This window comes from Anolis sagrei, chromosome 4 (assembly GCF_037176765.1).
Source record: "Anolis sagrei isolate rAnoSag1 chromosome 4, rAnoSag1.mat, whole genome shotgun sequence".
In the NCBI taxonomy this organism is placed as follows: Eukaryota; Metazoa; Chordata; class Lepidosauria; order Squamata; family Dactyloidae; genus Anolis; species Anolis sagrei.
The window spans coordinates 178,212,285-178,348,886 of NC_090024.1; the positions used below are offsets into that span (position 1 = coordinate 178,212,285).

The following is a 136,602-nucleotide window of genomic DNA, read 5'->3' on the forward strand; positions in this document are numbered from 1 at the left end:
TTTTTTACCAGAGACGACTTGATCAGGGACTACTTTGGCCAGGGACCACTCTCCAACATTAGTACCAAGAGGGTTACGAATCAGTTTTTAGTCAACTTTAGTTTCAGTTTGGTTATTTGGGGTGCCAATTCAGAAAATTACATTGGATAGACCACATCAGCTCTAGTTTCTGATATAGAACATATGCCATCCAGTAGTTGCCATCTGCTCACCAACAGAAAACCTTATTTAATAATTTAGAGCTGATGTGGTCTATCCAAGGGGTCGGGGTTGGTCAGCGACAGGGAAAGAGTGGCAGGCAGTGCAAAAGGAGTGGAAATAAAATAAATAAAATAAAATAAATAAAGAGGAATGAAGCTTGCTGACCAGATTTTCATCTTCATGGTCCACTGGTGGTCCGTGGTCCAAAGGTTAAGAACCACCAGTTTAGGTGCTGTTGGCTGCTAAAGAACAGTTCTAAGTGGGGGGGGGGGGGGGAGTGAGGTTTTCAGATAGGAAAAGGCCAAAATTAACTCTGATGAAATTTTATTATTCCTTGCAAATTGTTAGGTCATAACTGAGTAGCATAATCATCCTGGAAGCTGGTTTTTATTACTATTTATATCATGTACTTTTATTTTATATGAGGTGTTAAAATTTCTGTGTGTTTGATTTTGTGTGTATTTTGAGTTTGTATTGTCCTAGATTCGAACAACATCGAACTGAGTGGGGTACAGAACAAAGTAAGTAAATAAATTTTTAAAAAATGGCATTTGATCCACTGAACCTATTGAGGGTGCATATTGTCAATACTGACATCAAATTTTGGTGGTGCATCAATGATGTTTTAAAAAGCCACAGTGTTTTTGAAAACTGAGTCCATAAAGAATGTGAGGGCAAAATTGTACTTTTAAGAGGTTTCCAGGGACACAATTTTGCTCTAAAAGGAGTACATGTTCTCTGCATTCATTCATTTAAAAGAAAAGAAAAATGATTTTTTTTCTATTGTCACATACCCTGTCAAAATTCAGCAGTATGGTGAAAAATTAGGCAGTAGCAAGAGGTAAGCAGGAAGAGAAGTTTCACAGAACCATTTCTCTCCCCCCCCCCCCCCCCAAAGCAAACAAATCCCCAGTGGGCTCATGTAAACTGTAGAGCAGTGGTTCCCAACCTTTTGACCGGGACCCACTTTGACCAGGGACCACTTTGATCAGGAACTACTCTCTAACATTAGTACCAAAAGGGGTGGGGCTGGTCAGCTCTGTGGAAAGGAGTGGAAATCAAATAAATCAAATAAAATAAAGAGGAACTAGGTTCATGGACCAGATTTTCATTCTCACAGTCCACTTCTGGGCCACGGCCCACAGGTTGAGAACTGATGCTATAGAGGAAGTCAGTATCTCTTAGGATAGGAATTATTATTCCTATGATCAGTCAAACCATACACATTAAGATCGTATTAAATAAATGCTTGTTTGTTGATTAATGTATTTTATTGGAACTGTGAATGAAGCAGCAGGGGTATGTCTGGAGAGTATTGTGTTAGTAGATGCTCATAGAACCCATGTAGTGCTTTGAGTGTTGGACCATGATTTTGGGAGATCAGGTTATGAATTCATCCTCAGCCATGAAAACCCAATGGGTAACCTTGGAAAGTCACTCTCCTTTAGCCTTAGAGGAAGGCAATGGAAAACCTTTTCTGAAGAAATCCCAGTCATTATGTAGCTATGAAATACATTGATTTGTGCCTGGCTGATGGTACAAAGCATTGCAGGAAAAGTCTTTGTGGTAATTGGAAAGGGAGATATTTTTCTTCTACCTTTTGAAACTTCCACTTCTAGAAATCTTTCCAAGATAACCTAGGATAAAGTTGTCATTGTTCAGGGCAACCTGAAGGCCATAAAGTTGACAAGAGAAAAATGTGACCAATTTCCTGGTAACAGACTGGTGACTGAGAGCTGCAGTCAGGCATGTAGCCGGGATGGGGGGGGGGGGGGGCTTGAGGGGCTTCAGCCCCCCTCCCCCCCGAAATTCTCATGGTGGTTTGCGAAAAGGCCTTACTGGTGCATTATTGAAACTGTTATGTTTATTCATATCATGATCTAATCACCATACTCAATATATCCCATATGCATGGGGGTATTGGGGTAATGATACAAAAGGTTTGCTAGGCTAGACCCTCTTTCACTCAGACTCAGCCCCCCCCCCGAAACTCAGCCCCCCCCCGAAACCCCCCTGAAAAAAATTCAGCCCCCCCCCCCCCCCCCAAACGAAATCCTGGCTATGGGCCTGGCTGCAGTGTATTAAAACAGACACGGTAGTAAATCAAGGAAGCCAACACAAAAGTTTATTTGCAGATACAATGAATTCCTTCCCAGATCCTTTCTAACTGGCTCAGACTTTCCTCCTTCCTCTCTTCTCAAGAGAGACTCTTTCTACCTCCTTCATGAACCGAAGACATAATTCCTCTTGCCATGGCAGGGCCACACATTGTACTGCCACAGGGAGCCCAATAGCACCTTCCACAGCCTGCAAGAAAAACACAGATCAGTATAATATTGAGAGAAAAAGTGAGTTTGTAGTTTTCACTCCAATCAGGAAGCTTTTCAATATTGTTGTGGCTTTGGCTACATCTGCACACAGTTGTTAACTGAGCATGCAGACACCCCTGCCCACCCCCCTCAAAATATTTTTCCAAACTGGTTACACCTGCTATAAAATGTTACTGACAGCAAAGGAAGGGAACCCCACAGATCTTTTGCACAACAGAGAGGTTCAACCACATAGTTTCTATGCATAGCAATTCCCCCCCCCCGCTTTTTTTTTTTTTTTTTGCTACTGACTGACCTCCTTCATTCTAGTATCCCAGGGGTCTCCATAATGTCCTTTGTAAAGTTTCAACTCCTCCTCATCAGCTGGAGTAACTGTACTGACTGGCACAACTCCAGCAGGAAAATTCAAGACGTTATACAGGTGGGTATAGGTAGTAGCAACTGAAAGAGAACATATAGAATGTATCAAAATTCCCCAAGCTTTGTTATCAAAATTAAAAGCCCCAGAAATGCAATATAATTCATAGTAGGAGACTTTAGCCCAGAAAGAAGTTATTTAAATGAAACTATTTTAAAACAATTCTGCAGAGATAAGGGGTTTTTTTTTGGCGGGGCGGGGGGGGGGGGGTACAGCTTCGAGAACTCCATGTTGACCTGAGGATTCTGGGATCGGTAATCCACAAAGTTAACTTCTCCCTTTACTGTCTGTACCCAGGTGTATGTAAGAAGATGTTGTATAAATGTATAAATATAACAGGATGAAAAGCTATGCTAGGGAAAATGCGGGGGGAGGGGGAGCTGAGCAGGCATTGTGGGCCACAGAATGACAGTTTTCCCCTGTGTCCACCAGATTTGCCCCTCTGCCCACGGATGCCCCTGCTGTCCCCTGGCTTGAGAACCTCAATGTGAATAGGTCCCTAAATACCAAAGATTGAGAAGCACTGGTTTCAAGGGATGAGAAAACTGTCAAGAGTATTGTTGAGGCAACATATAAAACTCATTGGAGGAGCTAGGAAAGTTATCTGGCAAAGGCAGCTCAGAAAAGTATGCATTGTAAATATGCCATGTAGAGCATGTATCACTTTCCCCATCTCTAATCTTTCATCTATGTAGCCATCTACAGAATGAGTATTTCTTTATCTTCTTAAAAGAGAAAACAAGATTTTCTAGTTTGGTTACATTCAAGTTGTAGAACATGACAGAAAGCATTTGGGAAAAGGTAGTGCACTCATGAAAAGATGTAAATGCGGCTGTTGAAAACTTACAGAAGAGATCTGATCAGAACCTGCAGCCATTTCTTTGAAGCCATATATCCAGGGCAAAGAGAATATAATAGTCATATACTGGAGAACCCCATTTGTCCAGTGAGTTTCATGTTGAAGTTTTTTAAAGGGGATAAGACAGGACCCTTGTCAATTTGGCTGTTTCTCTTACCAAGCTCCAGAGCTCCCACTTTCCTAGTTGTAAAATGCATCTCAGTCCACGGAACAGTTCTTTTGACTTCAAAGCATTGCTATGCAAGGTATTTAATATTTTAATGGCTTCTTATTGCCAGTTACTGATCTGATATAAGGCGCTGCAATCAGTATTAAGTGATGCAATGCAAGTGCACATAGCTCTGCCTTTTCCATAATGACGTCTCTCTTCTAATTGTTTTGTTGATTTGCAAACCTTTAGTCTTTATCACTTCATAAACATGTATGGGCATTTGAATCATAAAGAATGGGAGGAAAGGGGGTTGTCATGTCATGCATATGCATGTAACCCAAAGCAAAACACATATACTGCCTCTAGCCTCCATGATCTAGACTTTCTATAGTCTTTCTCCTACATGGATGAAAAAGTCACTCTCATACACATGATGATATACCTCTGCCACCTACCAAAACTGCCCACCAAAATGTTTGTACTTTTATTTTCTTATCTCCCTCATTGTTATGGTCAGAAAGGACTAGTACTCAATCCCCTTCATTATGTGATGAACCAATATGACTCTCAGTTATTCTGCAATAAATGCTTTGCCTAACTAGTAAATTCCCTCCACTTTGAAGTTAACTCTCCTCTCCTGAGCAAAAGAGATAAAGATGGAGCTGTTTCCTTGGATTCAGCCTATCACCGAATGATGGGTAGTCCAGGTGTTCTGTATATATGTTTGCTAGTTTTTCTGAAAGTTTGCCTAAGGGAAGGTTATTTAAGCAGAAAATATGAGTAACCCCCTTTTACCTTAATAAAGTTGTTAATAGGAATCTGAAGTCTGACTGCTAACTTTGATCACCCTAAGGAATTTTCTCTCACATGCAAGATTGCTTGATTTATGCTTCTTGGCCTTTTGGCTAAGATCAAGTGTGATTTATGCTATATGAAAAACCCAGGGAAGTTATTTCTTTGGATATACATTTCAAAGCTAGCTGAACATTATATACGGAGGAGTTCTGGCTATTTAGCTGGCACTGACTTTCTCCCAGATAACTACCTTTCAGTTTAACAGCATTCTTCAATCCAAGAGCTAAGGGTGACCAGAAAGTAGGCATGGGCAATCCATGGTTCTAAATGGTTCTAAAGTACTTACAAAACTAGGGGGTGCTGGTGCTTTGCTTCTACAGTGTTGCTAAAGTTCTGGTGGTGAACATTTCAGAACTCTAACAAAACTTCCAAGATTTCATAATAAATGGTAGTTCCTAATTGGTTCTGTCATTAAAAATCACCAATAATGAAATAATAATGAAATGTTGAAAGTTTTGTTAGAGTTCTGAAATTTTCACCACCAGAACTTTAGCAACACTGTAGAAGCAAAGCACCAGCACCCCCTAGTTTTGTAAGTACTTTGGTACCTTTTAGAACCATAGATTGCCCATTCCTACCTGAAAGATAGTGGCAGAATTTAAGCATGTAGAAACAGGTCTAGGACTACATAACTACACCCTGTTTGGGACAGTACAAAACCCTAACATCAAATGAGCAATCAGAGTAGACAAGATAAGGGTAGACAAAATAATCAGTTATCGGTACCAAATAGTTTCCCAGCATATCCAAGATTAAAAGCTGGCCCCAAAGCAGGACAAAGCATAACATCCAGTTTGAGCTTCCTCCATTCGTCAATGAATTCTTCACGATAAGCCTGAAAAGTAAGATAAGACAATAGCTAAAATGTACCACCATTTTAGACTGCTTGTTGTTATTTAGAAAAGCGAAAATGTGTGACAATCCTCATGTTTCAGACACTGGTCTGCAGAGATTCTTAAAAAACCCCAACAGGTTTCCAGTTCTCCAAACAATGGAGGAAGGACTGAATTGGTGCTCAAAAATGTGTTTATGTTTAAAGACACCTGAAATCTATAGGCAGCAAGACTCTCAAATATAGAGTGGTTGAAGGATATTTGTGTGGGTGTGTGGCTTCAATAGCCTAATGACTTCTGGAAACCTCATGAATTTCATAGGATTTCTTAGACAAAGTATACTCAGAGGTGGATTTTTCCAATTCTCTCTTCTGAACTATAGCCTACAGCAGCTGGTATTCATTGGCAGTCTCCCTAACCATAGAGGACCCTTATTTTCTTCCAAGATTGAATAGAATCTGGTAGCACAGATGCTGATCTGCTGAACTTGCTGGCCAAAAGGTTGGCGGTTCAAATCCCAGGAGCGAGGTGAGCTCCCTCTGTTAGTCCCACTTTCAGCCAACCTAGCAGTTCAAAAACATGCAAATGTGAGTAGATCAATACCTACCACTTTGATGGGAAGCTAACAGCACTCCATGCAATCATGCTGGCCACATGACCTTGGAGGCATCTATGGACAACACCAGCTCTTCAGTTCAGAAATGGAGATGAGCACAACCCCCCAGTTGGACACAACTAGACTTAATGTCAGGGGAAACCTTTACCTTTATTACTATAGCCCGTCCTACCTTTTCCGCCATTCTTATCACCTGTTTGTCAGTCAATTGTGCCCTTTCAGCAATCAACCTCTGACAAAATAACCTTCCCTGAAAATGTGAAACCTTGCTTTCACATTTGTGAAACCTTGAAAATGTGAAACCTTGCTTCCAAATCTAACCTCTTGAAGTTAGATTTGGAATAACAAGCAAGTATTTCTCAGCATGAAATATCTTGCCCAGATATCAAATCTGGCCCACTAAAAGAACATGGCACAGCATTTTTTGATATACATAAAGTCCTACCCATAAATATGATTTTTGTCAAACTGATTTAATAGTCTCTGATTGACAGACCTTTCACTCTGTACAGTACATAGCATGATCAATCTGGGTGTCTGATGGGCCCTTCCATATAACCCAGAATGTCAAGGCAGAATAACCCACAATATCTGATTTGAACTGGGTTATCTGAGTCCACACTGCCATATATCCCAATTCAAAGCAGATAATGTGGGATTTTATTCAGCTGTGTGGAAGGGGCCTGAGACTACTCTTTGCAATAGTTTTTATGAAGAACAGATGCCACTGCGTACTGTTTAAGTCCATGTCCCAGATAAACCAGTTTTCAAGATAGAAAATGCTATCTGCATTATATCTATGCTATGTACCGGTTGCTTTTAAAGAGCCACTAAAATAAATATCAGTACAGGTAGAGAGCCACTAATTTAGATATCAGATGCAATAAAACCTTCCTGGCCCTAATGGTTCTTTCAACAACCTAAGTCTCTTCCTAACCTTAACAAGAAAATGGGATGATTATCAGAAAGATATTAAAGTTAGACAGAATTCTGATTCAAGACCAATCACATAAGGTCTTATGAGCAACGTAAAAAAGAGGGGATAAATAATGGCAAATGTGCCTTGTCTAATTCATTTCAAAGGCAAACAGATGCAGTAACACAATTTAAGCAACATGCTTATCTCTGCTTGTTTAGCAACTCTGCACATGCTCAGACTAATGATGTAATAAAGACAGGGATTAGGCTAAGTGTAATCCCATTATAGTTCAAAGCAGTGTAAAATTACCATTCGGTCAGCATTGTTCTTCCAGAGGTTTTTCACGGACCTAGCAAATTTGCAAAATATATGCAAGTTAGCATCAACATTTCTAAAGTTTTTTTTTTTCAAAGAAAAATAATCACAATTTCCCATATTTGTGTATTTATGTTTTCAATCACTGCCACATGCTATGTGTACAATTAATACATCTGGAAAATATCTCCATAAGATGTCAAATGAAGGTTTTTTTGAGGTCTCCATCAGTCTCTGGTAATAATGAAACACAAACTTTTAATGCTGCCATATGTTCATTCAGAACTGTCAGACAGCTGTTCTTACAATCCTGTTAATTTGTTCATATCCCTGTTTGTCTCACTACAAGAAAGACATTCACAATGAAATGCAACATGTCCTAGTATCAAGACTATGATAGCAATCAGACAACTCATTAACACATCTGAATCTTCGTTTATCACATTATATAGCCCCACATCTGTTAAATCCTCATTAAATCAAAATATCCATATGTTCTCAGATTAAAGTAAAATTATATATTTCCCTACTTCCAGCAGAACACTGAATTCTATATAGGACTGAAACTATTACAACAATTTTTGGATAAGCTGTAGTTTCTGTGATCATGTATTCTGCTGCCCTCTAATGGATGGAGCTTAACATAAAAGTAAATTTTTGTTATATTTGTTTGCAAAGAGACATTGTTATGGTGTGTCTTCAAGCCATTTTTAAATTATGACAAACTTAGAGTGAACCGATCTTGGGGTTTTCTTGATTTGTTTGGGGGGGGGAGGGGTTTGCTGGAGCCCAAAAATCCCGAGACAGCTGAGTGGATTGGGACCAGAAGTTGTGCTATGCAATCCCCGACCGCAATCCACACAGCCTCCACAGCTGGAAAGACCTGGGTCTTTCCATGTATCAAAATAATTCAGGACAAAACAGGATTTTCCTTATTTGTCCTGAATTAATTTGCTTTTACCTGAGACATCGTTTGGATGCCCCACTTAAAAACACAGAAGGGCACGTGCTTTAGGCATTGTGGGGGTGTGCCCTGAGAATGTGTCACTTGCCAAAAATCACCCAGTGGGTTTCCTTAACCAAGCCTGGTCTCCAGAGCAATAAAGAACGCTGGCATCCAATTGGTATCCTACACATATAAGTGTTAGCCCATTTATACATCTGGTTGTAATTTTGTGGTTGAAGGTTGCAAAAATAAAGTGTATGGTATCATGTCACATAATTATACAGTGCACACTCATTGCATGGTAGAGCATGTTTGAGCATTATAACAAATGCACATTTGGTTGTGCAGTGTCACCATCCTCAATGAATTGAGACCACCTCATTGAGGATGGTGACACTGCACAACCAAATGTGCATTTTGTGCAGTTTAAATGAATTATAGGTCCATGAGCGTAAATGTTACATTACATCACTTTGACCTTAGCCAAACATTAACTCTAACTGACATCTTAACAACAAAAAAGATAAGTTAGATAGATTTCAGCCACTGTAATCATGCCCGTAGCCAGGATTTTGATTCGGGGGGTGCTGAGCTTGATTCGAGGGGGGGGGGGGCTGAGTTTGATTCAAAGGGGGGGGGCTGAGGATCTACCCTAGCAAACCTTTAGCATCGTTATTCCAATAGCCCCATGCATATGGGATATATTGAGCATGGTGATCAGATCATAATATGAATAAACATAACAGTTAAATAATGTACCAGTAAGGCTTTCTCATGGACCACCCTGAGAATTTCGGGGGGGGGGGCTGAAGCCCCTCAAGCCCCCTCCCCGGCTACATGTCTGACTGTAGTTTAACCTTGTTGTTATGCATGCGGCCTGGGTTCTTATAAAGGGCAGGGTATAAATAGAATTCAATAAATAAGCAACATTACAAGTCATTACAAATTATATTAAACTTTCTTACCCTACTCCAAGGAGTGCATGTAGATGTCTGGAGATTCTTGGAAACTGAAACAAAACATTGTATTAGGAATCCATTTGCTTGCTGATAGTAAAACATAGCTCAGTTCTAATGCATCAGGAATTGCTAGTGGATCTTCCTTTATAGGGATGGAAAGACCATTCTTGATTTTTCTTGCCACTTTTTCCACAACTGCTCCAAGTAGAATGAAAGCTATTACCTGGTGATGGTCCTTTGAAGAGAAGGGCCAAGCAGCAGGAGAGCTTTTGCTCAGGCTGGATCTACACTGCCATATAATCCAGTTCTAAATTATGACAACCTTAGAGTGAACCTATCATGGGGTTTTCTTGGATGCATCATTTGTCAGTGTAGATCCAGCCTCAACTTGAGGCAGCAGGAAAATCAAAAGTGGATCTACTATCTGATGTGGAAGATAGCCCTGATTTCAGCTGAAGTTTCCCAAGACCAAGTCCTAAGACATCAACACAGAAGAAAAATGTGTCACATTCTAGTGCTATGCATGTTCAGCAGCCTTTACATACTACACAGTTATAGCACTATGATCCCACTTTAACTGCCATTGTTCCATTCTATGGATTCCTATGGTTTTCATTTTGATGAAACTAGAGCTCCCTGGATAATAATTCTAAATATTAGGCCTGGGTAACAACACAAAAATTTGTTTCTAAAATCGATTTGTATTTGGGTTTTTTTTTGTTTCGATATTTAAAATAATTACAAAATTTTCCTTTTAAAAAGTTCGATATTTACGAAATTTCGTAAATGGTAAAAAATTAACGAATCGATTTCCGAAACAATAACGTAAATGGCGGACGCGACCGCGAAATACGCTAAAAAACCTCCAAAAACTTCTGAAGCTTCCCTCTCCCTCTGTTCTTGACTGTTGGTGTGATATTATAATTTTTTTTCACTAATTAAACCATAAAACTGGCCCAGACATGCGGAAATAATAACGAAACGACCTCAGAACAATAACGAAACGAATACAATAACAAAATACGAAGCATTTACAAAACGTGTTTAAAAATTCGTTTTTTTAATAATTGCTCCAGAATGGTTCGTTATCGTTTTGTAATTGGAAAAATTAACGAATTACGAATTAACGAAACGAAACCGCCCAGGTCTACTAAATATCCATAGGGCATCATGACAATTAAAGCCATGTGCAAAAAATGCAAAAAGGCCAAAATGTGTTTCTTATTGTTGTGCATGTTCAGGTCATTTCCCACTCATCACAACCCTAAGGCAAGGTTTATGTGGAGGTAGGGGTTGCCTTTCCTCTCTCTGAGGGCCCTTCCACACAGCCCTATATCCCAGAATGTATTGGTAGAAAATCCCACAATATCTGCTTCGAACTGGTTTATCTGAGTCCACACTCAGATAATGTGGGATTTTCTGCCTTGATATTCTGGGATATGGAGCTGTGCGGAAGGGTCCTCAGCCTGTGTCACTTGCCTCAGTTCACTCCTCAGGTTTCTATGGCTGAATGGAGATTCAAACCCTTGTCTCTGAGGGCCCTTCCATACAGCCATATAATCCAGAATGTCAATGCAGAATATCCCACAATATCTGTTTTGAACTGGGTTATCTGAGTCCACACTGCCATATATTCCAGTTCAAGTCAGAGATTCCTAGAGCAGCATGCACACTACTACACCACACTGGCATTTCTACAATTAGAGGGTGAAATGTGTAAATCTGTTTTAATCAATGAAGAAAATGAGCTTAAAATGTCAACAGTAGGAAAAAATGATTAAAAATTGGGACAGGGAGAAACACAATGAAACTGAGACCTTTCTTGTCTCTCCTCCCTTATGGATATATTGTTTGGCTTCAAATGACATGGCGCCAATACTGCTGCATTGCAGTAGTTAGTTTATCTGAATGGTTGGCAAGAAAATTCTGGAGAGCAAAGAGCACTGAGTTTTTGTAGGACAGAACTGTGCACAGCTTGCCCTTCAACTTTTGAACTCCTCTGTAGTTTTCCAACTGTTGTGTATGATTCAACTGTCAGTCCTGTTATGTGTGAGGAATGCAGGCTGTGTCGATCTTGTCCTTTGATTCAGGACTGCGTAAAATACAAGAATATGATATTAGAAATGAGACCTGCTCTCTCTGCCATTTTTACCTTTGAGAGGAAAATGCCTAATCACACTGATGCAGCTAACTCATTTATAATGTCTGATTTGACCCTATCTTGTGATGTGTATAGAAAGTTACTTAAATTGATGAGGTTCAATCCAGGTAATAACACTTACCCTGATTTCCAAAAAAGAGAACAGATGTACTCAATTTCCCAGTAAAATGAATGGAACTCTGTCACTTGCAGCCATAACTGGAGCCTTGGGAGTTTTTTTCTAACTGTGTCAACTCATAATAAAGCAAAAATATTGGGAGCAAAAGACATATGGGGGATTTTCAAACCTACAGAGCAAAAGAGCAAGATTTGTTGCAATGCCGCAGTTTCTGTGGCTCTCAACCCTATCATTCTTTAGAGAATGGGATCATCAAAAAAGCCTGAAACCGGCTGTATCGAGATCATTATTCTTAGATTATGATTTTCCAGTTTGGTTATTCCGCTTTATAAGGAAGGCAGCTAGAACTTGATTTCAGTTTACAAGATAGACAGAGGCGGTAGAGCTCTAAATGAAACAGTCATTCTGAGATAGCGTACAAGAGAAAACAATCAACTATACACGTTTATATTATGATTCAGCTGCGGCTTGAAAGAAAATGGAACATGGTTTTCTCTAAAGATCCAGAGCCACTTTCTGATTTAAATATTAACAATAGCAATCAATGCAAATAGCAAGTCATAAGCTTCCTCTAAGAATGTGCTGCTAGAGAACGTGGAAGCAATCTCATTTTCAGATGTCTAACAAAGGCTTCAGCACATTTCCAAGAACACTAAAGCAAGCCTGCAAGTGTATTCTTGACAACCAAAGAATCTATACAGACATTTTTGGAATACCAGACAAAAATATAAAAATAAATTTGCTCTTTTATGCACTGCATCTTGAAAACCCTTAGCCCAGCAGTAGTTCCATCTATAGGGCAATTGTGTTCATCTTCACTCAGCTCTAAGAAACATTAAGTTCAAGGGAGCTTATTCCTAAAGATGTTCAGGTCTGCATACTTAAGACTGTTGGTCATCAACAGAGTTTGAAAAATTTACTTTTTTTGGACAACAACTCCAGCAATCCTATGAATTGAGAATTCTTGGAATTGTAGCAAAAAGTAACTTTTTCAAGCCTGTTCGTTACAAAACCCAACACTGCACTTTTTATCAAATTGCTGTCCGTCCATGAACTTATATCAATGTACCTCCCCAGATCAAAATCTGGTGTTTGTATAAAAGGATCTTCAGGAGAGAGCATAAAAGTGAGGTAGCCAAGAACCTAATTTGATCTGTCCTCTTCCACCAGGCCTATGTCAGCTTCTAGTGAAATAATAATAAAAAAAGCTTTGCACCTTGTACAAATGCCTCCATAGTATGAATACTCCCTTGTCCAGTTAATAAAATACAAGGTGAATACAAGAAAAAGAATGGTAGCTGGCTTATGAAATTTGAAACTTCTCGGGATGAGGAAAGATTCCCAACCTCAATTCTGCTGCTAATTGTTATTCACATTTTTCTACTGTTGTATTTATATGCATTTTCCCTATAAATTATAATAGATTTGTCTGTCTTTCCCCCCAGTTGTGTGGTGCAGAACCAGGGATTTAAGAGAGGCTTTTGAATCACTACTTGGCCAAGGAAACCCACATATATATTTTTTGTGTCAGAAGCAACATGAGAAACTCTAGTAGCTTCTGGTGTGATAGAATTTACTGTCTGCAAGGATGTTGCCCAGGGGACACCCAGATGATAGATGTTTTACCATCCTATGGGAGGCTTCTCTCATGAAAAGCTAGAGCTCAACAGACAGGAGCTCCCCAGATTTGAACCACAAACCTGTCAGTCGACCAGTCATGCCGGCACAAGGGTTTAACCCATCACACCACTGGGGGCTCCACCCACATAGTAACCTTGGGCAAATCACAGGGTCCTTGGGCAAAGCAATGGATAAATCTCCAGGCTCAGAGGAAGCAAATGGCAAACTTCCTCTGAATACATCTTGCCAAGAAAAACCCATGACAAGTTTGCCTTAGAATCAACATAAGTAAAAAATGCCTTAATGGAACATAACAACAAAACACATTTTAATCATTTCACCCAATGCAAACTAATGAGCTTGCAAAATTTTCTTTTTTTAACTTCAGCTTTGAGATCTTCTCTAAAATATAGTCACATAGTCAAGGAGCTATGATCCCTCCCCCCTTCAAAAAAAGGAATTTTTCCAAGTTCTTTTTGGAAGTATCAAAACATAATAAATAAAGGAGGCAGTCCCTGGTTATGTTATCCTATGCTTGCTTGTCAAGAACTATATTTAAGCTGTAACCAAATTGTGGAGACAGTTCCTACTGCCTTCAGAAAGGCAGTATAATATATGTGGAAAATGTCTCCCCATAAATTTGCAATGTGGCAGTGCAGCTCACCACAGGTGATAAGATGAAAGCTAGAATCCTCTTCAGCAAATTTGGCAGTCTGCAACAACATATCTGGTTTGTCCAAGTGGAATCCACAAACTCTCCATTACTAGAAAGGTGAAGAAAGAAAACAAGTAGGTTATTCCAAAGACTACATGGCAACTGGTTCATTTTCAGAGAAAAAGATTAGTACTCTTTGGGACAGTGTACGTTATTAAGGAGTGGGAGTAAAGATATTTTACATTTAGTGCATCTATTTTGTGGCTAGCTATTGAAAACTACATAACCATGCTTGTTGTGGCACAGCTATTTCTCCCTAACATCAACACACATGCGTTGCTCTATTTCAAAATCAGAGGAAATCTACCATAGAAACCACAAATGTCACTGCTTGAGGTTTGGAGTGGATCTGAAACCAGATCTATACTTTTCAGGCTGCAACATCAACAACAATTTTAGTGAGTTGGCCATTTTTGTTCAATCTATGGCCCATGGAATGTGTAGTTGAAACCATGAAATGCCAGCTTTAGTTTCAAAAGGAGAGCAAGAATAATAATTATAATCTGATCAAAACTATAATCTCTTATATTTTAGGAGACATGACACCATTTTCTAAGCCATTTGAGTATCTACTTACAATTTTTCCACTAAGGTGGAACTTCCATCAGCATAGAGGCCTTTAGTGAAGAGCTCATCCACCAAAAAATCAATTCGTGGGGGAGTGAAGGGTATCAGCTAATAATTAAAAAATAGCACAATATTTAAAAGTAACATAAAGGGTATAGTAGATATGCATAGTTATAATCCAACCTTTACATGTATAATGTAATGGGGAAATGGAAAAAGAATATTGGTGTTGATTAATTTTATTTTCTCCAAGTCTGTTGACTTTTCCTGTTCAAATGATATTTTATTACTATACTCACAATCTTATTGTGTAAACAAACTTACTGATGCAAAGAGTTTCATGACTAAAAGTATTTTTTTTAAAAACCTAACATACATGCTTGATAGAAAAATAAGCTTATCAGATTTCTAATTTGTTCCTAGCTCCACAAATATTCATTTACACCACCATCAAACAAGAGATGCAAACATAAGTCTGAATAAGTAGCAGACATCTTTGGTGAAGTAGAGCTCTGCTAGAGATGCAAAACACTTAATGAGGCAAAGCTGGAAATATAAATTTTAGTCTGTAGTTGATGACTGCTAGGATGTAATAGTAAGTGTGGCCACAGAGATGTAAATCTCTGATTATTTTATCCTTGCATGTGAGGGTGAATAATTATTATAGTTTTCTCCTTGCCTGGAAGAAAATAAATATTCTTCTGAAGTACCCACTCTGTATCCTAATGCCTAATTGTGTTACAAAGGAATTACTCTGTACACAGAATACATGGATCATTTTGCACAGCAATCCCATTTTCTGAGAAGAAAAACATGGATTTACAAGAGGAGTCATTCTGTGCAGAGATTCCCACCATTCTTCTAATAAGGAACCAAAGCTGCTTACAATATAAAACAAAAAGCTAAAATAAATGTTTAGAAAGCAGAAAATGGATTTTCATACACACACAAAAATTATCTCATATGTTTTTCTATGTAGGACAATTGTTCCACCACACCATTTGAATATTGGGAGAAAATGTGCAAGATTAGGCGCTAGTCTGTTATTCTTCCTGATGGGGTTTCCCAGCAATGTGGAAATAGTCTGCAGCAGTTAGTATTTAGTTGTTTGTTTATTGACTTTATTTATACCCCACCCATCTCACTCCAATTTAATGCCATATGAACAAACAGCAGTATTCATTGGCAGTCTCCCATTCAGACACTAACTGTCTATGAGCACAGAGCTTACCATATGCCCTGCTTCTTGAAGGAGTTTTCTAGTTTCCTGCACAGCTCGTTTCATACTGGGAGATGACTGGAAATATCCATCATCATCGTAGTATCCAATGCGGAGGGGCCTGGAACTAGAGTAAATCTACAAAAAGGTGGATCTTTGGTTAATGCTTGATCATCACATAATTGAGATGAAAAATTCCTCAGATGTTTGTGGTTTTTCATAGCTCACCCAGCACTAAAGACCAAGGGCATTCTATCTCTTTCCATAGGAATGTCCCTCAAATGGCAACAACTTGTTCATCTCTATCTAGATGCAGTCTATCTCCACTATCTTTGGGGGATACTCAGAGTTTGCATAGATATACAAAATGACAAATAACAGCAAAATTATTTATTTATTTATTTATTATTTGCATTTATTTACCGCCACTCTCAGCCCGAAGGCGACTCGTGGCGGTGTACAAAACATAGAACATAAAGACAACAATTACAATAAATTCAGGGTCATAACACACATTTAACTAACACACAGTTAAAAGTCCGCTTCGTCTTGTTTGGGTCACAGTCAGTCTCGTAGTCAAGGTCCATTCCAGTGGTCGTTCCAAAGCATAGCACTTAATTGAAGGCCTTTTCAAAAAGCCAGGTTTTCAGGCCCTTGCGGAAGGCCAGGAGGGAAGGCGCCTGTCTAATTTCAGCGGGGAGGGAGTTCCAGAGCCGGGGGGCCACCACCGAGAAGGCCCGCTCTCTAGTCCCCGCCAAGCGTGCCTGTGAGGCAGGCGGGACCGAGAGAAGGGCCTCCCCGGATGATCTCAAGGTCCTCGTGGGCTCGTAGGCCGAGATGCGGTACTCAAGGTATTTTGGGCCGGAACCGTTTAGGGCTTTGTAGGTTAGCACCAGCACCTTGAATTGGGCCCGGTAGCTGATCGGCAGCCAGTGGAGCTGGGACAGCAAGGGCGTTGTGCGCTCCCTGCGTCCCGCTCCGGTTAACAACATGGCTGCCGCGCGCTGGACTAGCTGAAGCTTCCGGGCCGTCTTCAAGGGCAGCCCCACGTAGAGAGCGTTGCAGTAGTCGAGGCGGGATGTGACCAAAGCGTGTACCACCGTGGCCAAGTCAGACTTCCCAAGATACGGGCGCAGCTGGCGCACAAGCCGGAGCTGTGCAAATGCTCCCCTGGTCACCGCTGAAACCTGGGGATCCAGGCTCAGCGATGAGTCCAGGGTCACACCCAAGCTGCGAACCTGCGCCTTCAAGGGGAGTGCGACCCCGTCCAGCACAGGCTGTAACCCTATACCCTGTTCGGCCTTGCGACTGACCAGGAGTACCTCTGTCTTGTCTGGATTTAATTTCAGTTTGTTGGCCCTCATCCAGACCGTCACAGCGGCCAGGCACCGGTTCAGGACTTCGACAGCCTCCTTAGTAGCAGGTGGGAAGGAGTGACAGAGTTGGACGTCATCTGCGTACAGGTGACACCGCACCCCGAAACTCCGGATGATCTCGCCCAGCGGCTTCATGTAGATGTTAAACAGCATGGGGGACAGTATGGAGCCCTGAGGAACACCACAGGTCAAGGGCTGTGGTGTTGAACAGGAGTCCCCCAATAACACCTTCTGGGTGCGACCCTCCAGAAATGACTGGAGCCACCGCAAAGCGGTGCCCCCAAGGCCCATCTCTGCAAGGCGTCCCAGAAGAATACCGTGGTCGACGGTATCGAAGGCCGCTGAGAGGTCCAGAAGCACCAACAGGGACACACTCCCCCTGTCTAGCTCCCGGCGGAGATCATCCACTAAGGCGACCAAGACCGTCTCAGTACCATGTCCCGGTCTGAAACCAGACTGCGCCGGATCCAGATAATCCGTGTCTCTCAAGAATACCTGGAGTTGTGAGGCCACCACGCTTTCCATGACTTTGCCCAAAAAGGGAAGATTGGAAACAGGCCGAAAGTTGTCAAATTTAGTGGGGTCCAGTGATGGTTTCTTCAACAGCGGCTTTATAATAGCCTGTTTTAGGCTCGCTGGAATCGTGCCTTCCCGAAGGGAGGCATTAACCACCACCGTTACCCACTCAGCCAATCCCCCTCTGGCCTCTTTCAGAAGCCAGGATGGGCAGGGGTCTAGGATGGACGTGGTAGGCCTCATTCCTCCAAGTATCTTGTCCACATCCTCGGGTTTCACAAACTGAAAAGAATCCATCAAAATAGGACAAGCAGGTGCTTGGGTCACATCCACAGAGACTGCATTTAATGTGGCGTCCAGTCCAGAACGGATCAAAGCGACTTTGTCTGCAAAGAACCGAGCAAATGCTTCACAGCGCGTGTCCGAGTTGTCAGGGCTCCCACCTGAGATAGGGGGAGTTAAAAGACCTCTGACAATCCGAAACAGCTCCGCCGGACGGTTTTTTGCAGACGCAATAGTAGCCGCAAAGAAAGTTTTCTTTGCGGCCTTTATTGCCGCGGCATATGCCCTTAGAAAGGACACAAACCGTGCTCGATTTGGCTCGCTTGGGTCCGAGCGCCACACGCTCTCTAGTTCCCTCTTCCTTCGCTTCATCGCTGCCAGCTCCTCAGTAAACCAAGGGGCTGGTTTAGCTCGGTTACTTGAGAGGGGACGTTCCGGAGCGATCCTGTCAATTGCCCTGGTCATCTCCCCATTCCAGAGAGCGACCAAGGCCTCGACATGGTCGCCTACCGAGGTGGCGGGAAACTCCCCAAGAGCCGTCAGGAATCCATTCGGATCCATAAGCCTCCTGGGGCGGACCATCTTAATGGGTCCTCCACCCTTGCGGAGGTTAGGGGGCGCAGTGAGCCTAAATCTGATCAGGAAGTGGTCGGTCCATGGCAACGGAGAGATGGACAACTCCTCCACACCGCCACCTTGCTCCCATCCCTGGCAGAAAACCAAGTCCAATGTGTGTCCAGCACAGTGGGTGGGGCCAGTTATTTGTTGGGACAGCCCCATGGTTGCCATGGCAGACATGAAGTCCTGAGCCGCTCCTGTGAGGGTTGCCTCGGCATGGATGTTGAAGTCCCCCAGCACAAGTAGCCGTTGGGACTCCACCACCAGGCTCGAGACCACCCCCGCTAGCTCAGGCAGGGAGACTGTAGTGCAGCGAGGTGGACGGTACACTACAAGAATCCCCATTCTGTCCCGGTCACCCACCCTCAGGTGGACGCATTCGAAGTTTGTGGTCTGCGGGATGGGGCTCCTGGTCAGATGGATGGAATCTCTATAGACCACTGCGACCCCGCCTCCCCGTCCTCCGGCTCTTGGTTGGTGTTGCACGGAGAAACCTGGAGGACAAAGCTGGGAGAGATTTACGCCCCCAGCTTCATCCAACCAGGTCTCCGTGATGCACGCCAGATCTGCCCGCTCTTCCAGGATTAAGTCCTGGATCCAGGTCGTTTTGCCGTTGACAGATCTGGCGTTCAACAACACCACCTTCAAGCCGGAGGGTCCGCTCACCTGGTTACACCAATTTACCTTAGGAGACCGGTTGGGGATTGTTAATATGGATAAGCGGTCCGAATTAGGCCGAATTCGTGGTCTCCTTTTCCCGCATCTCCTCCTTCCCACCACGACCTCTATGGGGGCCCCTCGGCTCGTGGAATACCTCCCCCCCTCCATGCCGCAGTCTAACGCCAGGATCTTGCTTTCTGCTATATTCGTAGCTAGATTTTCCAGTCTTTGCCAATCTCCTTTCTTCCCCACTACCCCCCTCCCCACCTCATGTTTATTTGCAGGGTCCAGCCCACCACTCCCCTTGTCTTTCACAATATACAGAAGTAACAAGGATAGCACACCAAAGGGGATGGGGGACCACATGGATGGCAACGATACAAGGCAATGTTGGAGGTTCTGGCCACACCGCTAGAATGGTTCATAAAGGGCACAATAAGGAGCTAGATCTAAAGTGCAATCGCTGGTAGCTAGATCTAAAGTGCAATCGCTAATAGCTAAAGTGCAATAGCTAAAGTGCAGTAGCTAAAGTGCGGCACGGAGGGATAGGAAGGGGCGAAAGTGCTAATGCGGTTGGAGGCACAGGCGGCGCCTTACAGTGCTCTCTTACATAAAGTGCTATAGCTCGTGTTTAAATCACATATACAACCGATGTAAGTCCAAGGAATGTGCTACCTAAATTAAGGACAACTGGCTGAAGAAGTCCTTAGAGGTATCATAGTTTGTTGGATTTGGATAAATGAAGCCACAGATTCTAGTCACACAGATTTGAGGGGTGGGGGAGAGGTTCTACTATACTACTATACTCAATTGTACTAATAGTGGCATCATACAGTACACTCACTAAATGACAGTAAAAGGTAAAGGTAAAGGTTTTCCCGTGACGTTAAGTCCAGTCATGCCCGACTCTGAGGTGCGGTGCTCATTTCCATTTCTAAGCCGAAGAGCCAGCATTGTCCATAGACATCTCCAAGGTCATGTGGCTGGCATGACTGCATGGAATGCCATTACCTTCCCGCCAGAGTGGTACCTATTGATCTACTCACATTTGCATGTTTTCGAACTGCTAGGTTGGCAGAAGCTGGGGCTGACAGCGGAAGCTCACGCCGCTTCCTGGAATCAAACCTGCGACCTTTCAACCAACAAGCTCAGCAGCTCAGCACTTTAACCCACTGCTCAGTCATATATCTGGACTGAACTAAGGAATTTCCTTTTGCCAGGAAGTTCTGAGAAGCACACTGGCTGGTGTGTAAGCTTTCCATGACATTAACTCTGGTTTACTAGCCCTGTCCTTCTAACTTCTAACCCTAGGCAGGAATAAAACATTACATGTCCACTGTGAGTACCTATTTACAGTTCTTTGTATGAAGGACTTGGCAAATTGTAACACACAATCCCATCATAGAGGGTATAAACTTCCATTATAATAATCAGAAGAATATCTTAATTTTTTTCCGTTTTATAACATCCCCGAGTCCAGTTCCATTACCTCTTCATTGAAGGGCAGTGGTGGCACAGCTAGATCTAGGTGAAACATTTCATCACAGAGAAGGGCCTTCATGCACAGAACCAGACTGTCCACATTTCTTGCCATTGGACCAGGCACAGAGATTGCTAAAAATGAAAGAGGGAAATAACTGAACATATGGTGGAAAAACAGATGTGACTTTGGGACTGACTTCCAGACATTAGGTGATAGATTGGCCTACCAGTGCCCTTAAACTAGTGGTTCCCATGTTGGGCTATCGCTGCTTGAGGCAACCAACTCACTGGTGACAGGGCAGGAAAACCCTATTGTTGTTGTGTGTCTTCCAGTTGTCTCCAACTTCTGGTGACCCTAAGGTTACCCTATCGTGGAGTTTTCTGAGGCTGAGATTATGTAACTCCCCCAAGATCACCTAGTGAGTTTCCACGGCCAAGTAACGAATCAAGACCTGGTCTCCAGAGTAGTGATCCAACATTCAGACCACTATACCACAATGACTCATCACTATAACATATGGCAGTGATCTCAGGTCTCCTTGTGTGACAAGATGCTAGATTAATTGAAGATACACCAGAAAACCATGGTTTAGTGGTTTGTTGTTGTTGTTTCTAACACACAGTGACCTTGAAGTAAGCCAATCATGGGTCTCCTTGTTCAGACAAAGGCAAAGGCACTCCAGATTCCCTCAATCTGAGTCATATTAGACTTCATAGTTCATAACCAGTGCCTTGAATTGGATGGTGAAGTGGACTGGCAGCCAACAAAACTGATGTAACAGGGGAACTGTAGCATTTTATAATCCATACATCACTCACTTCTTGTTTATGCCGAAGGAAAGAAACTTTAAAGCTTCCCTGTTAAGTAGGGAATGGACCATAATTTTCCATTATGGCTAAATAGAGGAAAAACATAACCGATTCACAAAGTATGATATTAAAGAGAATGCTGATCCCGACTTGATTAAACCTAGATAAAATGGAAAGCTGGTGTTTCTTCAAAAGCCAAGCAAAAGCTTTGAAATTATTTTTCTGGTCAGCTGAAACCGAGAAATGCATGATAAACATTTAGCTTTACCTCTAACATGGTCCATGTACTTTTGTAACAAAAGTACAATTTCATGACACAAGGGCTCTGTGAGTGGAAAGTGAATGTGAGTACCAATGGAAGTAAATTATATGTAGATTTTAAAAGATGTGCTGTCTATTTATTGCTGTTGCATGCTTTCAAATTGTTTCTAGCTTATGGCTTCTCTAAGGTGAATCTGTCACAGGGTTTTCTTGGTAAGACTTCTTCAGAAGCATTTTGCCTTTGCTTTTCTCTGAGGCTGAGAGAGTGTGAATTTCCCAAGGTCTCCCAGTAGGTTTCCATAGCTGAGTAGGGACTCACGGTCTCCAGGGCTGTAGATCAAGGCTCAATCAAGGCTCAAACCATTACACCACACTAGCTCTTATGTTTGGATAGGAAATAATTTTGTCAGTACCATACCTAACGTGCCTTTTTATTGTTAGGTATCAGAATAATAGTATTGCCTTAGTTTGCAAGTCTGACTATTATGGCACATACTTGAGAAAATTCTTTAATGGTAGGGGAAGCTAAGCCATCGGAGGAAAAACATCTTCTTTGATGTCTAATATGACCTTGAGTTTTGTATGTGAAACTTGAGCATAGCATTGACCTGCAAATCATTTGCTATAAATGTTAATGGACATAAATCTGGTGTGATGAGAGTTTTAAAACATGCGAACTGATACTTTAAGAGGCTAAATATATATGTTAATATATATTAATATGGCAAGAAGTAGCAAAAGAGATAGACATAATTATTTCCCATAAAGGCTGATGATTAAAAGGTTAAGGCAAGGAAGTCCCACAAGAAATCTGAGCTCTCTACAACTCATGAGATAGTGGTAGGTTAGTGCCCATGCCCCCTCTGAAATATAGGGCAAAAATTGCAGGATATCATAAGATTAGAAGGTAATACCCAAATCAGGACAAAATCCCAAAACTATAAGAAAGCAATACTTTAATTAGGGTAAACTACAATTCCACCATTTTGGAACTTATGAGAAAAGAGCTATAGCCACACTTTTGATTTTTAGCCAATGTAGTATTTGTTTATAATCACATATGTTGTGTACATGTGCACAAACAAAAACATACCACTTGATACTATTTTTATTGGCCAATTTTTCAGTTTAAAAGATTTTCCTGGGTGCAGTTCAAGTAAAACGGATATCAAAAAATTTAAGCCCTTTGCAAAATTAAGCTTTGTCATAATTAAGCAATAATGTCATCATTTGCCTTATTCCCCTTTTGTGTGCATTTTTTGCATATAGTCTGCAGAATATTCATGGCAGTTGAATGTGTTATAATGTATCTGGTCTTCATTTATTAAAATAACTAATCACAAAAAGAAAGAGATAGGCAGTTGGCCTCTTTATAAAAGGGCATTTGGGATTGAAGAGAAAGAGCAAAAGAAAACAATTTTGAATTCCAATTGCTTATCAGAAGAAGACCACCATATTCATCAAAGGCCATGGTACTTGTTTTGAATTTTCCCATGAGCTGAGTAAAAGTTTCACCTCTAGCTTATATTTTATCAGCGAGGAAGTTGCTCACCTGAGTCCATTCCAGGTATAGGAGTGGTAGAACCTTTGTCGCTACACAACAAGAAACGAGAAAAGCAAATTAATGATGGAGAAAAGCCAAATGGCAGAGAGAGCCAAAGAGACCCAAGCCATGAAATGCAAGTGACATGTGTCAAAGGATGTTACTAATAGCTGCAAGCTATTGGAAAGCCATTGGAAATTCTGCACAGGGCACCTTCAGTATTTTTCCCTCTGATAGGGAAATATTATAGGCACCTTTCATTATCTCTAATTAATATTCTAGCCTCTATAAATCTGCACGTAGGAAACAGTTATCGGACACCCACCTTTCGCTGAAGCAGATCATGGATATTTTAACTATGCAGCTTGCATACACTGTGGATTCAAACAATTTCACTTCCCTTCTTAGAGTTTAAACCAGAACTAACAACAATTTGCAGAGAGATTTGAGCTTTAAGTGAAAACAGGCTCTGGACCTTCCCCATGTTTAATACTTTCAGTGGCACAGCCCACTTTTTAGTCCAAAAGTTAGGGGTTACGCTGCTAATACAGTTCTCTCCACCACCACCTCCCATCCCCAGTGTTCTTCCACATATATAGTCAAATTTCCTTGAAAACTGATGTATCTTCAAGTACTTGGAAAGTTTAGCTATGTGTGAAATAGCATCTCACAAAGGGCTGGCATTGCCTTCCATTAACTCAACTTTTGCTTAGGAAAAGAAAGCTGAGATCTTGCTATTTATGGTATACATTTCTAGCACTGAAATGTGAGTAGAAATACAATAGGGCTAATTACAGAATCTGTTTTAATGCCAAAACCCAAAAACTATAGGCAGGTCGATATCTTGTTGAATGAATATAGGCAGGTCATAGGTCTAGGATCTGAATTAAACAGGCTTCTTGATAAGGGAAATTTGAATATAGTCATCCTTGAGGTTTTGAGGGATGGGGAAAAAATCTGTAGAGTCTCCCTCAATTGGCAAGGGTAAGAGGAAGCAGGCAAATGCTCCAGTACAGAACAAAGATGTCTCCACAGAGAGACAAGTGTGAATTTGAAGAGGCACAAATACAGGGTGAAAGGAAGAAATGTTTCAAGGGGAAATCATGCAAAACAAATCCTTGTTGTGCCTTCCTTCCATCTGGAAATCTGTGTCCTCAATGTGAAAGACCATATGGATCCAGAATAGGTCTTTGCAGTCACTTACAGATTTACTGCCAAGACTCAACCTTTAGAATACAATCATCCTTGGTCATGAATGATCGCTTGTGCTGATGAATGAAGGGCAATCACTCATCTTGGGTCACTAATAGCCCAGCATTTTTTTCCAATCTGGCCCATCTCTTTACAGGCAGTTCTTTTCCTGTTGCAATAGCATTTGCCTCCTAGTCAACATCTCTATCTATCTCCTATTCTCTCCTTCCTTCTACCCAGGAAAAATGGGCATGAAAAAAGAGAAAAGGCCAACAGGTTGGCTGGACGACCAACTATGGAGCATAATGTCTGGAGCAGTGGTTCGTAACCTGTGGGTCCCCAGGTGTTTTGGCCTACAACTCCCAGAAATATAAGCCAGTTTACCAGCTGTTAGGATTTCTGGGAGTTGAAAGCTAAAACATCTGGGGACCCACAGGTTGAGAACCACTGGTCTAGAGCAATATGCTCAGGTCTCTGAGCTCACACATATCATCTCTCTCTTGTTATTATTCTTCTTTGGATAGGACAAGAGACAACTTGTTGTAGTAATGCAGTGACTGGTCAGAGCTTCTAAGAAGGGATGGTATTTAGGAGTGACATGAGGAGAATCTATTCCTTTGAAACATGACGGCATCTTATGGGCACAATGAATCAGGTTGTTATTGAGAAGCAGATAATGATGGTGGATAATAATGATCTAGTCATTTTTGTGTGCAATGTGATTCTTGGGAACTGCCTGTTTGAAAAGTTGTGGGCCACATGGTTCAAGCATGCAAGAAAAAGCAGAGAGAGAGAGAGAGAGAGAGAGACTGGTCAATGATGAGATGAATCAGATGAATCAGATGATTTTGTGAGTGTATTGATGTGTATGTGTGTGTACGTGTATATGTGTATAGATAAATGGGTTGTGCATAATGCATGTGGATAGATGTAAAAGAGAAAGCAATTGAGAATAAATGATGGATAAAGGTCAGGTTTTGTGTATGATGATAGGTAGATGACATGTGTCTGACTATCATCAGCTACATCCCACAACCACCTCCACTAAAGAAAAGCACCCCATGATTTGAAAATAGTTCACTGCCTCTGCTTTAATATCATCTAGGTCTTGGCAAATTACCCTCATGCTAAAAGAAGTAGCATTTATGATCCAAGAACTAGCCTGATATAGATTTCTGAAAATAAAAAAGTAGAAAGTACATTTCAAGAAAATCTGTGTGCATACAGTTTACTTTTAGATTCCAATGCATCTTCTTATTATTCAGTTGCTTACAAATGCTATATGGATACCTATTTGTTTCCAAATTGATGAAACCTACCTCACTCTATAGCCGGTGGGTTTGAATCCACAGATCCCACAAAAGCCACAAGGTACTCGGATACTTGCAGCCACATCTGTTCCAATCCCAAGAATAGAGCCTCCTCCTCCAATAAGTGCCGCTTCCCCTCCACTGGAGCCTCCTGAGGATTTTTTGTGGTTGAATGGGTTCAGGGTTTGTCCAAAGAGTGTATTGCCACAGTCAATGCTGAGTCAAAGGAGAAAGGATTAATGGATTCAGTTTCTCTACTTGGGGGCATTGAACATGCCCAGGCATAGTATGGGGTCAGGCATGCAGCTCACTAAACATAATGTTACATCACCAAGAAACTCTATGTAAACAGATTTTACTCTCTCATCAAAGGTCAGTTTTTGTCCATGGAAAAAAAACTGTAACAATACTCCAGCAGTAGCCTAGACCTTCTTCTCCAATCTTCAGTGTAAGAATGAAGAATCGAGTGAGAGTGTTGACTTCAAAAGTATATGTATAAATGTTTTACTCTTTTGTTAAAACTGTGTTTTTTAATTTGAATGGCATATTGTTTGCAATGGTGGTTGATGCTTAAGACATTATGTCCAATGATATTACTTGGGACTACCCCATAATCTATTCAGGCACCACCTTCTGTGACATCACATGGAGCTGTTCTTAGGTCTCGGATTTGGGCCCTGAAATGCCAGGGACAGTTGTCACCTGACAACCATACACCCCAGAGATGAGGTGAATAGTGTTTGGATGCCACTTCCTCACATTAGACTCATAGTTCTTCAAGGTGAAATGCAATGTTACCTGATTTTTTATTTTGCTGTAATGTAATATTAATAGCATCTGAAAGAAAATTAAAAATTAAGTTTTAGTTTATTCTTTTTTAGTCACCTTGGGTTCCACTTTAGAAGAAAGGTAATGCAGAAATAAAGTAAATTAAATAAGTGAATAAATTTAAGATTTCTCCATGTACAGGGAGAGTAAATATTGTGGCCATGCAAATGAACACAGCTGTTTATCTGTATGGTGAATTTTCTTGGCATGGAGGTAAAGCAACTGGAAAACTTTCAATTTTTTAATTCCCATGAATCAAAAAAGTCTCAGAATGAAGCCAGCAAAAATGTCAAGCCTAGTTAAACAAATAAGAGCTCACTTATGTCATTAAGATTTGTACACTGGAAATACCTTAAAGGGAACTTACTTTAAAATGGCCTGGGAAGTGTTGGTCTTTACAAATGGAATTGCTCCTTGCTTCTTTAATACCTTGACTATTACGGAGTCCTCCAGCTCAAGACAGTCTAGAAATTTCACAAGACCAAGTGTGTTGGGATACCCCTTAAAGAACAGAAACAAAGTCAGTCACTTCCTATTAGATTTGTTGTTCAATTTCTCATAAAAATACACCAAGTGTAAATACAATTCTAAATGTTATTCTAAAGGAATCAATAGCAAATACTCCAAGGATTAGGTAATACTATCAAATTTCATTAACAATTAAGAAGTTCAGACACATATTTCAGGTATTATTTTATTTCAATTGGGGATTATATTTGTTTCTGAAATAACCTGTGTATTCTCAAAGCTTATCTATTAGCTTTCAACAGCATACAAAATGCATTGCTTATAGAGAGGGATGGTAAATGCCAATACATTGTAAAACAACTGTCCTCTAAATCTACAAAGCTCATTTAATTATATGACCTCAAATGCAAATATTGCAATATCACAATTTCTTTGCCTTAAATTCACTGCGACAAATTTACTGCATGGATTTATATTATACGAGGGATATTTTTTAAGTAAGGTCCATTTGAACATAAGTACACAATGAAAATTTATTTCAAAAAAGTAAATTTATTTTCAGAAAGTACATACTTCACTCTATTTTTCGACATAGTTGCTAAGTTTGTTCAAACACTTATCATACCTCTTAACCAATTTTAAAATACCCTCTTCATAAAAACTTGCCGCCTGCTCCAATAACCAAGAGTTCACTGCCGTTTTCCCGTCGTCCTCATCATGGATGTTGTCATGGCCATCTTTGAATTGTCGTACCCACTTACGCACTTTGCTTTCACTCATAACAGTATCACTGTACACTTCACAAATCTGTCGATGAATTTCTGCAGCAGGCAGGTTCCTTGCTGACAAGGACCATATCACTGAGCGAACCTCACATGCGGCGGGTGAGTTGATAGTCTTAAGTATTTTTAAAGCACAGAACAGAACTGTACAGGTTAGCTACAGAGTGGAAACTGAGCACAGTTGTTCCCGAGGCATGCCGGTGTACGATGCACGTGCTCATTGCGGTATGCACGCGAACTACTAGTGTCCACAACAAAATGGATCTTACTTAAAAAAATACCCCTCGTACTACACAGAGAGTGAGTTTATGATCTTCCCTCATTGTGATTGCTTGGATTTTTTTTCAATCACACAGATAAAACTGAAAGTAAGCTCTTCACTTTTCTGGGGTTAGGACTGCAGAACCCCTGCTAAAGCAAAACAATTACATTTTTTTTCAAAAAGGTAATTATTTTACCTGAGAGAATACCAATCTATGGGAACCTGCAGGTCCTCCAGCATGACTTTATGGTCAACCTTTCACCAGAAGATGGTGATAGAATCACATTGGAGGACCTAGAGATTTCTAGAGTGAATATTAATAAAATCTGCAAAAGTTAAATTTTCTGACTGCAACACCAGAACATAAGAGAAGTAAAACAGGAGCAAAAAAATAATAATCAGGAAACAAAAGCAAATAGTACCTTGCATGCAACATTTTCCTTGATACTGACAGGGACTCCATAAAGCAACCCTTTCTCCCGTTTCTTCACTTCCTGGAGCTGTTCCTCGCATTCTGGAAGGTAGTTTGTCACACAGTTGATTTCCCGGGTTACATCTAAAGCCTTTGCATGAGGAGGAAGACTAGTTAGGGAAATCATATTTAAGAGTCATGACAACATTCTCTTTTCTTGGCTGATGAATAATGGAGATTTCAGAGGTCTTTCTTCCCACCATATAGTGGATTATTGGTATCGGATCTTAGTTCCAGGACCTCTATCTATATCAAAATCTGTGAGTGCTCAAGTCCCATTTATATTCAATAAACATTTGCTTTTTGGATTTTTTAAAACATATTTCCAAGTCAGAGATGATTGAATCTGTAGACAAAGAATCTGTGGATATGGAGGTACACCTGTTTGGTAGTGCATTTGCTGTACAAATGGAAAACACTACATTGCTGCAACTCAATGGCTCCTAATTTAAACATGTCATTTTTTAATAATGGTTCTAACCATTGTTCATAGTTGCTTTATTTAGTGTCAAATTTATATTAACTGTTATATTTGTACAGGTTATTTAAGCTCTTACTGTTGATTGTTTTGCTTGTTATTAAGTCTAGAGTTAGGTTTCTTTCATATTGTTTAATTATGGTTTGTCCTGATGTAATCTGTCTGAATGTTTGCCATTCATGTTGGAAACCGCCCTGAGTCTCTTTGGGGAAATAGGGCGGCCTACAAATAAATTATTATTATTATTATTATTATTATTATTATTATTATTATATCTAACTAAAGACATGTTTTGACTAGGAATGTCTGACTCAACAATGGGAGTGAGGACAAATAACTCTCAGATTTCTCTCAGCTATAGAGAAAGTGAATATTTCTATCTGGATGTTAGGCATCCCAATGTATGAAATTGTTCTGCTTAGAAATATACATGTGTTCTTTGTACAATAGTCACAGATTTTTGTATGTGCAAAAAAAAGTTGATGTCCATAATCCTATTAGGTAGTTATGAATGTGGAACCAAGAATTACACATTTGTGGAGCTTGTTTCCAAAAGGTACCAATCCATCTGAACAGATTTTACAGTAATAAAAGAAGTGCTGGGGATATGTATTCTTTGACTATAAAATGCAATTTTCCAAGCTTTCTACTGAAGATATTTGATACATTTTGATAATTTTGATGGGCACATAATGTACTACTCCTAGGCAACAATGTGCTAATTTTTCAAAATTTTTGTATTTGTATGTTTTGGAAACAAACTTCACATTCCAACTATCGGTCCAATTTGTTTTGGATATGGTACCTTTTTGGAAACAAACTTCACATTCCAATTGTTGATCCACTGAGATCAATGTTCCCCTGTTGCTAAGGAAGCAGCTGACTGATGTTCTCAAGCCTTCTCATGGAAGCAATCTCTGCTGCAACAAGGGATTGGGACAGGAACCCTGTCTGCACATGAGAAAGCACTCTCCCCACTGATTTCAGCAGCTACTAAATAGTAAATGGAGATTGGATATAGGGGGATTGGGGGAAAATGCACTGTGTGGCTGTGTGACTACTGGGGTTACATAGAACATCGGGGATTCTGATTATTGCATGCAGAAAATACACAATGTTTATCTGTCTCTAGAAAACCACATTTTAATGCAAGATTGTACAAAATATTTTTGTTGATGGTAGTGGTGCAAGAAGGAAGAAATCTGCCGTTTTCTCCTCCATGTCCATTGAAGACACATATATGTTTCTGAATGTATGCCTGCATCGTCCAGCTGCCTGGCAAGCAGGCATAGCACTCACTCAATTCACTTTGGAGGGCCTTGCTCCACCCTCCACAGCTCTCAAAGCCAAGCAGCTCCAAAAATGGAAATCCCTTGTAGCTTAGCTCTTAGGAGCCATAATAAATCTATCACAGCTGAAAATAACTCTGTTGATCACATGGTGTATTATAGGCCCAAGTCTAGTACATACCAAAAACAGGAGGAAGGGCACAGATTCGCATTAACCCTGTAATTATAATAAGCCTGGAAGAGAGATGTATAACTTTAATGCAGGCTTCTGTATTTGGCTTTTTCTTTTTTGATTGCAGGATTGAAATTTCTTTGGTTTAGTATCTCTAAATATACAGTGTGCAATGGAATTATGAAATAAAAATAAATAAAACAGCCTCTAAATTATCTTATCATCAATTATATTAACCTTAACTGAAATATATGCATTCAAAATAACTTAAGTGTTGGGTATTCTGCACTGCTGTCTATTTCTCCTCTTTTCTTCATTCAGGTCCTTACCATAAAAAAGCACTTTACCTATGGCTCGCCTTTCATATGAGCTTCCTGATGAGCCATGCAACACTTAACAGAAGGTGATAGGTGCCAATGATTTGTATTGCATAAAAGGTTTTGAGATTTGCAGGGAAGAAAAGATAGGTTTGGACAAACAATGCATATTGAATATTGGGACCTTATCACACAAGGCAGGTAAATCACAATTATAGCAGGATGACAGTGGGACTTATCACAAGATGTCATTTCTCTTCTGTTGTTATTCATATGTGACACCATTTAGAAAGTGTTGCTTTTGCTAAAGTAAGTCATTAGCAGATTATTTGTGTTTTAAAAAAGGAATGCCTTTCAAACCATCTCCCACTGGAGAACAACCGAAGAGGAACAATATTATGTGAAAAGTTCAATCCAAAGATGTTATTATCCTGCTTTAATTGTGACTTATCTTCAGCATTGTGATGAACTCTTTGATACTGAAAACTGAAGTGAGGTTTACCTTTTCCATGTAGGTGTACAGGACACTTTCTGGAGACAAGGAGCCATCTTTCAACTTGGCAGCCAGATCCACAAGAGGAAGAGAGAGGATTGGAGCTGCTTTCACTCCTGGGTTCTACAGTAAGGAACAAACAAACACATTTCTGGCATAGTCCTGTCCTGCATTATGTGAAGTTGCTTGGCCATGGTTGACACAATGCACTTTTGCACGTGCATGGTAGGCCACATCTTGGTCAGTTTTTCCATGATAGGAGGAGATGTAGATTGTGTGAAGGGGTGTGCAATATTGTATCCACTGGGGTTTGGTTTCAGGAACCTCTGTAAATATCAAAATCCATGATATAAATGCAAGTTATAAAGTTGCTCACTTCTACATTTAAAACGACAATCTGAATGCAGGTGTCTTTTCCCCTAATCCTCACTGGTCAGTAAAGAATCACCCATCATTGCTTCAACTCCTCTTTTACATAAGGGCTTTTGGGATATAACCCCAAAGTTCCATTATACATAATGGCATAATAAATTATGCCCTTTATATAAAATGGCAAAATCAAGATTAACCATTAACTCCCACCCCCTGAACTCCGCCCTCTGGCTATGAATCTGTGATGCAACCATTCTAGGAAGGAACTTTCACAGTCTGCAGGCTGCTACACAAAAGCATATGTCTTTCATGACTCTTAGCCATCAAGGCCTTTATAATCAAGCCATCAAGCCTTCTCATCAATAGTTAGGTTTGGAAACAACCACTAACCCAGAGAAACTGTTCCAAGACTGTTGACTGTTCAGTACAGCTCATGTTTTGCATGAGCTGTACTTTCCAAACCTTCTTAACCATTGGCATATTCCACATCCCAATTCCATTTCATTTCTCCAACATACTGAGGCACTCTGTCTTTCTGAGTTGAGAAAGAGAATCACCAAACAGAGATTGTTCTCATATTCATTAACAAGCGTGGGTAACTCACTGCAACGAAGTGAGGATGTGCATGAAAAAATAGGGAAGCACAATGAAAGTAAATAACTGGGTTGAGGCTGCTATTGTTCGTGTAGCAAAGAGGTTTCTGGGTTATATCCCCAAAGCCCTTATGTAAAAGAGGAGTTGAAGCTGAACAACAGGCATAAAAATAACACTCTCAAAGAACCCACTGAACGGACTTTTTCTGTGAAAGATGGAAAATGGGAATAACTGCTCCTTCTCTTCATAAATGCCAGGCCCCAGCATGAAACAGCAATATAGTCCTGGCATGCACTAGCAACTGCCAAGCAAATGTCTACTCAGATATCTCATCTGCAATGATGGATGATTCTTTACTGACCAGTGAGGATTAGGGGAAGGGACAGCTGCATTCAGATTGTCATTTTAAATGTAGAAGTGAGCAACTCTATAACTTTCAATATGTCAATAAGCTCCATAAATTAGACATTGTGCATAGGTCAGGGGAGATTTCCAAATAATCCTAACCTAACTGGATTTCCAAATAAATCTAACTGGAGGATAAAGATGAGATGCCATATATTCTACTGCCAGGTTGTGAGCAATACAGCACCTTCAGAGTTATGCAAAGAATGCTAAATATCAGCTAGGTTTTATGGAAATGAGGCAAACTCTGATCTACCTGGAAAGTGTGGTCATATCTCACCATAGTATAAAGCAGTTTGCAGAATATAAAAGGAGAACCATTACATACCCAAAATTAAACATATCTCAACACCTTCCAAAAGTCAGAAAAAAAAGCATTCAAGTGACAAGCCAATCCACAACACAAATTCACCTGCTGTTTGAACTGTTTTGCTGCCTTCTCCATACGTTGAAAACCAAGCTCTCTCTTTCTTTTGGCATCCTCAAGTTTCTTCTGGACTCGTCTCTGGTTCACCCATTTTAGTGTCAAGAGGGCAGCAGCTGAGCCACAAAGCACACCTGAGACGACACGTATATCAATGTCAGCATCTGTGCAAAGACCCTTGACTTTGTCAAGAGCCATTGTGGGAGATTTCTTTTGGCTCTCAACAGCAGATGAGGCTAAATGTCCGAATGCTTTGCAGCTAATGGCAAAAGCAGTCAGGAAGGGAAGAGGCTTGTGACTTTTGAGCCCTCCCAGCAGCTGTTGGTTCCAAGCAACTGGCAAAGTAAAGCTCACATACCTCAGGGGTGAAGATCTTTCAGGAAAAAAAATCTTGGAAGTAAAGTCCAGCAGCAATTGGCTAAGACACACAGATACCACATTGTTTGCTTATCATCAGTGAATGTTCTCTTAACATTCCAACATAGTTTACACCAAGCCATCTCAGTAATACAAAGCTAAAGAAGCTGGTGGGGGAGGAAGTTGGAGCATTGCCTCTCCAAATAGTAATTGTGCCTTTCAAAGAGAGTTTCCATCAGCCTCCAGTTTGCAGAGCATTGCAAAGAATGAGACAACGAAAATCTTTCACACATAGAACTCTTATATTTGTTTTCTCTTGGTAATATTGTCTGACCCTTTCCTTGGATGACTGAACTATATTTCTAAATACTCTACTTAAGTTGCCACAATGCTAGAAATTTTGAGATTGAAGGAAAAATTCACTGCAGCTGCAGAATTCTTATTTGTGGAAGCAATACCCCCATTTTGCCCTCATATCCCCACCACACTAGGGCTGTTATATTTTACTTAGATATTTTCCCACTACAGGGCTGTGTGCTAAGCTTGGAAAGTTACTTTTAAAAAAAAAAGCTGCAGTTACAATGCTCTCAAAGTAGTAAGTTATCATTTCTTTTTTTAAAGAAGGGTTTTCCTTTTACCTTTTAAAAATAGAAATCATGCAAATTTAAGAGGATAACTCTATCCCTTCTCCACTTTCCTAGGTATGGCATTTGCCTAGTTCAGCTTGTATGTATCACTGTATTGAAGTAATACTGTCATTTTAAATAAAAAGGCGTGTAGATAATCTCCACTATGTAGTTTAGGTACTAATTGAAAAGTGGTGTCATCCACCTTCACCACAACAACTGCAATGGCCATGGCTAAAGAAACAGAGAACAAGTTTAGGTCCTCTGAACCCCTCCAAGGTTGCCAGACTGGTTCAGGAGGCTAAAGCCATTCTCATAGATCAAGAGTTAGGCTGTATTAGCTATCCATGCTATAAAATGTAACAAAGTGATTGTGCAATCGATAAAATAAAACTGTTGTGAAGCCAATTTGGAGAATACTGATATAAAGATGTAGACATTGCAAGAGCACGAGGAGTAAAGAACTGTGTTTTGCATCTTACCAATCAATGAGGCATTATAGTATTAGTAAAGGAAAGAATGTACAGTTAATGTGTCCCTTATGCAGAGTTCTGAAATCCAAAATACTCCAGAATTCCAAATTGTCCACATGGGTGGTTAAGATAATGATATCTTTGATCTCTAATGGTGTGAGATACACACATACACAGTAGAGTCTTGCTTATCTAATATAAATGGGCCAGCAGACCATTGGATAAACAAAAATCTTGAATAATAAGGAGGGAATAAGGAAAAGCCTATTAAATGTCAAATTACATTATGATTTTACAATTAAGCACCAAAACATCGTGTTTTACAACAAATAGACAGAAAAAGCAGTTCAATAAATGATAACGTTATGTAGTAATTATTGTATTTACGAATTTTGTACCAAAACATTGCAATGTATTGAAACAGCTGTGGATCTGGGCGGGAGGCAGACTGAATTGGATAATACAGAATGTTGGATGAGTGAAGGTTGGATAAGTGAGACTCTACTGGTAGGCTGTTAGGAATTGTGGGAGTTGAAGTCCAAAACACCTGGAGGGCCAAAGTTTGCCCATGCCTGGTATGTACTTGTGTGCTATTTATTGTATCGCTTGATTTCTTTCTGGTTTACTGAGCTGGCAGAAACAAGAAGTGAAGTGCGGATGTGATTAAGAGAACAATACAGGCCTTATACCATTTCCCAGTGATGTGCAATTTCCATGTGACTCAGGTTACTTTACATTTTGGACAAGTCATGCACCTCAAAGGAATGCTTTAAGGGAAATGAGCAGAGCTTACTGAACTTTTTAAACTAAAATAAAAATAGATAGAATAGACACAAAGACACTATTTTTCCAATTATCATTTATGTTACTTTATTGTTAACAAATGACACTCATTCATACTTGATTGTTTAGTATTTAGAAAGACCTCATTAAGAAATATAACCCACCTTCTCATGCTTAAGTATTATTAAATTTATGTTCATACAAATATATAGCAGTTCATTTATACAGGATCCTTACTACATGGACTTCAATTAATAAAGTATATACTTCAAAATTATGATGAATTTCCACCCATGCAAGTACAAACACGGAGAATCAATTGGTGCATACAAATACAAACAGGTAGCTCAGATCTTCCATTTCCCATTCATGATAATGAATATAGTGTCCCCTTAAGTATCATGCCTTTACCATTTGCCAATGAAATTTTGTGGCAAATTTAGTGGTGGAAAATTTAATTTTTGATGAGTACTGGGAAGTTTTCCCACCCCAACTGAGCCAATATGAAGCACACTGGTTACTGTTCAGTCATCCCTGCTACAGCTGTCATCTGTCTAGGTTGCCTTGCTCTGCAATAAGTCACAAATTCCATCTGCCTCTATCAGGTGTTCAGTAATGTTCATTTAATATGCATAAGTCCTCTACTGACATATCTTAGATCTCCCATTTGAACACAGCTTGGAGCATTTCTCCATACAAATATTAAATACAAAGACAGAATAAATCAGATCCCCAAGCATTGTCATTTTGACAGGAGAAAAATAATTCCAGACAATCTTTCTCCCTAATTTTCCATGTATGGGGAATCATTTACATGGTCAAAGATCTGCCCATGCTACTAACCAGCTGCAATGGGAATAGTACAGCCAAGGGTCAAGTTTGCCAACTTAATTTGCTCCTGTAAGATATAGGTAGTTTTGACCTCAAGTTTAGTAAGACTTATGGTTGTGTTGAGAAAGGGTTTTATGGCAATATTTGTTCATATGATGATTGTCATTGGCTTTTTCTAAGGCAGAGAGTATATTATTGGCCCAAGGTCACCCAATAGGTTTCCATAGCTGGAATTTGAACTCTGATTTCTAAGAACTCTAATCCAGCATTCAGATTAGAACATCATGTTGGCTTTCATGTAGAGCGCATCTACGCTGGAGAAATATTGCAGTTTGACACCACTTTAATTGCCATAACTCAATGCTATGGAACATTAGTGGTTATTTATTTATTTATTTATTTATTTATTTATTTATTTATTTCCAATATTTCTATCCTGCCCTTCTCAACCCTCAAAGAGGGGCTCTCTGGACCTTGCATTTCATTTAACACTTCATCAGGCCTTTAATGTTCTCTGCCAAAAAATGATGATGCTAACCAAACTACAAATCCCAGGATTCAATAGCATTGAGCCAAGCCAGTTAAAGTGGCATCAAACTGCACTAATTCTACAGTGTAGATGCATAAGTAGATGTATATTTCTCGTGATAGATAAGCCTTAATAACAATTACATCCCCTCTGGACATGATGATGAATCATATTTAACAGAGAAGTATATATTAAACTTTATTTGAATATAATGTACTAATGAATGATTGAACAATTTAATTGACACTTTGTCAGGTTGTTTTGCTCTATTACTTTGTACTGTTGCTTCAGTGAGGTCAACAGGTCACTATTTGGTTCTCCTCTCGTGGACAAGAGTCTCCACCTCTTTCATGAACCGAAGGCACATTTCCTCTTGCCAAGACAAAGCTACACACTGAACAGCCACTGGAAGCCCAACAGCATCTTTAATAGCCTGCAATGGGAGGAATAGGAAAGAAGAAGCAGGAACATTGCAAAGTTAAGGAAGCAAGAAAATGCACAAAATGGAAGGTAGTTTTTTTTCTCTAGTAGTGCAGACTGACCTCTTTCAGACGTTTATCCCAAGGATCTCCATAATGCCCTTTGTAATGTACAAGCTCTTCTTCATCAGCTTTGGACACTGTGGTGACAGGCACAATCCCAGCAGGAAAGTTTAGGACATTGTATAAATTGGTGTATGATGTAGCAGCTGAAAAAGCAAAGAAAATAATCACAAGGCTTCCGATAAACATTTTGTGGCTAATTTTGTAACAGAATTTGGGTGGCATGAAGGTGCAATGAATATTTTGAGTTATTTGCTTTGTTGCTGCTGTGTTTTAAGCCAAGGTAATGTAGAGGAGGTTAAGGGATTTTCTCCCTCTTATGCCAAAATACCTTGTTTGTCTTTGTTCACCTTGTTTTAGATGGACGGGTTGGTAGATATCTACTGCTCTACCTTTGAGGCCTTTGCCATAGGATCTCTCCATGGGAAATACCACTCACTTTGGTTCAGACAGATCACCCCTAGGTCAACTTACTACATGACTGGAAAAGAAAGAGTTGTGTTTGGATGAATAAAGTTTTTACAAACAGTATAGAGTTTACTGGGGGGTTGTAGAACCTACCTAATTGTGACCTTTTAAAAATAAATAAATACTCTTCTTTATTGTTTGGGACATATTCATCTATTGATTGTTTAATCAAATGAAATGCAAGGTCCAGAGAGAAAGGAAGAAAATTTTAAAAGGAAGTTAAACACACACACACATTTATATCTAGAGGGAGGAAAGGAAGAGAAAATTATGTGGGTTTCTGAGGGACAAAACTGAACTATTTAACATGATAAAGATACGTCTAGAAAAGCTAACTTCATTTTGATACAAAACAGGGAATTTCTGGTAACAGCACCAAAACTGGGAAACTTCTTCCCTCAGAAAATTAAGATTTATTCCTTCTTTACTGTCCTTTATAGGGCCCCCTGGTGACATAGCAGGTTAAACTGCTCCTGAATTTGCTGACTGAAAGGTTGGTGGTTCAAATGCGGGGAGCGGGTTGAGCTCCCACTGTTAACTCCAGCTTCTACCAACCTAGCAGTTCGAAAACATGCAAATGTAAGTAGGTGAATAGCTACTGCCTTGGCAGGAAGGTAATAGCACTCCATACAGTCATGCTGGCTGCATGAACTTGAAAGTATCTATGGACAATGCCAGCTCTTTGGCTTAGAAATGGAGATGAACACCAACCTCCAGAGTTGGGCATGACTAGATTGAATGTTAAGGGAAACCCTTACCTTTACCTTTTACTGTTCTTTAGACAGTTGTGCTGGGTTTTTAATATTGCTTATTATTTTGTCACTCCTCATTTTTAATGTTAATGCCAAATCTAAATCCATAATTGTTGGCTTTTATTGTTTCTTGGTGTTTTTTTAAATGATGTTTTTATTCTACATTGTCTCCAGCATTTGTCATTTGGGGAGGCACTATGTATAAATAAAGTGAAAATAAATGAAGATTTCTCCTTGGTTCTCTTGTTGAAAAAGGGTCATATCAATCAAATAGGTTGTCTATATTCCTGGATCTTTGTTATCTTAAACCAGATGTTTTGCTTGGTATGTAGCAAACAATAAAGTGGTTTGGTTCATCCTCCAACTTTCTGCTGGAGCTTCAAAAATATTTATTTATTTAGTAAAATATTTATATCTCACCCTTTATCCAAAAATCTCAGGGTAACTTGCAATAAAACACACTTGATAAATAATCACAAAAAGATACAAGGAAGCAAACCAGTCCGGCATTGCTATACACACTACTAAAATGGTTCAAAAAACCTGAGTCCCAAATTTTGTTGCTTTTCTGCTCCCAGAATTCTCAGCCAATGAAAAGTCAACTTTATCTATGTAAAGAATCAAATTTGGAAATCATAGGTTGAGATACAGACAATACCAAATAATTTCCCAGGATAGCCTTCATTAAATGCTGGGCCCAAGGCAGGACACAGGATGACATCCAGTTTTAGCTTCCTCCATTCAGCAAGGAATTCTTCCCTGTAAGTCTGAGAGAAAGTTTTGCTGACTTTAAAAGAGACAGGACTCCTGAGTATGATTCTGCTCCACTGCCTTAATATTAGGATGACAACAATGCCACCAAGTGGCTAATTCTGTAACAATGTCTCTTCACGGATAGGACAGACTACACAGAATGTGGTATTAAATGTCCAAGAACAAATTACCCACTAATTCTATTAAATATGAAGATGGGCATTAATGTGTTTTATATTTTATTTATTTACCATGTTTCCATCCTGCCCTATGGAACCCCCAGTGGCACAGTGGGTTAAACCCCTGTGCCGGCAGGACTGAAGACTGACAGGTCGCAGGTTCGAATCCGGGGAGAGGTGGATGAGCTCCCTCTATCAGCTCCAGCTCCTCATGCAGGGACATGAGAGAAGCCTCCCACAAGGATGATAAAAACATCAAATCATCCAGGCGTCCCCTGGGCAACATCCTTGCAGACGGCCAATTCTCTCACATCAGGAGTCACTCCTGACACGAAAATATAATATATCCTGCCCTATCTCACCCTCAGAGTACCTTACAACTTGGCACAATTCAATGCCATTGGAAAAGGAACTATGTATCCTCCAAACTCAGACAATGGTTGAATTTCTGTTTGAACCTGAGTACAAATCTTTCCACATGAAGCTATCTTCAAGACCGCTTTGTGTATGTGAGTATCTGTATGCCCATTGTGTGTCAGAATTCAAGCTTTTAAATGTAGGCTATAAAAGCATAGATAATAATTGGCTGGAAGATCAAGACAATCACAGCACAGTTTTCACATGAAGCCTTAGTGGCCCATTGGTGCTTTAGAAAGAACAGAAACTTACCGCCACTGCCACATGATGCTTCCATAGGTTTTTTACTGACCTGAAAAACATTCAGATTATTAAATTATGGTAGTTCTCTAATGAACTGAATACTAACCAAGAATAAAATTTCAAAGGTAACAACTTCTGAACTTGGAGGAATTTGTTTTTAGACGACAACTCTCAGAATCCTCCATTACAGTCATGATTCTGCATGAACATTCTTACAGGTTTTGCTGCCCAATCTTAGGATGCATCTATACTGTAGAATTAATGCAGTTTGACACCACTTTAATTGCCATAGATTAATGCAAGTGGATTGTGGAAGTTGTAGCAGTTGGAGTATGTAATGTAGTGTCAAACCGCATTAATTCTACAGCATAGATGCATCCTTAGAGAGTCTTTTCTGTAGGGTCTTTTCAGTCTCCCAGTGGCGGAAATAATGAGACAGGTGAAACTTCAGCAACTTTGCTCCACCCTTGTCTGGCACGGAGCAAGCAAAGAAGGAAGCACAGCCAGGATTGCAGCACCATCTGGAAACTCCAACCAGTTTTTCAACTGAAGAGCTTATCATGTCAGGGCAATGGTGACACCCATAATCTCAGATCACTTGATAACATCCACAGGTTGGAGGTGGAGATATGATCTGGCACTTCAAAATGCTCACAACCTCTGATTTAGATTCTACAGAGCTGTCTCTGCTTATGATGATGATGATATAATAATAATAATAATAATTATTATTATTATTATTATTATTATTATTATTTCTAACCCACCTCTCCTCATGGCTCAAGGTGAATTACAATATTACTAAAAGCACACAATCATCTAAAACATTCTACAAAATACACATATCAAAACATATTTCTACAAAATATGTACTAAAATACACAGAACAATGAAACGTAAGGCACAAGTGATTAAAACTGGCTGGGTAATGAATTCTGCCAAGATGTAAGCCGCTCTGAGTCCCCTCAGGGTGAGATAGAGTGGTATAGAAATAAATAAATAAATAGTCCTCCTGGAAGAGACAGGTCTTTAGGTGGTTTCAAAATTTTGACAGCTCAATTAGTAAAATATTTATATTCCACCCTTTATCCAAAAATCTCAGGGCAGCTTACAATAAAACCAATTTGATGACTTTTAAAATCATAAAATCGTTCCTTACCCAACTCCACATAGTGCATTGAGATCTCTGGCAATCCGAGGGTACTGGGAAAGAAACACAGTTATGTTTATATCCCACATGAACTCAATACTCATAGGGGATAAAAAGGTAGACAGTATTGTCAGAACACACACAGTCTGCCTTGTTTCAGCATATTCATCTTTCCTGAGACTAGCTCACTTATGACCCTTCAGATGGCAATAGATTACAATTCTATAATCTTCAGCTTACTAGGGCTAATGGGAATTGCAGTGCAAACACATCTGGAGAGCCACATATTTACCACTGTCTGGCAAGCTTTATAACAGTGGTTTTCAACCTGTGGATCCCCAGATGTTTTGGCCTTCAACTCCCAGAAATCCTAACAGCTGGTAAACTGGCTGGGATTTCTGGGAGTTGGAGGTCAAAACATCTGGGGACCCACAAGTTGAGAACCACTACTCTATAATATCATTCTGTTTGGCAAGCTCTGTATGATCCCAATCCACATAATTCTCCATTTTAATTAAACAAGTGAGCCAAATACTCACCACAGGTTTTAGGATGAATGCCAAAATCCTCTTTATTACAATAGGAATGCTGTAACAATTAACTTGGGATTTCAAATTTAGATCAACAATGTCTCCTTTGCTGCGAGGTGAAAAGAAGAAGAAACATGGTCTATTTTTTAAAATAAGGTATTTCCAACCCTCCCCGCTCCTGGAGGGGTTAGTCAGGTAATAACTATGTTGGATAAATTCAAAGTAGAAACTAATCAGTAGCAACATGAAAAGCATGACTTGTGTGTAGCCCTCCAACCATTTTTGCAGTCCCTGGAGTTCCCATCCTCTTGATTCTAATAGACCATGTGGTATTCATTGTTCTAAAATTCAGTGTAAACTAAATTAAAATTACAGCCTTAAGTTTGGTTTAGCTCATTTCTAATGAGACTAAAATGATAATAAATTATTTGACAATACACTGATATCCCAAGTGCTATCATGAGCATCAGACTTTGCTTATAGGAAACAATAACCACAGAGCTAGTGTGCTGCATTCATGTCCACATACCAAGCAGTCTACTTACAACCTTTCCAGTAGACTGGCAGCTCCATCAGAAAAGAGGCCTCTGGTGAAAAGTTCATCAACTACATAGTTCAGGCGAGGAGGTACAAAGGGGATGAGCTGTGTGAAAAAAAGCCACAGTTTTGATTTGCAAATAAGCAAAATGATACAAGTTGCATATAAAATTCTACTTAATTCCATAAGTATTGAGAGTGTTATCTGAAAGTTGAGGGGAGAGGGGGAGATTTAAAATAAATTATAAGGATGAAAAAACTTTTCAGGTTCTTTTTTGGTTTATTGACCACTGACCTATTCAAATATTTCAAGGATACACATTGAGCATCCCTTATCTGGAATTATGAAAGACAAAATACTCCAGAAATCCAAAATTGCCCATGCAAGTGGCTGAGGTAGTGACACTTTTACTTTCTGATGGTTCAATGTAGATAAACTTTGCTTCATGCACAAAATTATTTTAAAAATAGTCTATAAAATTATCTTTAGATTATGTGTATAGGATACATATGTAATGCAAATCAATTTCATGTGTAGACTTGGGTCTCATCTTCAAAATATGTACCTTTATAGAAATGCTAGCATTTCAAAATCCCAGCTCCTAAAAAATAAGGGCTACTCAACCTGGACTTACAAGATTTTAAAATATAGAGCCAAAAATGTAAATTTTGAATACCACAAACAACTGCATAAAATTCTATTATACAAGGGCAATCACTGGAGAGCCAGGATAGGATGTAGCTAGTGCTGCACCATAGGAAGTGTAAAGGTGTGCTGTTTTTGTATGAAGTGATGATCCAAAGGAATTAAAAATAGTGGGGCTGTATACTTATGAAATTTTCCATACAGAAAGCCTCCACCATTTCTGTGTGGAAAATTATCCATACCCATCACATATATGTGATGTGATAAACCATGAATGCACTTATGTCAAAAGGCATTCACATTCATCACACACTACAATATACAGATATATATTTTTCTGCACAGCAATGATATCTTTGTAGAAGAGGCATGCCTTAATAGTATGTTGTGGTGGCTGAACTCTGCAAAACATTATAGCCCCAGAATTAACCAAATGTGTACAGAATTCAGATCATACACAGAGACCAGTCCACACTTTATCTTAGCTTTGATAAATGTGTGGTGAAGGCAGGCAAATAGGCTACTTGTGTAAATTAAAAAATGTACTTTTTGGAAAATGTCCATGAGATTCTGCTAATGACATTTTACAGAAAACTTTGGGCAAATGAAAGTTTGCAAAGATTTCATGACATGCCCAAGATGGTTGGGACACAAGTATTAGATATGAACACCCAGCTCTGAGCAGAATTTGGGGAAATGTATTAAGAAACACACTTACAGTATGCCCTGCTGTCTGAAGAAGTTGTTTTATTTCTCGAACAGCCCTCCGCATGCTGGGTGATGGCTGGAAATATCCATCATCTTCATAGTATCCAATGCGTAGAGGTTTTGAACTTGTATAAATCTGGAAAAGGAAGACAAAGAAACAGGAAGAGGAAGAGAAAACATCTGTAATTTACAGCTGTTCAGTGAAGCAATTACATAGTTTCTTGCTACTTTTATAAACTGTGTTACGGCTTGTTGCAATGAAATAATTTCTTCAGTATAAATCAAGTTTAGAATATGGCAGAATCAATAAAATGGCCTAAAAGCAGAGCCTGAATGGAAATATTTTTTGTGCTGCAGTTACAAGAATCTCCCAGTCACTTTAGGACATAGTAATCCAAAAAAGTAACATTTCCAAAATCTGATGCAAGCTCTACCTATCTGGTTTGGTGAAATATTTACAAGAGGAATAAACAACAAGGCCTTCCTTTGACATATTGTCAAAATATCAGTGATAAGCAAGCTGCTGAAGTTAGCATCCTTCAGCTGAACTAAGAAATTGTTGGCTTTGGAAAAAAATTCCCAAGTAGCTGTATTATAATGCATACTGTTGAAAAATGAAAGCATCACTCATAATTGGCTATGGTGGAACTATCCATGGTACTGAACTTCTCATCCATTCTGTCCCACTTCACTAGCTGTTACCTCCTCTTTGAAAGGCATGGGTGGTACTGTGGGGTCCAGGCGAAATAACTCATCACACAAGAGAGCCTTCATGCACAGAGCCAGGCTGTCCACATCCCTTGCCATTGGGCCAATTGTAGCAGTAACTGCAAAGGAAATAAAGACCTCAAATGGGAACATGAAGTGGTAAGTGATTTATGGACTGATTTACTACTTCGTGTGTATGTGTGCCTTCAGGATACCTGTCAACCTATGGTGACTCCTAGACTTCCATAAGGTTCTCTTAGCCAAGGAAAACTCAGAAGTGGTTTTGGCAGTTCTATTCACTGAAATATAGTCTACAGTGAAATACAGTTTACAACAGTCTCCCATCCAAACACTAGCTAAAGCTGACTTTGTTTAGTTTCCAAGTTCAGGCAGGATCTGGTACCTTTAGGCATTTAAGTTGTTATGATTTACTACTACAACCACTAAAGAAGATGGTAGTGGCTACCCAAATGTTAGGGTCAACGGCGGCTTGGGAAAACTGCAACTAGTTAATAGCAGGCAAGGGAGATAATAGTCCAACTTACTATGAGTCAGCATCTTATCTTCCTAAGCCTTTACTCATATGGATTCAACATGAGTAGTAACAAGTATGTGGCTGCAACTGTAACACATGCATATTGAGAGGGATATAGCAGCAAACCCTATCATAAGGCCAGAGTTTGCATGCAATTTTACTGTATCATCTATCATGTCATTCAGCTGAGAAATGCAAACCAACTATAACACAATATCTAGAAGCTTCTAACTCAAGCACTAACCAGTTTATAAAATCTTGGAAGCTTTAGCATGTAATAGCAACATGTTTGCTAGAGCCATCCTCTGGACTTTCTTGCTCATATGCCAAGGCTGGATCTACACTACCAGATAATGCAATGCACAGTGATATAATGCAATTCAATGTGGTTTAGACTTCATTATGTGTGTCTACACTGACCATATTTGTCAGTGTAGATTCACCAAAGTGTGCCCTCCAGACTGTTGTCTCAACTTCTCCTCAACTGGCTTGGTGTCATACTCCTGCAACATATGAATGGGTACATATTATCTATCCCTTCTTGAAATAAGCCATTCCCATCTATATATAAATCTGTTAGGTTGGTTCAATGGGACAGCAAAACTCCACAACCCCCCAACAAAACTTTCCATGCTCATAACACAACCCCCAAGGTACAAACATATCTACTTAAAATGAAAAACAACACAACAACACCCTCACAAAACGGCAAAACAACAAAACTCAAAAAACCCCAACGAAACTTCACCAAAATTCCCATGCCCATAACACAACCCACAAGGTACAAACATATCTACTCAAAATGAAAAACAACACGACAACACACTTGCAAAACAACAAAACTAAAAAAATTGTTATTGTTATGATGGTGGTGAAATAAAAGGAAATAAAATGTGAAAGAAGGAAACAAACAGGGAGGGAAGAAAGGCAAAGGAAGAAAGGGGGAGGGAATGAAGGAAAGAGAGAAGGATGAAACCAAGTAGGGAAAGGAGGAAAGAAAGAAAGAGGTAGAGAAGGAAGAAAGGAGAGAAAGGGGGAGGAAAAGGGGGAAGGAATAGGTAGGTACCTCTCTTTCATAATAGTCCAGATATCTACCTCAACTTTGATAAGTTTTATTATAGGCCACAGCAACGCGTGGCAGGTCACAGCTAGTATTTAAATAAAAACAATGTCATTAAGAAGGCACAATTGTTTGCAAACATAAAGGGATTCCTCCAATATGTGAACAATATTTGATGCAATTATAGGCTACTAAATAATCTGCTTGCACATCAGTTAGATTAGCAGGAATTAGTGCCAGGATCTTCTAAGTAGATGCTACATTATGGAACTCCCTTCCAAAGGATATGCAATTGGTTCCTAAGAAGAAGCACTTTATAAGGCTTTGAAAATCCATACATCTGAAATGACTTTTAGAGGATCATTTTTGTTGGTCATAATGCTGTTTTATTGCAACATTGTTGTGATAACTCTGAGAAATATTTCTTAACAGCAGTTGCTATATTTTAAAGCAATTTTGTTCTTATTTTTTGAATTTTAAAGTTTTGTTGCAATATTACATTGTTTTTTTCTTTCTAGTCCATTTCACACATTTGAATTTACACGGATTACTTACCTGACTTCATGCCTCCTATGGGGGAAGCAAGACCAAGAGTACTGGGAAAGATGGGAAAAAAGACAAAAATAAGTATTTAGCAAAAACACAATGACTGGCCCCTTGTTAGTATGTTTTTGTTTATGGTTGTGTGTCCTCAAGTCATTTCTGACTTAGGGCAAGTTTAAGGCAAAACAACTATAGAATTTTCTTGTCAAAATTTCTTCAGAAGGGGGATTCAATTGCTCTTGTATGAGGCTAAGAAGCACACATGTTTAAGGTCATCCAATGGGTTCCCATAACCAAGTAGGCATTTAAACACCTGTCACCCAGAATCCTAGTTTAGCACTAAACCATTACAGCATGCTTGCTGAATGTTCGAGTACATCTATACTGCTGAATGAATGTAGTTTGACACCACTTGAACTTCCATGGCTCAGTGTCATGGAATCTTGGGAGCTACAGTTTGGTGAGGTAGCCGCAGCCTCTGGCAGAGAAGACCTTGTAAAAATACAACTGCCATGATTCCCTAGCATTGAGTCATGGCAGTTTAAGTGCTGTCAAAGTGCATTAACTCTACATTTTAAATGTAATACTTAGTCTATGTTAGATTTAGGATTCCATAACTACTTTGTATTCTCCTTTGCAATCATGGGCACTAGTGCCATAATAGCAAATGATCATGAGAGCCATCTTAAGAACCAGCCAGTGGTCTGGAGTGACAGAGGTCTATGTTGTTACAGGGACCAACCACAACTCTGATTGGTTTTAAAAGTAGATTTCAGGGTTTGGATGAAAAGAAAAAAGTGTAGCTGCAATGTCATGGCTAGTGGCTACATGTTTGATGACAGAATAAAATGACAAAATAAAATAAAAAAGCAAGCACCTGGACAGGTTAACCTCAAGTTTAATGAAATTCATCAGTGAAAGTTACAAATCTAAAAGCTGGCATTCCATGTAAAATTGTTGTTAATTTTAAATGAATGTTACTAATTTAGTTTGAGAATCAGATCTGTAGTCAGATACAGTTCAGGTGCAGGTTTATTGACCATTTTAAAGGAAGTTGCAAAATAAGTTGTTGAACATCTTAGATCCATTATAGCAAAGATAGAACTATAGATATGAAAAACAAGAATGAATAAATTTTGCTGTAAGTGTAATGATGAGATGAAGTGCACATTGTAATTTCTATCAAATATTGCTATTGTTCCATTTGTGGATCCAAGAGTCTCTTTTTCCATCAGAGCAAATCAATTGCTAGTCAAGGCTAATATTTAAAAAACACAAATTCCATCAGTATTCAGTTGTTTGGTTACCTGTCAGTCTAAAGAAGATTCCAGGACCTACCTCAACCGGAAGCCTGTAGGCTTTAGTCCACAAATCCCACAGAAGCTGGATGGCAGGCGGATGCTTCCAGCAACATCTGTCCCAAAACCCAAGATTGACCCTCCTCCAGCAATAAGTGCTCCTTCCCCTCCAGAGGAACCACCAGGACTTTTTTTGTGATTGTGAGGATTTACTGTCGGACCAAAAATTAAGTTGCTGCAGTCATAGCTGTGTGAAATTAAAGATGGATTTGTCATTAGCATTCAGTTTTAACAATATGTCTTAGGCCAGTAGTTCCTAAAGTTGGAACCCCAGCCAAAAAAAAAAAAAAGAGTTCTGGAAATTATCTATAAAAGTAAACTTTCGAAACCCTAGGCTTGGACTAACCTTAACCAAAGCCCTGATTATTGGCTAGTAGTTTTGTTCATAGCAGTCTAAGAATATTTAGAGATCCAAGATTGATTATGCTTTTATGTTAAGCCACTTTGAGTCCCCTTCGGGGGAAATAAAGCAATGTTTAGAGGAGGAGGAGGAGGAGGAGGAGGAGGAGGAGGAGGAGGAGGAGGAGGAGGAGGAGGAGGAGGAGGAGGAGGAGGAGGAGGAGGAGGAGGAGGAGGAGGAGGAGGAGACGATGATGGTGATGAACAAGCCATGTGATCATAGGAGAAGATTAGTAGGACAAACAAGTTGAATCCAGAGAAACATAAAAGAACAATAGTAGCAGAAAAGCAAACAATCCATCTATGCCTAGAGTCAAGATAGGTTCAACAAGTGAAAAATAAAATGGTACCTCCTGCATTTCACATGCAAAGGCATAAATCATGTACAGAGACACAAAATTTGCTTGAGCTATAGTGATGTGAGAGCATCACCCATCATACCTGAGGACTGCAAATATTTGTTTGTAATTTGTCAGTCCCTGTCATGCCTCCCTTCTTTTCTAAATTGCAGAGATCTTGATTATGAATATGAACTAATCCTTATAATATACTTGAAAAGAGTACAAAGAAAAAATAGTAATAAAAAGAGAACTGAAGGTTACTTTATCATGCTCTGAGGAATGTTGGTTTTCACAAATGGAATTGCCCCCTGCTTCTTCAAAACCTTCACTATCACACTGTCCTCCTTCTCGACTTTGTTGAGAAACTGCACCAAACCTCCAGTAGAGATGTGACCCTTTAGAAGAAGAAAAACACAGTTGGATTACTATGATGGGATTGATTAATTTCATATTGTTTCCCCATCCAAGAACTAATAAATTACACTTCATTAGTAAAATACAAATAACTGTTTTAAACAAAACATTGCAACTGAACAATCTGTAACTAAATGTAACTGGCACTATAACTGTAAAATTATTTTTAAAAACATTACTTTCCTAGTTCTGGTGGTATAAGCATTCATACGCAAACCAACCTGCCTAATACATATTGTGCCCTTCAAAACTTCTATCCAGTTCTCAAAACTTCCCAGGTGGTAAGATTTGAGTCTTGTGTTCAACTGAAGCTGTCAAAAACACCTTGATTAACTCTTTGTTAGCAAAATGTCTGACATACAGCTAGTCAGTTGCAAGAAATGCAATCAGTACTCCACATCTACTGGGATTTGTGGCACAAGACTGCCACAACAGTAAAAAAGAAAAGAAAAGAAAACTCTTAAAAACAGAGAGAACTCCTCTCTAGGTTCTTCAGTAGTTCCCCAGGTTTTTGATCAGGCATGGGGACTTTAAACCCATGACAAAGTGACTCAGTAGTCAACTTCCAAAGGTTCACACCTAGAGATGCCTAGAGAGAATATTTGATCATATCTAGGAATAATCAAATTTGAACATGTCAAACCCACAAACATGTAAAGATGACCCTGTTTAAGCATTTAAAGCATTTAAGGGTAAACAGGAGAGCACCTTGCATCCAATGTGGTCCTTAATGCTGACAGGAACCCCATACAACAAGCCTTTGTCCTTCTGTTTCTTCAGGTCCCTGAGTTGTTCCTCACAGCCATGAATGAAATCTGTCACACAGTTCACATCTCGGGTTACTTCAAGAGCCTAGCCACAAAGGCAGTGCCATCCAAGAGAAAAGAAGAAGAAATGGAAATAAGATCAGTTGGAGAGAGCATGGAATATTATGTAATTATGTGATGGGATATAATCCAAAATATTACTGTCCCACAGTCTGAAACAGCTATGAAATTATGGTTTCTCCTAGGCCTAACAAACTTGAACAGTTCCATATCTTGCCTTTAAGGGTTGTGCGAAAGCATACTTTAAAGTCATCGTCATACCATGTTCTACATTGTTCAGTGAAAACTATCATCCTATTACCAGTTCCACTACATTTCTAGTTATGTCAACACATTCCTTAACCTGCTCCTATCTGGCATAGCATGAGTTCAGCAGAATGTGGATTGTATGGGAAGCATTTCACTTGTGTTTGCATGATTTTTCCTATGCCATTAATAGCATGGCTGTCTAAATCTAATCGCATTTAATTTGCAGTACAACTGAGGACGCTTCCAGACAAGGCCGACAATGCGGGCCCCGTCGGGCTTTTACCAGAAGTGTTCAAACAATGCCTTAGGTAAAAGCAAATTAATTTGATACGCCATTAGATCAAGGCCTTCCTGAAAGGCCCAGGTGTAATTGTGTATGGGGCCTGTGGGAACAGACCCACAGGACTGCTTCCACAGTCCCGGGGTCAGTCTCCACAGCCCATCACAGTTTTTCAGGGTTCTAAAAGCCTGGAGAACTGAGGGCATCCACCCCTTCCTGAAAGCCCTTAAAATTAAATTAAAGCTTAACAGGCTGCCATTCCTCCTCTCCAGCAGGCATCCTGGAGCATAAAAATAATGCACCAGGAGGTGGGTGGGCAGGAGGGACTTTCCTCCCCCCCTCCCCCCGCTCCACCTCCTGGTGTGTCATTTCTACACGCTAGGAAGCCTGTAATTGTGTAATTGTGTATGAGTTATTATTTTATTTTAAGTGCTTGGGGGGGGGGGGTGGCCCCATGGCAACTCAGTAGTTCCCCAGGTTTTTGATCAGGCTTGGGGACTTTAAACCCATGACAAAGTGGATTTCTTAAGCCCGCTTCGTTGTGGGTTTAAACCCTGTCTGGAAGCACCCTGGGCTATTTATCATGGCATCTGTTATTCCCTTTCTCACATGTTCCAGGTAGCAACTATGTGAGTTTAGCTTTGTTCTTCTGTTTTGGGAGCTTTGATTTGGAATTATATTCTTTGGAATTCTTTGGGACTATAATCTATGAGTATTTATGTGACAACCACAGAAAGACTATTAGGATGCGACTTGTAAAGCCAAGAAGACTACTATATAGAAAATGTATTATTTCTAATCAATATGATGCCCCCCACGAGTTAATAAATTTTGGGGCAAACGTATGCTCAATTGTATATCAAAGAGCTCTAGACATTGCTGCACAAAATGATCTAATGATCATAGCACAAGCTAGAGCCACTCCATACCTGGCAAAATTTAAATGTAACGTGGGCATGGAACCTTACCTCTCTTTTATACTTCCACTATATATTAGAAAACTTTTTACCCGGGCTAGATTTGAGCAGCTCGACATTAAGTCCAAGTTGGGAACGACATCAGAATATTCCCTACATGAGGAGAACCTGTGGGTGTCGTGTGGTAGATGCAGAAGTGGAGGACTCAGAACATTTTTTCTTAAAATGTCCCTACTACAACAGGATCCGGTCTTACTACCTAGAGCCTCTGCTGGAGAATCATACTCATTTAGAGAATAAGGAGAAATTGCACATCCTCCTACAGGGTTTAGATAAAAACTATTTTAAAATTGACCCTTTTTACACAAAAAGCACTAGCCATCCGCGAGAAGATGGAAGCAGAGAGAGGAGACCCTTGCTGCCATCAACAAAATTCAAACTTAAAAACTTAATATGGACATGCCACTAGTTTTACCTACCTGCGCCCCTGCCCAAACCCTACTTTAAGGAAGTAATCAATTTTTAATCTTTTAATTTTTTATCTTGTAGTTGCTCAATCATTTAGGAGTGGGTTGACAGGCCAGTAAGCCGGGATGCCTTGTATTCATATATGGTTTTACTGTATGTATGGGCAAATGTGTATGTTTTGTATGTTTTGCATGTTTTGATATGGTCAAAATTGACTAATCAATAAAGAATTGTTGTTGTAATCAATATGAGATTACAATTATTATCACCTTTCTCCCCATTCAAAAGCTGAGGCTGGGGGATTTTCTACAAGGCCACAATTTTTATATCTGGCCGAGGCTGGCATTTCCTAGTCAGCGTGATACTGAACCCATTCTGGTTATCTAAGGTGCTGTGACTATTTGGGGGCAGGGCTCAGAATCTTGGATAGTACCTTTGAAGCTCAGACTAATAATTTGATTGTGGCTTTCCTGCATAGCAGGGGGTGGCACATGTGGTCTCTTCCAACTCTATGAGCACTTTCACACAGCCCTATATTCCAAGATATCAAGGCAGAAAATCCCACATTATCTAAGTGTGGACTCAGATAACCCAGTTCAAAGCAGATATTGTGGGATTTTTTACCTTGATATTATTTATTTATTTATTTATTTATTTGCTTCACTTTTATACCGCATATTTCAGCCCTTGACAGGCGACTCAATGCAGTTTACAGTGTAATTAAAACACAGCAATACAACAACCGGGACGACAACGTCGCTCCACAACAATTAACATCAGACAGACAAATCAACAAACAACATATATAACGCCTCCGTTAAAGTCAGATCCATTCTCATAGCCATTGTGCCATTCCTATGTTCAGTTACCGTCTTCCTTAGTTAGTTGCATTGCTTAGCCAAACGCTTGTTCGTAAAGCCAGGTCTTGACCATTCTCCGAAACGCCAGCAACGAAGGTGCCTGTCTGATGTCTGCTGGCAAGGCATTCCATAGCCAAGGGGCCACCACTGAGAAGGCCCTGTCTCTCGTCCCCGCCAAGCGCACCTGTGACGCAGGCGGGATCGAGAGCAGGGCCTCCCCAGACGATCTTAACGTTCTAGTCGGTTCGTAGGTGGAAATGCGTTCGGAGAGGTAAGCGGGGTCAGAACCGTTTAGGGCTTTATAGGCCAAGGCCAGCACCTTGAATTGAGCCTGGTAGCAGATTGGCAGCCAGTGGAGCCAGTGGGATATAGGGCTGTGTGGAAGGGACCTTTGATTCTATGACTAAAACCCACAACAAATTCACCACTCTAGTGATATGGAAGGCCTTTAATGAACTCCTTGCCCAGATATTGTGTGATGTCTACAAAAAGTTTTTTGACATAACTTACTGAACTTTTATCTCTGCATAGCTGGCCTTCGGATGATATCACATACCTGCTCTTGGATGTTTTTACAGCTGCGTCCCTGAAGTAAATGTCATTCCCTGTTATTCCCATGTGTCACGTTCTTGTACAAGTGATGGTACAAATGATGCATCATGTGCATCAAACAGTAGGTCTCTTGACCTGTTGTCTGCTTTAAATAAGATGGAGAACTTAACTACTAAAGAATGCACATTTTATTAAAGGAAAAGCTTTTTCTTGTAGCAACTTATCTTTGCATGAGCACAGAGAAAATGAAATATCGCCACAGCAGAAGAGCGACACTGAAGAAAATGTGTGCATTGAATGCTTGGAACATTTAGCGGGCAAAAGGTATAAATTATCTGACAAGTAACTTAAAGTGAACAAAGATTTTGCAGGCAACTTCTGGTTGAAGCTGAAACAGTAGTCTCTCACCTTTTTTATATAGGTATACAAGACACTCTCTGGGGAAAGAGACTCCTCTCTGAGTTTTGCTGCCAATTCCTCAAGTGACAGAGAAATAATGAATTCAGACTGGACTCCTGGATTCTGTATGGAAAAGCAAGGAAAAGACATCTGCAGGCACTGAAATCAACCCTGGTTTATAAACGTGAGCTGGGCCACAAGCTCAGTATTTTAAAACCAATGCCCATCAAACTCTTCTAAATCAATGGATCCTGTGAGTTAAACAGCTATTACTCATGCTCCCCAATTGCATAGCTAGATAACACTAGGCAAAACACATTTTGGTGTGTTAGCTCTGTTTTTTGAGTATATTTGACCTGCTGCTTCCAAAAATGATACCAGTTTCCCTCTATCAGCTCAAGTTTTTGAGATGTCATATACCAGTTTTCACAATCTCGCCCATAGAAAACCAAGATAAATACATGAAAACAACACTGTCAATTTAAGATAGGGCTCCAAATTTTGGATAGTATCTATAAAATCTAGAACAAATTCAGTATCCTGATGTCATGGAAGCACTTAGTCCAATGGCCCCCAACGTTTTGTCCTACTAGTGCCTTGGATCTTAACTCCCAGAATTTCCAGCCAAGTTGTTCAACAGCCAGAAATTCTAGAAGTGATTTTTCTAGCAGGGTAAATGGTGAGCAGATGCTTCACTTTCAAAGAGACACAGATAGGACTTCATCAGACAGACAAAATTGCCCGTCCGACACTTTGACTTCTCTTCAGGCACGGAGCCTGCAGGATCCCATCACATGACATCTTGCGACTTCACACGAGGCTATGTGCCTGAAAAGAGATACAAGTGGTTCAGGAGGCAGCACCAGAAACACAAGAAGCTTCCTGTGTTGCATAGAAAACAATTGAGGGAAGCCGGGTGGCAACACTTCCCCCCATCCTTTTGCTTGGGGCAAAAGGATGGGGGACAGAACTGGAAATGTTGGGCAATGGGTTCCCCACGCCCTACACTGCCCCCATGCTTGATTCACCACAATCCATGGTGAATTCCTTGCTATCACCCAGATCAGGGGCCTCAATGTGATGAGGTCCATAGACAGAACTTATTGATACTGTCACATAAACAACTTTTCTGCTGTTACAAGGATTTCTAAAATCTCTGTTTTGCTCAAATGAGCTTGTATGCTTGAATGACTAGAATTCTCAAGCAAGGTTAGGTTAGTCAAACTAGTTACACATTAAACTATTCCCCTGGGGATCTTTCCTACAGATCTGTTACTTCTCTCTTGTTGCTGTTGTGTGCCTTCAAGTAATTTTCAGCATATGGTGATTCTTAGGTGAATCTCTTATGAGGTTTTCTTGATAAAATAATTCAATCTGGAGAGTTATCTTTGCCTTCCTGTGAGACGTAGCGCTCAAACGACACTATGCTGGCTCTCTACGAACTGCACTAGATAATATTTTACATGTTAGAGTGCTATGATTCCACTTTAAGAGTAATAATTACACCCTATTGTATCATGGGTTTTGTATTACTTTAAGAGTAATAATGACATCCTATAGAATCATTAACCAAACTTAATGAATAAGGATAACCAAACCCTTGCTCAAGTGCCTAAACTCAACTTTCACTGTCCACTGGGGAGGGCTCATGGAGGGAAAGACTGTGGCCCCTTCTACACTGCCAGATAAAATCCAGATTATCTGCTTTGAACTGGATTATATGGCAGTGTACACTCATATAATCCAGTTCAAAACAGATAGTGTGGATTATCTGATTTCATAATCTGGATTATATGACAACATAGAAGAGGCCAAAAGGCAGCTTTACACTACACAGTTATACCACCCTGATTCCACTTTCATTGCTGCATCCTTGGGACCATGGGATTTATAGTTTGGTGAGGCACTAGAGAGAACTCTAAATACTCCTTCCTACCTTCCTAAATTTCAAATCCCAGGATTCTATAGGATGTTGCCATGGTGGCTGAAGTGAAATATAGCACAATTGAGTAGTGTATGGACTCCAGATGTTTCAATGAACAATATCCTGTCCAGAGACAAGTCCCTAAAAATAGATGGCAAAGACAGGGAGACAACACATGGCTGTGTTCCAGATTGCTCTAAGAATGTATAAGGATGAGATTCTGGAATAAAGAGTCAAAACAATGGGATATGTAATGCTATCTTTCACTGTGCTGAGTGGTCATGACTGTTTACTTGGCTTTGCTTTCCATTACAACATTTCCATTTTCTTTAATAGCTATAAAGAAACACAAAGACTGTTCTCTCTACCTCCCCCCATGCAATTTATTGATCTTTGGGAGACCACAACTTCCTGTGTTCCTAGAAGCATATAACTTAAAATTCTTGTTGTTCTTGTGTACTATCAAGTCATTTCTTATTTATGGCAACCCTATCATGGGGTTTTCTTGGCAGATTTTGTTGGTGGAGGAGGGATTTGCCCGTGCTTTCCTGTGAAGCTGAGCATGTGACTTGCCCAAGATCATCCAGTAGGTTTTCTTGGTCAAGTAGGGTTCTGAACCCAGGTTTTCCAGTAGCCTCCTCCAGCACTCAAACCCCTCTCCCACCCTGGCTCTCCAGCTTAAACATCATTTATTGCCAAAAGAGGTTACTAAGATGTCCATAACTACCAAAGAAAATGTTACCTTCTGTTTCATCTTCCAAATGACTTTTTCCATTAGATCCAGGCTGTTGTCTCTCCATTGCCTGGCCTCTTCCATCTTCCTCTGGATCCTTCTGCGTGACATCCATTTCCACAACAGGATTGCAGTGGCAGAGCCACAGGTCACAGCAAGGGCTGCCTGAAGGTTTATGACATCCCTGGGCAAGATCCCCTCCAGCATCTTCTCGACCATGGCAAAATTCCTGTCTGCCTTCCCAGTGTAGCTTTCTCAGAAGGCAGCCCAGAAAGTGGGGAGGAGATGCTTCCTGGGACTATTTAGCCTTAGCTACTGAGCAACTTCAAAACTCAAGAGACCTTCAAAATTCATGACTAAACTCCTCCTGAGGGGCCTCACAATCTGACCTTTAATCTGTTAGACAGTCACCTGATTAGAAGCCTCTAGTGAATGTCTTCTGAAGAATTTGCACAACTCCCAACCCTAGCATGACAAACACAATACATGCATGCCACTGCTACACAATCTTTGCTGGTTTTAGCAACAAACTATTAATTTTAGTCTGTTTTGTGTGTTTTAATATGTATTTTATAGAAATACGTTTTAATGTGTTATTTGTGGTATTTTTTACAATGATACAACTGTCCTTGCAGTTGTATTGCACAAGCCTCTGCCTCACTTCTTCGATTGGAAATGTCCACTATGCTTGGCTACTGGTTGTTGTCTGATGAATTACGTTTTTAATTATATTTTTATGATGTTTGTATATGTATTTTATTGTGTTATATTTTAACTCTGTTTGGGCTTGGTCCCCATGTTAGCTATCCTAAGTCCCTTCAGGGAAATGGTGGCAGGATACAAAAATAAAATTGTTGTTGTTACTATTATTATTAAATAAAATTATTATTAAATAAAATTATTAAATTATTATTATTAAATTATTATTATTAAATAAAATTATGATTATGATTATGGAATTGCCTGAGAAAAATAACCCATGTAGTTCAAGACTGTAACTTGCAGACTTTAGGTTTGTGGATGTGAGCATGTGGAAAGTGCCAACTGTGACCCTAACAAGCCCTTTTCAATGTAAACCAAGCTATTCCAGTCTCAAACATGGGAAATTCTGACAGATCCATTTAAAATAACCCTGTACTTAGGTATCACCACAAAAATATTTTTTTCATAAGACCAATTACATATCTTGCAGCAATGTACCTATAAAATTAAATTTTATGGTGATTTAGTTTAAGAACCTTCTAATGTAAATGCAGTTGTCAAGAAGTCACTACTGCTGTTACAATGATAATGTGAATCACGAAGGGTTGTCAACATGTGTTTTTGTTGTTTTTACTAATTTTTATAATGGCTGATTTTGTTATTATTATTTTTTACATTTTAGCTCCAATATTATGGTCTGATGCAGTCCTGGAGGGTAACACCATGAGTTACCAAACTGGATGACACCAATTCTAGTGATGTTATCGGTTTAATCCCCTTTCAACTGGCTCATATATTAAAGTCTAAATCATTGAAACTGTAGTCAACATACCTTGAGGGCCAAAGGTTCCCTACCACTGCTTTAAACAAATAAGGACTGTAGACAAATGTTGTGATTTGATTTTAATAACGTAACTGCAGTGCAGACATTGGAAAAGGTGGGGTTTTTTTTATTTTGGACTAAAATTCTCAGAATCCCCTAGTCAATATTGCTACTAGTCATTCTAATATTTTCTGGTAGATAGATGTACTCTGAAAAAGTAACACTTCCAAGCTCTTCTGAATTCCAAATCAGGGAAGACATGTCTGGAGAAAGCTGGGAGGGCAGAAAAAGGGTAAGTTGGGAACATGAGTGGAGTTAAAACTGGTGGACATAATATGCTCTCTCCATCATGAACCTCTTAAGCCCCCCTTTGTTGTTTATTCATTCAGTCATTTCCAACTCTTCCTGACCTCATGGACCAGCCCCCTAGTTATGGAGAAATATGTGAAGACACTAGAGATTTAAAGCTAAGATGGGAAAAGCAAATATTTATACACAAGATAAAGACCTCCCTCATTGTACTTTTTTTAAAAAGAGGATTATAATTATCTTGGAGTGCAAATAAAACAGAGCAATACAACTGCATCGTAAAAACCAAAACCAAAACCAACATAAAGAAGTCATTGGAGCTTGAACAAAAGTGTCTGCAGAGGTAGAGGGAGGGAGACTTTGGATTCCTGTAACTGTGTCGGTTATTCATTTCCAAGCATAAACCTGTTTGCAGCATTTCAAAGGTTAATGTATTCCATGCCACCATGCGACTGATTCGTGCACTTTTGTCACTTTCAAGTGTGGGACAAAGGAAGTGGCCAAGGTTTCTACATTTGCTGGCTGTGATTCCCATGAACATCTTGGCTGTGCTCATCTCCATGGTGAATCAAGCCCTCCAATGCTTCCCATCAATACTTTTTTTCACCCCTTGATTTCTCTAGTAATAAAAAGCAGGTGTAGTTCGGTGACAGGAAAAGTAATCTGCCTCGAAAACGTCCCAGGAAAGAATCCTGTCTGAAAGGAAACATGATAGCCATGTATAAATATGTGAGAGGAAGTCATAGGGAAGAGGGAACATGCTTTTTTTTGTGCTGCCCTGGAGACTAGGACGCAGAACAATGGTTTCAAACTATAAGAAAGGAGATTCCATCTGAACATTAGGAAGAATTTCCTGACTTTGAGAGCTGTTCAGCAGTGGAACTCTCTGCCCCAGAGTGTGGTGGAGGCTCCTTCTTTGGAGGCTTTTAAAAAGAAGTTGGATGGCCATCTGTCGGGGGTGCTTTGAATGTGATTTTCCTGCTTCTTGGCAGGGGGTTGGATTGGATGGCCCAAGTCTCTTCCAACTCTATGATTCTATGAATCCCCAAATAACTCTTTCCTGTTAATGTCGATGTTCTGGACAGCCTAATGGTCTGGATGTGTTATGTAGTAGATTTCTATATGTCTGCTGGGAATGTTGGATAGGGATACTTCTACAATATCAGCAGCTGCAATGACTGTACACTCTTTAATGAAACACTTGCATGTACAATGGGACCAATGCAACACACCCTTTCCATGTTCATGGCAGTCCCATAAAGTAAAGCACGAGGCAGAAAAGCATTTCAGCATTGAATCAAAATTTGGTCTGATGAAATAGTCTGTTATGGGTCTACTAAATCCAGAAGTCAGTTTCCCATTCTTCCGTTTCTAGCAAGTTTACACTCAATGTGTTCTTCTTTTTTCTGAGGTCAGTTTTTCTATTTCCTTCATGAACCGAAGGCACAGTTCTTCCTGCCATGGCAAAGCCACGCACTGGACGGTCACAGGGAGCCCCACACCCCCTTGCACCGCCTGCAAGGATAAAACACAGGACAAGTAAGGATTTTGTGCTATACTTTTGATACAAAATGTCCAAGAAAAGCGGCTGACAGCCCTTACAAAGCACTAGATGACACAGGACGTACCTTGGCAAAGATTTTGTCCCACATATCGTTATAGTACCCTTTGAAGTTCTTCAGTTCCTCCTCATCTTCCTTTGTCACTGTTGTGACAGGAACCACTCCAGCAGGGAAATCCAAGTAGTTATACAACATAGTGTAAACGGCTGCCACTGGAATGACAAAACCCGATAGGTTACTAAGAGTTATTGATTCAGAAGAGCTGCCAAAGTAAACTTTTTTCCTGACAGCTTGCAATGTTTTTGTAATTACTGATATAGTACTTTTGAGAAGGAAATGACTTTATAACCACAGTCTCCTCAAATTTCCATTACAAATACAAAAGAATGTAATTTTCCACACCCCAGTTTATGGAAATACTGATAAGTGAAGTGCTTTAATTATGGTGTGATTTAAATTTGATTTGGTTATCTGCTTTGAACTGGATTATATGAGTCTCCCCTGCCATATAATCTGGGACAATCAGATAATCTGGGATAAGATTCTGGGATATAGTGCAGTGTAGAGGGGGCCACAGACAAACCTCTACATTTTTTGGTTTGGCCTTTGTAGATTTTTCACTGATTTGATTAAAATGTTCTCTCTAGTAATCTCCAGTGCAACTCTATGCCCAGTCTCTGCTTGATGTTGATCATGGAGGAACTAAATATTCCCAGGCCCCTTCTACCCTGTCATATAAAATCCAGATCATCTGCTTTGAACTGGATTATATGGCAGTGTAAACTCATATAATCCAGTTCAAAGCAGATAATGTGGATTATCTGATTTGATAACCTGGATTATATGGCAGTGTAGAAAGGGCCCCAGTGAGGTGTTGTCTCGGGTAAAATAAAACACTGGACTTTTATTTTTCACTTTTGTGAAAGCCCTGTGCCCCTAACCTCAGCAAATATGGAGGGCAGACTATAGTCTGGATATATGATTCAAAGGCTGGCGCCAGTGGAGGGGGACGCCTCTAGGACTCCTAGAAAGACAACATCTTCAAAACATTTCCAATCTCCCATAGGCAGAGGGGAATTCTTTTTTCCAACACAAAATTACTTAAAACATCTACTTGTGGAATACTGTTGCCTCCTAGGGGTCACTTTCTCCAAAACCGAATAGACAGAGCCTAAAGCCCAAGAAACCTCTAAGACCCAAAGACAAGAAAATCTTGAGACCCAAAGCACCTTTCTCCTGAAATGGCAACCTTACAATATAACTTAAAATTAATACCTAAACACAGCCATAACGTCTAGATTGCCCAATCCTGATCAACACAGAGCTAAGAAACATCTGATAGCATGGGGTACAATGTCACCAATATACAGATGACATGATTTTCCATGTTTCCTTACATCACTAGAGTTATAAATATCTCATCTCAGGGTTTGAATTGGGAAAAATAATTTTAAAGGTGTAACACCAAAGAGTTAAACAAAGAAAACAGCTGAAATTATAATGTTCCCGATGCATTCTGACATCTTTGTTCTGAGAAACTAGTCTCTGAAATTTCCCCCAAAGAACTGTGTGGAACTGTTTCACTTCTGACTTAGCATTCTAAAGATTTCCAGTGTCCTCTGGAAATCTGATTTCACACATAATGTCCAAGTACTTGAAATTTTGCCAGGGTATCCAATCTTGTAAGCAGGAGACAGTGCGGGGCAAAGCAACACATCCAGCTGTAGTTTCTTCCACTCTGCAATAAATTTGTAGCAGTATTCCTAAGTAAGGAAGAATGGGAAAAGATAGCAAGATTTCAGTATTCATGTCTTAATTACACTGTTCCTTGACTAAACAATATACTATGCATGCAAGTGCCCTCATTCTATTATTGCAAAATTCACAGGATAAGCTGTCTACTGATATATAGAATGAATATCATATTATTCTGGTACTGGGCTAGTTGCCAGCTGCTTTTTGGGTTCAATTCAATATGCTGGATTTAATATTTAAAGTCCTAAAAAGCTCGAGACCTGGCTATTAAAGGGACTCACCTGTTACATTATGAACCTGATTATATATGTTAAGATCTTCAGAAAAGGTCTTCTTCAAAATAACATCACATACATAGGTACACTGAAACTAGGGAGAACTTGTACAAATGCATCTATGTTGCTCCCAGACTTTTTATTCTCTCAGAAATATAAACAGTCCCCTCTCTTACTGCTTTAGTAAAGAGTATGAAGAAACTGTATTTTAAAATTGTATTGATGTTTGCTAATTATCATTTATTTCAATGGCTTCAATGGCCATTAACTTGGTGCTTTGTTTAATTAGGGATATCAGCATCTGCCTTAAGAACATTTTAGTGGAGAATCACAATAAAATAAAAATATTGTGTTAGTGTTCTAAAAAACTCAAGACCCTAGGAACACCATTATTATTATTATTATTATTATTATTATTATTATTATTATTATTATTATTATGCGACAGCAGAATCAATGAAAAGCAACTGGAAAAGCTTACACGATATGAGGATTTAAAGACTGAACTGCAAAGACTATGGCACAAGACAGTAAAGGTGGTCCCAGTGGAGATCGGCACACTGGGTGCAGTGCCCAAAGACCTTGGCCTGCACTTAAAAAGAATTGGTGTTGACAATATTACCATCTGTCAGCTGCAAAAGGCCACCCTACTTGGATCTGCAAGCATTATTTGCCAATACATCACACAGTCCTAGACACTTGGGAAGTGTCCAACGTGTGATCCAATACAAAAGCCAGCAGAGTGATCTTGTCTGATGTACTAATCTTGTTGTGTATCTAATAATAATAATAATACACATATAATAAAATACAATTATTTACAATTGAATACAAATACATAGATTAAAACACAAATAGAATTTAAATGTAAAATTCACAATTTAAAATTGACTGGGTAGGCCTACTGGAAAAGATAGGTCTTAAGTTCTGTTTTGAATGTTTGAGATGATGCAGAGCCATACAAATGCTAAAATGACTCTGGACTAGTTTTACTTAAGCATGTACCTATGAAATAAAGCACTCAGTAAGGTCTCTGTACATCAGTTTGCTCAGAATATACTTTTTAAAAAGGATGTTAAGTATAAAATAGAAAAGGCTGCAATCATTCTTTTGGACAAACCTAGACACTGATTAGGATTACTTAGACTGCAAATAGACTCAGGGCTCTTAAAATAAAATTTACCTCAATTTCAAAGTGAAGTTCCCAAAGTTCTTTCACAGATCTAAAATTTAAAAGAGAAGAAGGTAGTAACCTGGGAAAGGAATAGCATTGTCCTTCCATGTCCTGTCCAGTCTATATAGCTTTGCTCAACCTTAAGCTCTCCGAATGCATTAAGACTACAAGCCTCATCATCCCCACCTATTAATGAGAAGGCTGTCATCTGAACATTAGGAAGAACTTCCTGGCTGTGAGAGCCGTTCAGCAGTGGAACTCTCTGCCCAGGAGTGTGGTGAAGGCTCCTTCTTTGGAAGCTTTTAAACAGAGGCTGGATGGCCATCTGCCGGGGGTGCTTTGAATGCAATATTCCTGCTTCTTGGCAGGGGGTTGGACTGGATGGGCCACGAGGTCTCTTCCAACTCTATGATTCTATGATTCTATACACTAATAACAGATCTAGACACAATTTTGTCAAATGACTGCTGCTGGGTAACTGAGAAAGAAGTCAATAAGCCACTTGTAGGAATGAATCATTGGACGGGATGAATGGACACTTCAAACTTCTCATGTACACAAATATACCAAAGGTGCAATAACTAACCCTGGGAATTGCCCTCTGTTCCTTAGAAAGATAAAGAGATTATGGGTGCATCTATACTGTAGAATCAATGTACTTTGACACCACTGTAACTGCCATGGCTCAATATCATGTCATCATGGGAAATGTAGTTTTACAAATAACAACAACACTAACAATGATAATAACAAAATTGAGGTCACTGAGGTCTCTGCCTCATACTGGGAATAAGTAGTAGGATGTTTATAAGCTATTTACTTCCTATTCAATTAGTTCTGGTGACAAAATTACCATCTGTCAGCTGAAAAAGGCCACCCTACTTGGATCTGCACGCATTATTCACCGATACATCACAGTTCTAGACATTTGGGAAGTGTCTGACGTGTGATCCAATACAACAGCCAGCTTAGTGATCTTGTTTGCTTCGTACTAATCTTGTTGTGTTTCAAATAATAATAATAATAATAATAATAATAATAATAATAATAATAATAACTTTATTCTCATATCCCATCACTATCTCCCCGGAGGGACTCGGGGCTGTTTACAGATGGCACAAAGTGCCTTAAAAAACATGAAAGTGAACACAATATAAAATACAACAAAATAAAACACATGCACATATAAAAACATCAATTCAAATTCAATCAAGCTGTGATCCTCTAACCATGGCTGAGATGTAAACATTGGAATAAAATAAGTCTTTAGCCTGCTCCCATCAAACTACAGCCCACAGGTTTCCACAGAATTGAGCTGTGGCAGTTAAAGTAAGCCAAACTGTGTGGATTCTACAGCGTAGATGCACCCTGAGTTTCCACCAAGAAGTCCTTACCTCTCTGTCATGCTTTCCAGAACTTTTGATGTACGAGGACTCTAAGGAAGTGAAAGAATCGACAGAACAGACTTTTAAATTAAAATAATATACTTTTTATAATATTATAAAATAATACTTTTACATCAAAGTGTGTCTAGCCAAGAAAAGTAATTTGAGATGGGGCTTTCCCCAGTCCATGAAGCAGACAAGGCCTCAATAATTGGCTCAAGTTTGTTTGTCCCAATCCTATCTACTGCAGACTACAGAATAATCAATACGATAGTCAGAGCCAGGAGCGCTCATATTTCTGCACTTCACCTTCTCCCAAATGAACCCATTATTTTTTGCACAATGACAAATGTGCATTCGAGTATAAGCCAAGTTTTTCAGCCCTTTTTTAGGCTAAAAAAGCCCCTGGAAGGATACGTAAGCACATTTACATTGAAGAAGATTCGAATAATGATTTAATCAGAGTTGGACAATCTTATCGTAAATTACAGTTATATGTAAATATTCAAAAACATTTAACCTACTGATGCCTCAATTAATGTAATTTTATTGTTATCTATTTTTATTTTGAAATTTACCAGTAGCTGCTGCATTTCCCACCCTTGGCTTATACTCAAGTCAATACATTTTCCCAGTTTTTTGTGGTAAAATTAGGTGCCTTGGCTTATATTTGGGTCAGCTTACATTCGAGTATATACAGGTAATTATTTTATTTATATTTAAATTAATTTACATTGCTTTATTTTGCCCTGATTTATGCTCATTATTAGCCGCCTTGAGTCCCAAGGTAAAAAATAAACTAATACAATAACTCTCCTCAGTTCACACCCTTGCAGTGTGCTCCTCATATGATGCTTGTACAGCAAGTTAGGAAAGGTCAGTGAGAAAATAAGCCTTACTATTGGTCTGCTGATCCAGCTTAGGAGGCGTTGTATCCAGTTAGGTAATTTGGCCAAGAGCAAGAAATCCTTTATTGAAGGATCCACCAACTCTCCTTTGCTGAAAAACAACCAAGACCATTCATTATATAATCGTCACAATAATTATCACTTTAACCACCAGTATTCTGGCACTAAGACTTTGACAATTGCAAGGGGCATATTATAACAGGATTATCAACTATCTGAACTCCTCAAGGACTCCCATGCGTGAGTATTGGGACTCAATAATGTGTAACTTCATCTCTTGTCTCTATTTCATTCTATTCTTGTGATGCACACCCAGATAAAGTGAACCCCCAGTGGCGCAGTGGGTTAAACTGCTGAACTGCTGAACTTGATGACCAAAAGGTCGGTTGTTTAAATCCAGAGAGCAGATGAGCTCCCACTGTTAGCCCCAGCTTCTGCCAACCTAGCAGTTCGAAAACATGCAAATGTGCCATCAATAGGTACTTTTTTTTTGTCGTGTTAGGAGCGACCTGAGAAACTGCAAGTCGCTTCTGGTGTGAGAGAATTGGCTGTCTGCAAGGACGTTTCCCAGGGGATGCCTGGATGATTTTTTGATGTTTTATCATCCTTGTGGGAGGCTTCTCTCATGACCTTGCATGAGGAGCTGGAGCTGATAGAGGGACCAATATTTTTCACAATGAAAGACAGTACAAATGAGTAATTTGTATCTTTCCTTAGCTTCCATATCTTCCCCAATGTATAAAGCAAGGGAGGGTCATAAGCAAGGTTTAGACACACAATTGTAATACAAAACTGAATGTAATGCACATCTCTATTTTGGCTAAGCAATTTAGCCAAAAAGGTGCGCATAATAATAATAATAATAATAATAATAATAATAATAATACATATGCATTAAAACCAATAATACATATGCATTAAAACCAATCCCACCTTATTCTTTTGCATTACATCTGAGTAAATGTGGTAGTTACAGAGATGCACCTAAGGATCCAGTCCAGGATTCCAGTGAACAATCTTAAGCTCATATTCATTTCTTTTATTGTCAGTTACCATCTTCATTTACACAGCCATCGCTCTTTCTTATTTTTCTCATTAGGATAAAATCCCTGCTTTTTGAACATCAGCCTTCCTCTTTGGTATACTTCCCCTGATATCAACAACACAAGCATTCTAGCTCACCGTTAAACATGCAAGCAGACAGGAGTTTTTTCTCCCACCCTGGACATGCCACAGATATATAAACCTCACTTGCCTAGTTTCCAACAGACCTCACAACCTCTGTGGATGCCTGCCATAGATGTAGGTGAAAGGTCAGGAGGGAATGCTTCTGGAACATGGCCATACAGCCCAGAAAACTCACAGCAACCCAATTAAAATTTTACTTGAGATAGCATCTTAAGGGCCTTTTCTAGATCACAAGAGATGCAGGGTGTCTAAGAAAGCTGCGTTAACCTTAATTTGCAGAAAAATATTGTGTGTTTAGTACAATTTTGCTTCATCTACAACAGCCTAGAAATCACTGTTAAGCCACAGGCATGACAATTCAGAGGTTAGAAGTATCAGAGTAAATAGCTTTTTCGCATCCAAACATTGTGAGCCTGCCTCTTCCTGCAATGGAGGTGGTAGGAAAATGGAGCAGTAAGAATGGAAGAAGCAAATTTCTTTACACAGAGTCCTATCATCTTCTCTGTCTTATAGAACATTAGGATTTAGGTAACACGGTACTTACAAGTGTTCTAGGTAGGTGGTATAGCCATCAGCAGAGATGCCCCTTGAGCAAAGCTTATACACAAAGTAGTCCATATTAATGGGCTCAAAGGGAACCAGCTGGAGAAAGAATTACACAAACAAATCTAGATGAAAATAATTATTTCTGTAAAATGCCATTGTGAAGATAAGACATAATTTGCCCTGGTAATAATATCTACAAAGATTTTGAAGTTGTTCCATGAAATGGACCCAAGTCATAACTATTCAGTGCAGGCTCTGGCATTTCAGAGACATAGAATTATTATTAGCTCAGCCGCCACACATCCTCTGGTGATGGCATCAACAGATACAGAGAAAAGGTTAAGGTTTCCCCTAACATTAAGTCTAGTTGTATCCAACTCTGGGGGTGGTGCTCAGCTCTATTTCTAAGCCAAAGAGCCAGCATTGTCTGTAGATGCCTCCTAGGTCATGTGGCCAGCATGACTGCATGGAGTGCTGTTACCTTCCCGCCAAAGCGGTACCTATTAATCTACTCACATTTGTATGTTTTCGAACTGCTAGGTTGGCAGAAGCTGGGGCTAAAAACAGGAGCTCATCCTGCTCCCCAAATTCAAACCACTGACCTTTTGGTCAGCAAGTTCAGCAGCTCAGCAGTTTAACCTGCTGCATCAGCGGGGGTCCCTAAGAGATATTTATGTCAAATATAGCAATTCTAGAATGTGTGTACTCTTGGATATTTAAAATTTACATGCACATCCTTTCCCACAATACTAAAAGGATATATGGCAAAAGCCTACAGATTATTTCTTCAAGGCATCTGCCACAAGAAGGTACAACAGTATCCAAATTGAATACTCATTGGATTTACACCTTGTCACAATACAGTGCCTGGAAATAATCTGAGCTCAGAGAACATAAATAAAGTGTGTTGTTGTTGTTGTTGTTGTTGTTATGCTTTTAACTGCCTGCTCACGAACCCCTGCTCTCAAGGTGCCCTTAAAATTATATCCTCCAATCACAATACTGCATACAGTTACTAAAATATAAAATGAACACCAAATTATCAGAGAATGAATCATATAATACAAAACAACTATTCTTCTTTGTCTTCTCTAGGCTTTGCTGTCTCCTCATGATGTGGCCAAAGTACTTCAACTTTGTCTCTAGTATCTTTCCCTCCAATGAGCAGTCGGGCTTTATTTCCTGGAGGATGGACTGGTTGGATCTTCTCGCAGTCCAAGTGGAAGGTAAAAGGAAGAGGGGCCGACCAAGGGCAAGATGGATGGATGGCATCCTTGAAGTGACTGGACCGACCTTGAAGGAGCTGGGGGTGGTGACGGCCGACAGGGAGCTCTGGCATGGGCTGGTCCATGAGGTCACAAAGAGTCGGAGACGACTGAACGAATGAACAACAACATTCTTCTTTGAGCACATCAGTGATGCATCAGTATAAGGGACTACAGACAGTCAATTGTTGGGTCTTTAAAATGCCCCTTAATGAAACGTTTTTTTTATTTTTCTCAGCATCTGGAGTTCCCACCATCATTTGTTTCATGTTTATTTATTTATTTGCTGCATTTGTTGACCGCCGTTCTCAGCCCTTGGGCGACTCACGGCGGTGTACAACATATAAAAGGCAATTTACAAAAGGCAATAACAAAATAACAACATATCCATAATACAACAGTTATATAATTACACTAAATAATCCGCTCCGTCTCATCGTAGAATCGTAAACAATCTCCTAATCCATATTCCGTTCCAGTCGTCTTTACCAAATTATTGTAGCACTTAGTTAAATGTTGTGATGTTATCCCTATTTTTGTCTGTTTTTATCCTATACTAGGCTTTTTTGTTTGTTTTTTATCTCATTCTAGTATCACCTAATTCAATTTCATAATGGGCTGCTTTCAAGCCAAATTCTAACATGTATAGTAGGAAGTGGTGAGTTGAAATGGAGGACACATACCATATGGCCAGCCTTTTCCAGAAGCTCCTTGGTTTCCAGTATAGCTCTTTTCATGGAAGGGGTTGGCATAATAAATGAATCCGTGACATAGTACCCTATTCGGAGGGGATGAGAGCTAGAGTACACCTAGAGCCGTGAGGGAAGAAAAGAATTTCAAAGTGATCAGAACACATACAAATCCTATTGGAATCTGCATAGATCAGCCAGCAGGCTGGATGAGCATGGGTGTGTCTACATTGCAAAATAATGCAGTTTGACTCACTTCAACTGTCATGGCTCAATGCTTTCGAATCATGGGAGTTGTAGTTCTCCAAGATCTTCAGAATTCCTTGCCAAAGAGTGCTGGTGTCTTATCTAACTCCAGATCCCAGGATTCCATAGCACTGAGTTGTTGCGGTTATAGTGGTATTAAACTGCATTAATTCTACAGTGGAGATGCACCCTATGTGAGACAGAATTCATGAAAATCCATGGCAGAACTTGGAGAAATTACGCTTTTGAAATACAGCTCCCAGATTCCCTCATCCAGCCTAGGTCACACTAGCTGGGGAAATTTTGGAGGTTGTACGGATGTGCATTTATATGTATGCATTTCTTGAATTGTATTTCCACCTTTCTCCTAAAATGAGATTGAAAGTGCCTTACAATAAATTTAAAAGATCAAGCTAAAATGTTAAGCTACAAAAGTTAAAAAAAATAAACAACAATGCTATCAAAAAGCATGATTAAAAACACTTTAAAACAAATTTGACACATTTTAAATTCATATCCAAGCTTTCTTCCAAGCAGAATTCAAAGTGACTTACAAATTTAAAACAGAGCATCTGAAGCAATATGAAGTATAGAATTTGAAAAAGGCTAAATCATCCACCATTTTTTAAACGTGTCAGAAGCGACCTAAGAATATACTGCAAGTCGCTTCTGGTGTGAGAGAATCAGCCATCTACAGAGACGATACCCAGGGGGCAACCCTATGTGTTACCTGTCAGAGTTTTTAAGTTAGTCATTTCTTAAGTAGAAATAAGAAAATGTAAGTAAATGTAAGGATCAAGCATGCTGTGAGGATGAAGAATAAAACCACCTGGTTAGTCTTATCTAATTTACAGCCAGGGTACAGCAGTTGTAAAGGTACTAAAGTAGTACAAAGCTTCTGTTTTGTTGAGAGTTGGTGTTGAAGGAGTTGCATTGATTGAGAGAAGAGCTGCAAAGTTCCAGAAGAAGGAGAAAGCCTTTTGCAAGTAAGGTTTCAACTTTAACTACTTGGAAGTGCCTGGCAGAAGGGTTAAAGAAGAGTCCCAGTATCCTGCTGTATTGTAAATATTCCTTTGTATAAAGCTACTACAAAGACAATTGGTGTATGTTTACTCCTTAAACCAGATGGGGAGAGCTTCTGCTGAAAAGGGGGTTGTTTCTGTTGCCTCATACAGAACCTTTTTAATTCCACCGCAACATTACCATCCTTTGGGAGGCTTCTCTCATATCCCCAAAGGATGCTTCTGGAAGTGAGATGAGGTGAGCTTCCATCTTTCAGCCCCAGCTTCCCATGCGGGGAACCCTGAGTATGCATGCCCAGTGTGAAACACATCTCACCACACTAAAACAGTAGGTGTGGCTCTTAATGAGACATGCCACATTATCACGGGGTGTCTGTGCCCTACACCACTGGAGAAATTACACTGTTTAGCCGGTATTGCACCACCTGACATCCGCTGAGAAGTAGCATCCAATATTGAAAGGACCAAGGCAGTGACATCTCCAGCCCATCCTCTGTTTGGGTATCAGCCAGCACGCCAACAACATAAATCAAGAAATAGCTTTCTAAGATCTACAGAGACACTCGCTGGAACACCCCAGCAAGCGAGAGTCCAAAAGTGGCAGGCTCAAACCAGAACCTCAATCAATGGCTGATACCAAATAACTGATACCAAATGAGAGACTCCCCTCTGGGCACACATAAAACTGGGCGACTTGGAAGGCGCTGAACAGACTGCCCTCTGGCACCATGAGATGCAGAGCCAATCTTAAGAAATGGGGCTACAAAATGGAATCCACGACATGCGAGTGTGGAGAAGAGCAAACCACTGATCACCTGCTGCAATGCAACCTGAACCCTGCTAGATGCACAATGGAGGACCTTTTCCAGAGATACTCCCAGTGGCCAGATACTGGTCAAGGGACATTTAATCAACTACCAAGCTTGCAAACTTTGTGTTATGTCTGTTTGCTTGTTTTGTTCTGTTAGAAATGTAATACAATTGTCTGGTTGCCCATGACACGATAAATAAACCCCATCTCGCGGATTCGAACCACTGACCTTCAAGTCTTCAGGTCAGCAGTTCAGCCAGCACAAGGATTTAAACCATTGTGCCACCACAGCTCCTATCCATTAAATTAAGACACTGCTTTTAACATATTGGATTTAAAAACAATGTAAAAGTACATCTCAAAAACAGTACGTGTTTGTCTACCTTGGTCAATTAAGTCTGTTGAAACATGATAATCTTTGCTTGCTGGCAAAAAAACAAAAAACAAAAAACAGCAGAAAGGGTGGAAATCGGACCTCCCTTAAGGCGTTCCACAAATGCTTTTCCCCCACTCAAACAGATAGCAACAAGAAATCAAGCAAGCATCTGCAGTGCTGGGCAACAATATTTATTTTGTTCTCTAGTTATCAGTAAGAAAACAATGCTATCCCAAATAGCACAGCAATCAAAAGAGAAGGCAGAGAGATTTCTTGAACACTTTACTCCTTTCTCTACATTTTCTACTTTGAGAACCTCCACAATCAGATGTCTTACCTGCTCATTGAAGGGAAGAGGTGGCACCTTGGGATCCAGGCGGAACATTTCCTCACACAGCAGAGCTCTTAGACAAAGAGCAAGGCTCTCAACATCCCTTGCCATAGGTCCTACGGCTGCAACAACTAGGATCAAGAAAAGAATGGTAGTTTTCACAATCTGATCTTTGAGACTCAGGAAGCATTTTTTTTGGAGAAGTTATGTTTACAACAAGAATCAACAAAGCTTGGGGCCCTGAAAAGATTACTTTTTGCTTATATGGAGGACTTGGCCATGGTGATCCATGCCTTGGTTACATCCCATTTAGACTACTGTAATGGGCTCTACGTGGGGCTGCCCCTGAAGAGTGTTCGGAAACTTCAATTAGTTCAGAGATCTGCAGCCAGGTTATTGACAGGTGCGGGACCCAGGGAGCATTCTATCCCCCTGCTAAAGCACCTGCACTGGCTGCCAATTCCTTTCCGGGTCCAATTCAAGGTGCTGGTTTTAACCTTTAAAGCCCTAAACAGTTTAGGCCCTACTTACCTATCTGACCACATCTCCTCATATCAATCCGCCTGAATGTTATGATCTTCCGGAGAGGCCTTTCTCTCATTGCCACCACCATTACAAATGCTATTGATGGTGATGATGGAGAGGACCTTCTTGGTGGCTGCCCCAACTCTTTGGAACTTCCTCCCCAAGGAGGTTAAAACAGCCCCCTCCCTGACATCTTTTAAAAAGCAGCTGAAAACCTTCCTATTCACACAAACTATTAATGACGATACTTAATTTGGAAGTACAGGAAGGCTTAACTTTCAGAGAGTCGTGTTACGTTACCATCTGTATTAATGATTTCCCTGCAGTATCTGTATTTGTTAAATGTTTTTGAAAAATATTTATAATTAATTGTAAAGTTGGTTTTATAGGTTATTATATGTATGCTGACTTGTATTGTTTTTAAAATGTTGTCAGCCACTTTGGAGCCTGTTTAGGGAGAAAAGAGGGATACAAATAAAGAATTATTATTTGAAATACAACAAGATTAGTACACAGCAAACAATGTCACTCTGCTGGCTGTTGTGTTGTTGTGTTGTTCATTCGTTCAGTCGTCTCCGACTCTTCGTGACCTCATGGACCAGCCTACGCCAGAGCTCCCTGTCGGCCGTTACCACCCCCAGCTCCCTCAAGGTCAGTCCAGTCACTTCAAGGATGCCATCCATCCATCTTGCCCTTGGTCGGCCCCTCTTCCTTTTGCCTTCCACTTTCCCCAGCATAATTGTCTTCTCTAGGCTTTCCTGTCTCCTCATGATGTGGCCAAAGTACTTCAACTTTGTCTCTAGTATCTTTCCCTCCAGTGAGCAGTCGGGCTTTATTTCCTGGAGGATGGACTGGTTGGATCTTCTCGCAGTCCAAGGCACTCTCAGCACTTTCCTCCAGCACCACAGCTCAAAAGCATCGATCTTCCTTCGCTCAGCCTTCCCTAAGGTCCAGCTCTCACATCCGTAGGTTACTACAGGGAATACCATGGCTTTGACTAGGCGGATCTTTGTTGCCAGTCTGATGTCTCTACTCTTCACTATTTTATCGAGACTGGACATTGCTCTCCTCCCAAGAAGTAAGCGTCTTCTGATTTCCTGGCTACAGTCTGCATCTGCAGTAATCTTTGCACCTAGAAATACAAAGTCTGTCACGGCCTCCACGGTTTCTCCCTCTATTTTCCAGTTGTCAATCATTCTTGTTGCCATAATCTTGGTTTTTTTGACGTTTAGCTGCAACCCGGCTTTTGCGCTTTCTTCTTTCACCTTGATTAGAAGGCTCCTCAGCTCCTCCTCGCTTTCGGCCATCAGAGTGGTGTCATCTGCATATCTGAGGTTGTTAATGTTTCTTCCAGCAATTTTCACCCCAGCTTTGCATTCATCCAGCCCCGCACATCGCATGATGTGTTCTGCATACAAGTTAAAAAGGTTGGGTGAGAGGATGCAGCCTTGCCGTACGCCTTTCCCAATCTTGAACCAGTCTGTTGTTCCGTGGTCAGTTCTTACTGTTGCTACTTGGTCCTTGTACAGATTCCTCAGGAGAGAGACAAGGTGGCTTGGTATGCCCATCCCACCAAGAACCTGCCACAATTTATTATGATCCACACAGTCAAAGGCTTTAGAATAGTCAATGAAGCAGAAGTAGATGTTTTTCTGAAACTCCCTGCCTTTCTCCATTATCCAGCGGATATTGGCAATCTGGTCTCTCGTTCCTCTGCCTTTTCTAAACCCAGCTTGAACATCTGGCAACTCTCGCTCCATGTATTGCTGGAGCCTTCCTTGCAGGATCTTGAGCATTACCTTACTGGCATGAGAAATAAGGGCCACTGTACGGAAGTTTGAGCAGTCTTTCGCATTTCCCTTTTTTGGTATGGGGATATAAGTTGATTTTTTCCAGTCTGATGGCCATTCTTGTGTTTTCCATATTTGCTGGCAAATGGCATGCATCACCTTGACAGCATCATCTTTTAAGATTTTAAACAGTTCAGCTGGGATCCCATCATCTCCTGCTGCCTTGTTGTTAGCAATGCTTCTTAAGGCCCATTCAACCTCACTCCTCAGGATGTCTGGTTCTAATTCATTCACCACATCGTCAAAGCTATCCTCGATATTGTTATCCTTCCTATACAGATCTTCTGTATAGACTCGCCACCTTCTCTTGATCTCTTCAGCTTCTGTTAGGTCCCTGCCATCTTTGTTTCTTATCATACCAGTTTTTGCCTGAAATTTACCTCCAATGTTTCTAATTTTCTGGAAGAGGTCTCTTGTCCTTCCTATTCTGTTGTCTTCTTCCACTTCCGTGCATTGCTTATTTAAAAATAGTTCCTTATCTCTTCTGGCTAACCTCTGGAATTGCGCATTTAACTGGGCATATCTCCCCTTTTCACTGTTTCCTTTTGCTTTCCTCCTTTCTTGGGCTACTTCCAGTGTCTCAGCAGACAACCATTTTGCCTTCTTGGTTTTCTTTTTCTTTGGAACGTACTTTGTTGCCGTCTCCTGAACAATGTCTCGGACTTCTGTCCATAGTTCTTCTGGGACTCTGTTTACTAAATCTAGTCCTTCAAATCTGTTCTTCACTTCCACAGTATATTCGCTAGGAATGTTAGTGAGATCATATCTAACTGGTCTGTGTATTTTCCCTGATCTCTTTAGTTTTATTCTAAATTGGGCAATAAGAAGTTCGTGGTCTGAGCTACAATCAGCCCCAGGTCTTGTTTTCACCGACTGGATGGATGTCCGCCACCTTTGGCTGCAAAGGATGTAGTCAATCTGATTTCGGTGTTGACCATCCGGTGAGGTCCATGTATAAAGCCGTCTTTTAGGTTGTTGGAAGAGAGTATTCGTTATACACAGCGAGTTTTCCTGGCAGAATTCTATCAGCCTGCGTCCCGCTTCATTTTGTTCTCCCAGACCATGCTTGCCTGTGATCCCAGTTGTCATTTGACTTCCCACCTTGGCATTCCAGTCTCCTGTAATGAAAATAATGTCTCTTTTTGGTGTATTATCCAGTAGGTCCTGCAGATCCTCATAGAACTGATCTACTTCTGCTTCTTCAGCAGCTGTGGTTGGGGCGTATATTTGGATCACTGTGATGTTGAAAGGCTTTCCTTGCACTCGAATTGAGATCATTCTGTCATTTTTTGGGTTGTATCCAAGCACTGCTTTAGCGAATTTCTTATTAATTATGAAGGCTACTCCATTTCTTCGATGTTCCTCTTGTCCGCAGTAGTAGATCTGGTGGTCATCTGATGTGAAGTGGCCCATTCCAGTCCATTTCAGTTCGCTGACCCCCAGAATGTCTATCTTTAGTCTTGACATCTCACCAATAACAACATCCAATTTGCCCTGGCTCATAGATCTTACATTCCAGGTTCCTATGGTGTGTTGATCTTTAGAGCATCGGATTCGTCGTTCGCCTCCAGTACCGTCGGCCGCTAGCCTTCCTTTCGGCTTTGAGCTAGCTGCGTCATCACATCTGGGGCTAGTTGAACTTATCCTCTGCTCCTCCCCAGTAGCATTTTGGCCATCTTCCGACCTGGGAGTCCCATCTTCCAATGGCATACCGACATATCTCTGGTTGTACTGGTCCATTTAGTTTTCTTGGCAAGGATACTGGAGTGGGTTGCCATTGCCTTCCCCAGGGATCACGCTTGGTCTGGCTGTTGTATTGGATCACAAATCAGATATTATTATTATTATTATTATTATTATTATTATTACATCTTCCCAAACATTAATTTTTTACTATTATCGCTCCAAATCATTTCTGAGGGATTTTGGTAGCCACATTCAAAAAAAAAATACAATTATAATTTAAAGCGTAAAACAACCTAAGGTGCCATTTACTTCTTAGAAGAGCTGAGTAATGCTGGCAGCTACAGTCTAAAAAGTAATTTTCTGAAATTCCCACCCTACCCTTCATTTGCCCTCATATGTAGCAAATCAAAATGATTTCAAAAAGAGACAAATCACATATTTGTGCACCAGATATTTGAGACAACAACTTTCCTTGCCATCTAAAACTGCCCTACGTGAATGTCACATATTCATTCATTGAATGTCACATATTCATTGTTGATACCAATTCAAAAGTGAAACTGAAAATGTCTTCAAATAATTAAATATGGCAAAGGAGATTGTGGAAGAATCTATGTGCACCCCAAAGGGATGTAGAAGATGCAATGCCTGCTCAGAGATCTTCTAACCCAGGCGCGGGCAAACTTGAGCCCTCCAGGTGTTTTGGACTTCATAGAATCATAGAATCAAAGAGTTGGAAGAGACCTCATGGGCCATCCAGTCCAACCCCCTGCCAAGAAGCAGGAATATTGCATTCAAATCACCCCTGACAAATGGCCATCCAGCCTCTGCTTAAAAGCTTCCAAAGAAGGAGCCTCCACCACACTCCGGGGCAGAGAGTTCCACTGCTGAACGGCTCTCACAGTCAGGAAGTTCTTCCTAATGTTCAGATGGAATCTCCTCTCTTGTAGTTTGAAGCCATTGTTCCGCGTCCTAGTCTCCAAGGAAGCAGAAAACAAGCTTGCTCCCTCCTCCCTGTGGCTTCCTCTCACATATTTATACATGGCTATCATATCTCCTCTCAGCCTTCTCTTCTTCAGGCTAAACATGCCCAGTTCCCTAAGCCGCTCCTCATAGGGCTTGTTCTCCAGACCCTTGATCATTTTAGTCGCCCTCCTCTGGACACATTCCAGCTTGTCAATATCTCTCTTGAACTGTGGTGCCCAGAATTGGACACAATATTCCAGATGTGGTCTAACCAAAGCAGAATAGAGGGGTAGCATTACTTCCTTAGATCTAGACACTATGCTCCTATTGATGCAGGCCAAAATCCCATTGGCTTTTTTTGCCGCCACATCACATTGTTGGCTCATGTTTAACTTGTTGTCCACGAGGACTCCAAGATCTTTTTCACACGTACTGCTCTCGAGCCAGGTGTCACCCATTCTGTATCTTTGCATTTTGTTTTTCCTGCCAAAGTGGAGTATCTTGCATTTGTCACTGTTGAACTTCATTTTGTTAGTTTTGGCCCATCTCTGTAATCTGTCAAGATCGTTTTGAATTCTGCTCCTGTCCTCTGGACTATTGGCTATCCCTCCCAATTTGGTGTCGTCTGCAAACTTGATGATCATGCCTTCTAGCCCTTCATCTAAGTCGTTAATAAAGATGTTGAACAGGACCGGGCCCAGGACGGAACCCTGTGGCACTCCACTTGTCACTTCTTTCCAAGATGAAGAGGAAGCATTAGTGAGCACTCTCTGTGTTCGTCCACTTAACCAATTACAGATGACCGCATTTGTTTCTAAGTGTTTGCAGACCGCTTCCTTAACAATCTTTTCCAGAATCTTGCCCGGTATCGACGTGAGGCTGACCGGACGGTAGTTGTTTGGGTCATCCTTTTTTCCCTTCTTGAAGATTGGGACCACATTGGCCCTCCTCCAATCTGCTGGAACTTCTCCCGTTCTCCAAGAACTCTCAAAGATGGTTGCCAATGGTTCCGAAATGACTTCCGCTAGTTCCTTCAATACTCTGGGGTGTAGTTGATCTGGCCCTGGGGACTTGAACTCATTAAGAGCGGCCAGGTATTCCCCCTCAGCTTAAGCAGCTGAGGGGGAAAAGGAAGGGGCCTGAGGCTGTTAGGAATTGTGAGAGTTGAAGTCCAAAACACCTGGAGGGCCCAAGTTTGCCCATGCCTGTTCTAACCCCTTACCACCACAGCTGTTTCATTTTCAAAAACCACTGCAGAATTACATATCAATATGATAGCACATTGTTTAGAAACCAAGCAAATCAAATAAATATACTAATTGAAAACTCATTCCACCCTTTTGGAAACATGAGTAATGTGTGTGAGTGTTGTGGTAGTGCTGGTAGGAGGATGATATAATCATTACTGTGTAGACCAGCTGAGGAGTAAGACTTCCACAATGCCGATTAGCTATCAACTAGTCTTTCCACTTTATTCAGACAAAATCACATACCTGATTTCTGCCCACCAAAGACTCGTATTTCTCCTCTCTTGCTGTAAAAAGATAACCAAAATAAGAAAGGAAAGTAGTAACAGTATGTTGTCTAACCCCCATGCTGAACTATGAGTCATTTGTAAGTTGGATGTTTGTAACTCGGTGACTGCCTGCACATAAAAATTCAACTTAAGAATAAAAGGACTGAATTTATCTTGTTTGTAACTTGGAGACTGCCTGTATTGTACCTTTTAATGCCTACTGTTCTTTTCTTTGGTGGTTCGGCTTAAACTGCTTTTAAATCTATTGATAGTTTAACTATATTTTTGAACGTTTGTATTTTTAACATTTTAACTTTTGTAGGCTACATTTAATCACAAGACTGAGGAAAAGAGGGATATAAATGCGCACAATGTAAGTTGAACATCCCTTATCCACAATTCCAAAATCTGAAATTGTCCACATGATGACTGAGATCATATATTTGCTTTCCAAAATTTATTTCATGTATAAAACTATTAAAAGTATTACATAGAATTACCTATAGGCTATTGCACAAGTTGTATATAACACATAAATAAATTTCATGTTTAGATTAGAATCCCATCTCCAAGATCTGTCTCATTATGTATACCAGGGGTCCCCAAACTAAGGCCCGGGGGCCGGATCCGGCCCCCCGAGGGCATTTATCCGGCCTGCAGGATGTGGAGAAGGTGGGGGAGGCGGCGGGCGAAGCAGCTTCGGAGCCGCTTAGTCCTCCGCCTCCCTGGGCCCAGCTGGCTCTTCTCCTGCTGGCGGCAGGAGAAGCGGAGGAGGCTGCGGGTGAAGCAGTTTCGGGGCCGCTTCGTCCTCCTCCTCCCTGGGCCAAGCCAGCTTTTCTGCCTTTGGGAAGGGTCCACGAGCTGCGTGCATCCGCAGAGCAAAGCCAGGCGGAGCAGCAGCCGCGTCCCGGGCATGGTACGCCTCCCAAGCCTCTGCCTGGCAAGGCAAGGCAAGGAGCAGAGGAAGGGGGTCAGTGTGGAGGGAGCGAGCGAGCGAGGGAGGGAGGGGTCTCCTTCCACCAGGGAAGCACCCGCCAAGACCCTCCTCCTCCTCCTCTGCTGGGCAAGAACCCCCTCCCTTCACACACACACACACACAGAGACATCATCTTTGATTTAGGGCTGTATGGATGTGTTCCAGAAGCATTCTCTCCTGATGTTCTCTCTTTGGTTCCATCCTTCCTTGTCTCTTTCCTTCCTTCTCTACCTTTCCTTTTCTCCTTCCCTCCTTCTTTCCCTCTCTCTCCCTACTTCTCTCCTTCCTTCAATCTCTACCCTTCTTTCTTTCTTTCCTTCTTTCTCTCCTTCCCTCCTTTTTCCCCTTCTTCTTTCCCTTTTTTTCTCTCTTTCTCTCCCTCCTTCTCTCCTTCCTTCATTCTCTACCCTTCTTTCTTTCTTTCCTTCCCTCCTTCTTTCCCTCTTTCCTTCTCTCCTTCCCTCCTTCTCTACCTTTCTTTCTTTCTTTCCTCCCCCTTCTTTTCCCCCCTCTTTCTCTCTTTCTTTCTCTCTCTCCCTCCTTCTCCCCTTCCTTCATTCTCTACCCTTCTTTGTTTCCTTCCCTCCTTCTTCCCTTCTTCTTCCCCTCTTTCCTTCTCTCCTTCCTTCCTTCTCTACCCTTCTTTCTTTCCTTCTTTCTCTCCTTCCCCTTTCTTTCTTTCCCTCTTTCTTTCTCTCTTTCTCTCCCTCCTTCTCTCCTTCCTTCATTCTCTACCCTTCTTTCTTTCCTTCCCTCCTTCTTCCCTTCTTTCCCTCTTTATTTCTCTCCTTTCTTCTCTACCCTTCTTTCTCTCCTTCCCCCCTTCTTTCCCTCTTTCTTTCTCTTTCTCTCCCTCCTTCTCGCCTTCCTTCTCTACCCTTCTTTCTTTCTTTCCTTCTTTCTCTCCTTCCCTCCTTCTTTGCCTCCTTCTCTCCCTCCTTTCTTTCCTTCCTTCTTTCCCCCTTTCTGTGTATGCGTTTTGTGTGTGTATATGCATAAATGTGTGTGTTTGTGTATATATATATATATATATATATATATATATATATATGGTTTTGCGCATGTATTGTAATGTATTTTTGGGGGGATGTTGCTTTTTAAGTCTCTTCCGCTGTGTTTTTCAGTGTTTTTATGAGTGATAGTCACTTATTGGCCTGATAGATGTATTTTGTCCAAATTTGGTGTCAATTCGTCCAGTGGTTTTTGAGTTATGTTAATCCCACAAACGAACATTACATTTTTATTTATATAGATTTTTCAAATTATAATCCGGCCCTCCAACAGTTTGAGGGACCGTGACCCGGCTCTCTGTTTAAAAAGTTTGAGGACCCCTGATGTATACAGTGTTCCCTCACTACTTCGCGGTTCGCTTTTCATGGACTTGCTGTTTCACGGTTTAAAAAATAATAATTTAAGTAGCGAGGGAACATTGAGCAGAAATGAGAGAGAGAGAGAAAGGCACCTCATTGCCCTTTCTTGACACCGCTTGGGCCCCGTGAAGCCTCCGCCACCTCCTCAATCGCTCCAGAAGTGGCGGCAAGACGAGGAGGAAGAGGAAGGTAAAGAGGGTAAGGGAGGGGGCGTCCCTACTTCACAGAATATTACTTATCATGCGTGGTCCTGGAATGTAACATCCACAATAAGTCAGGGAACACTGTATACAGTATTTGCAAATACAGTGATTCAAAATACGAAAAAAAAATCCAAAATCTAAACCATTTCTGGTCAAATAAGGGATAAACTTGTTGTTGTTGATATTATTATCATCATCACCATCATCAACAACAACAGCAGCATTTATAGTGTTGACTTGTAAAGTTCCCATCATTCACTAAGTCTAGTCCAGTTGGGACAGATAATGGGATACGTCTCCTTAACCTGGCACTATCATTTAAGGACCTAACTTGGCTGAGTACCTTATTCGGTCGCCTGTAGTTTTGAGTCCACAAATCCCACAGAAGCCAGATGGAATACGGATGCTGCCTCCTATATCTGTGCCGATGCCCAAGATTGATCCACCACTTTTAATAAGAGAGGCCTCTCCTCCTGAAGAACCACCTGGGGTTTTGGTGTGATCCAGAGGATGCACTGTCTGGCCAAAGATTACGTTGCTACAGTCATAGCTGAAAATAAAGAAAAGACAGCCAATAAAACAGACACAGATCACCCCAAATCTTTCAAATAGAGGTCTGGCATACAATTTCAACCACTCCCTGCTTTCAGCAACCCTGTAAATTGCTTGGGAAGAGAAATCTTTATCTTGCTGAGGGACCAGAGAAACTCCAACTACCCAAAACCCCTGCTTTCACTCTATTCCCCACTAGTGGGAGAAATTCCCCCATCTATCACAACCATTTGCCTGTCTAATTGGATAGTGAGAGGCTACTGATATGGGTCCAGTTTGATACAAAAAGCACACCAGCTCCAAGATTTAAGGCTGCTCCCTGTCACTGCCTTAGGTCTTTCAAGGAGGTGTAATGCTCCAAGTCTTTTATTTAAACATGGCAAATATAGCCACAAGCTGGCTGTATTGCTGGGTATTGTGAGAGAGGGGGGAAAAGATGAAGGGAAAACAGCTATGATGACTGGGAAGCCAAAAGGAACTGTTTTCAAACTTCAAGTTGAGCATGTAGAGTCTATCTCCTTTTCTAACATCACAAAAACAATAACTACCCATTGTATTTCTTGGATGAGGTGGAGTGAGGATGGAGAGATGATTACCAGAATAAAAATGGCCACTTTCCAAAATAAAAGCTGTGCATGCTCAAAAAAATTAAATATCACTGAAAGGAATACAGTATAAATTGTTCCTTGGCAGTATGGGAAACATGCAGTTCTCCAAGGTGTTATTGGGTTGCTATTCTCATCAGTCTACATTTCCTTAACCAATGAGAGGGATCATGGGAGTTGTAATCTAGGTTCTCCCGCAATTTTCCATGAAGCATTTGATTGTTATTCCAAAGCTAGTTTCAGTACATGAGAGACGTGGGCTAACAGTCAGCAAGCTGATTTTGCAGAGCTAACAAAACCATTTGCCTTGCCCAATTGTCATCACCATAATGTCAAGTGTTTTCATGCTTTTACACACTACAATGATGGACTCTAGAAGCTCCATTGTAAGCCAGACAGGGGCCAGATTCATGGCATCCAGTTACATATTTTGTGCTTTATCTCCTTGGAAACAATTGAAGCTTTGTTCTATGCAGAATTTGTAACTCTGCTATGTATCTCCATAAACAAGGGCCTTAAAACAAGTTGCTGGATAGAATTTGGACAGAAATTATTCATAGTTAATAAACAGAAAGTTGCATTCTGAGTATCTATGTAGAAATCCATATATACAGCAGTTAAGGAAAGATTTACCTCATCAAAGACTGAGCGACATTGGTTTTTACAAATGGAATGGCTCCTTGATGTTTCAGCACCTGGACTACAACAGCATCTTCCGTAGCTGGATGGTTGAGACGCTTCACAAAACCCACAGTAGAGTCAAGGCCCTGGAAAAAATAAAAAGAGATGATTCATATTCCCTGTGGAAACTTTATGTATTATGCAACAATCCTGATCATAATATAAGAGAACATCGCAAACAACACAATAATAATAAATAACATGAAACTCCCATAACTTGTGCACAAAATAGTTTCATTTCATTTTATATTCAGGTCAGGGACATATGTAGGGATGTTTACCATGTGACATTCCTCCAGTTCACCAAAATGTTCACATTAGCAAAACCAGATTAATATCTTATATGTTCTTGTGATGATTTATGTAAAAAATATTATCACATTGTGAATTACTTTGTTACATTTCAAACATACAAAGTAAAGGAAGGAAATATATTTTTAAAATGCATTTCATTATGATGCATACATCTCTTATTTGTTTGCCATACTTTTGAATAGATCAAAATAATTTTGAATATGAATTGATTACTAATATTCTTGAAACCCGTGGACAATTGTTTCCCAAAATAAAGGTAATCTCAACTGCACGTAGCCTGACTAAATTATTGAAAATATATACCAGCAGGCTAATCAAGGAAACAATGTTGTTAAGTGTCAAATCCACAACTGTACAGATATTTCTCAAATGTTTCTGGACTAGTGAGGCTTTGCATGATTTGATATGACAAGAGGACATGTCATAGGGTGGGAAAATGACTTTATGATTGAGTTCACTAAGCCATAGTAACACATTTCTCTGCTTCAATCTATTTATCAAAAAGATTGTTCAAAATATGAAATGAAATTTCATGGAAAAAGAATGAAGAAAGGGTATCGGGCTTGGGATCTAGCATCTCAGAGGAACTGGAAATTGCCATTAAGGGTAATTTGTAAGATCTCTTAACTAATTGCACTTAGATGCTGGATCCCAAACTCCACATCTATCCTTTGTTTTTGTTACAAAAGTGGATAGTGTCATACTATACCGCCAATTCCACCCAATTCCCTTGGTTCTCAACTTTAGTTTTTCTTGGGATTGTGTGTACGGTTTACCTTTGAAAAAGTATTCTTGTCCCGGGTTTTGGGCAATATATCTAGACACTCCATGCTAAAATGTTCTCAAGACACCTTAGTGCCTATAAAACCTGTGGGTCCCCAGGTTTTGGCCTACAACTTCTAGAAATTCAAGCCAGTTTACCAGCTGTTAAGATTTCTGGGAGTTGAAGGCCAAAACATCTGGGGACCCACAGGTTGAGAACCATTTCCATAAAGCATGCAAACCATTAAGCAACTCCATGCCGAAATCATGCTTTGTTACATGAATGTGAAGCAACCTGCCCATGGTCCATTCTGGCTGTACCTTGCAGTCAATTGAATCCTTTATACTGACAGGTACTCCATAAAGCAAACCCTTCTTTCCTTGACTTTTCACTTGCAGAAGTTGTGATTCACTGTCTTCAATATAATCAGTCAAACAGTTGACATCTTCAGTCACTTTCAAAGCCTGTGGAAAGCAGGAAAAGGAAGCAAGTTAAGCAAGACAGCTATAGTGGAAATATCGTGGAAGACAATGGTATATTGAGGAAACAGTACAGTGTCACAGTTGTGTTGTCTATTTTCCAAAAATACATTATGGGTTAAAAGTTTATTTATGATTTGCATTTGCTGAATATGTGTCTTAGAATCAAATTTAATTGGGAACGTATGGCCTTGGGATGTGGGATGCCTTCACCTGGACAGGTCCCAGTCTTGATGATCAAATTTGGCCATTATTCACCATATGGTGATCTGGCTAGTGTCTATTTGTTTAATGGTTTAGTTAGTCCATTAGTCACTTGATTGGGTGACCTGGCCAGTATCCTCTTGTTCATAGCTGGCCAGTGTTTACTTGTTTAATGGGTTCAGATAGACCAGAGTTTCTCAAACCATGTTCCCCCAGATGTTTTGGACTTCAGCTCCAACAATTCCAAACAGCTGGTAAGCTGGCTGGGATTTCTGTAACCTGAAGTCCAAAACACCTGGAGGAGCAGAGTTTGAGAAACACTGAGGCAGACCATCATTTACCTGACTGGGTACACTGGCTAGCATCTACTTGTTTAACGCTTTGTGTAGCCCAATTAAAGACATACACTGAGATTAGCCCAACCAATTAAGACAAAGTACTTAGGCAACTGAAGTGCCTAAGGGTCCTTCCACACAGCCATATAACCCAAAATAACAAAGCAGACAATTCCACAATATTTGCTTTGAACTGAGTTATCTGAGTCCACACTGCCATATATTCCAGTTCAAAGCAGAAAATGTGGGATTTTATTCAGCTGTGTGGAAGGGGCCCAAGTTAGCTTTAAGCTGAAATTCACAATTGATTTATTTAAAACTTTTCTATCCCGATCTTCTCTACCTCCGTAGAGAAGACCTCCGTAGAGAAGACCGGCTCAGACCGGCTTACAACAAAAATTCAATGCTAACACTAAAATCTAAAATATCATACATCAACATTAAAATTAATCAATACATATAGGATAAATTACATAACAGCCATTTGCCAAGATAAAATCATATCAACTCAGTCTATATATTGTGGTTAGTAATTTTGGTCAATTGCCGGTCTCAGACATAATTCTGCAAAAGCTTCGTTCCACAGCCAAGTTTTCACTAGCTTCCTAAAGGTCAGGAGGGAGGGGACAGATCTAATTTCATTCGGGAGGGAATGCCATAGCCCAGGAGCCACCACAGAAAAGGCCCTGTCTCTTGTTCCTACCAGACGCACCTGCGAAGGTGGCAGGACCGAGAGCAGGTCCTCTCCAGACGATCTTAATGCAGACTTAGGTCAATGCTATAGGATGCGATTAGGGCATATCTTTCTGTCAGACTAACTGAGACGGACTTGCTATGTTCCCAACAGACTAACTGAGACAGACTTGCTATGTTCATGTGCTTGCTTTGATGTCTTGCTTGTTTTTCAATAAAATCTTGTATCACTTGTATGTTTATTGTCTTTGAATATCGAAAGAACCCTTTGCCTTTGGCAAAACAGCAGCTATCTCAAACACCAGATTCTGGAGGCATACACCAACAGAGGCATGTTGCCCAACAGCGCTATGTGTCACTCCCTAAGATACCTTGCTAGGAAGTAGGATTTGACTGGCACTCCACTTGGCTTCTGTTCATGTCATAGTGGGTGGGGTAAAATGTCACCTTATCCTTTGCCTCAGAGATCAAAAATGATTTGAGTGAGCCCTGAGATACGTCAATTGTAAGCCAAGACACAAACTGATGGCACTATATAAATATACAGTACAGAAGCATCTCAAAATAAACATTTTCAGAGGCATTTCCCCTGGATTAATGTGGATGTTCTTTGTTCAAGAACAAGGACAGGGTTCACACTGAGTATTGTTGGCCTTTTCCACTTACTTCACAGTATTTGTTTGCTTGTTCAGAAGCCATCTCTCACCTTGTCCATGTAGGTATAGAGAACACTTTCAGGCGAAAGCAAACCATCCCTGAGTTTCCTGCAGAGTTCAGGCAGGCTCAAAGACAAGATTGATTCTGGTCGGTGGTTTGGATTCTGAATGAGAGAAAGAAATTGTCCATGCATTAACTAAAGCTCCCAGTGATCAAATAACTCTGCTCACCCTGGTTGCTTATACCACATATTCCACCCACACAAGTGCCATGTGTCTATGTTTCTTTTGAGAGAGCAGAGCTGAGGACACAGAATTAGGAAATGCTGTTGCATAAACTGATTCAAAGTTGTTTGATTTGTATCTGAAGAGTCTGGCCTTGGATTTCATTTCTCAATGAACCCTTATTATTATTTTATTATTATTTGGGGTTCTTTTACCCCGCCCTTCTCACCCCGAAGGGGACCCAGGGCGGCTTACACAGTAAGGCACAATTAGATGCCAGCATCACAACAATCATCACAACTTACAGTAAAATTCACAGTTACTAACAGCTTCATGCATTATTCCAGTAAAAATCAATAAAATCAATAAAAACAATACAAACCTAAATTCCTCCCTTACATTGTCAGTGTTTGCTGTCTCATAGATCCACTTTTAATACCATTTCGTCCATCCTGCTGGTCTTTAATTGCCTGGTTGCCCAAAGGCCTGGTCCCATAACCAAGTTTTCACCCTCCTCCTGAAGGAGAGGAGGGATGGTGATGCTTTGATTTCCCCGGGGAGTGAGTTCCACAGGTGAGGGACCACCACTGAGAAAGCCCTGCTTCTCGTCCCCACCAGCCTCACTTGTGAGAGTGGTGGGGTCGAGAGCAGGACCTCCCCGGATGATCTCAAGCTCCGAGGTGGGACGTAGCGGGAGATACATTCGGACAGATACACTGGACCGGAACCGTACAGGGTTTTATAGGTCAAGACCAGCACCTTGAATTGTGCTCGGAACTGAACCGGCAGCCTGTGGAGCTGGCATAGCAGGGGGGTGGTATGCTCCCTGTATGTCGCCCCGGTGAGCAATCTGGCTGCCGCTCGCTGGACTAGTTGAAGTTTCCGAACAGTCTTCAAGGGCAACCCCACGTAGAGAGCGTTGCAGTAGTCTATTTGGGATGTAACAAGAGCGTGGACCACCGTGGCCAGATCAGACTTCCCAAGGTACGGGCGCAACTGGTGCACAAGTTTTAATTGCGCAAAAGCTTATAACCCATGTGTCAGTCATAAAATGAGAACAGGAACAGCCTGTTTTGGAAGAGCCCTTGGGAGGTTGCACAAAACAAAGTCATTCAAGATAACCATCTTAGGTTTCAGGTTGCCACACTATTTTAAAATTAACCATATAACTAAGAACAAACGCATATAACTGGGAGGTTGCACAAAACAAAGTCATTCAAGATAACCATCTTAGGTTTCAGGTTGCCACACTATTTTAAAATTAATCATATAACTAAGAACAAACGCATATAACTGGGAGGTTGCACAAAACAAAGTCATTCAAGATAACCATCTTAGGTTTCAGGTTGCCACACTATTTTAAAATTAACCATATAACTAAGAACAAACGCATATAACTGGGAGGTTGCACAAAACAAAGTCATTCAAGATAACCATCTTAGGTTTCAGGTTGCCACACTATTTTAAAATTAACCATATAACTAAGAACAAACGCATATAACTGGGAAAAATGCACCATCTTTCTCTCTTTTTAGCTCAAAGCATTGAACCATGTTAAAGTGGTGTCAAACTGCACCTGTGGATAAAGATTCTCAACCTGTGGCAGAACAGGTTAAACCACTGAGCTGCTCAACTTGCTGACTGAAAGGTTGGCCATTTGAATCTGGGGAGCGGGATGAGCTCCCGCTGTTAGCCCCAACTTCTGCCAACCTAGCAGTTCAAAAACATGCAAATGTGAGTAGATCAATAGGTACCACTTCTGTGGGAAGGTTACAGCGCTCCATGCAGTCATGCCAGCCACGTGACCTTAGAGGTGTCTACGGATAATGCCAGCTCTTCAGCTTAGAAATGAAGATGAGTAACACCCCCAGAGTCGTTCACGACTAGACTGAATGTCAAGGTAAAACCTTTATCTTATTGTAACTGGACCCAGTTTGACAATTGACTTGAAGAAATAATAGCTGACTACTAAGCCTAGCCATCCATAATTTAATGAACCCTCTAAATATTCACATATTCAAAACATCTGAAAATGATTTCAGTTCATTTGATTGCAGGTGCTTGTTGTTGTTCATTTGTTCAGTTGCTTCCGACGCTTTGTGACCTCATGAACCAGCCCACGACAGAGCTCCCTGTCGGCCGTCACCACCCCCAGCTCCTTCAAGGTCAATCCAGTTACTTCAAGGATGCAATCCATCCATCTTGCTCTTGGTCGGCCCCTCTTTCTTTTTCCTTCCATTTCCCCTCCATTTTCCTTCCATTTTGCAGATGCTATTTGGTTACAAAAAGTCATTCTGCTTCTTCAATAATGAAATGATCTCATCAAATGAAGAATTATTTTATTCTGTTCTTTTGTTTGCAACCATCCACCAGTAAATATCTCCAGACTCTGGGCATGTTTAACCTGCAGAAGAGAAGGCTGAGAGGAGACATGATGATAGCCATGTATAAATAGATGAGATGAAGTCATAGGGAGGAGGGAGCAAGCTTGTTTTCGGCTGCCCAGGAGACTAGGACATGGAACAATGGCTTCAAACTACAGAAAAGGAGATTCCACCTGAACATGAGGAAGAACTTCCTAACTATGAGAGCTGTTCCGCAGTGGAACTTTCTGTCTCCGAATGTGGTGGAAGCTCCTTCTTTGGAGGATTTTAAACAGAGGCTGGATGGCCATCTGTCGCTTTGAATACGATTTTCCTGCTTCTTGGCAGGCGGTTGGACTGGATGGTCCACGAGGTCTCTTCCAACTCTACAATTCTACAATATGATTCTATGAAATGTGTGTGCACTGCAACATGCTGTGTACATCTTACTGCTTCTCTGCTCCATTTCCCAAAAATATGGACTTTTTCTGACAGTGACATCTAAAAATCATTGTAGGAGTACAGTAACTATGTAATACAATTAATAGTTAGTGAATGTTAGATCAAGACCGACAGCACTAGGGCTCAAAGTCTCTTTGACCAGGAAGCTGGTTTCGTCATAGGGCAGGACCAGGTCTATTGGTTTGAAGTTACTGAACAATAGATTTCAACTGAACTTTAGAAGGCACAATTTGACAGGAAGAGTGGAACTTATTTTATTCCAATGCTTACAAGCCCGGCCATGCCACCAGTAATTTACCACCACAGTTAGAGGACCGCATCTTGACTGAGTCTGAATTGATGTTTTTATATGTGCATGTGTTTTATTTTACTGTATTTTATATTGTGTTCACTTTTATGTTTGTTTTTAGGCACTCTATGCCATCTGTAACCCGCCCCGAGCCCCTTCAGGGAGATGGTGGTGGGATAAAAGAATAAAGTTGTTGTTATCATCATCATCATCATTATTATTATCTGAAACACAACAAGATTAGTACACAGCAAACAAGATCACTAAGCTGGCTGTTGTATTGGATCACATGTCAGACACTTTCCAACTGTCTAGGACTGTGTGATGTATCGGCAAATAATGCAGGCAGATCCAAGTAGGTGGCCTTTTGCAGCTGACAGATGGTAATTTTGTCAGCAGAACTAACTGAATGGGAAGTAAATGACTTATAAATGTCCTACTACTTATTCTCAGTGACCTCAATTTTGTTATTATTATTGTTAGTGTTGTTGTTGTTATTTGTAAAACTACATTTCTCATGATGCATAGTATTGAGCCATGGCAATTACAGTGGTGTCAAAATGTGATGATGATGATGATGATGATGATTAGATTAAGATTTCTGTACCATTAAATTATGGAACACGATTTTGTCCTGGGTGATAAAAGCCATTTGCTAACTGGTTCTGTCATAAAAACATGGGAAAACTGGTTTGTTGTGAGTTTTTTGGGCTGTCTGGCCATGTTCCAGAAGCATTCTCTCCTGATGTTTCACCCACATCTATGGCAGGCATTCTCAGAGGTCGAGGGGTCGGTCAAAGGTTGGCCCCTCAACCTTTGGCATGACAAACACAATACATGCATGCCACTGGTACACAAACTTTGCTTGTTTTAACAACAAACTATTAATCTTTCATCTGTTTTGTGTATTTTATATGTATTTTATAGAAATACGTTTTAATATGTATCTTTTATAGAAATACATTTTAATATGTGGTATTTGTGGTATTTTTACAATGTTTATGTGTTTTTATTATTGTCCTTGCAGTTGTATTGCACAAGCCTCCGTCTCACCCCTTAATTTGGAAATGCCACTATGCTTGGCTACTGGTTGTTGTTTGATGAATTCAGTTTGTAATTATGTTATGATGTTTGTATATGCATTTTATTGTTATATTTCATCTCTGTTGACTGGGCTTGGTCCCCATGTTAGTCGTCGCGAGTCCCTTCAGGGAAATGGTGGCAGGATACAAAAATAAAATTGTTGTTACTATTATTATTAAGTAACCCACCTCGAGGAGAGGTGGGTAAGAAATAAAATTATGATTACGGAATTGCCTGTGAAAAAGTAGCCCATGTAGTTCAAGACTGTGACTTGCAGACTTTAGGTTTGTGGATGTGAGCATGTGGAAAGTGCCAACTGTGACCCCAAAAAGCCCTTTTTAATGTAAACCAATACCAAGGACATGGGCAATTCTGCCAGATCACGTATGTTTTTTGATGTTCTACCATCCTTGTGAGAGGCTTCTCTCATGTCTCCGCACGGGGAGCTGGAGCTCACAGAGGGAGCTCATCCGCACTCTCTCCGGATTCGAACTTGTCGCTCTTCGGTCCGGTTGGCACAAGGGTTTAACCCACCTTAGGCGAAGCACTAGAGCTCTCTAGCTGAGGCTGCATTGAACAGTGTAAGAATAAATGCAGTCTGATCCTATTTGAACTGCCAGAGATGTTGCAGCTTTGCAAGGGCTGGAGCCCCCTCTACCCATGGACAATTCCTAGGATCCCACAGGAGGACGGAGGCATGGCAGTTCAAATGGGGCCAAGCTGCTCTCCGCACCTGCTCCGTGAACCTCCGCGCCGCCGCCCCCATCCGCTCCAGGGCGCCTTCCCGCCTCTGCCGGGCCTCCTGGATCTTCCTCCGGATCTTCCTCCGCCGCTGCCATCTCAGCCACAGGAGCGTGGCGGCCGAGCAGCAGAGCAGCGCTGAGAGGAGGCCGACGACACTCATCCTGCTGGTCTCCCGGTTTCCCTCTCCTTCCTCCCTCCTAGTAGGGCTCTTCCCCTTTAAGAGTAGGGCGGGGGGCGGAGCCATTGAGCCACCCACCTGCCTTCCGGCGCCCGCATCCCAGCGGCCAAGATTGAATCCCACGCTGCAGAATTGATGCAGGGCGTTCTCCTTTAGCACTCTTGCCACTGTTCTAGAGAAAAAAAACCCACTGTCTGCTTCCTGCAGAATTCTGGGGTTTGTAGTTTACGGTGGGGGTTAAAGGCTCCTCCCTAAACTACAAATCCCAGAATCCTGCAGGAAGCAGAAACTGGGTTATAAATGAATTTTTCTTTAATGTGATGAGTCCCTTTTCCCCCACTTCATCACACTAGAGAGAAAAAACTCCATTTAAAATCCAGTCTGCCTCCTGCAGAATTCTGGGGTTTGTAGTTTAGGGTGGCTGCTCAAGGCTCCTCCCTAAACTACAAACCCCAGAATTCTGCAAGAAACAGAAACCGGATTTTAAGTGGATTTTTTCTCTAGTCACTTTTTTCCATGTCATCAGACTAGAGGGAAAAAATCTACTTAAAATCTCTAGTGTGGTGAGTCACTTTTTTCCAACTTCATCACACTAGAGAAAAAAACCCCACTTAAAACCCACTGCCTTCTTCAGAATTCTGGGGTTTGTAGATAAGTGAGGCTGGTAAAGGCTCCTCCCTAAATTACAAACCACAGAATTCTGCAAAGGCAGAAACCGGATTTAAAGTGGTTTTTCTTCTTCTCAAGTGTGATGAGAAAAGACTAAAGACCTTGTGACGCAAGAGCTCCCATGATCCCATAGCCTTGAGTCATGGCAATTAAAGTGGGGTCAAGCTGCTGTGATTTATAAATAACTGTTTTAATTTATATGTTTCAATGGTTCCATTTTAATGTATACGTTGCTTTATTCTGATGTGTGTAATATGGTAAAGGTCCTTAATTTAAAGTATACTAGCTAGGGGATCTGGCAGTGCCTGGGCTATTTGAAAAAGGCAGTTTCTTTTGGGGTGTTCAAGGTAAAAGGTAAAGGTTTTCCCCTGACATTAAGTCCAGTCCTGTCTGACTCTGGGGATTGGCGCCGAGGGCTCCAGTATTTGCGATAGAAAAGTATTACTACATAGTAGTGAAAAAAAGATTTCTAGAAATGTAACCTTGGTCTGGTTAACCCCGAAATAGAACCGTTTCAGAAGAAGGTCATGATAAACTCCCTGTGATATTCCTTGCCTTAAAACACTATATGAAATTATATAGGTCTCGGCGGTGGCCGGGAGAGCTTTTGCACAGTTAAAACTCGTGCACCAGCTGCCCCCGTACCTTGGGAAGTCAGATCTGGCTACGGTGGTCCACGCTCTTGTCACATCCTGAATAGATTACTGCAACGCGCTCTACGTGGGGTTGCCTTTGAAGATTGTTTGGAAATTGCAATTAGTCCAACAGGCAGCAGCTAGATTACTCACTGGAGCGTCATACAGGGAGCATACCACCCCCCTGCTGTGCCAGCTCCACTGGCTGCCGATCCAATTCCAAGCACAATTCAAAGTGCTGGTTTTGACCTACAAAACCCTATACAGCTCTGGTCCAGCGTACCTGTCCAAACGTATCTCCTTCTATGTCCCACTTCGGAGCTTAAGATTGTCTGGGGAGGCCCTGCTCTCGGCCCCGCCTTTGTCTCAAACACGCTTGGCGGGGACAAGGGACAGGGCCTTCTCGGTAGTGGCCCCCCGCCTGTGGAATTTGCTCCCCGAGGAAATTAGGTCATCGTCATCCCTCCTCACCTTTAGAAAAAAGGTTAAAACATGGCTGTGGGACCAGGCCTTCGGGCAATCAGGTTAAAGGACAATTGATAATGTTTGACTATGGCATGGAAGAGGATTTGGATAAGTTAAGCGGAGTATTCATTAGTAGTTGGCTAGTTAAACAACCACCAGACGGGCAATAGCTAATCAGAGTGTAAGTATACTGTTTTAATCTTTATTTATTAATGTTCATGTTAATTGTTATATTTGTTATTCTGTATTCTGTATTCTATGATGCGGCATTGGATTATTGCCAATCGTAAGCCGCCTTGATTCCCCCCAGGGGTTGAGAGGGGCGGGGTAGAAAGGTTCGAAATAAATAAATAAATAAATAAATAAAATTAGTAGGGGTTGTCATTATATAAACAAATGACTTGTAAGCACATAAATATGTAATGCATATGTAACTCAGGTTGTGCATCCCTTATCCAAAATGCTTGGGACAAGTAGTGTTTTAGATATAGATTTCTTATATTTTGAAACACCTGTATTTGCATATATATACATGATGATAAACTCCCTGTGATATGATATTGAAGATTGAACCCAACTCTACATATTAAAATAATTTATGTTTCATCTATATCTTGCACACGTCGCCTGAAGATAATTGTAGAAAAAAACAGGGGAAATTGAGGAACAGAAAGTAAAAGCATCAGTATCTCAAACACCCATATGGCCAATTTCAGCATTTCGAATTCCAAATAAGGGATACCTAACCCGTATTCATAAAGCAGTACTGACCACAGTGATGACTATGTACTGTTTTACAAATGTCTGCAAATGTTGGGTAATGCTTGTGTAACAACCATCCTCTCCATGTCGGGTTAAGGATTATTTTCCACTGCATTCACAAAAATCAAGTAAGACATGTCCACAAATGTTGCTGATAATACAAGAAGTTTCAAGCGTTTTCGCAAATTGCATTTCAGCTTTAAATTTTAAAAGGCATTCAAAAAAATAGTTTCCCTTCTGTTGTGTCATGTACTGTCCATTCTAACTCATCCTGCGCAATTTACAAAAATACATGGGTCCAAAATTAGCTGTCAGGTGAGGAAGAACAAGTTCTCCAAATCTGCAATCTGGATAGAAAGAAAACGTGCTCTGGAACAACCTCCGAAAATAGCTCAAGTCTTCAACCTGTACTTCAATGTGATATTGGATTGCCAGTAATTCCACAGCTCTCTCAATCACATACTCATTCTGAAGCTGAGACAAGGAGCATGTTGAGTAGACCACTTCCCCTCCTGGCTTGGCAGCAAGGATTCCAGCTCTGGAAAAGAGGAAGAAGGAATGCGTATTGGAAGAGATAATGTTGCATTCGTCTTTGCAGAATTTTATTTTCTGAATTTCAATTTTCTAGTTTATCAAGGTTGTTCTGAATTCGGTTCTTCTCTTTCAAAGCCAATAAGGATTCTCTTTACCTCAGCCTCTACATCACTGCTAAAAATATTGAAACATATTGAATCTAGAATAGAACCCTGTGACGCACAGTCTGAGACCTTCTTAATGTTTGAAGCAGAGATCCTGATGACAATTCTTTAAGTATGGATTTCCAAGCAATTATGGATCTGTCTGATGGTGTTTCCATCTATTCCATATTTAGTCAGTTTGCTAATCACAATATCACCAACATATTACATGTCCGAACGCATCTCCCCCTATGAACCATCGCGGAGATTAAGATCCTCCGGGGAGGATCTGCTTTCCATCCTGCCATTTTCACAGGCACGATTGGTGGGGACAAGAGATAGGGCCTTCTCGGTGATTGCCCCCCGGCTATGGAACTCCCTTCCTTGTGAGATCAGATCGGCCCCCTCCTTCCTTCAGAAGGATGGTAAAAACTAGGCTGTGGGATCAAGCTTTCAGGACAGGGCAACAAAGCAGCAATAGGAAAGATTACCAGGCCAATTAGATTTGACGCAGATGACTAGGACAGTTTTAAATGGTGTATTTTAATATTTTGATAAATGTTTTTAATGCTTATGTATGCGTATATGAAGACTGCACTTTTACTTTCCCTCTTCCCTATCTTCCATTTCCTTTTCTTAAACTTATCTATCTACCTACCTACATATTTAACCACCAACTTTTTAAACCCCTAACTATTCCCTCCCCACCTCTATCCCTACCTATTTATATTCTAATTCTATACTATTTATCTAAATCTACTGATATTTTATTATAATTATGTATTCTATTCTATTTTTAAACCAAATAAAGATTACTTTTTAAAAATGTATGCATATATGAATTTGTGTCCCGGCATTTAATGTTAGCCGTATATATGCTGTGCTCCGCCCTGTGTCCCCTTCGGGGTGAGAAGGGCAGAATATAAATGTTTTAAATAAATAAATAAATAACAAAATGTTTTCACGAAATTCAGCTAAATTACATCCCACCATCTACAAAACAACACTGATAGATTAGTTCAGTGGTTTTCAACCTATGGGTCCCAAGGTGTTTTGGCCTACAACTCCCAGAAATCCCAGCCAGTTTACCAGCTGTTAGGATTTCTGGGAGTTGAAGGCCAAAACATCTGGGGACCCACAGGTTGAGAACCATGGAATTAGTTTGACAGGATTTGTTTGTGACTAACCCATGCTGGCACTTACTAACCACTGCATTGTAGAGCAGTGCTCCTTTCCTCCTCTCCCCAATATATTTTATATCATAATACATCATTAAAAAGTCTTTTACAAGAACCTAGAGTGGAGGCAGGACATTTCCGGTACATGAGGTAATTACATTAAGTTGAAGGTTCCAATTTGGCTAGAACCTCACCCAAGCTTTTAAATGAATCATTTGCCTTTCATATTTTTTTTATAATGGCAAATAAAATTATTGTAATCTCCAAGGAAATTAGGAAGAGAAGCATTAGAGAAGCAGTCTATCAATGGTATGCTAGTTATAGGCATGCAAAACATCTGTTCCAGCTACTAACATTGGATGAACCTCTTTACAAGTGTAAGACCAACCTACAGCATCGGACAATTTGCACAGATCAATATACACCATTCAAGATCAATATATATCACTCGAGGCCACTCACACAAGCAACTCCAGTTGTAGCCTGGGCAAGGCCTGACGCTCCCCTTTTCTCATGCGCATAAAGATGTTGTTTTCCTCTTCCCTGAGTGAGTGTCGATCATTTGTGCATGGCGCATCTACAAGCACCTACATAAAAAAGAAGAGAGATTTTACTCTAAAAATCCCATACAGAATGTTTCAGGAATACGCTGCAGGCAATCATTGATCTGAACATGGTTGAGCACATAGATATCAATGTGTAATAATAACAACACAGGCAACAAGATAGTGGGGGAATAGAAGTGCGTGTCTCTAGCTCATTCCACTTTCTTCCATCCCATGACATAATCTGTACTACTAGAAGTATTACTGTGTATTCAATAGTATTCACAGTGATTTTTCTAGTTCCTTAGTATTATGTCACTAAGGTTATTTTATTTAATATTCTGTAATATGTTATTCTAAATAAAAACAACAGGAAGGTGTTTTTGGAATAATAATAATAATAATAATAATAATAATAATAATAATTGCAGTGATGTTGACCGGTTCTATCTGCCTAGAAAGTCTGGTGGCAGAGGACTTTTGCAAGTAAAATAAGTCGAAGAAGAAAAACATGCCCTGGCAGAATATGTAAAGAAAATCCAAGAACCTGCTCTAATTGAAGTCAATAATCGGAAACTTCTCAAAGCACAGCAGACAAAGAATCAGTACAAGAAAACAGCACTACAAACCAGATCTGACAGCTGGCACAACAATGCACTGCATGGACAGTTCCTTGACAAAACTGAAGGAAAAGTTGATAAGGAGAAGACCTGGTTATGGCTCATGAATGGAACACTGAAGAAGGAGACAGAAAGCCTGATTCTTGCAGCCCAGGAACAACAAATGCCATTAAGACCAGGATTGAAAAATCAGCTGATGACCCAAAATGCAGACTGTGCAAGGAAGCTGATGAAACCATGGACCATATCCTCAGCTCTTGCGAGAAAATCGCACAAACGGACTACAAACAGAGGCACAACTTTATGGCTCAAATGATTTATGTCACAAGTACCACCTGCCAGTAGTAAAGAACTGGTGGGATCATAAACCTGCAAAGGTAGTGGAAAATGAACACACAAATATACTGTGGGACTGACAAAGTTTTGGAACACAATACGCCAGTCATCACTATTGTGAAAAAGAAAAAAGTTTGGTTCACTGATGTCATCATAGCAGGTGACAGTCGCATTAAGGAAAAACAACAGGAAAAACTCAACCGTTATCAAAACCTCAAAATCGAAATACAAAGGCTCTGGCATAAACCAGTCCAGGTGGTCCCAGGGGTCGTGCCAAAAAATCTCAGCCGGCATTTGGAAACAATAAACATTGACAAAATCACTATCTGCCAACTGCAAAAGTCCACCTTACTTGGATCTACACACATCATTTGAAAATACATCACACAGCCCTAGATACTTGGGAAGTGTTCAACTTGTGATTTTGTAATACGAAATCCAGCATATAGATCTCGTTTGCTGTGACATATTGTGGTTTTGTGTCAGAATAATAATAATAATAATAATAATAATAATAATAATAAACTTTATTTATAATCTGACCTCTCTCCCTGAAGGGACTCAGTTCAAAAACAGATATTCCAATTAGAATCAAATTCCAACATTCTCTGAATTAAAAACAATACACAAGACAACAGAATAGACATAGTTGTAAGCATAGGCCTTCTTGTCTACAGACACAAGAGAAAGAAAGCTTCAATAGACACAACAGAAAGAAAGATCAGTATCAACAGCTTAATTTATCCACATCTGAAAAAATATGTCTTTATCTAAGTCCTCCAGGATGACTCTATGGTATTCTTTGGCCAGAAGTCCTTCATATCAATAGGGTTTGCTACTATCAGCAGTTTTGCATATCCACACCTAGTCCAAAAATGTATCCTCTATAGATATGTGAGACTGCACATGATAAGGGGCCAATACTATTCTATACAAGAAAAGGGACAATTCTAAAGAGTTCATTCACGTAGTATTCCCCTGGTATTATTTACCCTGTCAAAAGTGCTTCTCTCCAGCTCACCCCACCTCCTTCCATCCCACGATGTAACCCGTACTACTTTTTGGAGCTCTTGTGGAAGGTATCCGTGAAGAATGTCATGCAGCCGACGAGTGCGAGAAGTTGAAAGATCATTGGCGGCCAGCTCTCCTATTGCAAAACAAAACGAGCAGCATAAACCAAAGTCAATTTAAAAAATGCAGGCTTTTCGATCACAAACCAAAATCTGCATATGGTTGGGATAAGATGGGTATGTAGTATAAATAGCATGGTCTAGTGGTCTGAGCACTGGACTATGACTCTGGAGACCAGGATTTGATTCTCTGTTTGACCATGGGAAACCACTGGGTGTCCCTGAGTGAGCCAGACACTCTCATCCTTAAATTAAAAACAACCTGAAAGTACAGCAAAACAACATTGATATAATAAACACATTTTCTCTTGTTATTGATTAGCTACAGTTTTGCCTAGTGCAAAGTGTAAAACCTACAAACGTTTCATGAATAACTAAAGAAATTAATAGTTACTAGCTGTGCCCTGCCACGCGTTGCTGTGGCCTATAGTAAAACTTATCAAAGTTGAGGTAGATATCTGGACTATTATGAAAGAGAGGTCCCTACCTATTCCTTCCCCCCTTTCCTCCCCCTTTCTCTTCTTTCTTCCTTCTCTACCTCTTTCTTTCTTTCCTTCTTTCACTACTTGGTTTCATCCTTCTCTCTTTCCTTCATTTCCTCCCCCTTTCTTCCTTTGCCTTTCTTCCCTCCCTGTTTGCTTCCTTCTTTCACTTTTTATTTCCTTTTATTTCACCACCATCATAACAATAACAATAATGCAATGCATTGCCTCTGGGACCTGACACCTCTCCCATTCCCCCTAAAAGGGTCTCATAGGAACAATAGCATCATCATAATAATAATAGAAATAACAACCTTTACCCGCCACGTGTTGCTGTGGCCAATCTTCCCTCTTTCTCTCCTTCTTTCCCTCCCTCTCTCCTTCCTTCCTTCCTTCCTTCCTTCCTTCCTTCCTTCCATCCATCCATCCATCCATCCATCCATCCTTCCCATCTTTCCTTCTCCTCTTCTTTCTCTATCTCTTTCCTTCCTTCCCCCTTTTTCTTTCTCTTCTGCTGTCTCTCTTTTCTTTCCTTCCATCTTTCCTTTTCTTTCCTTTTCTTCTTCCTCTAACTTTCCTTCCTTCCCCCTTTTTCTTTACCTCCCTTTCTCTTTCTTCCTTCTTTCCTTCTTTCCTGTCTTTCCTAGATTTTGACAGGGCGGGAAGGGGCGGGGTGGGGTTTGGAGGTGGCGTGAAGTAAAAGGAGGTAAGATTGGGACAGGGGAGTGATGGAGCGTGGGGTTGCGTGTGTGTGTGCGGCGGCGGGGGGAGTGATGGAGCGTGGGGTTGCGTGTGTGTGTGCGGTGGCGGGGGGAGTGATGGAGCGTGGAGTTGCGTGTGTGTGTGCGGCGGCGGAGGGAATGGGGTTGCGTGTGTGTGTGCGGCGGCGGGGGAGTGATGGAGCGTGGGGTTGCGTGTGTGCGGCAGGAGGTGTGTGTGTGCGGGAAGCGGCGCGGCGGGGCTTGGTTTCCGCAGAGGGAACGTTGGCCGGAAGGCCATGTGCACGCGCGATGGAACTTGCGGCTGGGCGCCAATGCGCATGCTCAGTTGTGTTGCCGTTTTGTGAGTGTGTTGTTGTGTTGTTTTTCATTTTGAGTAGATATGTTTGTACCTTGTGGGTTGTGTTATGGGCATGGGAATTTTGGTTACGTTTCGTTGGGGTTTTTTTGAGTTTCGTTCTTTTGTCGTTTTGTGAGTGTGTTGCTGTGTTGTTTTTCATTTTGGGTAGATATGTTTGTACCTTGTGGGTTGTGTTATGGGCACGGGGATTTTAGTTAAGTTTCGTTGGGGGATTTTTGAGTTTTGTTGTTTTGCCGTTTTGTGAGTGTGTTGTTGTGTTGTTTTTCATTTTGAGTAGATATGTTTGTACCTTGTGGGTTGTGTTATGGGCACGGTGATTTTGGTTAAGTTTCGTTGGGGGATTTTTGAGTTTTGTTGTTTTGCCGTTTTGTGAGTGTGTTGTTGTGTTGTTTTTCATTTTGAGTAGTTATGTTTGTACCTTGTGGGTTGTGTTATGGGCATGGGAATTTTGGTTAAGTTTCGTTGGGTGGTTTTTGAGTTTTGTTTCCTCGTTGGATGCCCCTAACAAATTTATATATATAAAGATAGGAACAGAAGAAACCGTTTTACACAGATTATCCATTTTACCCTGTACTGTGTGCACAGTGGGGTCTTTTCCAGCCTAACATGATATCAGAGATTGAAGCCAAGATTTTCTCCATGTAAAGCATGCAATCTGTCAAGAAAACCCATTCAATACGCATCTTTTCTATAGCATTTAAAAGTAAAGCAGAACTGCAGATATCAAATCCACTCACTAGGATGGAGTTCAGCCAAGAAAGGCAGAAGGAGGATTTTTTTAATGAATGTGTTTAAGAATACGTTGCTATATTGAAGTGGATGATCTCTTTCCTAGGCTGCAAATCGGCGGGCGCAGGAACAACAAGACAGGCAGTCAGGTTCTTTCAAGAAAGCAGTTTACTTAGAAGTCAAGCAGCTGCCTGGGTCGCCTCCTACGCAACATGGCGCCTGGTGGAAACGACACAGGCCTCAAGCCATGTGGCCCTTTTATACAGTCAAAGGGGTTCGGTTTAGGACCGCCCATTGGTTCAAAGTTGTGGTGCAGTTTAATAAACATCCAATCATCCCCTGCCACCCAAACATCCAATCACCACCCGCCACCCTTGCCAAGCCCCTCCCTAATCCCATACTGCCCCCTATCCCATGAGTACTGGTAACTTCCCCAACTTCCATTTTGTAGTTCCACCTTATTCCCCCATTTATTTATTTTTTTGTGTTCCCAAAACCCGTCCGACCTCGAAAGTCCAATTGTCTAGGGAAATTGGAAAAGCTCCCAGTAGATCATCCTATTAGACCAGTGGTCATTATCCTCCAAACAAAACATCAAATAACCGTCTTAACAATTCTACAAATGTGAAAATGACGTTATCATTTGAGTAAAACAATATAAACATTTTATGGATCCCTCCAAGTCTTACTGGGTTGAAACATAGCAACTTTTTCCACCGTTGGGGTCTGAATCATATACCTGGTACACATTTGCATGACTATGGGAGAACAACATAGTACAATGAAAAATACAAACAAGCCTAGCATAAAAATCATCAATATTTCTTTTATCCATGTTCCTGAGGGCAACCAATCGGTTAACCACGAGAAGGGGGACCATCCCAGATCTTCTTTTACATTGTCATTTATTAAGTTGTGTAACGTTTCAAGATCATCCTTAATGGTAGAGTTCAGGTTATGGAACCTAACTATGCACTGGGGCCCCACCATCTTACAGAAACCTCCTTTGCAGCCAGCAAATAGTCTAGAGCTACCTTTTGCTGCATAATCATCTGGCTTAACTCTTCAACTTCAGTCTGTAAGGCCCTTACAATCTCCCCAGTGGCGTTCACACTCTTCTCCAATCTACAGGTGAGGCCTAAAATACTCCTCCTATTTTCCTGAGAGATGATCCCTGGATAGGACCCGAGCGTCAGAATCCCAGTGAGTAATCCTCCAATCACCCTTGCCCCCTCTGAGTAGGACAAACCTTGTCCTATTATAACCTCGTCCGAGCACCCTGCCCCTAGGGGCCCTGTTTGGTAAGTTGTCCTCCTTTTCCGTGCTCGGGGTCCGGTGGATATCTTTCCTGTGAGGTGTAGAACCCGGACTGGGAAAGTCAGGTATCCAATGCCGGCACACTGATATTTCCCAGGATGGTATTTAGTAGCCCATTTATCAAAGAAAAACCATAAGTTGGGATCTCTTATCCACCATACATTTATAGGGTCCGGAAAGATTCTTACTTGGGAAGTGTATTGAAAATTTGGATATATCTCTTTCCATTCGGACTCATTTAGAAAATCCGAGAGATTATTAGTGTCATTAAGGTATGAGTAGTTGTATGTACCATGGAGAAAGAAACGATCTCTACAGGCACTATAGTTCCCCATTTCATCAAAAATCCTTTGTATCCCCCTGGCAAAACTTGGTTGTTTTTCTTTTGTGCCAAAACAGAAACACAACCCTCTGGTGGCTTTTCGGAATCTAATCAGTGTACTCCTATCGTTTCCCGCCCTATTGGAAATATTAGTAAATAGCCCTGGGGGCTGATTATTGTTTATTCGGTATAAGTCGTCCAAGACTGGTTGGGGTTCATTAAACACATCAGGGAGAAAGGCAAAATCCCCTACCCTCCGGGGGTGCTCATAAATCAGTGTCACATTTTTCCCATGTACCTTGAACATTTCGCTGGCATGAAGAGTAAACCAATTCCCAAGGGTCGGTACAAACATGCTAAACAACACTATAAACCCAAACACCGTTCTCCGTCCCACCGGCCCTCTAGTCTCCCTCCTTCCCATGAAGACATTTTTCCACCAACTCCAGGAGAATGCTTTCGGTGGGCCACGCTGGGACATACTTGACCAACGGCGTTCTGTTGTTCCCGAAGGGGTCAGCTTCATGGCCTTGTTGTCCCCTTAGGGTGTTGCCGGACAATCCTGAGTCTTAATCCACTCGGATCGGTTCCTCCTACCCTCCACGTAGGTGGGGCTTGCTTTATGCGGGTATAATGAATCCAGGGTTTAATCTCCCTAACTTTTACTGCGGTTGGGGTTGACAATATCACCATATATGGCCCTCTCCACTTTGGCCCCAAAGGGTCAATCTTCCATTCCTTTACTAAAATCTCGTCACCTGGTGAAAAACAATGCAGAGGTGTGGTAGGATAAGGAGGATGGAGATCTGCAACATATTGAGCTAACTTTTCCAATTGCTTTCCCAAAGCTCGTAACTGTCCCTCCGTTTGCTCTTCTCCTACTACATGGGCCTCTGCCCCTTGCATTAAAATGTTTCTCAAATTGAGTGGAGGTCTCCCATACAGCCTTTCATAAGGAGACAGTCCTGTCCTCCGGTGCGGAGTACACCTGACTGTTAGCAATGCCATTGGCAGGGCGACTGGCCATTGTAGCCCAGTCTCTTGGCAAATTTTGGAAATTGCTGACTTTAAAGTCCTATTCATCCTTTCAACCTTAGCTGATGATTGAGGTCTATACGCGCAATGCAATTTCCACTTTGTTCCTAATAGGACGGCCAATCCCTGTATGGTTTTATGGACAAAAGCTGGGCCATTATCTGAGCCAATCTGCAGGGGTATTCCAAATCGAGGAATAATGTCTCTTAGGAGGGCCCTGGACACCTCGACAGCCTTTTCAGTTCGGGTGGGGTAGGCCTCTACCCACCCGGTATAAGTATCTACAAACACCAGCAGGTATCGGAGCCCCCGATGAGAGGACATCTCCGTAAAGTCAACAACCAGTGCCTCGAAAGGGGTTCCCCCAGTATGCTGGATCCCAGGAGGTTGCAAAGGTCCTTGTCTTGGATTGTTTTTGGCACATGTCCAACATCTCATGGCGGCTGCCCTGGACAGACTGTGTAGCCCGTTGATGTATAGCTGTCTCTCGAGGAGTTTCGCTAGGGAACCTTTTCCTAAGTGTGTAGTATGATGTGCCTGTTGAACTATGTGCCATGCCATGTTTTTAGGAACATAGACACGGTGGTCTGGCATCACGATCACTGAATCTTCCCATTGTCCTCCTTCTGTGAGAGCCCACTCCTCCTCCTCCTTTGTGTATTGAAATCTTTCTAAAGGGAAGTATCGGTTCTACATACTGCCACCCTTCCTTGTACAGTACCCTGCCGAGCGGCTTCCTTTGCGGCCAAATCCGCCTGGCGATTTCCTCTTGTGACCGCATCTTCCCCTCTTTGGTGGCCCTTACAGTGCATCACCGCTACCCGATCCGGATCCCAGACCGCCTCCAGGAGAGCTACAATCTCACCCGCATACTTTACGCCCTTTCCAGCCGACGTTAGGAGTCCCCGCTCCTTGTACAATGCCCCGTGGGCATGCAGTGTGGTGAATGCATACTTGGAATCTGTGTAGACATTGACCCGCTTTCCTTTCGCCAACTGTAGAGCTCGGGTCAAGGCCACAAGCTCCGCTTTTTGAGCTGAGGTCCCCGGAGGTAGAGGCTCTGCTTCCAGGACCTCCCCTCCCTCCTGGACAACAGCATATCCTGCTCGCCTCTCACCACTCTCAATGAAGCTGCTACCATCAGTGTATAGGGTCAAGTCTACTTTAGACAACGGCACATCCTTTAAGTCTGGCCGGCTGGAATATACCTGTTCCATCACTTGAGTGCATTGGTGAGTTGTTTCATCCCCTGGGACAGGTAACAGGGTGGCCGGGTTTAGGGAGGCATAGGTCTCAAGGGTCACCATTGGATTATTACACAGGACCCCCTCATACTTAGTCAATCTCTCGTTCGTGAGCCATCGAGGTCCCTTTGTATCTAGTAATGCCTTAACATGGTGTGGTACCCTTACGGTCAGCGGCTGTCCTACGGTCAGTTTACTAGCTTCCTTGATCAGGTCGACGGTTGCCGCCACCGCCCTTAGGCAAGGGGGCAACCCTTGGGCCACTGTATCTAACTGCTTAGACAAATATGCTACCGGCCGCTGCCAAGATCCTAATTTCTGTGTAAGGACACCCATAGCCACTCCATCCTTTTCAGAGACGAATAGGACAAAGGGTTTTTCCACATCTGGCAGTCCGAGGGCCGGCGAAGTCATCAAAGCCTCCTTCAGTCTCTCGAACGCCTCCTGGCACCCCGGGGTCCATTTGAATGCGTCTTCTCTTCCCCCTCTCGTAGCCTGATATAGAGGTTTGGCAATTGCGGCATACCCAGGGATCCACTGACGCAACTTCCACCACCACGGGGGGTACGTTCTTTGCCAGCCCAGGTGGATTGTCCTCGGCCCAGACCGCTGGGGTCCTATCCCATGGCCACTCTTGTATACTGGAGCTGTCTCCGGGGTTCCCCTCCTTTGCAATCATCAGTCTCCATTCCTCTTCCATTGGCAGAGTCAATTCCATCTGGCCCCCTTCTAAAAACTGAATCTGCGCTTGAAGCTTACTCAAAATGTCCCTTCCCAATAGGGACACTGGGCAATCTGGGTGGTACAACAGTCTATGCTTTACTTCATGACCTGCTAGGTTACAGGTCCTTTCCTGCAGAAACGGACAGCTTTGCATCTTTCCAGAAAGACCCACCACTCGAGTGGTGTAATCTGTAGGGGGGCTCACCATTTGGTTTACCACTGTCCGTTCTGCCCCAGTATCTACAAGAAAGTCCAATTGCTGGTTCCCGATTTTAACCTTGACCATCGGCTCCCCGGGATCCAGCAGTACAAGAACCTGGCCGCTTCATTCCTCCTCCTCTTCCTCCATGTCCACCCACTGATTCTCTTCTGAGACTATGGCGGCTGCTATCTCCTTCCTGGGGAATGGGACGTAGCTTCCGCGTCCCCTTCCTCGACCATTCCCTCTACCTCTTCCTTGACCCCCCCATATCCTTCTGGACTGGTCCCTCTACCTCCTGTCCCCTGCATTGTCCCTTCCAGTGCCCATATTTCTTACATCTGGCACACTGGTTCCAGTCCAACCGTACTCTGCCTCTCCCACGCCCCCGCCCCCTGGGCGCCTCAGGCTTCTCCATCATATTAACCAAAACCTTGTACCCTTCTTTCCTGTCCTTCTTTCTTTTCTCCTCCTCGACTTGATCTCTGGCCATATAGACTTGGTCCGCTATGGCCAGGAGTTCAGTCATAGATTTACCTATGAACCCTGGCTGTTTCTGTATCTTCCTTCTAATGTCATCCGCTGCCTGAGTAATGAATGACTGTTGTATCGCACGTTTCCCATTATCATCATCCAGATTGTATGGACTGTATTTTCTATATGCTTCTTCTAACCTTTCAAGAAATGCTGTGGGCGATTCAGACTTCTCCTGGCGTATCCCCTGGATTTTTAAAATGTTGGCTGGTCTCGGGGGCCCTCGCCTTACGGCCTTCACCAAAATCCCCTGGAAAACACTCAACCTCTGGCGATGGGCTACCTCCTGGTAGTTCCACTGCGGGTCTACCTCTTGGGGAAACTGCTGACGTCCCCATTCGGCCACATCAGTAGCGGCCGGCCTCCCTTCTACCTCTTGGGCAATTAGGCTTGCCTGATTTAAAATCTGCCTCCTTTCTTCGTTAGTGAAGAGGACCTGCAAAAGTTGTTTGCAGTCCTTCCAAGTGGGATTATGGGTGGACATTATTGTCTCTAAGAGATTTGCCATTGCCATCGGCTGTTCTGAGTAAGGAGGTGTAGAATTCTTCCAATTCAGGAGATCACTACTAGTAAATGGGACCACCTGAAAGAGGGATTGGACTGCGTCATTTTGTCCTAAGGCATAGACTTCCCTTATCGGGAATTCTCCCAATAAGTCCCCAATAGGCATATCTGCGCCTATTCCTTTTTTCAAAGCCTCCCTTGCTCGTGTAAGAGCCGGGCTTGCATCACTAGGCAGTCTCCGATTCACATACTTCTGCAATTCTTTAGAGAGGTCCCCATGAGGCCCAGATGGAGTAGGCCTCAAGGGAGTGCTATCATAAGGTGGCAAAGGCGGCGGACCCATATTTGGCGGAGCAAGGGGATCAAATTCTGCAACTACTGACTGTCCTGGGGACAAGTTGTGGGCCGCCGGAGGGGCCGTAGGTGGAGGTGGAGGACCTGGAAGTCCTGCCGGGATCCTCCTTCGAACCGCCTGGGGCCATTCTTCTTCTGTATCTGCCTCCAAGATCTTGGCTGGTTTTTGGCCTCCCTTTTTGCGTATAGCCATACACCTAAGCTTCTTACACTGCTGCACCCAGTCCGGATTCTGAGTCACTACAGTATCCCACGCATCTATGTAGATGAGCTGATCCGGATGATGTTCAGCACAATAGGCCTCAACCTGCCTAATCTTTTTTATATCCCAAGTTCCTTCTTCTGGCCACCCAAATGGAAAAGTCGGCCACTCATTAGTGCATAAATTCCTCAACCTATAGTCCTTAAAATCCTCTGGATCGGCCTGACTTGAAGCCGCCACAAATTTGTCAAAATTCCTCAACATGCATCCTAATGGGGTGTCCTTTTTTGAACCTTCCCCACCCATGGTTCCTACGCGGACCTTCCACCTTGGCCTGAGCACCCGGACACTCAACGGCATACGTCAGGAACCGCAAGGTTTTCAGTCCTTCCTCCCTTTTCCCTCCCTCAGGGAAACTTAGTGATCACCCTTCCTTTTCCCCCGGTACCGGCCCTATGTGTGTGTTCCCTAGTGTCTAACTTGACCACTATACTTGCCAGATTTCTGAAGACATCGGAACAACCTCTGCCCCTGGACTTTCCACCTGGATCCTCCCTGGACTGGTTTCTTGTGAACTTTTCGACTGCGATTGTCCTGGTTCGGGCCCAGCCCAAAGAGGGAAGCACCGCAACCGGTTATGCGGCGGTCGGGGGCCCCCTTCTTCTCGGCTCACGGTGGTTGCCTCCAGTCCCGGTCCCGGACCAGCAATCGGCCTGCCAACAGGGCCTGCCTTGTTGTTATCGGCCCTTCAAAGTAATCACGTCGAGGTCACCAAAAATGAAGTGGATGATCTCTTTCCTAGGCTGCAAATCGGCGGGCGCAGGAACAACAAGACAGGCAGTCAGGTTCTTTCAAGAAAGCAGTTTACTTAGAAGTCAAGCAGCTGCCTGGGTCGCCTCCTACGCAACATGGCGCCTGGTGGAAACGACACAGGCCTCAAGCCATGTGGCCCTTTTATACAGTCAAAGGGGTTCGGTTTAGGACCGCCCATTGGTTCAAAGTTGTGGTGCAGTTTAATAAACATCCAATCATCCCCTGCCACCCAAACATCCAATCACCACCCGCCACCCTTGCCAAGCCCCTCCCTAATCCCATACTGCCCCCTATCCCATGAGTACTGGTAACTTCCCCAACTTCCATTTTGTAGTTCCACCTTAATATTGCTAACTCTGAAAGTCCTACAATGACCAAAGAGGAAGAGACTTTGTACAGAACATAACTACTATAGTAGTGTTAGTTTTATTCAATGCTTAGGCCACAGGTCTTTCACATATAAGGCAAACAAATAAATACATGAAAACCAGATTATTAAAATACACCATTAAAATCCTATATAAACCATTAAAGTGCTACATATATAAATGGCAAGATGCCCTTAAAATACTACATAAGATATTGTATAATTAAAAACCAGGAAAACCAAGCAAATACAGCATTATTAAAACTTAAGCAGGGAACACCTTGGATATAAACAGCCACTATTAGTTAGAAACATCCCCAGCACAGTCAACTACAATATCAGAAATTAGTTTTGCCAGGGCAAAAAAGGAAACCTTGTGTGTAACCACAGGATTACTGTCAGCCAAAAGGTAGAAAATCTTTCCTAACACAGTATTGGTTTGAAGGAAGTAAAGACTAGGCCCCAGGATTTTAGTTCTTGGCTCAGAATACAGAGGGCAAAAAACAAATAGTGAGGCAAATCCTCAGTTTCCGGGGCCCCGCTGTAGGGGCAAAAACCAAAAAGATAATCCACAAATCCAAAATCCAAGAGCAGATTGCCCCTTCCCAAGGAGGGCGAGGAAGGACACCACGAAAGTTGAATCTTTAAAACTGCAAAATGCTATTTATTGCGCAGCTGAAGCAATAGTGACAAACATGCATATGGGTATGCAATAAAGGGGTTTGTCCAACCTAAAGTTGGTTACATTGATTATTTATGACTTTCATTAAAACAGTTCGATTGGTACATAGAAATCAATCATCTCATTGGTTCCCAAAGACAAATCATTTCATTGGTCTAAGTTAGCTATGCAGTTGTTCATTAGTTGTTTGTGATTTTGATTGACATTATAGCACACGTGGGATCCTAACAATGGCACAACTATAATATAACTATGGTCCATTGTTCTCTGACCATGACTGTATCTTATCTGTTAGTCTGTTGCAAACATGGCTTCAGAGCGACTGGGAAACTTGGGGGTTCTATCTAGCAAACAGCTAGCTGGTTTTGTCCGGATATGTTGTTACCCTTGAATAGTAACTTCTTCTTTGGAGCACTGATTTCTCAAACAATCAGCATTTTCTGTGAACAAAGGCCTACTGCAGAAATAGGCCAATATGGCAGTAAATCATGACATATGGGCATTGGGAATATATCTGAAAATTCGCTTTTTAAAACCACGTCCCCTCCATTCCACACTTTTTTTCTTTTTTGCTGAGATGAAATCTTTTCAGCGAAGCAAATCAAGCAGGTTTTACAAAAGCAGAGCAAAGAAGCAGTTAATCTTATTGCTGCACAATGACCCCTTATTTTTGACCAATCATTTGTGTCCACTTGGGATGTTTCTTTCACCCTAAGGATGTATATTCTGTTGTCATCCTAACTGGGTTGACATCCAAGAGTTCTATCTGTTCAGTCTTTTTAGGGGCCAAGGCTGAGGGCAGCGTAACTCTACAAGCACATGTTATCAAAGTGAAGCAACACAATAATATCAACAGCATCATGATAATTGCAATTTTAGACATGACTAAATCTTTTAACCATTGCAAGTCAAGCACCCATGATGTGAGCCACCCCTGCTAATCTGAGTCTTCAGTGTATGTGAAACTGATTGCATTGACTATTTGGTGTATCTTGGAAACATTCTCATTTTGCAACAAAATGCATAGACCTCCTTCTCTGAACAGGTGGTCTACTGTCAATCTGTGTTGCATTCGGTTGTCTTATTTGGAGGGATTCCAATCTTTATTATGTAGTTTGCCAGTTTCTCTAGTTGCGCAGAAATGCGCCAGTTAGTGCTATTCCAATCTATGGAAACAAGATTGCACCAATTCTTTGTGATTCTGCCAAGTATGTATTGTCAGTGTTGTGTCACTGTGTGCTCCTTAAACTCTGGCCCATCCATATTGTTTTGTCTCATGCCCCAAGTGGCTGTTGTATATCAAAGAATCTCAATCTCGCAGGAATCAGGGATTTCAGTTGCACATGTGCCATTCCAGACTGGGGCAGTATCTTTCCTTTCTGCCCAACTTCTGCAAATACAATAGTGTCCTGGCCAATCTTGCCAGCGACTTTGTATGCATGTTGCAATGTAATGCGGAATCGTCTGCACATTTCAAATTCTATTTGGTTGTATATGTCTGTGTCCTGTATATCTGACAGGAGTACAGTAATGTCACATCTAGGGTATTGTCCCACTTGGACATGGGGCATGGTAAGATGTCTTTGTAAGTGATGTTTGGGCTGAGCTAAGTGGTGCACAAAGGTGTACAAAAGGGTCAAGGGGGATGAAGACCTCCCCTTCTTCAAAATGAATTAACTGGGGTCATCTGTATGATCAGTTGTCTGTTGTGTGGTGTTTGGAAAGCGGGCTGATTGTAAGTAACATACCCAACAGTCCCATGCTTGTAATTTTTTTTTTCTGCAATTGCATTTACCAACTGGTGGAGTGTGTCCTTCTCCCATCCTACTGTAATGGGGTGTGGCATCAGGCTGTAAATGACATCATCTCTGGCTCTTTCCAAAACATAATTCTAAACACTTGGCTGAAATAGCACAAACAAATGAAAGCTTATCAAGCTAGCAATCAAAACTAAACGGTAACAATAACCACTTTAACCATTCAGCAACATAAATCAATCAATTTGAGAAAGGATATAGTCTTCAGTAAAATTTTGATCAAGTCCAGTTCTTGCTGTCAGCGGCCCAAATGTGGCCATGCACATATGTATCAAATCCAGTCCTCATCAGACCCAAATGTGGCTGCACACATCTGTATCCAACTTTCATGTCCTTTCAGTCTCTGGCATACAAAAGCAATCTGAGTCAAACTGGGGGTGTGTTCCCCTTCTTGATTGAAGAAATGAGTCTACTAAATTCCAGATAATGTGAAGAAAGTCTCTAAGTCCAAAAAGTCTCTGTATCCAGCAAAGTATCTAGTCTCTAAAGTGTAAAGAAAGTCTGTATCCAGGAAAGTCTGTAAAATAAAATCTTCATATCTCACAAGTCTTTAGCTCATCCTACCCAGTTGGTGGTGGTTTGGCTCCTGCGTTTTGCACTCCTGATTTGGGTGGGCTTGGTTCCTGTGTTTTGGACTCCCATTAGGCTTTCCAGGCTGGCAGTGGTGCCTTTCAGGTCTCGCTCTACCCAGTTGGTGGTGGTTCGGGTAGGCTTGGCTTTCCAGGATGGCAGTGGTGCCTTTCGGATATCCAATTTAGGAACAGAGTCTCATCCAATTTTAGGAATTGGGTCCCATACAGGAGCTCAGGAGCTGAAAGAGATAAGCAGAAAGATAGTGAGAGGAAAGGGGGAGGGGGATACTGATTACCCATCTGTTGAAGTCTTTTTGGCCAGTTCTGTCGTCAGCTCCATCAACATCCTTCGCTTCTATATCCATTGGCAGGCCTCTACGATCTCCCACTCCGAAGTCCTCTCGACCAATCTCCATCCTTTTTAAACAATTCTCCACGGTTTTCCCCACAATTCATCTCACGGTTCCTCTCCACGATTTATCTCATAGTTCCTCCATCCATCTGCTGTAAGCAATCCTTTAGCAATGTATACTGGCACTCTCGGTTGCCCATTCCATCTGCGACCTGCTTTTCCAACTTAATCAAAACAGTAAACTGTAAAAATGTCTCTTGAGCTGTTAACTGGCAATGTCTCTCAAATTTGGCAAAAATCTCTGGGGCCTTTTGCTAGGCATTGTCTCTTAAATCTGGCAAAAATCTCTGGGCAAGCTGCCCTATCTACCTGTTGTAATGTCCCGTTCCAGAATTACCTCTTTCAGTAACTTTGTAGAGGAATTTGGGCCAAAGTAGCAAAATTTGTAGAGGTACTTTGCCCTATGTTTGAAGAAAAGCTGTGAAGTTAGTCACTTTGGGCTAAGAACTATAACTCATGTCCAACGTTATTGTATCCACATAAAAAATCAATTCTGCTGTCAAAATCAATTATAAGGTTTCTTTTGAACTAAATATCAAACAAAAAAAACAATGTAAAGAGTTATGTTATTTCTAACATAAAAGTATTATAGTCATTTCATAGCCATCTGAAGAAAAGGCCATCCTCCAATGACAACAGAGGATAGGGAAGGAGGGGTTGGATTCTCCTTCAAACCAAAAACTTTCTGGCACAAAGCAATTTTAAACACGAATCCTGTGCCTCTTTCCAAGAAAAGGTTGCTGGGAAACAAAATAAAACTTTTGTCAGGAACGACTTGAGAAACTGCAAGTCGCTTCTGGTGTAAGAGAATTGGCTGTCTGCAAGGTCGTTGCCCAGGGGACGCCCGGATGATTTGATGTTTTTATCATCCCTGTGGGAGGCCTCCCCCACGTCCCCGCAATGGGGAGCTGGTGTTGATAGAGGGAGCTCAGTCCTGCTGGCACAGGGGTTTAACCCACTGTGCCACCGGGGCACCTTGAGGATACTTGCCATAGATGCAGGCAAAACATCAGGAAAGAATGCTTCTGGAACATGTGAAAAACTTATAACAACCCAAACTTTAAACTTTGTCCACACACAGATGTAACTTTCCCCTTTCGGCACAAGCCTCAAAATGTCCCAACCTGCAAGGAGTTAATGTCCAACAGCAGTTCATAAAGGAAGGGAGGGCAAAATGAAGCATTTTCCCCTTTGAACCAGAAAGCTACAAGGAGCTCTGGTAAGCATTCATAAATTTGAACACAAAAAATCTAAAACGGTATTAGATACTTTTAAAATGTACCATTCATAACCATTGTTCTCTCTTCTGCCAGAGAATGGCACGAGAACACCATGTTCTTTTCAGTTATCTCTCTTCTGGCTCTGTAAAGCAGGAGCCCTCCACATAGCATCCATTTTAAAACAGCTCTTAAAAAAACATTTTAAAACTCCGGCACATGATATCACTCTCTCATGACATACAGTTGCTTTAAACATAAGAATTATTTCCATTTTCTTGAGCAAAAATAAAGTTAGAACTTCATTTTTTAAAAATGCACTCTTAAAATACAGTCAATTTCATTTGATCTCATCCTGGCTGGTACCAATCTAAGTTCTTATCTCTATAACATACTGTACATTCAGGGCATTGTAAAACATCAGTATCTAACAGTTCTTAAACAGCCTGCTTTTAAACATTTTTAACACAGACAATGAGTTTCTATCAGTCTTCAAATTTTCATTTTGATGTGCCCTGGCCTCTTTCAGTGCTTGAAAAACTCTTTTGGCCAGTCACAACCCTCTTCACAAAAAAGCCCTTGACATCAGGTTTTTGCTCTTTTTTTCCCACACAGTTATTTATACAGCCCATGCGGGCAAATTTTCATGTTTTCAAAAGATACATATTCATAATGCAAGACTTATTTTTTCCATAGACACAGAACAAATCAGGATTTTTAACCATTTCAGAAAATGTGACATCGCATAATATTCATTCTCCAAATTCACACACATACAGCTGGTTAGTGATTAGTGGTTAGGCCCTTTTACACATTCACACACAAAGAGAGAAACCTCGTTCACACACATAAACATAAAAATTCAAAACAATTATTGAAAACATCAAACTTTTAAAGATCACCCATTTTGTCATAATACACATTCTTCTTACATTTTAAGAACATAGCTTTTCAAATTGCAGCATTAGGGGTGTGTTGCTAAATATCAAAAGACACATTTCGAACATAAATTCATTTCCCACAATTAACATTCTATATTTACTTTTCAACTCAACATGTCTGAGTGTCTCTCGCTCCCAGCCTTCATTTCATCAATGGAATATACAGAATCTCAAACTCAGTCCCGTGTCATTTTGGCACACATACAAGGTCAAAATAGCCAAATCACCTGCCAACTTTTCAGGCAGTCTTACTTTTTATATATTTTTTTTTCCGTGCCAAAGTTCAGGACACAAAGCTCTCTTTTGACACATCATTGTATTCCACATTCCTATCTTCTTCCAAGCACTTGAACAACGAGTCCCCCCATTTGAAACAACAATAATCCATCTACACAAGACAGTTCTCATTTTCTCTTTAAAATCTTTTCATTCAGCACTCTTGGAAAACTAAATAGAGTACTCATTCTTTTTACACAGCGGTGCTTGCACAAATCTCAACCCAGTGTTGCAACACATAGATACACACACGATTTCGTGGAATCTTTGCTGCCACTCACTCAAGATCACATATGCACATCACAAATACCTCCAGCAACACAAGGTCTCACAGAACCTAGTTTCCAGGGAATTTCACACAATTGACAATTCCCAGGGAGTATTACATAATTTTCTCAAATCTTTTTCACAAATCGGGAATTGATTCTTCAGAGGCATCTGTCCACTCTCCCACACAGCTCTAGTCCAAAGTCCCATACTGACTGACTGCGTCTATAGGTGACTTCCTCGGGGTTTTGATGGTAAAAGGAAGCCAGTGCTACTGTGCGACAGAAGCCACTTTGGAGCTTGTGGAAGCTACAGAGGGCTAAAAATACAAGAATCATGCCTTTTATAAATTCTCACTGCTCCTGTCACCTTTGACTCAAGGAAACACAAATACTATCTCTCCTTTTCAAACAGGTAACTAAAATCCAAAGCTTTTTGCAGAAAATTCAAATCACACAACACAACACCAAAACAGCTTCTCTCATTCTTTCCTTTCCAGAATCCCTGAGGCGAAGCCCTCTCCAGCCTCAGAATGCACACTCAAGAGTTAACACAGTACCTTTGCAACCAAATCAGCATCTCAACACAATTTAACAGTTTACAATAATATTTAAATCAATACAGATGAATGCAATTCATCAATAACATTTGCAAGGTTTGAATATTTTTAGTACATTTGAAATCTCAACATTTGCAATACATTTCAACACAAAAGTTTAAGACATCAACATTAGTAAAAAAACATCAGCATAGGCAGTTTGTCATTTCATTTTTTTTTAACTCGACATCACATCAATCTTAAATCCCCCACATAAGTGTGGAAACAAGACATTTAGACAGGTGGTGTGAAGACAAGACAGCCTTGTGCACATGGAAACGCACACACAAGTGGCCATTCACCCCACGTTCCTATAGGATTTCGGCTGGGTTTTGTTTGATGGATTTTTTTTTTCTCCAGCCAGTACTGAAAGTTAGTTCCTTTGGGAAGTGGAGTCAGAGCATCCGAGTCCACTCTCCCCCACACTCTAGTCCAAAGGATGTTTTGTTACTGCAGCTAATAGAAACTTCCCGCTAACTATACGAGTGTGGTCTCAACAATTCACTTCATCTCATAGCTTCAACAAATTCGATTCATCTCATACTTACCCTTCCCCGAAGCTTTTGCAGTAATTCAACCAGGCTCGGCCCACTCTTGGGCGGCAAGCCAACAGACGGAGATCCGGCGGCTGGGCCCAAGCACACACGCAGATGACTCCTTCCCTTCTCTTGCCGCCAAGAGATAAGCACCTGAGCCGGAGGCCCCAAATGCCTCTCTCGGCTAGTGCCTTCCAAAAAGAACGCCCTCAAATATGCAACATCTCGGTGGAACCTCCAGAAAATGTAGGGGCAAAAACCAAAAAGATAATCCACAAATCCAAAATCCAAGAGCAGATTGCCCCTTCCCAAGGAGGGCGAGGAAGGACACCACGAAAGTTGAATCTTTAAAACTGCAAAATGCTATTTATTGCGCAGCTGAAGCAATAGTGACAAACATGCATATGGGTATGCAATAAAGGGGTTTGTCCAACCTAAAGTTGGTTACATTGATTATTTATGACTTTCATTAAAACAGTTCGATTGGTACATAGAAATCAATCATCTCATTGGTTCCCAAAGACAAATCATTTCATTGGTCTAAGTTAGCTATGCAGTTGTTCATTAGTTGTTTGTGATTTTGATTGACATTATAGCACACGTGGGATCCTAACAATGGCACAACTATAATATAACTATGGTCCATTGTTCTCTGACCATGACTGTATCTTATCTGTTAGTCTGTTGCAAACATGGCTTCAGAGCGACTGGGAAACTTGGGGGTTCTATCTAGCAAACAGCTAGCTGGTTTTGTCCGGATATGTTGTTACCCTTGAATAGTAACTTCTTCTTTGGAGCACTGATTTCTCAAACAATCAGCATTTTCTGTGAACAAAGGCCTACTGCAGAAATAGGCCAATATGGCAGTAAATCATGACATATGGGCATTGGGAATATATCTGAAAATTCGCTTTTTAAAACCACGTCCCCTCCACCGCAAACACATAAACAAAGACTCAGAGGCGTCTATATACTATAGAGATGGCTGTCCACCACACTTGTTTTTCTTGTTTCTAACTGGTCCCATTAACACCACATGAGTACCACATGAGCACACAGAGAGGAAAATAATGTTACTTACGACAACACCCAGTCTGTAGAAGGGCTAATGTCTTCCCTCCAGGTGCTGCACAAAGATCAAGAACTAAGTCATTCGGCTGTATATTGAGAGCCAAGACAGGCAAGATTGATGCAGCATCGAGGAGATAATAGCCCAGGATTCCTATCACATCTGGCCTACAAAGGAAGCAAACGCATGAAGCTTAAATACGCAGTAGATATAATAAGGCTTGAGTTCTACAGTGACTTCCACTTAAAGTCACTGAATGCATAGAAGAACAGTAGATTTCCAAAATGTTCCAGGCTCCAGCCTTGGCATTTCCAGGTACAGTGGGAAAAGGCAAATGCTAGAGAGTTACTATCTTCCCCCAACACACCATATTTGCTGTATGAGATAGCTCTCATTCTACCCCATGGCACGACCAGTCCAAGTGAGATTGTGAACATACAAACGAGAGCACAGTATACTACACTTCAGACCATCCTGCTCCATAATACCTGTTCTCCTGGGGTGGGGGGAGAGAAATTGTTTACAGTCCACATTTACAAATTGGAAAAGATCTAAATCAAAAGTCGGGCACATTAAGAATTTGAAAACAAGGAATACAAGTGTTATTATTGACAGCAACCAGAGAACTCAGGATATGCTTTCAAGACGCATACAGCAAGCCTTTAAGGCAGTGTTTGTCAACCTGGAGGTCAGGAACCAGGGAGGTGGGGGGGCAAGGGCGTTTCAGAGAGGTCACCAAAGACCATGAGAAAACATATATTTCTGATGGTCTTAGGAACATCTTTGACAGAGAAGGTTGAAGATCTCTCCGCCTGGCCTTCTCTTTCTTTTTGGAAACAGACTGTGAATCCTCCCACCAAAAGCCCTCCTCTGCTGTGATTGGCTGACCTTTTAACCAAGGGGAGGACTGTTTCTGAGACTTCAAGTGGGGAGGGGAGAGCAGGTGTGCTCAGTGAATGGCAGCATGGTGTACATGTGTGGACGAGGGAGTGTGTGAGGCTGGAGGGAGGCTCGCACCAGCGAAATCCCTTCAAGGCATGGGGGTTCTGTATGGGATTTTTGGCCCAATTCTATCGTTGCTGTGGTTCAGAATGCTCTTTGAATGTAGGTGAACTATAAATCCCAGCAACTACAACTCCCAGATGACAAAATCAATCTCCTCCAACCCCGCCAGTATTCAAATCTGGGTGTATCAGATATTTGTGCCAAATTTGGTCCAGTGAATAAAAATACATCCTGCATATTTGATATTTGCATTACAATTCATAACAGTAGCAAAATTACAATTATGAAGTAGCAACGAAAATAATTTTATGGTTGGGGGTCACCATAACATGAGGAACTGTATTAAGAGGTTGCAGCATTAGGAAGGTTGAGAAACACTGCTTTAGGGTTTGGCTGCAGGACCATGTGCCATTATATAAAATACCCAGGAGATGGTGTTCCTGATATAAAATGACAAAATCAAGGTTTGCTTTTGGATTGTTTTCAAGATGTGGATTGTTGAGTCTGTGAATGCAGAATCCATGGATACAGAGAGCCAGATATATTTTTTGTAATATGACAAATATTTAAATGTCCCTTCCTTCAACACAAACAAACTACTCACTTGGCTGGATGAAAAGTGCTGATGTCTCCTTTGGGGAATGTATAGCATTTGTTGCTGCAGTCATAGCTGTGTGAAATTAAAGATGGATTTGTCATTACCATTCAGTTTTAACAATATGTCTTAGGCCAGTGGTTCCCAAAGTTGGAACCCCAGCCAAAAAAAAAAAAAAGAGTTCTGGAAATTATCTACAAAAGTAAACTTTCGAAACTCTGGACTTGGACTAGCCTTAACCAAAGCCCTGATTATTGGCTAGTGGTTTTGTTCATAGCAGTCTAAGAACATTTAGAGATCCAAGATTGATTATGCTTTTATGTTAAGCCACTTTGAGTCCCCTTCGGGGGAGATAAAGCAATGTTTAGAGGAGGAGGAGGAGGAGGAGGAGGAGGAGGAGGAGGAGGAGGAGGAGGAGGAGGAGGAGGAGGAGGAGGAGGAGGAGGAGGAGACGATGATGGTGATGATGGTGATGAACAAGCCATGTGATCATAGGAGAAGATTAGTAGGACAAACAAGTTGAATCCAGAGAAACATAAAAGAACAATAGTAGCAGAAAAGTAAAACAAGCAATCCATCTATGCTTAGAGTCAAGATAGGTTCAACAAGTGAAAAATAAAATGGTACCTCCTGCATTTCACATGCAAAGGCATAAATCATGTACAGAGACACAAAATTTGCTTGAGCTATAGTGATGTGAGAGCATCACCCATCATACCTGAGGACTGCAAATATTTGTTTGTAATATGTCAGTCCCTGTCATGCCTCCCTTCTTTTCTAAATTGCATCCGAGAGTGAGATCTTGATTATGAATATGAACTAATCCTTATAATATACTTGAAAAGAGTACAAAGAAAAATAGTAATAAAAAGAGAACTGAAGGTTACTTTATCATGCTCTGAGGAATGTTGGTTTTCACAAATGGAATTGCCCCCTGCTTCTTCAAAACCTTCACTATCACACTGTCCTCCTTCTCGACTTTGTTGAGAAACTGCACCAAACCTCCAGTAGAGATGTGACCCTTTAGAAGAAGAAAAACACAGTTGGATTACTATGATGGGATTGATTAATTTCATATTGTTTCCCCATCTAAGAACTAATAAATTACACTTCATTAGTAAAATACAAATAACTGTTTGAAACAAAACATTGCAACTGAACAATCTGTAACTAAATGTAACTGGCACTATAACTGTAAAAATTATTTTTAAAAACATTATTTTCCTAGTTCTGGTGGTATAAGCATTCATACACAAACCAACCTGCCTAATACATATTGTGCCCTTCAAAACTTCTATCCAGTTCTCAAAACTTCCCAGGTGGTAAGATTTGAGTCTTGTGTTCAACTGAAGCTGTCAAAAACACCTTGATTAACTCTTTGTTAGCAAAATGCCTGACATACAGCTAGTCCATTGAAAGAAATGCAGTCAGTACTCCACATCTACTGGGATTTGGGGCACAAGACTGCCACAACAGTAAAAAAAAAAAGAAAAGAAAACTCTTAAAAACAGAGAGAACCTCTCTAGGTTCTTCAGTAGTTCCCCAGGTTTTTGATCAGGCATGGGGACTTTAAACCCATGACAAAGTGACTCAGTAGTCAACTTCCAAAGGTTCACACCTAGAGATGCCTAGAGAGAATATTTGATCATATCTAGGAATAATCAAATTTGAACATGTCAAACCCACAAACATGTAAATATGACCCTGTTTAAGCATTTAAAGCATTTAAGGGTAAACAGGAGAGCACCTTGCATCCAATGTGGTCCTTAATGCTGACAGGAACCCCATACAACAAGCCTTTGTCCTTCTGTTTCTTCAGGTCCCTGAGTTGTTCCTCACAGCCATGAATGAAATCTGTCACACAGTTCACATCTCGGGTTACTTCAAGAGCCTAGCCACAAAGGCAGTGCCATCCAAGAGAAAAGAAGAAGAAATGGAAATAAGATCAGTTGGAGAGAGCATGGAATATTATGTAATTATGTGATGGGATATAATCCAAAATATTACTGTCCCACAGTCTGAAACAGCTATGAAATTATGGTTTCTCCTAGGCCTAACAAACTTGAACAGTTCCATATCTTGCCTTTAAGGGTTGTGCGAAAGCATACTTTAAAGTCATCGTCATACCATGTTCTACATTGTTCAGTGAAAACTATCATCCTATTACCAGTTCCACTACATTTCTAGTTATGTCAACACATTCCTTAACCTGCTCCTATCTGGCATAGCATGAGTTCAGCAGAATGTGGATTGTATGGGAAGCATTTCACTTGTGTTTGCATGATTTTTCCTATGCCATTAATAGCATGGCTGTCTAAATCTAATCGCATTTAATTTGCAGTACAATTGAGGACACTTCCAGACAAGGCCGACAATGCGGTCCCCGTCGGGCTTTTACCAGAAGTGTTCAAACAATACCTTAGGTAAAAGCAAATTAATTTGATACGCCATTAGATCAAGGCCTTCCTGAAAGGCCCAGGTGTAATTGTGTATGGGGCCTGTGGGAACAGACCCACAGGACTGCTTCCACAGTCCTGGGGTCAGTCTCCACAGCCCATCACAGTTTTTCAGGCTTCTAAAAGCCTGGAGAACTAAGGGCATCCACCCCCTTCCCGAAAGACCTTAAAATTAAATTAAAGCTTAACAGGCTGCCATTCCTCCTCTCCGGCAGGCATCCTGGAGCATAAAAATAATGCACCAGGAGGTGAGTGGGCAGGAGGGACTTTCCTTCCCTCCCCCCCCCCCCCGCTCCACCTCCTGGTGTGTCATTTCTACATTATTTATTTATTTATTGCAGTTACTTATACCCCGCCCTTCTCACCCCCGAGGGGGGACTCAGGGCGGCTTACAAACAAAGGCACAAATTCGATGCCTGTCATATATAAAACAGTGTATATAAAACAGTATAAACATTTAGCAGCATTAAAACATATCACTACATAATATAATAAAACAATTTCATGCACAGTGAAATTCAGAGTTCCGAAATGTCCATTCATTCCAACAATTCCTGCTCATCAATGGGTCCTTATTTTAGCTGCCAGAATGTCCAAAAACTTGGTCCCAGATCCAGGTCTTCAGTTTTTTTCTGAACGACAGAAGGGAGGTCGCTGATCTGATCTCCCCGGGGAGTGAGTTCCATAGGTGAGGGGCCACCACCGAGAAGGCCCTGCTCCTCGTCCCCGCCAGCCTCGCTTGAGATAGAGGCGGGGTCGACAGCAGGGCCTCCCCAGATGATCTTAAACTCCGAGGTGGGACGTAGAGGGAGATCCGTTCGGACAAATACACTGGGCCAGAACCGTATAGGGTTTTGTAGGTTAAAACCAGCACTTTGAATTGTGCTCGGAATTGGATCGGCAGCCAGTGGAGCTGGCATAACAGGGGGGTGGTATGCTCCCTGTATGACGCCCCGGTGAGCAATCTGGCTGCTTCTCGCTGGACTAATTGTAGTTTCTGAGCAGTCTTCAAAGGCAACCCCACGTAGAGTGCGTTGCAGTAATCCAACCGGGATGTGACAAGAGCGTGGACCACCGTGGCCAGATCTGACTTCCCAAGGTACGGGCGCAGCTGGCGCACAAGTTTTAATTGTGCGAAAGCTCTCCCGGCCACCGCTGAGACCTGGGGTTCCAGGCTCAGCGATGAGTCCAGGATCACTCCCAAGCTGCGAACCTGCGTCTTCAGGGGGAGTGTAACCCCGTCTAACACAGGCTGTAACCCTATACCCTGTTCGGCCTTACGACTGACCAGTAGGACCTCTGTCTTGTCTGGATTCAATTTCAATTTGTTAGCTCTCATCCAGTCCGATACAGCAGCTAAACACCGGTTCAAAGTCTGGACAGCCTCCTTGGTGACAGGTGGAAAGGAGTGACAGATTTGGACATCATCTGCGTAGAGATAACATCTCATTCCGAAACTCCGAATGATCTCTCCCAACGGCTTCATGTAGATGTTAAATAACATCGGGGACAGAATTGAACCCTGTGGGACTCCACACAACAACGGTTGTGGGGTCGAACAGGTGTCACCCAGTAACACCTTCTGGGTCCGTCCCTCAAGGAAGGATCGGAGCCACTGCAAAGCAGTGCCCCCGAGCCCCATGTCCATGAGGCGACCCAGAAGGATACCGTGATCGACGGTATCGAAAGCCGCTGAGAGGTCCAGCAGAACTAACAGGGACACACTCCCCCTGTCTAGTTCCCTGCGCAGATCATCTACCAAGGCGACCAAGGCTGTCTCAGTTCCATGTCCCGGCCTAAAGCCAGACTGTGCCGGATCCAGATAATCAGTGTCTACCAGAAACCCCTGGAGTTGTGTTGCCACCACACGTTCCATGACTTTGCCCAAGTAGGGGAGATTGGAGACTGGCCGATAGTTGTCGAATTGAGTGGGATCCAGTGATGGTTTCTTCAACAGCGGTTTTATAATAGCTTGCTTTAAGCTCGCTGGAAATTTTCCTTCCTGTAAGGAGGCATTAACCATCACCTTCACCCACCCTGCCAAACCCCCTCTGGCTTCCTTGATCAGCCAGGAAGGGCAGGGGTCTAGGATGCATGTGGTGGGTCGCACCTCTCCAAGGATCCTGTCCACATCCTCAAGCTGAACCAATTGAAAAGAATCCAATAAAACTGGACAAGCAGATGCTCTCGTTACATCCCCAGAGACTGCCGTTAACATGACGTCAAAGCCTGACCGGATCCGCTCAATTTTATCTGCGAAAGATCGAGCAAATGCTTCACAGCGAGCCACCGAGTTATCCGAAGCCTCGCTTTTTGGCGGATTTAACAGGCCCCTGACAACTCGGAAAAGCTCAGCTGGACGATTCTTCGCGGATGCAATATTGGCCGTGATGAATGTTTTCTGAGCCGCCGCAATTGCCACACCGTAGGACCTTAAAAAGGCATTCAGGTGTGTTTGAGCTGGATTGGTGGGCTTCTGGCGCCACACGCACTCTAGCCTCCTCTTCTTTCGCTTCATCGCTGCCAGTTCCTCGGTAAACCAAGAAGCTGGTTTAGCTCGGTTACTCGAGAGGGGGCGTTCCGGAGCGATTGTGTCAATTGCCCTGGTCAACTCACTATTCCAGTGAAGGACCAGAGCATCGACAGAGTCGCCAGCCAAGGAGGTGGAAAAATCCCCAAGAGCCGTCAGAAAACCATTTGGATCCATCAGTCTCCTGGGGCGGACCATTCTAATGGGTCCACCACCCCTGCGGAGGTTAGAAGGCACAGTTAGTCTAAAACTGATCAGATGGTGATCGGTCCATGGCAATGGAGCGATGGTCGGCTCCTCCATCCCGTCACCTTCATCCCATCCCTGGGAGAAGACCAAATCCAAGGTGTGCCCGGTGCTATGGGTGGGACCAGATATTAGCTGGGACAGGCCCATGGTTGCCATGGCGGCCATGAAGTCCTGAGCCGCGCCAGAAAGAGAGGCCTCAGCATGGACGTTGAAATCACCCAAGACCAAAAGCCGTTGGAAGCTCAACGCCATGTCTGAGATCACTCCTGCTAGCTCAGGTAGGGAGACTGTAGTGCAGCTGGGTGGTCGGTACACTAACAGAATCCCTATCCTGTCCCGGTCACCTATCCTAAAGCCGGCACATTCAAAGGAAGATGATTGTGGGATGGGACACCTGATCAGGGGAATAAACTCCTTGTAGACCACTGCGACTCCGCCTCCCCGCCCTCCAAGCCTTGGTTGGTGCTGAACAGAATAACCTGGTGGACAGAGTTGGGAGAGATTGACCCCTCCCCCCTCGTCCAACCAGGTCTCCGTTATACAAGCCAGGTCTGCTCGTTCTTCTTGGATTAGATCTTGGATAATGGCCGTTTTTCCATTTACCGACCTGGCATTGAACAGCACCACCTTCAGCTTGGAGGGGCCACCATCCTGGCACCTCGGTTGTATTTGTCAGGAGAAAGTTTTGGAATTGCCAATCTATCTTTGTTAATTTCGGGCCGAATAGTAGCATTAATTTTTGGAATTGCCAATGTCCTATTGAGAATTTTGGGCCGAATTTGATTTTGTCTTTGATTCTTAACGTCTTTAGAAGTTGCCAATTTATTATTGCAAGTTTTGGGCCAAAATAGATGTTTTGTTCTCCTTTTCCCGTATCTCCCTCTACCTGTCACCACCTCTATGGCCCCCCCACCCGTGGACCCACCTCCCCCGGGGACTCTCCCTCCGTTTCCAGCAGTTGTTATCTCAGTAATAAACACTTGTTTATAATTATGATTATCTGTCCCTGGCTCCCAATGTTCCCGCCCCTTACTATTACCTGCTCCTTCCAGTATAGCGACAACTGTAAAGTGCCCTTGTGCTGAGGTTGTTCTAAGGTGCACTTGTGCTGGAGAATGGGAGAGTATCAGTAGCAGCAGGGGTAGTATAATCATTGATATGGGAGTAAAGTGCTGATGTCAACAATATGTATAGCTCAAAGTGGCGGTGCAGGGACTTGGAGCTCAGAATATAAAGTGCGACAGTTGTAACCACTTGACCTGGTAATTTTGGACCTCTTGGTAATAATATGGGTTCTGGCCGGAAGATTTAAAGTGCTTAGGTTAAAGTGCTTTAGTGCTAAAGTAGTTCTTAGTGCAAAATAGTGCAAAATTATTGCTTCTTTGGGTAGACAGCTTTCAACCATTCAATCAGACAGACAATTCAAGCCAAAGAAACCTGGCCCCTTGGGCCCGTGGAGAAAACAAGCCGGCACCCAGGGGCCCGGTCCGCGGCTCTTCTCGACTGCCTTGATAGAAGATGACACAAAACAGAATAGTTAGTAGCCAGCACAATGAAGACAACAATTGCAGGTATTGCTACTTAGCAGCACAGATTTGCGGTTTGCACACTGTATGGAAAGATGTTATTTACACTATTTATCTTGACCACAGAGGGCAGTATAGAATGAATTATTGTTCAGTTCTTTAACATAGGACTCTGAAGATTGCATTAAAACCACTGAGTCATGAGCGGACAGACTTCCGGATTTTTCAATTAGGCTCACTGTCCGTAATGCTGTTAATACTATTTTGCGCCCAATGACCACACTATGATGTTAGTTGGTGTTATTGTTATCCTACACAGTTATCAACAGTCTACACAGCACTATTACCAAAGGTTCTCCCTTCTGTCCCTTCTGTCGCCCGGAGGGCCTGCAACACAGGCCGCGAGGCGGCAGGCAGCACAGACCGCGAGGAGAAGCCCCCCCCCGGGGGGCCGACAGTAGAAAACCCCCGCAGGGGTAGGTGATAGAGGGCCCAGCGGCCTCAGCAGCCCAGGTGACCGGATGGCTGCCCCGGTGGAAACGCTAGCTCTCCTCCTCCAATGGTGTCTGGCGTCTGGGGAAGGCAAGGGAGAGCGAGGCAGGGCTGGGATGAGTGGAGGGGGCCAGGAAGAGAGGGAGGGAGGAGGCAGTGTGGGCCCGACAACAGCGGCCCGGGGAGCAGCATCCAGATAACAGCAGCCCGTCTCCACTCTCCCCTTTCCTGTCGATCCGGCTGATTGATGTTGCAGCCGTCGCTCCTCGCAGTCTTTGCCACTCGCCGCCAGGGACTCCAATGGCGTCTAGCAACCTCAAGGAGAGGGGACGCCAGCAGCGCCTCTCGGCTCCTCCACACGCAGCCCCCAACTCCTTCCAGGCAAGATTAGGTCGCGGCGGCAGCTCTTAGTAGGTAGATCTCTGCAGCTATCTTCTCCAAACTTGATAAAAGCGACTGGAAGGGAGCAACTACGAGGCCTTAGAATGGCGGTGCCTCGGTGCTCTACCTCCCCGCTCCCAACCTCCTTTTTTCCTCTTTCTGGTTGATCTCCGCCGCCAAGCTCACCTTCTGAGGGCTCCTCCGAGTCCCCAAAGGGTCAGGATGGCGCTTCTGAGGAGGGATGGTATCGGGTTGGGAGGATGCAATCAGGATTGTAGGTTGTTTTCCAGCGGCTGTGTGGTTTGATGTTCTCTCGCCGCCATCATACCGGAAGTTTTACATGCTAGGAAGCCTGTAATTGTGTAATTGTGTATGAGTTTTTATTTTATTTTAAGTGCTTGGGGGGGGGGGGGTGGCCCCATGGCAACTCAGTAGTTTCCCAGGTTTTTGATCAGGCGTGGGGACTTTAAACCCATGACAAAGTGGATTTCTTAAACCCGCTTTGTTGTGGGTTTAAACCCTGTCTGGAAGCACCCTGGGCATTGGTTATTCCCTTTCTCACATGTTCCAGGTAGCAACTATGTGGGTTTAGCTTTGTTCTTCTGTTTTGGGAGTTTTGATTTGGAATTATATTCTTTGGAATTCTTTGGGACTATAATCTATGAGTATTTATGTGACAACCACAGAAAGACTATTAGGATGCGACTTGTAAAGCCAAGAAGACTACTATATAGAAAATGTATTATTTCTAATCAATATGATGCCCCCCACGAGTTAATAAATTTTGGGGCAAACGTATGCTCAATTGTATATCAAAGAGCTCTAGACATTGCTGCACAAAATGATCTAATGATCATAGCACAAGCTAGAGCCATACCGGGCAAAATTTAAATGTAACGTGGGCATGGAACCTTACCTCTCTTTTATACTTCCACTATATATTAGAAAACTTTTTACCCAGGCTAGATTTGAGCAGCTCGACATTAAGTCCAAGTTGGGATGACATCAGAATATTCCCTACACGAGGAGAACCTGTGGGTGTCGTGTGGTAGATGCAGAAGTGGAGGACTCAGAACATTTTTTCTTAAAATGTCCCTACTACAACAGGATCCGGTCTTATTACCTAGAGCCTCTGCTGGAGAATCATACACATTTAGAGAATAAGGAGAAATTGCACATCCTCCTACAGGGTTCAGATAAAAACTCTATTTTAAAATTGACCCTTTTTACGCAAAAAGCACTAGCCATCCTCGAGAAGATGGAAGCAGAGAGAGGAGACCCTTGCTGCCATCAACAAAATTCAAACTTAAAAACTTAATATGGACATGCCACTAGTTTTACCTACCCGCGCCCCTGCCCAAACCCTACTTTAAGGAAGTAATCAATTTTTAATCTTTTAATTTTTTTATCTTGTAGTTGCTCAATCATTTAGGAGTGGGTTGACAGGCCAGTAGGCCAGGATGCCTTGTATTCATATATGGTTTTACTGTATGTATGGGCAAATGTGTATGTTTTGTATGTTTTGCATGTTTTGATATGGTCAAAACTGACTAATCAATAAAGAATTGTTGTTGTAATCAATATGAGATTACAATTATTATCACCTTTCTCCCCATTCAAAAGCTGAGGCTGGGGGATTTTCTACAAGGCCACAATTTTTCCATATGGTAATATATCCGGCCGAGGCTGGCATTTCCTAGTCAGCGTGATACTGAACCCATTCTGGGTTTTAGTCTTAACTTTATCTAAGGTGCTGTGACTATTTGGGGGCAGGGCCCAGAATCTTGGATAGTACCTTTGAAGCTCAGACTAATACTTTGATTGTGGCTTTCCTGCATAGCAGGGGGTGGCACATGTGGTCTCTTCCAACTCTATGGGCACTTTCACACAGCCCTATATCCCAAGATATCAAGGCAGAAAATCCCACATTATCTAAGTGTGGACTCAGATAACCCAGTTCACAGCAGATATTGTGGGATTTTCTACCTTGATATTTTGGATATAGGGCTGTGTGGAAGAGACCTATGATTCTATGACTAAAACCCACAACAAATTCACCACTCTAGTGATATGGAAGGCCTTTAATGAATTCCTTGCCCAGATATTGTGTGATGTCTACAAAAAGGTTTTCAACATAACTTACTGAACTTTTATCTCTGCATAGCTGGCCTTCGGATGATATCACATACCTGCTGTTGGATGTTTTTACAGCTGCGTCCCTGAAGTAAATGTCATTCCCTGTTATTCCCATGTGTCACGTTCTTGTACAAGTGATGGTACAAATGATGCATCATGTGCATCAAACAGTAGGTCTCTTGACCTGTTGTCTGCTTTAAATAAAATGGCTATAGAATCATAGAATCAAAGAGTTGGAAGAGACCTCATGGGCCATCCAGTCCAATCCCCTGCCAAGAAGCAGGAATATTGCATTCAAATCACCCCTGACAGATGGCCATCCAGCCTCTGTTTAAAAGCTTCCAAAGATGGAGCCTCCACCACACTCCGGGGCAGAGAGTTCCACTGCTGAACGGCTCTCACAGACAGGAAGTTCTTCCTCATGTTCAGATAGAATCTCCTCTCTTGTAGTTTGAAGCCATTGCTCCGCGTCCTAGTCTCCAGGGAAGCAGAAAACAAGCTTGCTCCCTCCTCCCTGTGGCTTCCTCTCACATATTTATACATGGCTATCATATCCCCTCTCAGCCTTCTCTTCTTCAGGCTAAACATGCCCAGCTCCTTTAGCCGTTCCTCATAGGGCTTGTTCTCCAGACCTTTTATCATTTTAGTCGCTCTCCTCTGGACACATTCCAGCTTGTCAATATCTCTCTTGAATTGTGGTGCCCAGAATTGGACACAATATTCCAGATGTGGTCTAACCAAAACAGAATAGAGGGGTAGCATTACTTCCCTAGATCTAGACACTATGCTCCTATTGATGCAGGCCAAAATCCCATTGGCTTTTTTTTTGCCGCCACATCACATTGTTGGCTCATGTTTAACTTGTTGCCCACGAGGACTCCAAGATCTTTTTCACACGTACTGCTCTCGAGCCAGGCATCCCCCATTCTGTATCTTTGCATTTCATTTTTCCTGCCAAAGTGGAGTATCTTGCATTTGTCACTGTTGAACTTCCGTTTGTTAATTTTGGCCCATCTCTCTAATCTGTCAAGATCGCTTTGAATCCTGCTCCTGTCCTCTGGAGTATTGGCTATCCCTCCCAATTTGGTGTCGTCTGCAAACTTGATGATCCTGCCTTCTAGCCCTTCATCTAAGTCATTAATAAAGATGTTGAACAGGACCGGGCCCAGGACGGAACCCTGCAGCACTTCGTTCATCACTTCTTTCCAGGATGAAGAGGAAGCATTGGTGAGCACCCTCTGGGTTCGTCCATTTAACCAATTACAGATCCACCTCACCGTAGTTTTGCCTAGCCCACATTGGACTAGTTTCCTTGCTATGTGTGCAGTCTTGCTGTGTGTCATTGGGTGGAGAACTTAACTACTAAAGAATGCACATTTTATTAAAGGTAAAGCTTTTTCTTGTAGCAACTTATCTTTGCATGAGCACAGAGAAAATGAAATATTGCCACAGCAGAAGAGCAACACTGAAGAAAAATGTGTGCATTGAATGCTTGGAACATTTAGTGGACAAAAGGTGTAAATTATCTGGCAAGTAACTTAAAGTGAACAAAGATTTTGCAGGCAACTTCTGGTTGAAGCTGAAACAGTAGTCTCTCACCTTCTTTATATAGGTATACAAGACAGTCTCTGGGGAAAGAGACTCCTCTCTGAGTTTTGCTGCCAATTCCACCAATGACAGAGAAAGGATGAATTCAGACTGGAGTCCTGGATTCTGTATGGAAAAGCAAGGAAAAGACATCTGCAGGCACTGAAATCAACCCTGGTTTATAAAAGTGAGCTGGGCCACAAGCTCAGTATTTTAAAACCAATCAAACTCTTCTAAATCAATGGATCCTGTGAGCTAAATAGCTATTACTCATGCTCCCCAATTGCATAGCTAGATAACACTAGGCAAAACACATTTTGGTGTGTTAGCTCTGTTTTTTTGAGTATATTTGACCTGCTGCTTCCAAAAATGATACCAGTTTCCCTCTATCAGCTCAAGATTTGAGATGTCATATACCAGTTTTCACAATCTTGCCCATAGAAAACCATGATAACTACATGAAAACAACACTGTCAATTTAAGATAGGGCTCCAAATTTTGGATAGTATCTATAAAATCTAGAACAAATTCAGTATCCTGATGTCATGGAAGCACTTAGTCCAATGGCCCCCAAAGTTTTGTCCTACTAGTGCCTTGGATCTTAACTCCCAGAATTTCCAGCCAAGTTGTTCAACAGCCAGAAATTCTAGAAGTGATTTTTCTAGCAGGGTAAATGGTGAGCAGATGCTTCACTTTCAAAGAGACACAGATAGGACTTCATCAGACAGACAAAATTGCCCGTCCGACACTTTGACTTCTCTTCAGGCACGGAGCCTGCAGGATCCCATCACATGACATCATGCTACTTCACACGAGGCTACGTGCCTGAAAAGAGATACAAGTGGTTCAGGAGGCAGCGCCAGAAACACAAGAAGCTTCCTGTGTTGCATAGAAAACAATTGAGGGAAGCCGGGTGGCAACACTTCCCCCTAGAATAAGGTGAGAGCAATGTTGGGCAATGGGTTCCCCACGCCCTACACTGCCCCCATGCTTGATTCACCACAATCCATGGTGAATTCCTTGCTATCACCCAGATCAGGGGCCTCAATGTGATGAGGTCCATAGACAGAACTTATTGATACTGTCACATAAACAACTTTTCTGCTGTTACAAGGATTTCTAAAATCTCTGTTTTGCTCAAACGAGCTTGTATGCTTGAATGACTAGAATTCTCAAGCAAGGTTAGGTTAGTCAAACTAGTTACACATTAAACTATCATGGATAGGCCCTTTTCCACAGATCTGTTACTTCTCTCTTGTTGCTGTTGTGTGCCTTCAAGTAATTTCCAGCATATGGTGATTCTTAGGTGAATCTCTTATGAGGTTTTCTTGATAAAATCATTCAGACTGGAGGGTTATCTTTGCCTTCCTGTGAGATGTAGCGCTCAAACGACGACACTATGCTGGCTCTCTACGAACTGCACTAGATAATATTTTACATGTTAGAGTGCTATGATTCCACTTTAAGAGTAATAATTACACCCTATTGTATCATGGGTTTTGTATTACTTTAAGAGTAATAATGACATCCTATAGAATCATTAACCAAACTTAATGAATAAGGATAACCAAACCCTTGCTCAAGTGCCTAAACTCAGCTTTCACTGTCCACTGGGGAGGGCTCATGGAGGGAAAGACTGTGGCCCCTTTTACACTGCCAGATAAAATCCAGATTATCTGCTTTGAACTGGATTATATGGCAGTGTACACTCATATAATCCAGTTCAAAACAGATAGTGTGGATTATCTGATTTCATAATCTGGATTATATGACAACATAGAAGAGGCCAAAAGGCAGCTTTACACTACACAGTTATACCACCCTGATTCCACTTTCATTGCTGCATCCTTGGGACCATGGGATTTATAGTTTGGTGAGGCACTAGAGAGAACTCTAAATATTCTTTCCTACCTTCCTAAATTTCAAATCCCAGGATTCTATAGGATGTTGCCATGGTGGCTAAAGTGAAATATAGCACAATTGAGTAGTGTATGGACTCCAGATGTTTCAATGAACAATATCCTGTCCAGAGACAAGTCCCTAAAAATAGATGGCAAAGACAGGGAGACAACACATGGCTGTGTTCCAGATTGCTCTAAGAATGTATAAGGATGAGATTCTGGAATAAAGAGTCAAAACAATGGGATATGTAATGCTATCTTTCACTGTGCTGAGTGGTCATGACTGTTTACTTGGCTTTGTTTTCCATTATAACATTTCCATTTTCTTTAATAGCGATAAAGAAACACAAAGACTTTTCTCTCTACCTCCCCCCATGCAATTTATTGATCTTTGGGAGACCACAACTTCCTGTGTTCCTAGAAGCATATAACTTAAAATTCTTGTTGTTCTTGTGCACTATCAAGTCATTTCTTATTTATGGCAACCCTATCATGGGGTTTTCTTGGCTGATTTTGTTGGTGGAGGAGGGATTTGCCCGTGCTTTCCTGTGAAGCTGAGCGTGTGACTTGCCCAAGATCATCCAGTAGGTTTCCTTGGCCAAATAGGGTTCTGAACCCTGGTTTTCCGGTAGCCTCCTCCAGCACTCAAACCCCTCTCCCACCCTGGCTCTCCAGCTTAAAAATCATTTATTGCCAAAAGAGGTTACTTGCGGGAGAGCCCTCCATAACTACCAAAGAAAATGTTACCTTCTGTTTCATCTTCCAAATGACTTTTTCCATTAGATCCAGGCTGTTGTCTCTCCATTGCCTGGCCTCTTCCATCTTCCTCTGGATCCTTCTGCGTGACATCCATTTCCACAACAGGATTGCAGTGGCAGAGCCACAGGTCACAGCAAGGGCTGCCTGAAGGTTTATGACATCCCTGGGCAAGATCCCCTCCAGCATCTTCTCGACCATGGCAAAATTCCTGTCTGCCTTCCCAGTGTAGCTTTCTCAGAAGGCAGCCCAGAAAGTGGGGAGGAGATGCTTCCTGGGACTATTTAGCCTTAGCTACTGAGCAACTTCAAAACTCAAGAGACCTTCTAACATATACATCGAAAGAGTGAGAACAAAAAAATTTTTAAGAAAGTTCAGAAAAAGTAGAAGAGAGATAGAAAAAGAGTAAAAAAAACACACGCAACCTAACCCTAAGACTAAGTACATCATACTAAATAAAATTGACTTCCATTTCACACTTCGGTTTTTTGAGTCCGTATATTTCCCTTTTAATTTCTACAGTTCCTCTTATTCTCTTCTTTTTTTTGTCATATTCACAAAAGAGGGCCCAATCGGTCCTCTTTATCACCTTGCCCGTATTCTTTTTCAAATAAAAAGTCAAAGTATCCATATCTCTTACTTCTCTTATCTTCTCCAACCATACATCGATTTCCGGGATTATTTCCTGTTTCCAGACACTAGCAAAAGTTATTCTTGCTGCCGTTGTTATATATGTAAACAACCTATCTTCATTTTCATTAAGCTTTAAATCTTGGTCAGTAAAACCTAATAAATAATATTCAGGTTTCTTTTTAAAGGATTTCTTCAGTATTTTCTGTACCTCCACATGTATTTGAGACCAATATTTCGTAGTTTCCTTGCAAGTCCACCACATGTGATAGAAGGAGCCTATCTGTTGGCACCCCTTCCAACACTTATTTGACATATTCCCATACATCTGGGCCAATTTTTCAGGTGTAATATACCACCTGTGGAACATCTTTATCCAATTCTCTTTCAGATCCGACGCATAAGTATATTTTAGCTTCCTGTTCCACATTTGTTCCCACTCCCTAAAGTGGATAGGTCTTCTTAAATTCTCAGCCCACTTGATCATACAACTTTTAACTTGCTCCGTTTCTGTTGCCCAGGACAATAGTTTTCTATATAGAGCTGTTATTATTTTCTTTTTCATAATTAATATTTTATCCCAAAAAGTCTCTTCTGTTTCAAAGTTTATTTTTCTATCTTGTTTATAATAATCTTTCATTTGAAGGTAGTGTAGCCAAGTGAGGTTTTTATATTTTTCTTTTAGTTGTTCAAATGATTTAATCTCTTGTGTCCCTTTAATTAATATACCTATGTAAGTAGGCCATTCTCTCCAACCCAACAATCTTCTTTGATGGGCTTCCATTGGGGAAACCCACAATGGTGTTTTTTTATAAAAATAGTCTTTATATTTCTGCCATACACGCAATAGAGATGATCTTATAAAATGATTACCAAAATTCTTTTCTTTAGCTTCTCTATTGTACCACACATAAGCGTGCCATCCCACTCGCAAGTCAAAGCCCTCTAAATTTAAACATTGTTCTTTGTCAAGTGATATCCAGTCTTTAATCCAAAGAAGAGCACATGCTTCATGGTATATTTTTAAGTCTGGGAAATCCAGGCCTCCTCTTGTCTTACTGTCTATTAAGTTCAGATATTTTATTCTTGGTCTTTTCCCAGCCCACACAAATTTTAGCAGTTCTTTATTCCATTTTTTAAAAATAGATTGACTCCTTACAATAGGAATATTCTGAAATAGAAATAACATTCTAGGCAGTACATTCATTTTAATCAGCGAGATTCTACCCAGTAGGGAGAGCTTTAGATATCTCCATTTGTTAGAAACTTTAATAAAAAATATATATATATTAAAAAAACTCAAGAGACCTTCAAAATTCATGACTAAACTCCTCCTGAGGGGCCTCACAATCTGACCTTTAATCTGTTAGACAGTCACCTGATTAGAAGCCTCTAGTGAATGTCTTCTGAAGAATATGCACAACTCCCAACCCTAGCATGACAAACACAATACATGCATGCCACTGCTACACAATCTTTGCTGGTTTTAGCAACAAACTATTAATTTTAGTCTGTTTTGTGTGTTTTAATATGTATTTTATAGAAATACGTTTTAATGTGTTATTTGTGGTATTTTTTACAATGATACAACTGTCCTTGCAGTTGTATTGCACAAGCCTCTGCCTCACTTCTTCGAGTGGAAATGTCCACTATGCTTGGCTACTGGTTGTTGTCTGATGAATTAAGTTTTTAATTATATTTTTATGATGTTTGTATATGTATTTTATTGTGTTATATTTTAACTCTGTTGACTGGGCTTGGCCCCCATGTTAGCTATCCCAAGTCCCTTCGGGGAAATGGTGGCAGGATACAAAAATAAAATTGTTGTTGTTACTATTATTATTAAATAAAATTATTATTAAATACAATTATTAAATTATTATTAAATAAAATTATGTTTATGATTATGGAATTGCCTGAGAAAAATAACCCATGTAGTTCAAGACTGTAACTTGCAGACTTTAGGTTTGTGGATGTGAGCATGTGGAAAGTGCCAACTGTGACCCTAACAAGCCCTTTTCAATGTAAACCAAGCTATTCCAGTCTCAAACATGGGAAATTCTGACAGATCCCTTTAAAATAACCCTGTACTTAGGTATCACCACAAAAATATTTTTTCATAAGACCAATTACATATCTTGCAGCAATGTACCTATAAAATTAAATTTTATGGTGATTTAGTTTAAGAACCTTCTAATGTAAATGCAGTTGTCAAGAAGTCACTACTGCTGTTATAATGATAATGTGAATCACGAAGGGTTGTCAACATGTGTTTTTGTTGTTTTTACTAATTTTTATAATGGCTGATTTTGTTATTATTATTTTTTTTACATTTTAGCTCCAATATTATGGTCTGATGCAGTCCTGGAGGGTAACACCATGAGTTACCAAACTGGATGACACCAATTCTAGTGATGCTATTGGTTTAATCCCCTTTCAACTGGCTCATATATTAAAGTCTAAATCATTGAAACTGTAGTCAACATACCTTGAGGGCCAAAGGTTCCCTACCACTGCTTTAAACAAATAAGGACTGTAGACAAATGTTGTGATTTGATTTTAATAACGTAACTGCAGTGCAGACATTGGAAAAGGTGGGGTTTTTTTTATTTTGGACTAAAATTCTCAGAATCCCCTAGTCAATATTGCTACTAGTCATTCTAATATTTTCTGGTAGATAGATGTACTCTGAAAAAGTAACACTTCCAAGCTCTTCTGAATTCCAAATCAGGGAAGACATGTCTGGAGAAAGCTGGGAGGGCAGAAAAAGGGTAAGTTGGGAACATGAGTGGAGTTAAAACTGGTGGACATAATATGCTCTCTCCATCATGAACCTCTTAAGCCCCCCTTTGTTGTTTATTCATTCAGTCATTTCCAACTCTTCCTGACCTCATGGACCAGCCCCCTAGTTATGGAGAAATATGTGAAGACACTAGAGATTTAAAGCTAAGATGGGAAAAGCAAATATTTATACACAAGATAAAGACCTCCCTCATTGTACTTTTTTTAAAAAGAGGATTATAATTATCTTGGAGTGCAAATAAAACAGAGCAATACAACTGCATCGTAAAAACCAAAACCAAAACCAACATAAAGAAGTCATTGGAGCTTGAACAAAAGTGTCTGCAGAGGTAGAGGGAGGGAGACTTTGGATTCCTGTAACTGTGTCGGTTATTCATTTCCAAGCATAAACCTGTTTGCAGCATTTCAAAGGTTAATGTATTCCATGCCACCATGCGACTGATTCGTGCACTTTTGTCACTTTCAAGTGTGGGACAAAGGAAGTGGCCAAGGTTTCTACATTTGCTGGCTGTGATTCCCATGAACATCTTGGCTGTGCTCATCTCCATGGTGAATCAAGCCCTCCAATGCTTCCCATCAATACTTTTTTTCACCCCTTGATTTCTCTAGTAATAAAAAGCAGGTGTAGTTCGGTGACAGGAAAAGTAATCTGCCTCGAAAACGTCCCAGGAAAGAATCCTGTCTGAAAGGAAACATGATAGCCATGTATAAATATGTGAGAGGAAGTCATAGGGAAGAGGGAACATGCTTTTTTTTGTGCTGCCCTGGAGACTAGGACGCAGAACAATGGTTTCAAACTACAAGAAAGGAGATTCCATCTGAACATTAGGAAGAATTTCCTGACTTTGAGAGCTGTTCAGCAG

At 41.3% G+C, this 136,602-nt stretch overlaps 4 protein-coding genes across 4 annotated transcripts; all 4 read right to left on the bottom strand.

Moving 5' to 3' along the window:
- Positions 1-2,304: 2,304 nt before the first annotated feature.
- Positions 2,305-33,545, bottom strand: LOC132773879 (vitamin D3 hydroxylase-associated protein-like). The gene is made up of 15 exons (XM_060773440.2): positions 33,196-33,545; positions 31,422-31,535; positions 28,614-28,754; positions 27,047-27,180; positions 25,861-26,067; positions 23,360-23,400; positions 20,744-20,868; positions 15,815-15,940; positions 14,594-14,691; positions 13,966-14,065; positions 9,409-9,452; positions 7,492-7,531; positions 5,541-5,649; positions 2,827-2,972; positions 2,305-2,508 (listed from the first exon to the last, which is right to left on the bottom strand). The coding sequence occupies exons 1-15, from the start codon at positions 33,403-33,405 to the stop codon at positions 2,374-2,376; spliced, it is 1,770 nt and encodes a 589-aa protein (XP_060629423.2). The 5' UTR covers positions 33,406-33,545; the 3' UTR covers positions 2,305-2,373.
- Positions 33,546-35,558: 2,013 nt separating this feature from the next.
- On the bottom strand, positions 35,559-56,571 carry LOC132772689 (vitamin D3 hydroxylase-associated protein-like). The gene is made up of 15 exons (XM_060771556.2): positions 56,308-56,571; positions 53,651-53,764; positions 49,798-49,941; positions 48,937-49,070; positions 47,916-48,122; positions 46,590-46,630; positions 44,434-44,558; positions 43,742-43,867; positions 42,386-42,483; positions 41,850-41,949; positions 41,320-41,363; positions 40,170-40,209; positions 39,227-39,335; positions 37,349-37,494; positions 35,559-37,239 (listed from the first exon to the last, which is right to left on the bottom strand). Exons 1-15 carry the CDS (start codon positions 56,515-56,517, stop codon positions 37,114-37,116), a joined length of 1,764 nt encoding a protein of 587 aa, XP_060627539.2. The 5' UTR covers positions 56,518-56,571; the 3' UTR covers positions 35,559-37,113.
- Positions 56,572-59,302: 2,731 nt separating this feature from the next.
- LOC132773878 (fatty-acid amide hydrolase 1-like) lies at positions 59,303-91,456 on the bottom strand. The gene is made up of 15 exons (XM_067467900.1): positions 91,196-91,456; positions 86,091-86,204; positions 83,994-84,137; positions 82,548-82,681; positions 81,101-81,307; positions 78,186-78,226; positions 71,672-71,796; positions 68,874-68,999; positions 66,924-67,021; positions 65,183-65,282; positions 64,293-64,333; positions 62,908-62,947; positions 61,349-61,457; positions 59,761-59,906; positions 59,303-59,647 (listed from the first exon to the last, which is right to left on the bottom strand). Exons 1-15 carry the CDS (start codon positions 91,448-91,450, stop codon positions 59,519-59,521), a joined length of 1,809 nt encoding a protein of 602 aa, XP_067324001.1. The 5' UTR covers positions 91,451-91,456; the 3' UTR covers positions 59,303-59,518.
- Positions 91,457-93,333: 1,877 nt separating this feature from the next.
- LOC137096981 (5-methylcytosine rRNA methyltransferase NSUN4-like) lies at positions 93,334-120,180 on the bottom strand. The gene is made up of 7 exons (XM_067467901.1): positions 120,041-120,180; positions 119,181-119,314; positions 118,303-118,368; positions 116,706-116,860; positions 98,264-98,418; positions 96,233-96,357; positions 93,334-94,453 (listed from the first exon to the last, which is right to left on the bottom strand). Exons 2-7 carry the CDS (start codon positions 119,186-119,188, stop codon positions 94,177-94,179), a joined length of 786 nt encoding a protein of 261 aa, XP_067324002.1. The 5' UTR covers positions 119,189-119,314; positions 120,041-120,180; the 3' UTR covers positions 93,334-94,176.
- Between the last annotated feature and the right edge of the window lie 16,422 nt (positions 120,181-136,602).

Coding starts and splice junctions, on each gene's coding strand:
- LOC132773879 (XM_060773440.2), bottom strand. CDS start 33,405: ATGGCTCTTGACAAAGTCAAGGGTCTTTGCACAGATGCTGACATTGAT. Junction 26,068..27,046: donor ACTTCCCAGGCCATTTTAAA/GTAAGTTCCCTT, acceptor CCTTTGACTCAG/CATTGACTGTGGCAATACAC. Junction 2,973..5,540: donor ATATGCTGGGAAACTATTTG/GTACCGATAACT, acceptor GTTCTCTTTCAG/TTGCTACTACCTATACCCAC.
- LOC132772689 (XM_060771556.2), bottom strand. CDS start 56,517: ATGGTCGAGAAGATGCTGGAGGGGATCTTGCCCAGGGATGTCATAAAC. Junction 44,559..46,589: donor CATAGGAGGCATGAAGTCAG/GTAAGTAATCCG, acceptor TTTCCTTTGCAG/TTACTGCTACAATTGGCCCA. Junction 40,210..41,319: donor AATGCACTATGTGGAGTTGG/GTAAGGAACGAT, acceptor AATGTTTTTCAG/GTCAGTAAAAAACCTATGGA.
- LOC132773878 (XM_067467900.1), bottom strand. CDS start 91,450: ATGGCTCCGCCCCCCGCCCTACTCTTAAAGGGGAAGAGCCCTACTAGG. Junction 82,682..83,993: donor AGGATTCAATTGACTGCAAG/GTACAGCCAGAA, acceptor TATTTTTTCCAG/GGCCTTGACTCTACTGTGGG. Junction 62,948..64,292: donor CTGGAAAGCATGACAGAGAG/GTAAGGACTTCT, acceptor TTTAAATTTTAG/ATCTGTGAAAGAACTTTGGG.
- LOC137096981 (XM_067467901.1), bottom strand. Junction 96,358..98,263: donor AGAGAAGCACTTTTGACAGG/GTAAATAATACC, acceptor TTTTTTATGTAG/GTGCTTGTAGATGCGCCATG. Junction 94,454..96,232: donor CTACAACTGGAGTTGCTTGT/GTGAGTGGCCTC, acceptor CCTCTTTTCCAG/AGCTGGAATCCTTGCTGCCA.